At 44.9% G+C, this 144179-nt stretch overlaps 1 protein-coding gene across 3 annotated transcripts; it reads left to right on the top strand.

Moving 5' to 3' along the window:
- Nucleotides 1-51957: 51957 nt before the first annotated feature.
- NTF3 (neurotrophin 3) lies at nucleotides 51958-125171 on the top strand. 3 transcript variants are annotated; one of them, XM_083181604.1, is made up of 2 exons: nucleotides 51958-52767; nucleotides 123494-125171. In XM_083181604.1, the coding sequence occupies exon 2, from the start codon at nucleotides 123515-123517 to the stop codon at nucleotides 124292-124294; it is 780 nt and encodes a 259-aa protein (XP_083037730.1). In that variant the 5' UTR covers nucleotides 51958-52767; nucleotides 123494-123514; the 3' UTR covers nucleotides 124295-125171. The 3 variants fall into 3 exon arrangements, with proteins under 3 accessions (XP_083037730.1, XP_083037729.1, XP_083037728.1); XM_083181603.1 differs by having other exon boundaries at nucleotides 51958-52916; nucleotides 123494-125170; XM_083181602.1 differs by lacking the exon at nucleotides 51958-52767 and adding an exon at nucleotides 53924-54127.
- Nucleotides 125172-144179: the final 19008 nt, after the last annotated feature.

Below are 144179 nucleotides of genomic sequence, written 5' to 3'. Positions count from 1 at the left end.
AGGCATGCATTAAAAATTTACACCATAATGCTCATTACATGTTCAGCCACAAAGCATAATGTCCATTACGTATTATGCCAAACACCATAATGCCTATTATAAATTATGCTACATGCCATGTGGGATTACCTGCTCATTGCCATGGGGAATACATGCTCGCGGTAAATGGTGGGACAGCCGCCGCCAGGCAGAAGTGACAGCCATTGACTGGAATGATTTTGGTCTCATATAAAATCTGCCCTCAAAAAACATAACAGCCATGAAATTACCTTTCATAAATAAAAAAATCGGTTTACACGCAATATCTCTGGAACCACCAATTGACCCATGTGGACTGTCCTGGTACCAGGTTGAAGGCCCAGCAATCAACCTCGAGTTTCTGTGATGCGCGGGGGGGGGGGGGGGACTGGCAGCTGTCGGAACCGGGTGGGGGTCGGAATTAGCAGGTCCAATGTTATTTTATGGGGAAACGTTCCAGATTTGTCCGGCGGTATCTCCGGTTCCCGGGGGCTAGAGACACAGGGCCAGGCTTCGGTCCTCAGCTACAAAGTGGGCTATGTCAGAAATGACTGAACTGGCCCCTGCATGTGTAACATTAGCTGATGGACCGTCCCAATTTCCAGCAATTGTCCAACTAATTTTGCAATTTGGACTCATGCTAGTTTGCTGGTATTTTTGCAGTATTTCCATAAAAAACTAGAACAGTGTTTTACGTGAAAAAAAAAACAGAGTGTGACCACACCCATTATAAGAGGGTCACGTTCTCTTCTCGCCATAGACATGTCCACAGTCTCATTCACTCTTGGATGATGTTGGAAGTTATGGATTTACAATATCTCAGCCCCAGTCTGGTCAAGGATCATACTTACACTCTGGAAAGTCATTCTACTTGTACTGGCCTTGTGATCAAACCAGTGAACACATGGGGCCCGATTCAGACGTGATCAACCAGGTCCAAATTCGGATGCTTGCCGATGTTTGGGCTACTGCACATGCGCATGCATGAAGCCAGGCTGTGATTGGCTTCTATTTGCAAGCCAATCTCAGCGTGATTGACAGGGAGTGGGTATGTTGGGTGGATCCCGGCTGTTTCATGAGCGTCTCCGCAAAAATGAAAAATGATGGGCGTGCCCAACGAAACGCTGGGAGTGACTGGGCAAGCGCAGGCATGTATATGCCTGCCGGCGGAGGGCGGATGATGTCAGTGGCCAGCCGGAAGTGTCTGTTTTGTTTGCTTCTGGCTGGGCCAAGAGGAAAATGTATTCGAGGGTGAGTAAAAGTCAAATGATTTTTCCTATAGCCGGCCAGATGCGAATGGACGTGTGGACAAGCAGTGGCGGTTTTTACTTAGGGGCTGCAGCCCCCCAGGTAAAATCCGCCACTGTAGTGAAGCCAGATGTAGTCTGTGAGACTGCACTCACTGTGACTGGCAGTGACTTCCTATTGGAAGTCCGACCTCCCAGTCACCAAGGCAGTCCCATTGGGAGGTGTTCCCTCCCTCCGGGACGCCTTTCTGCGGGCTGCCATGCAGATTCGCCAATTGCGCATACACAGTACCTATATCAGTACTGCACATGCGCTGGTCCCGCTGCCTGTCACTTGTATTGTACAGGCACCGGGACCATGATTACTTCTATGGGCTGTTGCCGAAGCTGGCCGCATGCGCAGTACAGAGGTTAGTAAAGAGCACAGGTGCCGGGAACTCTGTGTGCAGGGACTGGTGGTGGCAGCAGTGGCGGCGACGACAGGGAGGGAGGAGGGGTGCCTGCCTGCATCGCGGACGGAGGCAGTCCCACTCCCTAGGAAAGGAAGGCGCCGCCACTGGTCACAAGTCTTGCAAAATCATTTGCAAGGCGGGAGTTTGCAGAGTTGAGGGGTGGAGCCAGACCTGTTTGCATGGCAACCGAATTCGGCCCTGTGCGAACAGGTCTGAAACTGGCCCTTTGTGGGCAATTGGGAAAATGTTTATTATACTGATGGATTTTCCCAGCAGGCTTGGATTTTAAAATGTGTCTTAATGTCATCTTCCTAGCGTTGCGTACTGTACTGCCCTCTTTGGATTCCTCAAAAGTCCCTCCCTCTGTCATTTGGGAACCATTTTACAAAGGACGTTGGAGTATTAGGATGCAGGTCTCAAGATTGCAGCATTTTCACTGTGTCAGTAAAGGGCTGATGCCAAATGCACTACTGTGGCACTACTGTGACACTACAACATGGACGGATCTTGACCTTTCTTTTAGGGGTGGGGCAGTCTAACAATTAATCCTGAATCACAGCACATCAGCCACTGCCAGGGGTTTCAGAGTGCCCAGGTTCATCAGCAGCATGGTACTCAATAAATCTAGACCAATCTTTTTTTCCCCATACCCCTTGATTAGGCTTTTCATTTATGAGTACCCCTCCTTTCAATTTGAAATATCCACAGTACTTACAAGTTGAGTGGAAGTGATTGGTATGCAATGTCCTTATATTAAGGAGTAGCGGAGGAGTAGTGTTCAGTCAGGAATTGGGTCCCTCTGTAACTGGGCGCTGACTGTTTCTCATGTGGGATTAATGTTGCTGTTTCAGCGTGGGGCAGATGATCGCTGATGTCTGAGGGCAGCGTGGGTAGTTCCCAGTTGATTACTGGATGGGCAAAAGCACGAGGGGACGCTGATGCTGCAGATGGAACTGGAAGTGACACAACGTGGCAATGGGAGACTTCTTCCGCCATCGGTAGACTTCTTCCTCCATTACCAATATTATTTTCAAGTATCCCGAACCCAATATGAACACGCGCATCAGTGTTGAGAACCGCTTATCTAGACTGTAGTAGAGAGCATGATCACTGTAAGACAGGGGTTCCCAATCTTTTTTGATTCAGGGCACCCTAGAGAATCAGAATTTTTTTCACGGCACCCCAAAAAAAAATATTTAGATTGGGTGTATATGCGATTTTTAGCGGGAGTTATGCGGTAAAGGGCAGGGTTTGTTTCTGTTTGTACACATTCTATCATTGGCAGCCACCAGCACTGGTTTTGCTCATAAATAATTAACCATTAATAATTTGAGTTGGTCCTGCACCACCAAGCCGCGGCACCCCTGCATGTGTCCTGAGGCACCCCAGGGAGCCACGGCACACAGTTTGGGAACCACTGCTGTAAGATCTTTCAGCCTGGCAATACTTGGTCTACAAGCAGCAAGGGATAGATCACAGCCACAATGCTAGGGGTGGAGATCGCCCCAATCGCCCACTTCTGGATCCGCCCATGCACTACAACCCCCCACGGGACATGGTTGCATGAAATGGAGTGTGGTCTAATTTAAGGGGGTAAGGGTCTTCTGGGAATCGCCATTCCCTCACTTCAATGGAGTGCCCAGCTTCCCCAGAGATGTAGTATGCCCCCCAGGCGGGACTGTCTGTAGTGCCAGCTTTTCATTTGTGATAGGAGCTGAGCGCTGCAGTAGAAAACTACACTGCAGCACCTGGCTCCCGTTACTGTGGAGGAGCTGGACTTCTGCCCCCCCCCCCCCCCCCCTTCTGGGGGTGACCCTCCCCCCTTCACTCAGCTAGTGTTGTCACTTACTACAATCATCTTAAACATGACAAATCCCATAATGTATGGCTTGTACCCTTGATAAGAAACATGAGGTTGCAATGATAATCCTTTTATGGCAGTCTATGGGTTAAAATCCCTTGCAACATTGCATTAAAGCATCAGCATAGCTTGCCAAATTACCTCAGCAAAATTGTATGAAAAAAAAATGGACAAGATGAGATGGATCACAACCTCTTTCTCCTTTAGATAAAAATTCAGATGACACATCTTTCGGATCAATACTGTATGAATTAAAACATCTGTGAAACATAGAGCACGGACTGTGAGATCACAACTGGCACATCTAGTGTTTTGTTTGTTTCCATAGTTGCTGCTATACATTAATATAAGATCTGTGAACTGCATGTAACATATATATGTATAAATCAGGCAGTATTAAAAAAAAACAGCCTAAATATTCTTGCTGGTCCCATCAATGACCAGTATTTGGTCCGAGAACGATAGAGAACTATGCTGAATATGAAAATGTTGCCTTTAATATTTTAAAAATGGGTAGATTTACATGGTGTATATAATGTGTGATTGACATGTGTGTGTGAGTAGGAATCGGCCGTTCTGTCAGCTCCATACAGTAGTCCTTATGTCTGTGCAGGAGTCCATGAGAAATACCTGCACTACAAGACTTCACTAGTTTGATACCTGGACTGACCCTACTAGATCGGTGACATTCCTGAGGATTGTAGATAGTAAAGGCCCATATACACTATACGAGATAGTAAAATATATCAGAAGGGCCCTTTGTACGAGCATGTAGAGATGAGGGAGGATGAAGCTTCCCCCCCCCCCATTGCCCCCGTCGTCGGTTCTTCCCTGCTAGCATCGGCAAGTGTGTTCAGTATGTACTGGCTGATGCCGGCACACCACCGGATCCCCACCGCTTACAGTATTGGCAACAGCAGGGATCAGGTAGTGTCATAGCCAGATTAAGGGGGGACGCAGGGCATACTGTAAACTGGCCCCCCTTTTTCAGGGCCCCCCAGCCAAAGTGCACTGACATCACTAGCTGTTCCTCTTATGCAGCAGCAGAACCAGGCAGTCAGAATGCGAACAGGAAGGTATGCAGTGCAGGCAAAGACAGAGCAGTATCAGGTTGTATATACTACCAACGGAGCTTCCTATTCAGAGGAGAAATAGACATTGCTGTAAGTGGGAGCACAGCTTTCCCTCCTCCCTGGCTGGGTGTCAGTTTAAATTTAATATACACAATCCATTCATATCAACATGACCCATTCCATGAGGGATAAATAATATAAACCCAACCCCCCACCACACACACACATACCACCATCACCATCCGCCAGGGTCCCCCTGTCTTCAGTGCCCCAGGCCCCCTAAAGGCTCAGTCCAGCCCTGGGTAGTGTGTATGGGCCTTAGGAATTGCCCTAAATACAGTAGATCCTGCAAGATATTTGACTACAATAAGAGATCTGCTCCAGCTGCCTCTGGGACATGGTAGAAGAATGGGGGTACTCAGGCCAGCATGATACAATTCCTGTGTGCAGGGCTGCCATCAGGGGGGTGCTGCGGGCACAGCTGTCCTGGGCGAAGCCACTCTGACAGAGAGTGAAGGAACCAGGCCACTCATTCTGTCCACCGCAACAACCCAACTACCTCCGCTGCGCTGCCCCTGGTGAAGCCCACTGCTCCTGGAGTGCAGGCTTCTCCTTCCAGCATCCGGACTTCGGAAGTGAAGGATACCACTGCTGGAGCAGTGGTATTCAGCTGGGCAGTGCAGCGGAAGGGGGGTGGCCCTGCAGAGCCGGCCGGTAAGTGAGGGGTGGGAGGACTAGAAATCAGTCCCGGGCCGCACAATTTCCAGTGGCAGCCCTGCCTGTGTGGCTCCTGGCACGTCTGGATGCCTTGGGACCACACCGCACTAACCTGCCATCTTTGTTATATCACGTTTGCATTCAATCGGTGTATTTGCAACTTTAAATCTCAACTGAAAAATCTGCACTTTCCGCAACCCTCTTGTCTATTCCATTTGGACCAATATCTAACACTTTATTTCCGAATGGCAGGCGTCTATTGAAAAGCTATACATCGAGTACAGATCTTCAGTATTTTTATATATAAAGTTTTCTTAAATACAAATTAAAATGCATCTATAAACAATGATCTTTAAACATTGTGCTTAGCATGAAATGAGCATTATATTCTCCCTTTGTGTCTGCGAATAATACTAATTTATTTCCTTAAGCTACACAATAACCCCCCTCTTTTGATGGTTTTAATGTTTGCAATGCTTAATGTATCATAGTTGTCATAACTGTACTGAGTTCATTTATTTTTCTTCAGCAGATGACAGATATGTAGCAATGATCTCCAGACAATGCCTATATATATGTATTATCCTTTATGAGGAAAGCATAATTATTGTTTATTCTATGAAGGGTGCAACCCGACTTTGATGAAAACAAAACATCGGTAAATAAACATTAACAGAGGCCTTTTTATCCGCCATACGATCGGTAACACAAGAGCTTTGCTGATGTGTAAATATCGCGGGTATTCTTCTTATAAAGCCGGAGTTGGCTTAAGTTCAATAATTCAATATCCGTCCTGTACCAGAAACCATTTTAAAGATTAGATCTTATGCTCAATTACTGAAGACGTGTGGTGGGAATTGGGCCATTATAGCTATAGTAGCAAAAAGGCATTAACCCTAAAGAAAGATCGGCTCATTTCAGGTTCAGTGGGGTGCTGGGGTGCTGGTTAAGTGCCAACAAACTTTTGGCAGTGGCAATGGGCATGTTTGTAATGTAAGCAGAGGCCGTACCCTCTGCACCCATATAATTATATGAGAAACCGAATGTTTGCTATAAGAAATGAGGTAGTTTCTAGTAGTTTCTGAGGTAGGATCGGGGCTGACATGAAGGAACATCACATGATTTAGCCAGCCTATGTTGTGGCAGGGACATCACATGACTTAGTCTGCCTATGGTGTGGCAGGGACATCACATGACTTAGTCTGCCTATGGTGTGGCAGGGAGATCACATGACTTAGTCTGCCTATAGTGTGTTCTCTGACGGACTATATATAAGGACTTGCTGCTGTGAGCAAATACTCTCTCAAATCTTTTTCCGGAAAACATCAGCTGACCAACTTTGCCCTTTGTCTCATCTCTTCCACATATCCGTGTATTCCTCCAACCCCTGGGGGTTTCATATTGACTAAGAGGAGGTCAAAGAATATGTACATCTGAGACAGCGCAATTGTACACACCCTTTCTGGCTACTATGTCTCTGTATCTATATTGATTATTTACTTATTATTACACTATTTGCAAGGGATTTGCATACTGTACATGACACACCTCTTCCGATAGAAGGTTTAACACCTACCCAATTTCTTACATTGATGCCGCATCAGAAAGTGTGACCTTCTTGGTGGTTGACGTGTGTGGTGTGGATCATTCCTGATCTCATAAGGCTCCTCTTAGTCTTCTTCCTATCAAGGCAGAGGAACAGAGAACCCCCACATCCCAGATATAAGGAAGCCACCAAGGAATAAAGGGCCCAATTCCGACCTGATTCCTGCTGAGCAAATTTGCAAATTATTTATTAACAGTTTCTTATATAGCGCACACATATTCTGCAGCGCTTTACAGAGTATAGTTGAACATTCACATCAGTCCCTGCCCCAGTGGATCTTACAATCTATATTCCCTGCCACATGCACACGCGCACACAGACATTCTAGGGTTCATTTTTGTTGGGAGCCAATTGATCTACCAGAATATTTATGCAGTGGTGTAGCTAGGTGATACGGTGCCCAGAGCAAGGGCATGCTTCGCTCGAGTAGGCCAGAGTAGGAGTGTGGGTGTGCGGGGAAGAAACGCAGCGGGTATCCAGCACCTCCTTCCTCTGACCTTGTCCGTGTATGGGTCCGTCCCTGGTTGATGATGTCACCGTTACACAGTGACAGCCAGGCACAGGCAGCCAGGGGCAGGATCTGCTGCACTCTCTCTCACTGACTGTGCTGCATACGTGCACAGTAACGTGGGGAGTGGACACAGCGGGGAGCGGGCGAGCAGGGCGTGGGAGCCGGCGGCAAAGTGCACGGCTTTGGCGTCTGGTGACATCTTGGTGCTCAGAGCTTGTGCTCCACCGGCTCCGCCCTAGCTACGCCTCTGTATTTTTGGATAGTGGGAGGAAACCGGAGTACCCTGAGTAAACCCACGCTAGTACGGGGAGACTATACAAACTCTGCACAGTTAGGGCTATGGTGGGAATCGAACCCATGACCTCAGTGCTGTGAGGCAGTAATGATAACCATTAGATGTGTATGGCTGGCAAAGAATTCCCAACCATACAAAAATATCCAACATCATTCGCTAGACATTCGCCATGGAATGATTTTCCCACTGGTCACCACTCATTGCGTGCTAGGAGTAGCTAGAGACTGACTCTGTGTCTGCGTTGAAATCAGCCTGATCAAGGCTGGAGCTGACATCACACACCCTCCCCTAAAACAGCAGTCAATTTGTTTAAATATAAAAGGATCAGCAATAGGTATAATATAAAATTAGCTTTCAATTACTGCAGTGTTGAGGATCGTAACATCCGCGCGGCCCCTAAAAGGGGCGTAGGCTTGTGGAAAGGGGTGTTGGGTCCACGCCCTGCTTTGATGCTTGGGGGGGGGGGCATGGCCAGTGCTCTGAGCTCCTGGCCGTGCCCCCTGTTGCTTTGTCTCCTGTGAACAGACGCTGTGATGCAGTGTCTATTTACTGCTGTGACGGGGGGGGGGCTCCCAACTGCCCCCACTACAGGAAATTGCTGGCGCTGGGTGGGACAGATGGGAGGTATGTGAATATCTTTTACCAGAACACAAAAATACTTTAAACCTTGGACGTTGCGGTAGGCAACACTATTCAGCACTTCTTTAAACCATGCAATCCAAACAACACCTCAAATACTTCACTAGGGCCCTTATTCTGGTCGGTGCGGATATATCCGCGTGCGTTCGGCCCGCCGATGTTTTGTGTCTGCGCATGTGCAGAGGCGTCTCTGCGCATGTGCGAGCAGCGTGTACGGCAAAATCCCGCATGATATGTGAACACTCCGAACAGGGGGTGGAGAGGGGCGTGAAGGGCTATTTGGGCTCATTACCATATGCATACGCCCCGCGTTTAATGGGCGTTTCCATGCAAACGCTGGGCGTACGTATGGTAATGCGGCCGTGACGCACGTGTAGGGGGCGGACATATGACATCGCCAGATGTCTGCTGCCCGCCCAGATCCCTGCTTTTGCACGGAGAAATGTCCGTGTGGTCTGAGGTTGCGGGAGCTGGTGGACCACTCGGTCCTGCATTCGATGGTCTGCGACCATCGAATGATGGGGGAGGTTCCCTGAGATGGAGGAGGCGTATTCCGTGAAAAATACACGTGCGGTCCGTTCGGCCAGCTTCTTACCGCGTACGGACGGAGTTGGCGATCCGTATGGAAGGCGGGGTTTTGCACGCACGGTCCTTGCCGCATAATCGGATCCGGCCGCACCGATCAGAATAAGGGCCTATATTATTAAATCTGCTCAATACTGTTTTACTTCACAGTACTCCATGTAATTCAGTAAATTGTCACATGACCAAACTCCTGAGAGATAAAGGCCCTTATTCTGATTCGAGCGGTACGGCCCGCGTGCGGCCGTACCGCCGATGTTTTCCGTCTGCACATGCGCAGAGGTCAATCTGCGCATGTGCAGGCGAATTCGCCGCACATAACGTTACTACGCCGCAAAGGGGGCGTATAGGGGAGTGAGGGGCTTCATGCCCTCATTTCCCTATGTATACGCCCCGCGTTTCATGGGCGTTCCCATGCAAACGCGGGGCGTACGCATGCTAATGAGGGCATGACGCAGCTCATGGGGGCGGAAAGCTGACGTCGCCGGATGTCAGCTTTCAGCCCCCATACAAGCTACCACACGGACGATTGTCCGTGTGGTCTCAGCTTGCGGGAGCTGCCGGGGCGTGCGGACCTGCCTTCGATGGTCGACGACCATCGAATGCAGGGGGCAGCTCCCACCATGGTGGAGGCGTACGCCTCCACCATTTTTATGCGGATCGCCAGCCGTCCGTGTACGGACGGCCGTGGCGATCCGTAGGGTGGGCGGGGCTTGGTTTGTGCGGCCGGAGCCCCGTGTGCGGCTCTGGCCGCACCAACCAGAATAAGGGCCAAACTGTGGCTGAAATACATAAAGGTGGGTTTATATGTGTACTCATATAAAATACCAGAGTGTACAATAAATCACAAATTACTTTCACAAAATTATGTAAATACCCTTTATATATAATTAATAAGGCAATTTATGCAAACAATATTCACAATAAATCTGCAAGTGGAATAAGTCCCAAAAGTATACTTTGGGGGAAATTTACTAAAGGAAATTTGTGAAAAATAGGTGTATTTGTATCCAGAAATACACTTATTTTTTACATTTACTATTCTGAAAATACGGCAATTCGTATTCTTATTGATAGCACATCAATACGAATACGAATTGACGTATTTTCGGGATAGTAAATGTCCAAAATAAGTGTATTTCTGGATACAAATACCCCTATTTTTTTTACAAATTTCCTTTAGTAAAGTTCCCCCTTTATCTCTTAACCTTTGCAAGAGAAGTTCTGGTATAAAAGAGTTTAACATCAGAATCCTGGCTGGCCAGCACTTACGTTGGTGCACATAAATGTGGATGGTAGCAGGCAACTGTATATTAGAAGGCTTAGTATTGTCTAAGGTCGCTGTAAGTAGAGATGAGCGGTTCAGAAACCCGAGCGCGGCGGAACATGGGAATCTGACGTTGGATTCTCGCGTGTCTATAAAAGCTCAGCATCCTGAGAATTTGGCGTCATTTCACCCTCACACTTCCAGCTGCGCACAGCTCTACTCGTGCCCAGAGATAGTTGAACTTGTGCTGCGTGCAGGAGGCAGAGCCTGGGGTGGAATCATCAATCACTTGTCATCAATCATTGTCAGTCACATCAATTCAATTAGTGTGCAGAGGGGTGTTGTTCAGAGGGGTGCAGTGCAGACTAGTGCAGTCAGAGGGGTGTTGTGCAGTGCAGACTCAGAGGGGTTTTGTGCAGTGCAGATTAGAGGGGTTTGTGCAGTGTGTAGAGGGGTTTTGTGCAGTGCAGAGGGGTTTGTGCTGTGCAGAGGGGTTTGTGACAGTGCAGTGCAGACTCAGCAGAGGGGTTTGTGCAGTGCAGAGGGGTTTGTGCTGTGCAGACTGCATAGGGGTTTGTGTGCTGGGTTATATAATATTAATATACTTATTGTAGTAATTGTACTGGTTGTGTGTTAGGCAGGCTGTCAGTCAGTGTAGTGGAGTACACAGGCAGGCTGTCAGTCAGCTTTTCATTGTTAATCTTTTTTTCATTGTGGTGTGCTGCACTGCAATCCAATACACCATACATATATACTACTGTCAGAAGCAGAACAAGTTCCGTATGTGATTGTTCTGCCTCCACGGTCCACGCAGTGTTATCCAAGGCCTATCCATAAAAAAGCAGTATAAAAATAAATTTTACTGTTCTTTATTTTTTTACTGTATACTGCACCCCAATAGTATACACCACAAGTTCTGTGTGTGATTGTTCTGTGTCCACGCAGTGTTATACAAGCTGCGCATTAAAAATAATTAAATTTAAAAAATCCTAAACAGTTTTTCTCTTTATTCATTCTTTGTGTGTACTGCATCCATAATATATACTGTCAGAAGATGGGTGTGTGATTGTTCGGCCTTCACGCAGCTGCGTGATTAAAAACAAATTACATTTAAAAAAAAATTCTCATCTTTATTCATTCTTTGTGTGTACTGCACCCATAGTATATACTGTCAGAAGGTGGGTGTGTGATTGTTCAGCCTCCAAGCAGCGTTATACAAGCTGCGCATTAAAAAACAAATTAAATTAATTCAAGTTAAAAAATCCTAATCAATTTTTCTCATCTTTATTCATTCTTTGTGTGCACTGCACCCATAGTATATACTGTCAGAAGGTGGGTGTGTGATCATTTGGCATCCACGCAGCGGTATACAAGCTGCACATTAAAAACAAATTAAATGAATTAAGTAAAAAAAATCCTAATCAATTTTTCTATTCTTTATTCATTCTTTGTGTACTGCACCCATAGTATACTGTCAGAAGGTGGGTGGGTGATTGTTCGGCCTTCATGCACAACTGCGCATTAAAAAAAAAAATTTTTGCTCTTCTTTATTGTTTGTGTGTACTGCACCCCAATACACCATACTGATACTGTCAGAAGTTCCGTGTGTTAATAACCAGCCAACTTATTGCAGACCATGGTCTAAATTCAATGAAATCAGTGAGCTGTAAAGTGGTCAAAATTGTCTGGAAAGGGTTGGAAATTAATGTGATTGAGTTTAATATTACTCTAGGGACAAAAAAAATGCCAAAATGACGCGATTTGGGCATTTTTTCACCATTTTTGAAGAAAATCCAAAGCCTTTCACCACTGTTTGACAAAGCCAAATCCAAAGCCAAATCTCGGCGACGAATCCAAATTCAAATCTTCGGCCCCGGCGCTCATCTCTAGCTGTAAGTAGTTTCACTGGGCAGTCCTGTAACTCCTGGTTAAGCAAACAACTGTAAGATACTGTCCCAGTTTATTTTTTTTAACTCTCTGTTTTCTCATTTTCATTTTGGTAGGATTTATGTCACACTCTTTGCACTATAGTACTTGCGTTGCAGGTAGATTATTTCCACTGTGTACATAAATAGAATGCAATGAAAGGTGTGCCCCAAATACTGATATGTGTTGCATTATTAATGTGGATGGATTTAATGATTGGGCCGGAAGGGTGAAGTGTTCCTCGTAGTGAATTGAAGTTCTGGGCACAAGCCCAATAATCTCACTATGCCAGTGGCCAAGTAACACTCATCTTTTCCTGTCTATGTGCAGTCCAATCACCAAAATACAATACCTAACAAAGGCAAAAAACACACTAAATATAGATCTAATGCAGATTAGGGGAGAAGTTTACTCAGAAGTTTATGTCAGTCATAAAAACACCTTTATAGACCCTATTCTATTGACAAATAATTAGTATCTCAATTAGCATTGTTTATACAAAATATTGCTCATTTAATATATTCTCTCTTTAATATAATCATGAAATAGTTTTGCCCTATAGGACCATTTGTAATGATTGTTTACCCTGTTAATAAGTAAATAACGATTGATTGCATAATACTGTGAATGTATTGTACCTTTCGAGTTTTGAGCTATCTATTGCAAACACCTCATTTGAATATGTTTTTATTTCTGCATTTTTGCAAGCTGCAGATTGATAAAGTTTTTGGTTTGTATTTTTCTTTGAAAAAAAAAAGAAAAATACAAACCAAAAACATGCCTGGTTTCACCCATTAGAAAAAGATATTGCTTTTGCGATCTATGCAGAATCCCATCCAGCATACGCTAGCCATGTAGTTTTGTGCATTCTCCAGTGTTTAGTGGTGCTAATAAGTTGCAATCTTTGCAAAAGGATGCTTGTCCCTGTTAAGTCACAATGTCCCTGGTTAGTGGCGGATCCACCACGGGGCGACTAGGGGCGGAAGCCCCGGGGCCCCCACACATCAATGTGATGATGCTGATGCACACCCACACATCATAGCTGGCCCAGCAGCTCATCTGCTGGTATTACCAGCAGATTAGCGATGGGGTGGACGGTTTTCCATAGCGTCATGCTATAGAAAGTCATCCAACCCTAGGAAGATCGCTCACAATGGCAAAAATCGCTCAGTGTATACACTGAGCGATTTTCAGCCCATCGATTTTCCCCATCATCGTCCATACACGCTGGGCAAAATCGCCCAGTGTGTATTGACCTTGTTACATCCCCCAGTGTGTATTGACCTTGTTACATCTGTGCGACTGAACTTATCTGAAGGTAGCAAGCTGTGAGTGGAAAATAGATACACTTGGAATTTTTAGTATCCAATGTAGGACGTTGCCAACTGCGCAACATTTAGGTAACGATGCGAAATATATTAGGACAAAAAGGAAAGGTTAGGGAACAAACAGCGTATGCCAACATAAGCAATCTCTAAGCTTAAAACAAGAATAATATAAATGATGGATAGAAGTATTTTAAATAGACAAATGCAGAACTGTGTGGGATATTTAATCTACATCTTGAATTAACATTTGGAGGTTTTTCAAAGATAAACTATTGAGATTTTTTCCTGCCAACGAAATTACGACTAAAACCCTTATAAATACTACGGAAGATATTTCGGGCAGTCATCTGGGAACATTTAACAATGCTAAAAGAGCCGAGATAAACTGTTTTATGGGGACTGAGGCGAATGCCATCTTAATGGTGGTCCCTGTGAGAACCACATACGGAAAAAGAAATATACAAAAAAGTGTAAAAATAATTAATAATTGCATTCATCTACAAAAATATAATTAATCACAATAAAACCATTAGGACTGTTTAAAACTATTGAGATTTTTGACAGAAGAAATCCCACTACTCAAAATCTGATTTTTTTCAGCCAATAAGGAGCGGCCTTAGTCTGGTGGGCGGGACTAACCCCTAGCATGTGGGAGGAGCCGCAAATGTAAACAATCATTCAGGCTTCACTCGCAGGGATACTGGCAGGCGGAGAAGGCAGCAATCGATCCGCGGGGCGTGTGATGAGTAATATTTCCTTCAATAGGTACCCGTTTGGATTCTACTTGGAGAAGAGGACAGGATTTTGTGGGAATCCATAGGTAATGTATGTGTGAATGAATTTAGTATGTAATAAAGTTATACTGTTCGTTTGTGTATTTTTTTTCACTATTTGATGATCATGTTTTGGAACTATAAGACCTAGTGGGCCCCTTATTGCCCCGCATGCTGGGACTTGTGGTTCTTAAAGTCCCTGCATGAGGTGCAGGCTTGCTGGGAATTGTAGTTTCACAACATTACACAATAGTTTAATCTATAATTAACCATTGATCAGCCCGGTGCCCACAGCATAGGGGCACCGGGGACAGCCTCAGACTGGGCAGGGTTAACTCTGGAAGGGGGACCCCTTTATTGAGAGTGGCCCCCACTCCTCTGGGGTCCCTGCCTGGGCTGACCAGCCACAGGAATTAATGCTTTGGCCAGAGCAGCTTGCATAAAAAGTTTCCCGCAGCTGTGGCATTACCCTGTTGGCTGTTTGGGCCCGGTGCTGGTTGTCAAAATACAGGGGGACCCCTATTAATCCCCCCCCCCCGTATTTTGGGAACCAGGACCGGCCCTTGAACCTGGTGCTGGTTTTTAGAAATCCTGGGGAACCCCTCTGTTTTTTGTCCCCCAATTTTTTTTAAAACCAGGACCAGTTCTTTGAGCCCGGGGCTGGTTATGCTCAGGAGGGGGGACCCCACACCGTTTTTTTTTTTAACTTATACACATTATTTTTGGACAGAACCATGCACCACTTCAGAAGTGAGGCGCATACTCTCTTTAAATATGGCTGGACTGCAACCTATCCTTCCTGGATCATTATAAGACTTGGGATACCGGTGCCAGCAGCTTCAAAATACCATCTGGATCCAGGGTCGGACGGGAGAGAAAGAAATTGCAGGAGCTTTGCAAAAGGATTTGTGACTATGGCCCTTATTCTGGTTGGTGCGTATATTTCCGAATTATTTCGGAGCGGTCCGCACGCCACGCTGTGCGGACATCGTATGAAGAAACGCCCACCGGTCCTCTGCATTCGGGCGGACTCACTCTTTAAGAAGAGGGCGTGTTTACGGACGACATCCAAACCTTTGCGTGTGCGGTGGACACACACATATTCTGCACGGTCTTACAGCGTATGCACGGTCTTACCGCGTCAGAACGGACGGATCGTGCCCGTACGCACCGATGCGGTGTAAAAGTGACATATATATTTATATTAGTGATAGGAAGTTCTGTCCATTGCTTGCAGTGTAAATGTGTGTCAAAAATGCAGCATATATTTGTGTGTTTAGTAATGGTCCATTTAAGCTGCAATGGTTCCAATTGAAGCAATGACAAGAGTGTAATTAACCCCTTCCCGACATTTGACGTACATTTACGTCATGGCCGGGATGTACTTCCCGACGCATGGCATAAATGTACGTCATGCATTTAAAGTGTCACCGCGTCTATAGACGCGGTGACAGAGGGACGATGGCTGCTGTCCCTGACAGCAGACATCTTCCCTCGTGGCCCAGGGGGGGCAGCGATGCCCCCCCCATCGTCGATCGCTGTGATTGGCTGTTCAAATGTGAACAGCCAATTGCAGCATTTTCTGTGTACCGGCGAATAACGGCGCTCGGTAACACAGGGATCGGTGGTGATTGGTGCTGTTAAGTACAGCACCAATCACCACCAGGTGTAAAGGGGTCACTGGTGGTCACCCCACCTCACCCCACCTGCCCCCAAGGCTGTGATTGGTCCGTCGGACCGACGGACCAATCACAGCCATTACACCTCACAGAAAATAACGGAGACAGCCCTGCAGCCGCCATTCCGGTCAGGAACAGCGTGCAGAGCGGTCTCCGTGCCCATCTGTCCACTTATACTGACCTGATCAGCGTTGGTGGCATCCGTGCTGCCAGCTGCTGGTGCTTCCTGGTTCTTGGTGCTTCCTGCTTGGTGTGCTGCTGCTGCTGCAGCGTCATTGTGTCATATAATATAATATTGTGTAATACAATTTTGTCTCTGCTGCCCCCTGCTGCATCCCTTTTGTGCTGATCAGTATAAATTAACTGATCAGCAACTTTTTTGGGGTGCAGGTTTTTTTTTTTTATATATACCCCGTCAGGTTGCACCAAAAGTTGTGTGCCTGCTGCCCCTCACTGCTAATCAGTGTTGCATCACTGATCAGCAGCTTTTTTTTTTTTTTTTTTTTTTCGAGGGTGCTGTGGGGTCTTTTTTTTTACAAAAAATTTTTACACCCACGGTGATTTTGTGGGTGTCCTGTGGCCGCTGAGTGCTGATCAGTGACGTACATCACTGATCAGCATTTTTGGCACAGGGTTGCTCTAATTTTTTTTTTTGGATCAAATTCCTGTTGCCTTTGACTGATCAGCAGTTTTTTAAAAAAAAATTTTTTTGGAGGGGGTTGTGGGGTCTTTTTTTTTTATTTTTTTTACACCCACAGTGATTTTGTGGGTGTCCTGTGGCCGCTGAGCGCTGATCAGTGACGGACGTTACTGACCAACATCTGTGCTCAATTTTTGGCGCAGGAGCTTTTTTTTTTTCCTTTGCACTTACACGTGTTAAAGCACTACATACACACTACATACCCCCCGTGTTGAAATAAAGTTTGTACCCCCCCTACACTATACACGTGTTGAAACACTACACTTACACAAACACAAAAATAATAAAAATGTCCCAATCATCCCAAAGACTGTTTTCAGCGGAGGAGGCATATGCCCTTATTGCCTCTGACACTGACATTGCCAGTGAAGTAAGCGATGAATTTGCATTCGTCTTAAGCTCCTCTTCCTCCTCTAGTGATGAGGGACCCCCCCAAAGACGCCCCCGTAGAGCAGCTGAGACCCCCCCCCAAATGATTGATCCCGTATGGACCCCACCACCAGACAATTTTGAGCCCCAGGTTCCTGAGTTTTTGGCCAACCCAGGAATCCAATTTGATACTACAGGCCTCAAAGAAATTGACTTTTTCAAAGTCTTTTTCTCTGATGATTTTATAAATTTAATGGTGGACCAAAGTAATTTATATGCCCAGCAGTTTATTGCCCAAAACCCCACGTCATCATTTGCTAGGTGGACCCCTGTAGATGCAGTAGAGATGATGACGTTTTGGGGTCTGGTGTTACATATGGGCATAGTTAAAAAGCCAGAAATTAGGCAATATTGGAGTACAGATGTTCTGTACAGCACCCCACTTCATCGTATGGCCATGACCCGGACTCGTTTTGAGACGATCCTTAAATTTTTGCATTACAACGATAATGCACAGTGCCCACCCAGAGATGATCCCACCTTTGACCGGCTATTCAAAGTCAGGCCGGTCATTGATCATTTCAGCGCCAAATTTGCTGAGATGTACATCCCCCAAAAATTCATTTGTGTAGACGAGTCACTTATACATTTTAAAGGAAGGGTTAAATTCCGCCAGTACCTTCCCAATAAGAGGGCAAGGTATGGAATAAAAATGTATAAGCTGTGCGAAAGTACCTCAGGGTACACCCACAGGTTTAGGGTATATGAAGGGAAGGACACAAGAATTGAACCGCCAGAATGCCCCCCCTCCCTCGTAGGTGTTAGTGGAAAGATTGTCTGGGATTTAGTGCACCCCTTCCTGGATAAGGGTTATCACCTCTATGTGGATAACTTTTACACCAGCATCCCCCTGTTTAAGGCCCTTGGTTCAAGAGGTACAGCAGCTTGCGGTACTGTGCGCAAGAACCAAAGAGGCCTCCCAAAAACGCACGTTGCCCAATTACTGAGAAAGGGTGAAAGCAGGGGAATATGCACCGAAAATATGTTGTTGGTCAAATATAAGGACAAGAGGGATGTCCTTATACTGACAACAATTCACGGAGACAGTACCACCTCCGTCCCTGTACGAGGTACCAGTACCCACACCTCAAAACCTATTTGTATCCTAGATTACAATAAGGACATGGGCGGAGTGGATCTTTCAGATCAGGTACTGAAGCCGTACAGTGCCCTGCGGAAAACAAAAATATGGTATAAGAAGCTGGCCGTGTATATCATCCAGATGGCACTGTATAACGCTTACGTACTATTCCATTCTACCAGCCAGACGGGGACATTTATGCACTTTCAAGAGGAAGTCATAAAGGGCCTAATATTTGGGAACCAGCAGGCAGAGGGCCCCAGTACTTCTAGTACTGGCCCCAGTACTTCTAGTACTGGCCCCCGTATTGTATCAGGGTAGCATTTTCCTAACGAAATCCCCTCCACTGGAAAAAAGGGCAGGACACAAAAAAGGTGCAAAGTTTGCTATAAAAAGGGAATAAGAAAGCAAACTATTTTCCACTGTGAAACTTGCCCCGACAAACCCGGCCTATGTATGAAGGAGTGTTTTAAAATATACCACACATCTATGGATTATTAGGTTCATCATTTCACCGTGCTTCGGGGGTCTTGCTAATGCGACATAGCACCCACCATTCATTCCACCAGAATCTGTGCTGCAAAATCCAAATATCACTCCTTCCCTTCGGAGTCCTGCCATGCACCCAAATGGTATTTTTTGGTCACATATGAGGCATTGCCGTACTCGGGAGAAATTGCGGCACAGATTTTGGGGTGCTTTGTCTCCTTCATTCCTTGTGAAAATGAAAAATTTTGAGCCAGAACTACATTTTTGTGTAAAAAAATGTAATTTTTCATTTTCACAGCCCAGTTGTACCAAAATTGGTGAAACCCCTGGGGGTTTGAAATGTACACTATACCCCTAGATGAATTCCCTGAGGGGTGTAGTTTGCAAAATGGGGTCACTTGTGGGGGGGTTCCACTGTATTGGTGCTTCGGGGGTCTTGCTAATGCGACATAGCACCCACCATTCATTCCACCAGAATCTGTGCTGCAAAATCCAAATATCACTCCTTCCCTTCTGAGTCCTGCCATTTTTTGGTCACATATGAGGCATTGCCGTACTCGGGAGAAATTGCGGCACAGATTTTGGGGTGCTTTGTCTCCTTCATTCCTTGTGAAAATGAAAAATTTTGAGCCAGAACTGCATTTTTGTGTAAAAAAATGTAATTTTTCATTTTCACAGCCCAGTTGTACCAAAATTGGTGAAACCCCTGGGGGTTTGAAATGTACACTATACCCCTAGATGAATTCCCTGAGGGGTGTAGTTTGCAAAATGGGGTCACTTGTGGGGGGGTTCCACTGTATTGGTGCTTCGGGGGTCTTGCTAATGCGACATAGCACCCACCATTCATTCCACCAGAATCTGTGCTGCAAAATCCAAATATCACTCCTTCCATTCGGAGTCCTGCCATGCACCCAAATGGTATTTTTTGGTCACATATGAGGCATTGCCGTACTCGGGAGAAATTGCGGCACAGATTTTGGGGTGCTTTGTCTCCTTCATTCCTTGTGAAAATGAAAAATTTTGAGCCAGAACTGCATTTTTGTGTAAAAAAATGTAATTTTTCATTTTCACAGCCCAGTTGTACCAAAATTGGTGAAACCCCTGGGGGTTTGAAATGTACACTATACCCATAGATGAATTCCCTGAGGGGTGTAGTTTGCAAAATGGGGTCACTTGTGGGGGAGGTTCCTAACTTTTAGCATCTTATGGTGCCTAGAAACCTACATGGTGCCTAAAAAATAATCTCATAAAAAGGAGGCTCCAAAATCAAGTAGGTGCTCCTTCTATTATGAAGCCTGTGGTTTGGTCATTGTGCACACTAGGGCCACATATAGGATATTTATGAAAACAAAAGAATTGGGGGAATCAATTTTTAGTCACATTTCTCTAGTAAAATCTACTGTGTTCCTTAGAAAAATGTATTAAAATTGAAAATCTGCTAAAAAAATGAAATTTTGAAATTTCACCTACACTTTGTTTTAATTCCTGTGAAACACCTAAAGGGTTAACAAACTTCCAAAATGCTGTTTTGAATACTGTGAGCTGTGCAGTTTTTGAAATGGCATCATTTATGGGGGTGTCTCACATACAAGTCCCTCAAAGTCACATCAGAACTGAACTGGTCCCTAAAAAAATCAGTGTTTGAAATTTTCTTGAAAATTTGAGAATTTGCTATTCATATTTTAAGCCTCCTAGTGTCCAAAAAAATTAAAAGGAGGTTGAAATAATGATGGCAACATAAAGTAGACATATGGTCTTTGTTAGTTATTAACTATTTTGAGTGGTATGATTATTTGTCTCACAAGCAGAAAATTTAACATTTTGCAAATTGGTATTTTTCACAAATAAACACAGACTGTATCGACCAAAATTTACCACTAACTTAAAGTACAATGTGTCACGAGAAAACAATCTCAAAATCACTGGGATAAGTAAAAGCAATAAAAAGTTATCCCCACATAAAGTGATACATGTCAGATTTGAAAAAAAGGGCTCTGTCAGGAAGGCAAAAACAGGCTGCGGCGGTAAGGGGTTAATGAGTAATGAGTAAAGAAGTGGATTGTATTGTGTTCAGCTGACATTGGTTGAGGTGCGCCCGTACTGATTGGGTGTTCCGAATGCCTAGCGCATGACCGAGTGGTGTCCACAAAGCAATACTTGCTTATGAAGACCGCATGTTTCCTGCCTTTTTGTTCGCATTCGGTGTGCTGTCCGAATGTACGCGTACCAGAATTAGTGCACTCCCTCGTGTACGCCCATGTTTATGCCCAGTTTAGCCCACTTTGAAACTACGCCCCTGTGTAGTTCCGAATGACGCCCATAATACGCCCATATTTCCCGAGTGAATGCGGTGCACATTTCTGTACGGTATTGAAGAGAACAAGTACGGAGACCTTGCGTGGCACATGCGCATAGCGTTGCCCACGCATGCGCAGATGGCTAAAAAACGCCATCCGAAAGAGTGCGGGAAAGTACGCACAGACCAGAATAAGGCCCTATATGCTTTTTTATCAACTTTAATTGTGAGTTCCCTGTATGTAATAAAACTCTTTTTTATACTTGGATACTCCACTATGATCTTTTTATATTGATCTACCCTTACCTTATAATAATTCTATTAATTTGGGAAAAAGGGTATATCATTTGTGTTGTTTTAGGGATCTGAAAAACCTGAACTATATCTGGATCAGTACCTTATTGAAAGTTATGTAAAACCTATCCCTTCTTATTATCACAAAGTTAGCGCTAAGTGGTGTCACCGACCCTTCTGTATCATGGAATGGGACTTAACATGGAAAAACCTCACAATGCTTACTGAAAAAATTATCACAAATTGACCTAAAAAAAGGAAACACACAGAACAATTGTTAAAATAAAACATAAGTAAATATAGAAATGGAAGGACTATACTCACATTCTCTTTTGTATAATCTGATTCAGCCGCCCTTCCCATTATAGCATGACTGTGCATGCATGGGTTCCGCTTGCGAATGGACCATGCGAAGGCTGCGAGCATGGGGGGAATCCATGCGAAATCTCTGCAATAGTGAATATTTCCAGCCTGTGCACCCTGCCCCTGTGCATGGCTGCATTCGCTGCAGGTCTGAATCGGGCCCCACAGAGGGTTTGATCAGGCTTTCCTATAGCAGGCTTATACCTAAAATGTACCTTTTTTGGGGTTGTGATTGTAAACTATACACAACATATTATAATTTAGACTAAAGGATACAAACAAACTAATGTGCATGCCCTAATTGCTTGGAAACTTTCCTTCTCCAAGGATTTGCAGAAGTGTATGCTGTCCCTGGCCAATATCCGGGGAATTCCTGTCCCTGCAATCTCCCTGTCTCACCTGTTTAACAGCTTCATCACCTTTCTCAGCATAATCTCTACTGTACTTGTGCACTTATCACTCATTAGATATAATGAAAGACTTTAGATGGGATATTGGGTGCAATAGAACAGGGATTCTCAAACTCGATCCTCAGGATTCCACACAGTTCCCGTTTTCCAGGTAACCCGGCAGGGGCACAGGTGCATTCATTACTCACTGACACATTTTAAAAGATCCACACGTGGAGCTAATTATTTCACTTGTGATTCTGTGAAGAGCCCAGGAAGACATGCACTGTGTGGGGTCCTGAGGACCGACTTTGAGAACCTGTGCAGTAGAACAATTGTATAAAGCCGTTTGAATCCCAAAGATGACACTCAAACATTTTATAGACCTTTTCTGTGCCCTGACCAAAGCCAAAAGCCCTTCTCTTCTGCATCCCAAGGTTCTTTGACCCTTATTCAGATCTGATTGCAGTACAAATTTGTTCTCAAAATGGGCAAAACCATGTGCACTGCAGGTGGGGCAGATGCAACATGTGCAGAGAGAGTTAAATTTGGGTGGGGTGTGTTGAAACTGAAATCTAAATTGCAGTGTAAAAATAATGCAGCCAGTATTTACCTTGCACAGAAACAAAATAACACCCCCAAATTTAACTGTCTCTGCACATGTTACATCTGCCCCGCCTGCAGTGCACATGGTTTTTCCCATTTTGAGAACAAATTTGTACTACGATCAGATCTGAATAAGAGCCTTTGACTCTCAGGGGGGAATTTACTAAGATGGGAATAAGACTTCACATGTGATGTTGCTATGGGCAACCAATCAGATCCTGGGCAGAATGTTCTAACATCCGCAGCCCCCCTTCCGCCACCCTTTGCCGCCCATCGCTGACATTATTATCTCATATGCTCTTGGGTTAAGAGCTGTCCATTGCGGTGAGTAGGTTCACCACTTTTCTGTACAACCAATTTTTTTGTACAACTAACAGACGTGTTCCTTCTTAAAATTTTATAAAAGTTATATTTTAGATTAAACCCATCATTAACACATGTTTTTCACAATTTTTCAAGTGAAAACCCTGATAACGGGGTTTTTACCACATTTTTAGTTTAGAGAATCGACCCCCCCCCCCTCCCCCTGTCTACTATCTTGAAGAGGGTGCTAAAAAATTAAGTAGATTCTGATTGGTTGCCCAATGCAACATCACATGTGAAGTTTTATTCCCATCTTAGTAAATTCCCCCTTCAATGTCCTCAAACGTGTTGTGTTCTGACCTTCTGTGCCCTTAGAAGAGTGTGATTTACTGGAACCTAACTGCTTGTATTAAGAAGAATATTAAGAAACTTCCTGCACCAATAATCTGTTAAAGGCCGTGTTCTATCAGATCCTACATTCAACAAAGAGCTCATGATTATAAAACAACACAAAGTAAATTGCAGTTGTAAATGGAATAAACTCCTCTAATGTTTCTGTAATGATAGTGCAGGGTATACCATGGAAATATATGCCTTCCTGTGCTGCCCATCGCCTAAGGAAATCTCTCCCTTGGCACCTCCACGTACACCTGTCTCACCTTGCCGCTGTCTCCTGGAAACTCAATCTCTTGCATCAGAAGGACAAAAATACAATGGAAAACAATTAACTTCTATTAAAGTAAAAGTGCCAAAGGGGAGGGAAAAAATAGAATTAAGACGTAGGCGGTTGTTATGACGAAAACTTTGGGATTTCCTTCTTTTGGTCGTGGTCTCAAACACATTCGGATTTCAATGTGTTTCAGCTTCAGGAGATACCAAAGAGTAACTCATACTATAATATGACACATACGAAGATAGTATTGTCACTGATGCCGGGTACAGTCTACAGTCTCCAATGCAGGATCCGGAATCAGATGGTATGACACAGTTGGATTCTGCCTTTGTACTAATGTGATATGAGAAAGGTAAGGCACACTTTTTATTACATATATAATTTTACATAACAAACAATGCATAACATGCCTAAAATGTGATCTAAGTGTTGTATCTATAAGGATCTATCTATCTATTTAGGATCCCATCACCCATTCAGGATTACTCCGGAATGTCCAGTAGCTAAAACCGGAGTCCGTAGAGGTGGCATTCCCTGACTATTAATTACGGGACTGTCCGGATTAACCACTTGAGTAGTATTTTGAAAATTTCCCGGCATACCACCAATATCAAGGTGTTCACCAGTGGCGCCTGCAGCTGTGCAACATGGGCGCATCACCTGTTCGGGCACCCCCCACCTCCTCTCCCATCCCCTCCTGTCACTTCTCCTCACCTCTCTGCTCCGGCGATCTTACGCCGGAGCTCCCCTGCTGCTGTCCCCGCCACCATTAGTTGCAAGGAGCAGGCGGTAGGGTTGTTGATGTTTGGGGCAGCTCAGGGGGACTCGAGAGCGCTCAGGAGCCCGAGTCCTGCCGAGCCGCCACTAACATCCACGAACCTGACACCTATTCTAACTGCTGACTGTGACTGGCGGCTGGGACAGTGGCAGGGGAGCTCCGGCATACAAATGCCGGAGCGGAGTTGAGGAGGGGCCCTACGTTCTGTGGTGGGTTTTGCTGGGGCAGGACAAACCTGCCCTGGTAGGTTTGTCCTGCCTCAGCAAAACCCACCTCTCAAGGGGTTAATCCTGAACGGGTAGTAACCCTATTATCTATCTATCGATCTGTCTATCTACTATATACTGTATGCCTATCTATCTATTCAAATCATTACTGTGAATGCAATAGTATATAGTATAATATGAGACTAGCCTAGACTTGCATTCTATTATTTTGTATAATCATTGCAAGACAATACATGTTTTTATACTGTATGTATTGCAATGTTTTTTATTCCACATTGGTAAATACATATTGAGGCATAAGCCAGTAATTTACTGCTGCGATTAGGTTTTCTGGGATCTATCCAATCTGCCTCGATAATGGGCACTTACAGTATCAGAGAATATATAATTATACAGAAGGGTGTGGTACAATTCACCGACAGTCGGGATTCCGACAGTCATTACTCAGACGTTAGAATCCCGACTGCACAGCGTGGGGAGCGCAATGAAGCCCCTTGCGGGCTCGCTGCACTCGCCACGCTGCAGGCACGGTGGTGAGCTGCGCTCGCCACCTATTTTATTCTCCCTCTATGGGGGTCGTGGACCCCCACGAGGGAGCAGTTGGGATTCCGACGTCGGAGTAATGACTGTCGGAATCCCGACTGTCGGGGAGCCGCCCGGCACCCATACGGAATCAGCTTCCAGTGCCTGAAGCACCCAATGCATAATCCTTAAAGCGCCGACCATCGGAGCTGCGGTAACACATGGGATCATGAGCATATCTTGGATCCCATGTCTTATTGCATTATAACGGGAAATTTTAGGGGCCAAACAAGGGGTATAATTGGATGCCCAATAATGACCTCCAGGCTAAAATCAGTCAGTTTTGTTTGTCCAAAAAATATTATCGCCTGTAATAGGATACCGACAAAAATACATACTTTTATTAATGGGGCAGGATTGTTTTAGACAGACTTATGTGGATCATATACAGCAGTGGTTCCCAAACTGTGTGCCGTGGAACCCTGGGGTGCCTTGGGGGACTTGCAGGGGTGCCCTGGATTGGTGGTCCAGGACCAATTCAAATTGTTTATGACCATATGTAATAAATTGTACCGTTATTCGCAGTACACATATGCACAGAATGACACACACTAGTAATGTCCTTATCCATATATTACCACACAATAAACCCCCTTACAAATGACACTCCTAATTAATACATTTTTACACATTACAGTATGTCACACTTTATTAATCCCATTAATACAAATAATTCCCTCATACACAAACTGTTTGCTACACATTATTAATGCTCTCTCACATAATGCACCTTACCATAAAAATTGCCTGTACACATGACACATATGCCCCACATTATTAATGCCCTTATACACATGACACATATGCCCCACATTATTAATGCCCTTATACACATGACACATATGCCCCACATTATTAATGCCCTTATACACATGACACATATGCCCCACATTAGTAATGCCCTTATACACATGACACATATGCCCCACATTAGTAATGCCCTTATACACATGACACATATGCCCCACATTATTAATGCCCTTATACACATGACACATATGCCCCACATTAGTAATGCCCTTATACACATGACACATATGCCCCACATTAGTAATGCCCTTATACACATGACACATATGCCCCACATTAGTAATGCCCTTATACACATGACACATATGCCCCACATTAGTAATGCCCTTATACACATGACACATATGCCCCACATTATTAAATTCTAATATACAAATAATTCCCTTTACATATGCCCCTCATTGTTAAATGCCCTTTTACATATAATGCCCCACATAGTGCCTCTTACATTTGCCCCACATTATTAATTACCCTTTTACACAGAATGCACCTTAAACATATCTCCTGGCCCCCACATTGTTTTAAGACTTTTCTCCCTTCCCTGAACACCGTGAACTGCACAGCATTGGTGTCAGTGACAGCTCCGGCAGGGCTGACACCATCACCCTGCATTGATCTGTGCTAACAGTGAGCATTCGTCCCCCTCCCCCTGTCCGCTCCTCAGCTCTCACTCACAGGCAGCCAACAGCCAGACATTAGGCACCCGGTACCTGCATTATCAATGGCTGCTGCAATGCCGTCTCCAGCTTTGCTCCAGGCTTGGCTTCTGGGATGTCCCCTGCGGTCCCCGTGCTTCGTGAACAGCAGAGGTGCCCACAGGTTTGTGAGCTGCGTATCGCGGACTTCCCCACCCGATGGGTGCACGGATCTCCGTACCCCAGGTACGGAGATCCGTGCACCCGTCGGGTGGGGAAGGGGAGTTTTCAGTGGTTCTAAACATGCGTCCACCAGGGGAGGGGGGGAAAAGTGGGTGTCCATGCAGCCGCCGGGTAAGGAAGGGGGTAGGGGTGTGGAGGTTTCATCGTGTGCATACCAGGTGTGTGGCCGACCAAGCAGCCGCCGGGTGGGGAAGGGGGTGGGTTGTACGGAGGTCCGTGCTCCCGCCATGCGGGGGAGGGGGGTGGGTTTGCGAAAGACTGTGGCTAGTGCAGCTGGGCACTGACCAATCGCAGCTGCTTCACTGACAGCGGCTTGCTTTTAAAGGATGTCCCTGTCACTGCGGCACCGCTATAGGTGCCGCTTGTAGAGGTTTTATTGATGGAATTTTGCAGCCTGGTGCCTGGCCCTGCCCCCTGCCCACCCCTCTTTCTTGAAACTTAACATTAACAGTCGGAGGCACTGCTCTAGGTGCCTCCGAAACAGTAAAATAACAAATTATGGTGTAAAAATTAATAGATTAATATAAAGCATATACTTGTAACACATAATATGTGTCATAAGTATATTCTTTGTATTATTTTATTATGTTTATCCCTAATGACAGGGGAGGCACTGCCTCCCCTGCCTCCCCTGACTGCACGTCCCTGGCAAGTGTGATTTGGTGTCTTTTTGGCAGCATAGCAAATATTTGCTGCAAATGAGAATATGAATAGACTTTTACAATATCAAAGAGCATTTATACATGAGGTTAACAGTGAACTTGAGTAAAGGCTGTTAAGAATCTTAAACACAGTAGTTCCATTAGTAACATTGGGGCAGATGTATTAAGTCTGGTGAAGAGATATAGTGGAGAAAAAGTGGAAGGAGATAATGCACCAACCAATCAACTCCCAACTGTCATTTTTCAAATGCAGTTGATTGGCTGGTGCGATTTCTCCTTCCACTTTATCTCTTTACCAAGCTTAATACATCTGCCCAATAAATGCAGTGCCAAACGTCCCATTAGGCACGTGAGGCACGTTCCTAGGGGCGGCCAAGTTTGGGGGCAGCACTTGGATGCTTGTGATAGTACTGTCAGCCTGAAATGTACCAGGAAATGCAAAATATCCACTGTACTGTACCATATTCCATCTGGAATAGTAGTAAATGTATCCACTGTAAATGGATAGGACATGCAGACACTGTAAACTGTCCTACTTAGTAAATATGTATACATAGTCGGTACTTGTGTATTATCACGGCGCCCACTAAGCAATTTGCTTAGTGGGCTATTCTGCGTAGGAAAATCGATTTTCCTATGTAATTTATTCACTGCTCTCTCAGCCCCGGGGGATCGCATCACATCGCATCGCACATCCCGCAAAATCGCATGCGATTGCATGCAATTATATAGGGTGTGCGATGCCATGACATTACCTATACCATAAAATGATTGTATGACATACAATGCTGTTTTAGTGCCCCTCCCCCCCACTATCAATGCCACCGGAATACATGTAAAGTAATCCACGTCCCCTCGCCACGCTTCGGGCTCACTGGCTCGCTGCGCTCGCCACACTATATAAAATCAACTCCACGCCGACGTGTATAGTGGGGGAATGAAAAGGTCGGAGGATGCGTTCCACCGCTGCTCGCGACGCTTCGGGTGGCATTGATAGTGGGGGGCCCTAAAACATTATTGTATGATATTATGGTATAGCTAATGTCATGGCATCACACACCCTATAAAATCGCATGCGATCGCATGCGATTTTGCGGGACATGCAATGCGATTTCCCTACGGTGCCGTACGTACCAAAACTGGGCGCTGTGATAATACACCAAAAAGTCAGTTAGTGGCTTTTTTATTAATCCATTAAATTCACTTTTCTCAAATGAGGGTTTTTAAGTAATCAATAAAAATACTAAGAGCAGGTGGGGAAGACTGAGCATTTTATGGGCGTCCCCATGAATACGCTGAGCGTTCCCCAGATGCCTGCTCGGGATGGGCGGCTGACGTCAGCATTTCCCCCTGTTCAGCCCATCTCCGGTCCAGGTAAAAGTCAGATCAGGCCCGTATGCCTGAATCAGAATGGATGTGTCAGTGTACACATCAATTCTCATGCCCAGGCGGACATTTGCACGGCCGCGGGAGGGGGCGGGCATTTGCTCGCTCGGCGGGCAGCATTTTAAATGGTAATGTACTCGGGGGAACGGGGGGGGGGGGGGATGCACACTGAAGGTCAGTCCCGGGCCCCAAGATTTCTAGTGGCTTCCCTGCGGATGGAAAGCGCAATTCACTCACAAATTTACACAGGGTTGGTTCTCTCTCACGAATCTCTAGGTAACCACTTGCAGTCATCTGCAATTTTGCAGTTGAGCAATCAGGTCTGAATCAGGCCCATGGTCTCTTTTATATGCAGTTTCCATGGCAAATAATCGCTCCACTTCATTATGAGAACATTCAGCTTTGCTTTCAGATTGCATAAGGTTCTGAATCAGGCCCCAGCAGCGCTTTAAGATTTATTGTTATTCACTCCCCCACTACCACCAATTTTATATTTTTATAGACATTGGGCCAGATGCACTAAGCTTCAAAAGTGATAAAATGGAGAGTGATAACAGCCAGCCAATCAGCTCCTGCTTGCCATGTCACAGACTGTGTTTGAAAAAGGTCAGACAGGAGCTGATTGGTTGGTTGTTTATCACTCTCCAATTTATCATTTTTGAAGACAGGGTCAAAAATCACTGGAGAATCCCGTTTCACTGGCGGATCAGACGGAGTCTGTCAGTCACTTATCCCAGTGTAGGCAACCGGATGTCATTGTGAATCGCAGTCAACATGTTCCGTTCATCTTAAGCACAGGGATTCACCATTCTGTCTTTATGTTTTCCTCAGCACTAATTATCCAAATGAGATTTGAATGTTATCAGTCCCATTACAATTAGAAGCATTTCTTTAATCGCTAGAGAGCTCCACTAGAAAAATAAGCTTTTTATATTTGAAGCTGAAAATACTTACACTATTTCCTAATTTAACCCATTTGTTGCTTAGGGATAAGGTCCTCACCGGATGAGGCGGAATAGCGGCAGAGGCGGGCAGGAGGTGGGATTGCAGCGGAATGGCCTCAGAGAGTACTCACTTGCCGGTCCTCAGTGCAGGCCGGGGATGCACACAGGCGGCGTGTGCGGATGACAGGTGAGACAACAGCCGCAGATGACACAGCTCACCGGCTGCAGTGAGGGCATTGTGTGGATCCCCGGCCTGACAGCACACACCGAGGATAGGCAACCCAGATGAGTACCCCTACTCCTTTCACACCAGCCAGGTCCCCGGGTTGAACTCAGGAATAGCAGGGTCGAAATCTCAGGAATTTAAGCTGGTGTGACAGATTGCCGTATATTTTCCCATATAAGCCAGTCTAGTAAGGTACAGTACTCTAGGCTGCCTCAGATTAAATCTCACAATGGGCAAGATGCACCAAACCAAAAATCATTTTTCGGGGTTTTTACTGCATTCTCATATGCAGAAAAGCCCCACCGCCGGGGCTTCACCAGTTCTAGATGGCGTAACCCCATAGAAATGTATGGGCTTCACGTCGCATCTGCCGCCGCCCTGATCAACCCCCGCCGATCCATGTCGCCCTCCCCCTAACCTGTGTTCGGGCAGCCTCCTGCTATGCTGTCCGGACCAGTGACCTCCTCCTCCTCCCTGCACCTCTTCTGGGTTCAGGGAGGAGGAGCCCTGGCTGAGCAGCAACTGGGTAAGGGTCCAGGGAGGGAGGAGGAACCCGCCGAACATCACTGGCCACAACACAAAGGACAGCTCTTAACGCAAGAGCTGTCCTTTGCAATAATTATCGCATATACTGTATTACTGCATATGCGATAATTATTTCTGGTGGCGGTAGCCAGCGATGTGCGGCAAAGAGGGGCTGCGGATGTTAGGGCATCCCGCCCAATACAGTGGCATAGCTAGAAATTTTTCTCCCCCCAGCCAAAAAAAATTCCGCCCCCCCACCCACCAAGAAGGGGCCAGCCGCTGGCTGAGCTGACAGGCGACCCAGGCAGCAGTGAGCGCTGAGCTGGTCCCGTTCCATGCATAACTAATGAGCGGGGACCCAGCACAGTGCTTATTTAATGAGCCCATATGCATGGGGCAGGGAGTCCCGCTCATTCAATATGCACTGCACTGGGTCCCCACTCATTAGATATAACCAGGGCAGGACCAGCTCAGCACTCACTGCTGCCAGGGTCACCTGTCAGTTCAGCCAGCGGCACCCACCACAGACCCCGCTGGTGCCGCTCCCCCAAGCCGCCGCAGGGTCTGCCACATATGTAGCTAAGCCACTGGCCCAATACCGTTTATGGCTCATATTTATAGCTAGCTGTAGAGGCAGCAATATCAAAATGCTAAAGATGATGATAGTGAATGGTCTTCAAAATATTAATCAGAATTGACTATAAATGCTATGTTTCCCTACAGTACATGCCTCTTGCTACATCTTTTGATGCGTTTGGGACAGATTTATCAAGATTTGGAGAGAGATATTAGTGGAGTAGTTGCCCAAAGCATCCAATTAGTTTCCAACTTTCATTTCACAGACTGTATTAAGTAATAACAGTCAGAAACTTATTGGTTGTTTTAGGCAACGTTTCAACATTATATCAAAGTTCTCCCAATAAAAGCTGTCATTTGTGATCAGTGGTTGGTCCCTGGAGTCAGTTTTCATATGACCTAGGAGTCCTATTTCTTCATATGTTGTCCATTTTTATGTCCATGAATATCCAGTTTTAAAGTGGGAGGGATTAGGACACCCTATAATAAATCCACCAAGTGTACTGATTGGTTGGGGAGCAGTGACATCAGCTTGTGCGACTGAGTAACCAAGGCCCCCACTGTACACAGTAATACAGGAGCAGGGAAATCATTAGTAGGGAAAGGTACTGTATGTAGACAAACTGGAACCCACTGACTGGGGTGGGTAGTAAATGTAGAAATTGTCCATAGAAACCAAGCAGCTCTTGCTGCCATTAGAAGATGATCATCTCCATTTGTCCTCTTTAGAAGGTTTGATACATCTTCCCTTTAAGTGAGAAGCTGGGAACACATTAGACAATGTGTATACACCACAACATTGTGGGCAATGGGATCTGGCAGGGTATAGGGCAAGTGTGTATGCCTCCATGGAGTCAGTTTTTTTAGCTAAAGGTTGTGTGCATGGGAGTGGGTATATTGCGGCAGCTTCACCTATCTGCCAATGTGACAATGATTAATGGTGCTGAGCATCAGGAGCCAAGGCACACTGACTGCACAAGTGTGCAGTGCATTATTGGGAGTTGACCCATGAGACTTTGCCCAAAAAGTGAGAGGCTGAGAAGCTAGTGATGAGTTCTGATTGGTGGAGCTCATCACTGTCTTCTCAGGGCCATGGAAGACAGCAGCAGTGGCCTCATCATGTGAGGGTTTTTAATAAGAGGCAGCGCTGAGGCTAGCTACGTGCAAACAAAGCGTAGCATAGCACAGCGAACCTTGTCAGTGCATAAAACACGTTATACCAATACCATTAAAGTGGTATCTTTTCGCAGTACTTAGTACTCAAATGCAAGTACAAAATCAGGTATTAATTCCTTATAAACCTTTCCGCTTATTGCGAATAAAAGCCAAGACTCTGTATAAATTTCCGGAATAAGGGGATAAAGTCCCTGTACCATATATTTCAGTCCCTAGTGGATGACAGGGGGTTAAAGGGATATAGAAACAGATCACAAGGTATATAGACAAAATATGTTCTATACTAATAAGGGTAAAACAACAGATATAAAAATCAATCAGCCACACTACAGAATACACATACAGGAATGCAAATGTTACCATCTCATCAATAGCGCTGGCGCAACCCTGTCCGAGCTCACTATATTCTGTCCAGAATACAGTCCAGGGAAGAAGAAGAGGAACAGTGAGATTGAGTTAAGGTCATGCTTGACCTCTTACAGTGTCCAGGTAGAGAGGGGAAGTGAGGGTCATCATTGGTCAGAAGATCGGATGTCGCTTCTCTTGGATTGGTGCAGGAGAATGCACCTAGGTCTCTTTGTCTTAAGGTGTCGTCATAGGGGTCATAACTCATGCTGTGAAACCTGTTACATCCGGATCTTCTGGTTACACTGTCCTCGTGGCGAATTAATAATAAAATATGTAATTGTTCCATAACTTCTGGCTGTTACAAGATGTGAACTTCTAACCAGAACCGGAGCGCTGCGCATGAGAGACGGAACACATAGATGCGAAATATGTACAAGAAAGATGTTTTACCATTTAAACTATGTGCTGCGGATTAAAACCATTTATCTATATTTTATTTGTATGTATGTGTGGGATATGAATTTATGTGTAGTAGTATGGCTTTCACCTGATTCCTGTACTCCATTTACGTAACTCTGCCAACCAAGATGGCGGCCATTCCATTCTATTGTGGTGTACATACCCCACCCCTGGTCCTCCTACATGAGGCATACGCAGTGTGACTTTATACATGGTATGCTCCACAGACATTCAGATCTCCATTAGCACCAGAGTATCTGTTTCCTTTCACACTGCACAGAACACAGAACAGACAGGGGAATCTGGAATATCTGTTTGCTATCAAAAAACATATTGCCCTTTTATAATTCAAGGTTTTAGAATCCTGACAAATCTCCAGGTGCTCTGAAAACATTAGTATGACCCTTGTAAGGTACAGATCTTGTTTGGGCGAGATTTTCTGTTGTCTATAAAATTGTGATTATTGTCTGGCAATGAGGGAACTGGCTTCTAAATAAGCATTCTTCCCAGCAGGGCTGATTACCCTGACATTGCAAGCATTGTCTGTGAACCCAGGAAATTCTTGGAAGGAAGAAGAAGCGAATTTAACAAATAATAAGTGTAATTACTTGTAATGTTTATCAGTCAGGGTTAAATAAAGGCGATTGGGCCTGTGAACATATTTCTTATCAGTAACAACCTTAAACCCATGTTTATCTCTTTATCAGATTGCCTGTAAGAACATTTAGTACTTTAACTCATAACCGTTATGTTTAGTACAAGAGAGAAATCAAAATTTAGTCTGGATGAGATTTTTAAAGAGCAATAAACCCACAAAAGGACATTAAAGATCTCATTTATATTTGGATTTATACATTTTACTTACTCGTTCGTTTGCCTCTCAAGGAGAAGCCTGCAGCGGAGACCTGCAGGGAACTTCAGGGGACGGAACCGGACCTCTGACATCATCAAGCCCTGCTCCCACTTTGGCAAAATCCAGCAGTTCATGGCAGAGGGAGGAGCTAATAAATTGCGGGAGAAGCCAGAGCTCAGATGATAATCTTTCGATCCTGTGCATTTCACTAGGGTTGGGGACAGGATGTGGGCTATAAGCCTGCTCTTTTGAGATTGTGGAGGGCTCAGTGAAAAACCAGGAGCCTCACACAATGTCCGAGAGAATATGCAAGTACGGATCTATAGTAAGTGGTGTGAATTTGCACATTGCTTAAATACCATAAAGCAGGGCCGAATCTTGGACTTTTGTCACCTGGGACAAAGCAGTAATGTGCCCAGTGTTACAACACCCTTAGTCCCCTTTACTTCACCCTTAGCCTACTCTCTGAATCCTTACCCACCATGGCATGTTTCAGACCCATCAGGGGTTTCCTGCTTTTGGGGGAAAATTGACTAAGAAGGCCAATTACAACCGGTCGCATGTACAAAGAGGTATGACCGGGATCAGCCGTAATCGGCCCGAAAGTATGCAAATTTACAAAGCTGCTGTATGCTCTGGAGTCATATTTTCCAATGCTGAAGTCATTTTATTTGGCTGCAGTTTCCCGGCAGCCAAATACGGACGAGCATGAAGCACGGATCAGTCAGATTCATGCGATGCTTCTCTGTTTAACATAAAAAAATATATAATTTTAAAACATTATTGCACCCAATCCTGGTTCCCAAAATATGGGGGACAAAAGTAAGGGACCCCGTATTTTGGAAACCAGCACCGGGCTCAAACAGCCAGTGATGTCATGCCACAAAGGTTCCTCAGCTAAAGCATGAGAACCGTGGCTGGTCGCCATCGCTGACCATCAAATGATTTCTGCAGCCTTTTCTCTGAAAGTCCATACTTACTTTTAAGATACCCGCTATCCGTCAAATTGGAGGCGGGCTCTGACATCATGTGACATTCCCTGAGCATGCATTGCCACGCCTACATTCCCCTGCTGCTGCCCCCTGCTCTCCTTTCTGGTTATGGTATAAAACATAGACTGACTCATGATAGACAGTCATATGGTGGACCACTAATGGTAGACAGTCACAAGGTCAAAAGGTCGACTTGTAAAATGTTGACATGGTTAATAGGTCGACATGAAAAAGGTCCACATTAGATTTTAATGTTTTTAGGGTGTCTCTGTTGACATATGTCGACATGAACACTGTCTAAGTGTACCGCATCCCCTCGCATCCCTCAGAGGGCTCATGGCTATTTTTATTTTATTTTTTCACAAAGAGAGTGACAACATTACATGGTTATTTTCCTAGACTGATAAGGTTTGGCTTATTGTTAATTACTTATAGAAGTGTTAATATAAATGTATATAGAGAGTGAGACTAGGGCTGGTTCTGCCACTGATGTGATGCCGGGGGTGGGGGTGCAGGAGCCTGGCCAGGTGCCTCACCAGCCACTGACCTCACTGCATGCAGCTGCTGCGCGGCACATAGCCAGTACCTGCCACAGCTAGGGACGTCGCTGTACCTGCTGTGGCTATTTGTCAATGACACCTGCAGCTGTCAGAATTGAAAACTGACCGTTCATACATTGCACTGCATTTTGGAGAAGTATATGAGGGCAGCCTATTATGAAAAGTCCTTATAAAAATAGCACAATCCAATAATAAAGAAATGCTATCAACATTAATAGTTTCCTTTCCTGTAATAAAAATTATCTTGACAAATACTTTTTTCTTTAATGCCAAGTGCCTCAAGTAGCCGTCTGGGAATGTGAGAATTGTTTTCCCCTCTCCTACATCGTAGTTTGTTCCTGGGGCCTTTTTGCTTTTTCCTCATGAGGAAAAAAATACAAACACTTTCCCCCAGATAATGGCAACCCAAAATAGCTCTGTTATTATTCTACTTTGTATTAAATAAAGATAGCCGATACTCACTTGATCAAAAATACCATCGTTATTTTGATTGGTTATTTAAACTAACATGCCTGCATTCAATTGAGCAGCTTACTTTACCAAAATTGTAATTCCTGTTTTAAAAATAAAACCATATAAAACATAGATGCCATTAGTAATAGTTATAGTTACAGAAACCGTTGGTTTTAAGAATGGCAACCCATTCATTCTACATTATGTGACTGATTTTGCATTTACCAACTCTTCATTGAAATTTGCTGTTGGGTGTGGACATACAGTAAGTTACTGTGGGGTAGATTTATTAAGCTCGGTGAAGTGATAATCTGTCTGTTTTTTATCACCGGCCAATCAGCTCCTGGGCGGGATGTTGTAACATCCGCAGCCCTGTATCGCCGGGCATCGCATTATTAATAACGGCATATGCTGTAACATATGCGGTTATTAACGCAAGGGACAGCTCTTGCGATAAGAGCTGTCCCTTGCGATGCGGTGCCGGCACTGGACTTCCGGGTCTGTGACCCGGGAGTCCATCTGCGCATGCACAGAGTGACGCGCCGGCCGCAGGGCATGCTGGGAGGGATCCGTGACGGATCTCTCAAACAGCGCTGCGGTAAGAAGTCCATAGGCTTCTGCAGGGAATCGCCAGCAAAAGCAAAAGCTGACACTGCGGAAGACCAATACAGCATACAGAAATGTGGTAAAAACCCAGGTAACGATATAGAATCGCCCCCACAACCGGTTATTTTTCAAAACAAGCCTGTAAATTCACAGGTAGGAGCTGATTGGCCAGTGATAAAAACCAGACAGTTTATCACTTCACCGAGCTTAATAAATTAGCCCCTGTGAAACTTAAGGGCCCCAAACAATAGTCTGACTTGTCCTAAGGACAAGTCGGACCAGTTGGCCCCTTCAGTTCCCCAGCAGCTTCCTGGGAGGCTCGCCTACGATTTGGCACTTGATTTGCCATTTTTACATGGAATAAATCACATGCAGGCTTCTGACAAATCTGCCTGGAAAATTAGGTGTATTTTCCAGGTGTATTTTACCGGCAATTAGTGGCCATATCCCACTAATTACCGCCAATTACCGGCCGTATATTAAATATGGCCGCTTAGTAAATTAGGGATCACCATTCTTTTGAATGGTGATTCCTATTTGTATTCTTTCGATGGTGTATACATTCGTAAATGTGAATATGAATGTGCCATGAATACGAATAGGAATTTAGGTATTTTCAGCATAGTAAATGTCGAAAATACGAATACTCATAAAGTAGAAGTATTTTTTTATACAAATATGCCTATTTTATCCATAGGTTAGAAAATTTCCCCTATTCGCTAAATCACATGGTGTAACCATTCGTATTAGCTGGCCATATATACGGCTGCTAATACGAATTCGTACAGGCAGTCTGCACGGATCAGTCAGTCTGCACGGATCCGTGCAGGCTGCAAGGTGTAAAAAAAATATAGAAAAATAAATTAATTTAAAAAAAAAAATGGCTTGGGGTCCCCCCCACAGCCGAAACCAGCACCAGGCTGACAGAGCCTGGAGCCGGTAATTAAAAATCAGGGAACCCGACAAATAGGGGTTCCCCGATTTTTAACAACCAGCCCCAGGCTCCAGGTCCGGGGCTGGTTCCCGCTGTGGAAGGAAACCATACTCACCTGTCCCGGGGCGACGTAGTCCAGGTAAGGGTCTTTGCAAAAAAACAAACCGAGAACCCGAAACCAGCCGGACAGCAGGAGCCGCACGGTGTTTGTTTACATCGTGCGGCTCCGCCTCCCGAATGCTGCTATTGGTGCCTTGCGGCCTAGCGGCTCCTGATTGGCCGCTAGGCCGCAAGGCGGCCAATAGCGGCATTCGGGAGGCGGAGCCGCACGATGTACACAAACACCGTGCGTCTCCTGCTGTCCGGCTGGTTTCGGGTTCTCGGTTTGTTTTTTTGCAAAGACCCTTACCTGGACTACGTTGCCCTGGGACAGGTGAGTATGGTTTCCTTCCACAGCTTCCACATGGATTTCGTCGGACCCGGACACCGGACGCCATCACCGACAGGGATGTCGACTTGAAGAAGGACGTCGACATGAAGAAGAACGCCGACACAGGACTGGAGGACATCAGGACCAGGGCTACCTACGGAAAGAAGATAGGTAAGTATTAGTATGTGTGTAATGTATGTATTAAAGTTTTATTTTAAGTGTGTGTCAGTGTGTTTTATTGTACTATTTTTAATACTGTGGCACTACAAGACCCAGCGGGCCCTTTAATGCCCCGCAGGCTGGGACTTGTGGTTCTCCAAGTCCCAGCTTGCGAGGGAGGCTTGCTGGGACTCATAGTGCCCCAGTATTAGACAATAGTTTATCCTTATTTTTACACCACTATCAGCTCGATGCCAACCGCCCAGGGGCATCGAGGACAGCACCAGGCTTCAGCCTGGTCAGGTAAGTCCTGGAGGGGGGGATCCCTTCATTGGGGGGGTCCCCACTCCCCCAGGGCCCCTGGCCAGGCTGACTGGTCGGTAGGGTTAATGTTTTGGCCGTGGGACCTTATATCATAAGTGTCCCCCGGCTGTGACATTACCCTGCTGGCTGGTTTGGCCTGGGGCTGGTTCTTAAAATACGGGGGACCCCTAGTCATTTTGTCCCCCATATTTTGGGAACCAGTCCCGGACCTGGAGCCTGGGGCTGGTTGTTAAAAATCGGGGAACCCCTATTTGTCGGGTTCCCTGATTTTTAATTACCGGCCCCGGCTCCTTCAGCCTGGTGCTGGTTACAGCTGTGGGGGGGACCCCACGCTGTTTTTTTTTTTTTTATTATTTAATTTTTCTATTTTTTAACACTGCAGCCTGCACGGATCTGACTGATCCGTGCAGACTTAAAGCAAATACGACAGGGAAAGCAAGGTGTATTTTCCTGTCGTATTTGCGTGGGTATTATCAGTATGGCTGCTTAGTACATCAGAAACCATCATTCTTTTGAATGGTGATTTCTGTCGTATTCTATCGATGGTGTAGACATTCGTATTTGTAAATGCAAATACGAATGTTCCATCTTTAGGAATACGAATTGTTGTATTTTCGGGATTGTAAATCCCGAAAATACGAATTCGTTAAAAAAAGGTGTATTTCTCCCTACGAATACACCTTTTTACTACGAATCCATTTTGGTAAATGTCCCCCATTATCTCTCGAAGCTTTCGTGAATCTCCTCCAAAGTATAAGGTAGGACCAGGGCCGCCGACACAGCTGTCCCGGGCCCAGCCAGTGAAGGGCCCGGGGCCCTTCATTCTGCCCACAGCACCCCCACTGAACTGCCCTCGCTGATAGAGTTCCTGGAAGTGCCCACTCCATGTTCACCCCTCCTCCTCCTCTGCTCAGCTCCTGTCATGTGTGCGGTGAGGCTCCTTTTTTTGCTGGGAGAACACTTAAAAAACATAAAAAGGTTTCTAACACTGGCGACGAGGTAAACCTTGCAAACCACACAATAAAGCAGTATAAGGCTGAGCAGATGTGGATCCAAGATCTGACCCCCCCCCCCCCCCCCCCCCCAAATTCACTATCTAAGATGCTATCCGAGCGTGGTTGGCTTTTGCCGGCAGACTCGGATCCCAGAACGAGGCAAAACATCATCCTCTGACGGATTCTCGTGAGATCCGGATCCTATACAATTCCACACGGCTTTATGTGTTTGCTCTACTTAAATAATTAATAAAGGGGTTCCGGTGCACCCGTGTGCTGTATTGGAGCTCTGTCGTGTGTTCACTCCATTTAAAAAATTACTAAAGGGGTTCCACCTGTGTGCTCTATAGGTGCACTCCCCTGTATGTTTACTCCATTTAAATAATAATTAAAGGGGTTCCAGTGCACCCGTGTGCTGTATTGGTGTTCTGCCCTGTGTTCGCTCCATTTTAAAAATCATTAAAGGGGTTCCACCTGCGTGCTGTATTGATGCTGTGCCCTGTGTGTTCGCTTCATTTAATTGAAAGGGTTTCACCCGTGTGCTGTAGGGGTGCACTTCCATGTGTGTTCACTCCATCTACAATTAAATGGGTTCCACCCGTGTGCTGTATTGGTGCTCTGTCCTGTGTGTTTGCTCCATTTAATTAAAGATACACCTGTGTGCTGTTTTGTGGGGGCCCAAACAAACCAATCATTTCAGCCACAGTCATGTGGCAGACCCTGGCGCTGAAATGATTGGTTTGTTAAAGTGTGCATGTCCTGTATATATAACATAAGGGTTGGTGGGAGTGCCCAAGGACAATTCCATCTTGCACCTCTTTTTTTTTCTTTGCATTATGTGCTCTTTGGGATCTAGTTTTTAAAACTGCCATCCTGTCTACCACTGCATTGCCCCTCCTAGATGTGCCAAGTGTTTGTGCTACTCACTTGTGTGGCTTAGCATAGTCATCCAGCTACCTCGGTGCAACCTATTGGCCTAAAAAACAATATTGTGAGGTGTTCAGAATAGGCTGGAAATTATTGGAAATTAATGATATTGAGGTTAATAATAGCGTAGAAACAAACGAAAGTAAAAGACATTTATCGCACTAAAATAATGCACACCCTAAAGGGAAGGGGACAAGCAAGGCTACCCAGAATAATTAAAGGCCCTCAACAAATTTTGACCCTGAGCATAGAAAGCAGCATAGAATAATAGGTGTCTCTGCTGAAACCCTAATAATGAGTCAGAAGAAGCTGTGATAACCACGTCACAGAATAATAAAAGTGGTGATCCATTAATACATTAACCCTAAGTGACCCTTTAATCTTGTTTTTAATATCTGCAGGTATCTTCCTGCCCCCGGGGGTTCACTGCTGTGTATCACAGCCACTGTACCCAGGACACAGCAGTCAGCAAATCCTTCCTGTATCTGCCTGTCCCTGGGCTCATGTGTAACGAGCATAGGGTGTATTTTATACCTGCTATGGTCCTGCCTTCAGTATAGGGAGTAAAATGTGCACTCAAGGGTATTCTTAATTGAATCACAAGCTGTTATTTTAACCACCAATCAATGTACTACTAGAGACTTGTGGCCAATGATGAAGAGTATGCAGACAAAGATGGTTTCAGTATGGGAGAGCTGTGAGTGAAATGTGAAGAGAAGTGGGTTTTGACAACAGGAGGGAAGAGGGCCCTACTCGGAGGAGCTTACAATCTAGAAGGAAGGGGAGACAGACCGATTACATGAGGTGTAAGCAAGTGGGAGGTGGCTTGATAACAGGATGTAAGCAGACACGGGGTCGGAGAAGCAGCCTCAGAACTAGTTTATGCAGTGGAAGGGTACGCTTTGATGAATAGGTGAGTTTTCAGTGCCTGATTGAAGCTTTGCAAGGTCGGGGAGAATCTAATGGAGCAAGGGAGTGCGTTCCAATGAAGGGGTGTCGCATGAGCAAAGTCCTGTAAACTAGCATGGGAAGCAGTGATCAGGGTGGAGGAGAGTCGTCGGCCAACCGTAGAGGGAGGGAGGGAGTATAAATGGAAATAAGGGTAGAGATATATGGAGCAATGAAATTAGAGATGGTCCTGTATGTGAGTGTGAGGTGTTTGAAGAGGATTCTGTAGGGGAATGGAAGCCAGTGCAGATTTTGTTGAAGGGGAGTGGCAGAAGTAGAGCGTTGGGAGAGGAACATAAGCCTGGCTGAAGAGTTGAGGACAGATTGGAGAGGAGCCAGTTGGGATCGAGCGAGGCCGGTGAGGAGAACATTGCAGTAGTCAAACCGTAGAGATAGCACTTATAGATGTAGCCATTACGGCACAGTACAATAAAAGCTGTTCGTGCTACTTAGTACGCAAAGTGCTACTTAGTACACAAGTGCTATTTAGTACTCAAATAGGAAAAACTGTTAACCACAGCTCCATCCATTGTTACAGTGTCAGCAGCGCCAGTGTCATGGCAAGGTGCTATAAAAATTGCTATAGCTTAACCCTATGGATAAATTAAAATGAGCTTCAAGCTTAATTTCTCCATTCGGCTCAGAACCAGGTTTTTATTGAAGGGGAGACATTTAGCTAACAGATTATATGAACACCAAGTTTCTGAGACCCCAAAAAGCTAACGGCAAGCACGAGAACCCATGGTGGGCTTGAATTAACAGGTCCATTGTAGTCTATGGGAAAAAATGTGTCTATTTTGCACCTTGATATCTCTGGACCAATGTATCCTTTGTAATTTCAACACCTGCACACACATAATTTCCAACACTGTTCATGTAACTCAAAGCTTTAAAAACTGTCCTTCCCACCTAGTTACCACTACTCTGCCCCCTACTGGGGTTTCTGCTCAGGCTTGGACTGGCCCTCTGGGGAACCGGGGGATTCACCGGAGGGTCCCAGTTATTTATGACCCTGCCCACATTTTAGCGGGCGGGGCCTGATGCAACTTTTACCAACTTAATGCTGCTAGGTAGTCATCCACTAATGACTGACTGCACGGCAGTGGTTGCAGGCTGTGAGGAGCCATGCGGGTGGACATCATGTTGCGTCATGATGTCACGTTGCATAATGACATCACACGTTGGACCAGCTGCCTACATTTCCCTGGTGGGCCCTTAGCATCCCAGTCTGACAATGTCTCTGTTCTAACTTTCTGTAAGATGCTTTCACTAACTACAAATTTCTTACTATGCTTCAAAGTCCATTTAGTGGTCCCCACAAACCCTCACTGTATACAAGTGAGGTCCGACATTCTTTACACAGCCAATGGTCTTCATTCATCCTCAAGGTACTTAGCATTTTTGCAAGCACTCTCATTGAATGCAAATCACTCAGCAGGCCAATTCTCAGGATACATTTTGAAAGAGAGAGTTGTTGAAAAGAAGTAGCTTAATCTGTTGTTCCTTCAGTCATTTCTGAAAGATTGGTGTACTCTCGTCAGCGAGCACTGCATTACATACACACACTTCATTGCAGACCAATTTGGATGGAATTATCTTATATACCAGATGATTCAATATGTCGTCTACTGTAGGAACACTTCAGGGAGTTTGTAGGATTAAAGTGAGGCGTATAATAAACCAATCATACCAAACAGGAGGCTTAACTGGGTGAGGGACAGACAAACTTTATTACAAATGTGAAGTTGTGGAAGACAGTTTTAAGTCACAGGTCATACACCATGGAAGGATTGAGCTCAGAACAAGGTGGTTATACTGCATCAGCAAGGTCTCACCCAGGCAAAGATTTCAAAGCAGACTGGGGTTTCAATATGTGCTGTCCAAGCTCTTTAGAAGAATTACAAAGACACAGACAATGGTGAGGACAGTAGATGCAGAAAACTAGTGAGACCCAGGTACACCGATCTGTTCAGCAGTAGTCTTCTTGGAGGAATGGTACCCCCGAAAAGCCATACAGGTATTTCATTATTCATCATGCAATGCCATCAGGGAGGCTTCTGGTTGGCTTTAACTTTATTCTGCAGCAGGACAACATCCCCAAACATGCGACTAACGTCATTTAGAACTATCTTCAGTGTAAAGAAGAAAAAGCAGTTTCCTGGAAGTAATGATATGGCCCCCACGGAGCTCTGATCTCAACATTATTGAGTTTGTGGTTACATAAAGAGAGAATGAGTTACATCCACTGAAGATCTTTTGTTAGATCTCCAATATGTTTGGAACAATCTCTATGCATAAGTGTACCAAGAAGAACTGATGTCTTGTTAAAGGAAAAGGGTGGTCACACCAAATATTGGGCCTAATTCAGACTTGATTGCAAAGCAGAATATTACTCAAATGGACAAAACCATGTTGCACTGCAGGTGGGGCAGATGTAAAATGTGCTGAGAGAATAACATTTGGGTGAGGTGTGTTCAAGCTGAAAATCTTAATTGCAGTTTAAAAATAACACATCTCATATTTACCCTGCACAGAACCCTGTCGACCTAATGACCCTGTCGACCTAACCAGTGTCGACCTAGACTCGTGTCGACCTTCTTGCATGTCGACCTAGACACATGTCGACCTAAATACATGTCGACCTAATGGTGTCGACCTAATGACCTATGACAACTTGCAGGTGACCCAATGACCGTAACCCCACTCGCCAACCATCAAATTTGTTTTTCCCTGGTCACAAATAAAAGTCAGTCTGTTCCAGGGGTTCCCTAGAATATCAGAATTTTTCCACGGCACCCCTAGGCCCCCAAAAAATATCTATCAAATTAAGTATATGTGCTTCTTAGGTTCAGTTATGTTGTAAAGGGCAGGATTTGCTTCTGATTGTACACATTTTATGATTGGCAGCCACCAGCACTGGTTTTGTCCAGAAATAATTGATCATAAATAATTAGAATTGGTCCTGGACTACCAACCTGAGGCACCCCTGCAAGTGTCCCGAGGCACCCCAGGGAGCCACGGCACACAGTTTGGGAACCACTGGTCTAGTCTGACTTTATTTTGCCTCAGAACTGGCAGAGCCATGCCTGCGTTCACATGGGGATTCCCAGCATTTTTGTGGGCACGCCCAGGAAACGCTGGGCTTTGCCATTTGTATGCCCCCTGCTCGCACAATACCCACCCTGCCCTGCTGTGTGCGAATGCCTCGGCAACTGTGATAGTCGCAGAAAGGTTTTTGCACATCGGGTCTGCGTATGCATATATTCACCGATTCGCAGACCCATAACATCGATCCCCTTGTCGCGTGCCTGCGCATGTGCGTTTCTGCGCATGTGCACCCACGGCAAACTTTCATATTGCCGTGTGCACGCACCCTAGATGGCGTGCGGGGGCGGTGAAGGACGCTGGGCTGCCCTATTACCATAAGGGAACGCCCAACGTTCCATGGGCGTTCCCATGAGAACGCTGGGCTTTCCCATAGTAATGAGGCCGTGACAGACATGCGGGGGGCGGGCAGCTGACATTACCGGATATCAGCTGCCCGCCCTGTCCTTGCACAGGGTGCCCGCAGTTTAGAGTGACTATATAGGTGACTATATAATGTAAATCATCCATTCGCAGCCATGTGGCGTGCGAGGGGGAGGGGTGCGGCTGGCACTGCGGGTGGAGGGCGGCGTCTGATGGACTTGCAAGGCTGCGAATCTCGCAGCCTTGCGAGTCAATCAGAATAAGGCCCTATGTCTATAACTTTCTAGCATGCAACAGAAAAATGATAGACAGATCTGATTGGATGTTATGGACAATATCACCTTTTTTCATTTTTATAAGCATTAATAAATTTACCCATAAGAGCGCTCTTTAAATAAAATAATAATAACTATTATTATTATATTTTTACATTTTGTATCATCTTTTTTTTTATTTCACTCCTTTAAAGGCTGTTGCAGTATTTACTATTTTAATTTTGGCATTATCATACCCATTCATTGACCTTATACAACTGACATGTACACTGCCGATCAGTTGTTACTGATGATGACATGACTGTTGGTCTTGTGTTACTGTAGATGTATATATTGTCGATCACACTACGCTGCCTAACTAACTGCTTCGACCTAAGCAGCGTCAATCTACCACGCGTCAACCCTATAATCCAAACCCATTGTGACATTTAGGTTATTCAGGTTCACACAATGCAAAGCTGTGAAATTCACAGCTTTGCGCGTAGTTTAAAAGCCACCAACATGAACGCCGCCCCTTCTCACGTCGAGTTCCTCCACCGGAGTGCTAATGGATGTTTAGCATAAACATATATTCGCAGCTTGTGTACAGGAAGGAAGTGATTTGACGGTCGCTGAATGATTTCTAAGCTGCCCGCCCCTGGCACCCGCGTTATTGACGAACCACCATGGGAACACCCATGAAACACTAGGCATTCCCATGGGCGCAGCCTGTTGCCACCGCCCCATGCCCTCCATCCGCACTGCTAGGTTCAAACAAGATGGCGAGCAGGACCGGCGCCACCGCCGGCCACTGGAGGGCAGTACTAAACCGCCGCGGTACCATAGAGAGGTACCAGAAAGCAGGGAGCGGGGAGCAGGTGAGTCTGTAATCCTCCCTGTCCCCTCCCAGACCCCCATCCTATCCGTTAATCAACGCTACCCCCCGCACCGCCCGCCGCCCACTCACCGCTGGGGGGATTTCAGTGCAGCAGTATCGCCTGCCACAGTATCGACCGGCGGGCGGCGCGGGGGGTTTTGCCTGGGGCGGGCGGGGGGCTTGCACCGGCCCTGATGGCGAGTAAGCAATTTGCCGTGCCTGCTCTCACCAAGCAGCTGCACATGCGAATAAGGTCTTTAGTGTGTATGTGTATATGTATCATTTGTATAGAACAACACTAAATTTGTATAGAACTAAAATTTATGTTTGATTTTCAATTTATTTAAGGATTTATTAAAGAGCCCTGCAGTTAGAAGTACTTATTTCTTCTTATTTCTAGCAGACTTACAATTACTCACAGGTGCACCACCATCAATGGAAGAACAAGTGGCCACCCACTACTAATAGCCAGTAATTAATACCAGCTTGCCCCAAAATTCCTTCTTCTCCTGTTACTCACTCAGGACTCATAGCCAGAGCACAGGAAGGGAAGAAGCAGATCTTGTATGCAGCCCTTCAGAAGAATCACTTTTCCTTTAAACAAATTATTTTTCTTCGCTGTTCTCCTACAAATTATCACTCCTTTTTAAATATTCGCCATTGGCAAACAAGAATGGCTGTCAGACACAGAGACAGACATTAAGCTACACAGACACATGCATACAGGCTATCACAATGTTATGTGATGGCAGGGGGGGGAGAAAAGCTCAGGGGAGGTATTGCAAGAAATTTCTGATAACTACATGATGTGTCATGTGGCTGTGGTTGCCATGGTAGTCCAGAACCAAAACTCCTTAATGGCAGTGTGAAGAAAACAATAATGTAAATGGTAAGCACTGTATCATTATTCTTCCCCCCCCCCCCCCATGTGTTTTAGTGGGGCGGTCTGCATTACGCAGGTCGTGTAAGCACTCATGGCCATTTTCCAGTTTCTGAACATACAGTGTAGTGAGCTGCTGGGATGCAACCTGCAATGCTTGGGTTCCTAGCTTTCCAGTGAAGATATTCAAGAGATCATAGAGATTGCAATAAGCTGACACAGAATTATCCTTTAAGGCAGCCCTAGGGGATTTATGAGCAGCCAGAAAGCTACCCTTAGTGAGCACCTGCCCTATTATGCTATGTGTAATAATCTTCCTCCTGTCCCCACACCTCTCCTCACCTTTTGCTCTTGTCCCCACACTTCTCCTCGCCTCTTCCCCCTGTCCCAAAACCTCTCCTCACCTCTTTCTCCTGTCCCCACACCCCTCTTCACCTCTTCCTCCAGTCCCCACACCTCTCATCACCTCTTCCTCCTGTCTCCACACCTCTCCTCTTTCTCCTGCCCCCACACCTCGCCTCTTCCTTCTGTCCCCACACCTCACCTCCTTCTCCTGTCCCTCAGCACCTCACCTCTTCCTCCTTTCCTCCAGCATCTCCCCTCTTACTCCTGTTCCCCAGCACCTCACCTCTTCCTCCTGTCCCCCAGCACCTCAAAACCTCCACCTGTCTCCAGATCCTCTCTTCTCCCCCCTGTTCCCCAGCACCTCACCTCTTCCCCCAGCATCTTGCATCGTCTACTTGTCCCCCAGCACCTAACCCATTCCCCCTGTCCCCAGCACCTAACCTCTTCCTCCTGTCCACACTCCTCACCTCTTCCTCCTGTCCCCCAGCACTTTGCCTCTACCCACTGTCCCCAGCACCTCATCTCTACCTCTACCTCCTGTCCCCCAGCACCTTGCCTCTTCCCCTTGTCCCCAGCACCTCACCTCTTCCTCCTGTCCTCCAGAACCTCACCTCTTCCCCCTGTCCTCCAGCACCTCACCTCTTCCCCTATCTCCCGCACCTCAACTTCCTCCTGTCCACACACCTCGCCTCTTTCCCCTGTACACAGCACCTTACTTTTTTCTTCTTTCCCCTAGCATCTCACTTCTTTCCCCTGTCCCCCAGCACCTCACCTCTTTGCCCTGTCCCATAGCACCTCACTTCTTTACCCTGTCCCCATAGCACCTCACTTCTTTCCCCTGTCCCCATAGCACCTCACTTCTTTTCTCTGTCCCCATTACCTCACCTCTTCCTCCTGTCCCCCAGCACCTAACCTCTTCCTCATTTGCCCCAGTACCTCACCTTTTATCCCTGTCCTCCAGCACCTCACCTCTTTCCTCTGTCCCCCAGCACCTCACCGCTTCCCCTGTCTCCCAGCACCTCACCTCTTCCTCCTGTCCCCCAGCACCTCATGTCCCTGAGGGGCCATGCAAGTTTTTTTTACAAGGCCATGTCCACCTTAGGTGCAGGAAAAAGACTCCGTCACCCCCCCCCCCCCCCCCCCCCAGTACCCCATTGTGGCCTTCTGTACTGCCTGTTACATTTTTCTATATTGTCCTCTGCACAAAAGTGCACCTCTAATTTATTGAGAAAACAATTAAATGAGTGAGCGTCGTGTATCTACAGTGATTATTTCATCATTGTTCACAAAGGGTTTCACTATGTGAAGGAAAGTCTAAGGAGCTGCAGAGAAAACCTATCACAGGTTTCCCTTAATGTTACCACTGGATAATCCTGTAGAACATGTAACACTGTAACTGTGACATTCATGTTAGCTGTTGTTAGGATTTGGTTACACTGAGGTCCTGATTCTGGTTGTCTTGCAAAGCAGAGGTAGTTTGCTGCTTTGTGAGCCGTCTACCATGCGAACGCCCGCCCCCGCTACTCGCCGGATTTCGCCGCAGCACTGCGAATGGGTGTTTTGCATAAACATCCAGTTGACGAATCATTTGACGGTCGCGACCATCAAATTATTTCTGTAGCGCTCGCTAATCTAAGTCACTCTCTGGTGACTTAGATTAGTGGCGTCCTGCTCCGCGAACAGGACGGGCAGCTGACATCCGGTGACGTCAGCTGCCCGCACCTGAACGGCAGGTGCCGCACCCATTTGGAAGTGTATGCCCAATGTTTTTGTGAGTATGCCCAGGAAATGAAGAGCGTTTGCATGCGAATGCCCCTGCCCGCTTCCTGCATGCCCCCCCCCCCCCGATGCGATCGCGTCAGAGACTATGCAAGTCTCCGAGGAAATCCGCAGTGAAGACCTGCACATGCGCATAGGCACTTATGCGAATGTGCAGATCTTCACCATCAAACTCCCTGTACGAACGTATGAGGGAGTTCCTTAACCAGAATCGCCCCCTGAGTGTATTAATGCCGACTTACACTCAGATGAGTATGATCATAGGGTCAACAGCACTAAGGTCGACATGCATTGGGTCAACCACTGAAGGTTGACATGGGCCAAGGTCAACACCTGAAAAGATCGATATGGGCTTAGGGCGACCGGTCATTACGTTGACACAAGCATTAGGTCGACAGTAAAAAAAAAGTCGACATGGGGTTTTTCGCTTTTTTGTCCCGAATGTCGACACAGTGAACATGGGCACTGTATCAGTGCACCGCATCCCCTCGCATGACTCACTGCGCTCGCCATGCTTTACAATTGTATTCTCCCACCAAGCCCTAGTGGATGGTAGGGCAGGAAATACCTCCTGTCGGCTCATGTCGGCTCAAAAAATACGGTGAAAAACTGCCACGTTTTGGAGGTTATTCTAGTTCACTCTTTCTGACAAATTCCTTCTTAGATGGACAAAACCATGTGCACTGCAGGGGGGCAGATGTAACTTGTGCAGATATAATTAGATTTGGGTGGGGTTTTACTTCAAAGTGAGATCTATATTGCAGTGTAAAAATAAAGCAGTCAATATTTACCCTGCACAGAATCAAAATAACTAACCCAAATCTAATTCTCTCTGCACATTTTACATCTGCCCCCCTGCAGTGCACATGGTTTTGTCCATCTAAGAAGGAATTTGTCAGAAAGAGTGAACTAGAATAACCTCCAAAACGTGGCAGTTTTTCACCGTATTTTTTGAGCCGACATGAGCCGACAGGAGGTATTTCCTGCCCTACCATCCACTAGGGCTTGGTGGGAGAATACAATTGTAAAGCATGGCGAGCGCAGTGAGTCATGCGAGGGGATGCGGTGCACTGATACAGTGCCCATGTTCACTGTGTCTACGACCCCCAGAGATAGAAAATAGAACCTGAGGTGAGCCACGAGCCTGCAGCAAGTGGAGCACAGCAAGCCTACAAGGGTCTTCTATGCACTTCTTCCACCCCTGTCAGAATCCCGGCAGAAATGCCATAGACAGATTAAGTGTGTTTGGGGGCAGCAACAAGCATCATATTATAAAACAACATGTCTGCCTTGTTTTCTGGGTGTACTGATGCTTATTTGCAGCGTCATTGGGTCCAGCAGCCTTTTTTCTGCAGACTTGAGTAACCTTAGGGTTATTTTGATCTTTTAGCTCAAGGTGTCTGCACAGGCTTTTGCCGACTTCATTGGTACATTAAAAGGCGCAGTGGTGGTGCAATTAGTGTCCAACTCCGAATCAGCTCCAATATCACTAAAAGAAAATATAAAAAAGTAATCAATCAAATTAATGTTTATCTTATGTAAACTTAAGGCGATTTACATGCAGTTTGGGCACTTTTCATATGATGGTGGTGATCAATCACATGTAAAGTGCCGAAATCGCATATGATTGACAGCAAGTCCGATGCGATACTCCGTCCCGAGTGCATAGCACCGGAGCCTGCGAGTCGCACCGGCTGCAGAAACAACCTGCTAGTTTGCTTCCAAGCCGGGCAGGCACGCCTGCGATACATTTGTTGAATGCAAAAGGACTGCATGCGATCTATGAAGGCTCAGAGTGGCTGAAGGGCGTATCGCGGGGGACTTCTCCGAGCTTTACAGTCAATCCCAAAAAATTTTAAAATTTTTTTAAAAATTGTAAAATCTGGTCTATTTATAAACACATAAGTATGTCATGAGGGGGTTAAAAAGTATTACTAATCTTTTCAACCACTTAACACTCTTGAACTCTTCCGCTCACATTAACATGAGTGTGAAGAACTAATATAATGGTACCGTGCAAATGTTTTCATTGCATGCCTTACTTCTGCTGCGGAACAAGTGAATAAACGACATTAAAGTGAATAGCTGAGTTTGTGCATCGGTTGTTGTAATATCTACAGTGAAACCGTCATTCTGCAGCAGTCCATTGTCCCTTTCCTGCATCATTCTTTTCCGCCACAAAGTGGCGCTGTTGCAAAAGCCAAGGGCCTACAATTCACATTAGGATTTACATTGTTACACTTGCAGTAGGTGCTCATTTTTCTGAACCACGTGTTAATCAAATGAAGGACAAAGAGACTAAATACACTTAATATTGTATGTATGTATGTTTGGCAAAATAATTACAATAACTCATGCAGGCATATACAGTTCCTTCTTAATGGTGAAGTGCACTGTGCTCATTGTATGTTGACTTTGTTAGAGTAATGAACCTAAAAATATAAGGCAGTTAAATCCCAAGGAAGGGCCTAACAAAATCGGATCTGGATTATAACACGTCTTAGCTGCTTTCCTTTACACTGCGTGTCAATCTTGTTTTCAAGTACAGTACATACACAGCGACATCAGCAGTACATGTACATTTGCATGAGAAGCTCCTTTTAAGTAAAGCAACCATACCTCTGATCGTTATCTGTACAGCGATACAAAAAAAAAAATGTATATGTAATATAATAATGTAATACTAAAATCTGCTCCCTTAAAAAAAAAATTATAAAATCCAGAAACCATTTCAAAGAGCCAGTATGATTAAGATAAAGTGCACTTGCAGCGTGATCAAAGATAGCAATCTTGAAACACTTAAGACACGTTTGGTGTTGAAATGTTTCAGCCATCCTGAAAACTGTTCTGTTATTTTTTTTTTCTATTTTTTTTTTCTGTAGACATATTTGGCAAGTTTAAGCTGTCAGCTATCATATTACAAGGCGTGTTGTTTGCAAGCAAAATGTATACAGTACACACATTTTTCCCCTAACTCACACTTACACACGCAGACACTTGCTCTGGATCCCTAGCCCCCTGCCCTCCCCTTACCAATCCTTATGAGTCAGCTTTGGTCCACATCTCTCTCTCACTCTCTCTCTCTCTCTCTCCCCCCCTCTCTGTGTCTCTCTCGTAATAGCTTATGAGCTGTGTTCACTACTTATCATAGCCAGCTTTTTCATAAGGATTGCTGGGATGAAAGAATCTCATAGTGGATCATCATTATCTTCTATTTTAACCCTTTTGGTCGCCATCAATATTGGTTGACTTTTGTACATCACTGTCCAGCAATCTGAAATCCCTGTCTCCAAACGCTGCATTGGATGGCTCAATCTGTCACTCACTACCCAGGGGGTGGTGTATTCCAAGGAGAAAACATATTTTGAGATTTGCCAGCTACCACTTTTCACTACAGCTCGCTTGACTTGGCTTGTTTGAACTCCCTGATCAGTTGTTTTGGACTCATGAGGAGTCAATCTAAGGGCGCTGGGACATCTTTTAAATTTTTTCTTTCAACTTTTGAGGACTCAGAAAAATGCTCAGACCATTGACATTGCTAGCTACCGAGAAGCCGCTTTTCAAACAATTTTCCACTGAGGAGTGGTTGGCTGATACCTCCGTTCAATCTGATTGCGAGCTTTCAAGTGTGACAAGTAGAACAGCGAGGGATGACCAGACCGGGGCAATTTGTATAGAGCAGATTTCGTTCAAGCTTTTTTGTCTCTTTCGTCTGATTGGGAAAATTCTTCAGATTCAAAGTGAAATTTACCCTACTGAGAATCCTAGACCCAGAAGAGGGTGTAGGATTTCCTGAAAAGAGGGCACAGGTAGGGTCAAAATGCCAAAAGATATTTGAAGATGCAAAAGGGGAAACTGGAGATGGATATACTCGGGAACAAAAGGAGTTTTGGGAGAGTGGAATAGAAAAAGACTACTCCTAATTTCAATGTAACCCAATGCTTTCAGTCTCTAAAAGGTATTTGAAGGTCCACTTAGCGATTGCAAGAATATACATGACCTCTTAATGCTACCCAGCCGATATACTAACACGTGTACAGTATTTTGACATATGCTCACTTTGATTTTAGATTAAAAATGTTTTTTTTGCAGCTAAGATTTATAATTGAAATTTAGGCAGCCGTTATATTATTCTCATATATATATATATATATATATATATATATATATATATATATATATATATATATATATATATATATCAGTTTTGGAAGGCGTCGCATAATACACCTCAATTATGACCCATATGTACAGTTTGGTTGTGGTTATCACTAATGAACTTTTTTATTTTTATATACTGACTGTTCTCCATAGAAATATCTTAGAAGAATTCTTTATATAAGGAGTTTCCCCATTGAATATATGCAGCTGAGCTATGTGCATCCAATATATACGCTGTGTTATAGGCATGTGTTGTAAGACTAAGTGCATTCATTTATTTATTTATTTATTTGTTGTTTGATTGATTGAAATCACAAGTGATTGATTTGTACAGATTTAATACATTTTTTTAAGAATTTTTTTAAATTTGATAATTGGACAAGTTACATATTAGCAGGGCACCCAGCATACGTCAATGAAATAAAATTAGAAATCAAATATTTATTTTCAAAAAGAACAAAAAATTACTAAAGATTGAAACCATTTTAAAAAAAAATCAGTATCTATTTAAAACAAAAAAAATCCCTGGGGTGAGGGACAGAATGTGACTTAATTTAAATTTTATATATATATATATATATATATATATATATAATATATATATATATATATATATATATATATATATATATATATATATATACACACACACTTTTTCAATTCATTTATACATCCATTTGTTTAAAAAAGAAACATTTTGGCATTTGGCATGGTAAATCTAGAGTAAAGAGTTGCTGAGATTCTGTCTCAGGCACCTGGCAGGGAAAGGGTTACTCTGTAGAGCACCAAGCCATCTGGCTGGGCTGGTTAGGTATAATCGAGCAGATTATGTTCACAAGACTCAGAGTTTTAAGACTCCTCACCCATAGAGCAACTCGGAACGCTTAGTACAACCCTGGCAAAAGCAACTTTAATACTCTGAATGAATATACTTCCAGAAAACTACAGCTTCATGTCGATGTTTCTTAATAGATTCACACGGATGCCATGGTTAATCCAGCCATCACGGTAAGACCAATTACTGTACCTGGAGAGAGGCGAATCTTACTGTATGTGCAATTAATAAAATGACTTTATTTTACTTCTCTATTTTAAAATAAGTAAATAAAATCTAATTTAAAAGCCGTTGAAGAAGATAGACTTTGTATTGTTCTACTGTATGTTGGAGATTTTGCAGATCTGATTTGCAGGAGATATACTCTATAGTGGGTTCTCTATTTGAGGGGATATATTCTCAGCTAAGGAATTAGGCTATTTAAAAAAGTAAAAAAAATAAAAAAAAATTCAGACATGTTTAAAAGGCAGTTCACAGGAAGAATGTAAAACCAGCTCCAACACAGCCCATACACCCCATAGGCAAGTTCTAGCCCTTGACAAAAGCAGTCAAAATTTCTTCCCTTGCTGCTTTCCAGCTCAGGTAATGCACTTAAGCTGCCAGCTTAGTTAAACATTTGCCGCCATTGTTTGTGTATTTTTTTTTTTTTTTTACAACGCGACATGTGCTGGATACTGTAAGTGTTCTTGTGGAAGTGCGGTGATAGGGTTATTTACTATTCCAGTAATCTCTGGGGCACACTCATTCTGAACATACCATTTCCACATGCATAAAAAGTTACTTAATAGAGTGTGGTATCCAAAAACAACGTCCTTTTCCACGGGACACGTCAAGCTGTTTTATTACTCTATTTATTTTAGTTAACTGTAGAGAGAGAGAAAAAAAAGGAAGAAAAAAAAAAATATTTTTTTTTGTCTACAATATACAGCCAGAGCTAAAAATAACACATTTCTGTAGGTATGTTTTTGAGACCAGAATGATTCATTAATGAAATTCGACAGCATGTAAAGTGTCACGGTGGCAGTCTAGACCGCAGTTAAGGTGGCTGTTTGTCTTGTGTGCACAGCCGGGTCTGAGCTAGAATCTCCTGGTTAGAATCAGTTTTCACTTTGAGTGGTTGTGTAACCGATGTTAGTGCTTATTGATAGATGTCACACTCTCGATTGCAATGCAGGAGGGTAGGTGTACAGTGTGAAAATACTGAAAGTGTGAAAATCCTTGGCATGCAAAATAACCAACATGACTAATGGCAGAGTTATCCCTACATGCATGAGCATAATAAATGATTATGACTAAACGCTATAGGGAAGCTAGAGGAATTAAAACGATGAATGATCTCAGCTAATTACCTTGCTAGCTTGAAAAACCATTAAGTAAAGTGTAAGTGGAGTATTTATGTATGTTTTTGCAATCATTAAGTTGGAAGCTTAGGTTCTACGGAAAACACTTCACTTTTTTTTTTTTGCTCACCAATAATTAAGGCCATTAATGAGCAGGGTATGTGGCAATTCTCCACCAATTGGATTGCACTGGATATTCCTGAACAGCCAATGCCGTTGTGCTGGGAACAAATATATGTCACGTGATTATTTATTTATTTCTGGACATGAAAAAGACGTGACGTTGCCCATAGCAACCAAACAGATTCTGCCTATCACTCTATAGGAAGCACTGAGAATTAATTGGCAGAATCTGATTGGTTGCTATGGGCAACAACACCGCTTTCCATCTTTAGAAGCGTAAGTACATTTACCCTATGCAGTCTTTAAATGGATCCACTATTCGGAAAATTATTGGTGGTTGGATGCCTTAAGATCTTCACATTTAATAATTCTATTTCACATATGATGTTGCTATGGGCAACCAATCAGATACTATCTATTATCTTTTAGAAGGTGCTAAATAAATAAGTAGTTGTTTCTGATTGGTTGCCCAGAGCAACATCCCATAGGAAATAGAACTCCAATCTTAGTAAATTTACATCTGTGTGTTTGGTGATATGTGTGTATTTCTGGTTTAGTAGAAGAAAAGTTGGAATGTTTTCTAATTGATCTACTTGTTGTTAGCTATATCCTTAGATGTATTCTAACAAGGGGCTTTACCACCAAATGGATATGGCCATTGGTTCTTCAGAAAATTGACATATTTTATGCAGGATTTTTGGAATATGTAATGGATTTCGATGAAGTATGCGAGTGCTTCCTATAACATTGAACATGCAGTCCTTGATACATATTTTGTTGGTTGACCATGGTTGACCATGGTTCGTAACTCATTAATTCATTGAGAGATAAATATATTTAAGATATTCCATTGGTGTAAAGTAATGTAGGTAGTAACCATCTTGACTGCATAGACAAATACTGTAGACCCTCCATAGACTTGTGTTGAATAACTTTTTAAGATGATGCCCCATGTTTCGTCATTGTTTGACTGTATCAGATGGAGGGCAGCAGAGTAGTTTATGGTGACTGCAAGGCAAAAAACCCTCCAATGTTCTATAATCTGCATTAATGAGTTCTGATGCCCTGACCTATAAGTTCAGAGGTCATGACTTACATGTTCTTTTTGAAAAATGTGGATATTATTATATATTACTATGGATATTAATAGTCAGCTTGGATTGTTTTGGCCTGCATAATAGCCCTTGGCCTACAGTATTTGCCCATCGTATGGTTGTTAACACCTTAATGACTTCTAATATCCTTTACTTTACAGTAGGTCATGCGATTTTATATGAAGTGCCCATGCAAAGAGTATGTGTGTGGTTCTTGAATATATGCAGATATTCTTTAAGACTACAGCCAAGGCCATCATTCTACAAGTAGTAACTATACGACAATGTTCAGTAATCATTAGACCTCATGATGACCCACCTACATGGTGCATAATTTGGTGGCTGTCAAATGAAAGAAGAAGTTGGGCAACCAAAACTTGGAGAAAATAAAAGCTTTTCTGTCTCTTCTTGCTGAACCTAGATCTTATAAAACCTTCATAAGTGTCATGAAATAATGGGACATGTGAATGTCTTGGTATGGACTGGACATGTTTGCCACTTACAAAGTAATATTCCAAATTCTATTTTATTGATTATTAGGCACTGCTACAAGTTGGTCCTATTTGCATGTGGTCTCCAATTTTTCTAGACTTTTGATGCTATAAGTGTAATTGTTTTATTGGTGCTTGTCAAAGGAAAGGAAATTTCTTTTGATTCCCAGATACAAGCAAACTTACTTATAAAATCAGTGGAATCTTGTGGAGGGTCTTGAAAGTCTGAGAAATAGATTTTGACATCTGATCTGCTATTGGTACTGTCTCCACCTACTGTAGGTTCATGAGGAATCTAGAACTTGAGTTAATCCTGTGGGTTCAGTATCTCATTGGTGTGTGTTATTGTTTTTTTTTTTTTTGCTAGAATTCAGTTTTTCAATTTACCATCTCTGTTTCTGGGATCACAATTATATTAGAGACTCGTCTAAACTCCCTATTGACCAGATTATGATACCTCTACTTTCTGTTGAGTCTGTCTGTTAGAGTTATATTCCGTTTTGTAGCAGAGGATGGCATATTCCTAGTAAAGACTTCTAAATTCCTGAAATAAGAGGACAAAAACAGCTCCGACTGTAAATAAGTCATTACAAAAATTGTAATAGGCCCTTTGTAATTTTGCTTTGGCATTCATCACCTAATGGATCACTTAATCTGGCTATCTATTAATTTAACGTTTTGCCTTGAGCCCTAGTTAATTTTATTTATATTTCCCAACCTTGGTCATTCTTCAAACTTCAAACAACATTTTGAATGAGAAATATTTGAAGTTATAACATTTTTTTTAACCCAACTGCCTCTTGGAAACTATGTAAATATGAATCAGATATACTGTATTAATTCAGCTGTTCTTTAAAAAGCCTATACTTTCAATTAGTTGTTAAGAACTAATAATGGTTCCTATTGCAATAACCATTAATACTATGTTCAACATGGCTGGCATTAATGTACTGGGTGACATACTGTAGGAAGGACAGTTTACCATGTGTCTTTAAGGACTTGTGTTACTGTACAGTATATGTGGGTGCTATTCTCTAAATTTTCTGAGAAATATTTTACAACACTAACATTACTAAGTGGCACTAGTAACAAAAATACCATCTTTATACCATCATATAACTTTTTGGGCTGAAAGTCAAAATAACAGATGTGAACTTAGGAATTTAAACAAGCCCAAATTTATGTAAGACTCTGTTGTTTACGTATAAATGCCCAGAAGGCATGGAAGTAAAACTATGCCTGCATTTAGGTTGTAAATGTTGAAGACAATCCAAAAGAATTCACACTCAGTTGTTGTACCCACAAATTGGTTATTAGATGAAGTTCTTAGGATTGTGTTTGAATTTATGTTGGCTCCCTAGTAATTTTACAGTTGTTGTTGTTATGATGATGACAGCCTGTTACCATAGTAACGATAATTGAACCATATATGTTTTCATTTACATTTTCCATTGACACAGTCTTTCAGAGCATGGTCTTTTTTTCTATTCCTCTGAATTAGTCATAATGTTTGCCTTGATCCTTATGTATTTTGGTTCCATCAATGGGTGTGGCAGGGTAGAAGATATATACTATAGTGTAACATTCACCCCTTATTCATAATGTAATCACTTCGAAAATAAAAAGGGCACTTCCATGGGGACAATAATAGGACCATCTTGGTGCTTTGAACCATGATGCCACATTCTTCCCTACCAATAAGACTAACAAACAGCTCCAGTTTACAAGTGATGTCTATCTGTACCTCACTGAGTTGCTCCATGACTGCAGCCAAAGGAGCAGAACCTCTGAATGGGTACTAAGCCTCTTAAAGTAATGAAGTGTAGAGTACCAGCCAATCAGCTGCTAACTACAATGTTATAGGTTGTGTTTGAAAAATGACAGGAGCTGATTGGTAGGTAGTTTATCTCTCCACTCTTTCAATCTCCAAGGCCTAGGACATCTCCCGCTAGACTTTCATAAAGCAAAGCCTGTAGGCTAAGAATTTTATCATATTGTATGTTTGGGAGCTCATTAACATTGGCAAGCAAATTAGTCCCCTTGGTTTAGGTCAGTTTTGCCAAACAGAATTTCCTGGCACGCAGTCAATGAGTTCAACAATAGTACAAATCGAAATGGAGACAATTTGGAAAGAAAGAAACACTGACAGCTTTGAATCCCCCCAAAACCTCATAACCTTCAAAAGTGGGGCAATTTGACCAAACTACTGTATATGTCTAAAACGTGTATCTAAGAAATCAGCTGTCAAGTTTTAAGAAAGATCCTGAGACGCTCTTTGGTGAAGTTGGTCTAGGGCTCCTACTGTTGACGGATTTCTTTAACTTTTTTTTAGCAGCCTTAAGTTGCCTCAATGCACTTAGAACTGGGATGGCCAAACCGGTCCTCGAGATCTACCAACGGTCCATGTTTTCCAAATCCCCACATCTGTAGTCATTACTAACTGACACATTTTCAAACCTGCTGCATTCATTCCTACTATAGATCCACAGGTTGCCTGAGAAACATGAACTGTTGGTAGATCTTGAGGACAGGTTTGGCCACCCCTGATTTTGAACATGAATTATAACATGAATTATGGAAATGGGAAACAATAACTGCTTTATTACAAAGGACATTGGATTGGGCAACCTTCATGTAACAGAGGTAAACCAACTTTTTGTTATGGAAACCCAAATGTTGTGAATTATTCTCAAGCTTGTGGTTGGTTTGGCCAACATCAGAATACACAAGTGGTACAGATATTTGCCAGTGTGCAACACAAACACTTTAATTTAGTGGGGAAGAGAATTCACTCAAGTTTCTCATCCAGGCAGATTACTTTATACTTGCCATAACAAATGACAATATTATGCATAAATAACAAGCTTATTTACATGGAAGGTATTGCCGCAATAATAATAATAATAAGCAAAAGTAAATGAAAAACAGTAGGTGAAGATTCCTTGTACTGGTGCCTATACATTTCTGTGACTTTTCCGAGAAGTTGCAGCTAATATCCGTTGAGCCCGGGAAAATCCCAGGCGGCAGGATCGCATCTGATATACATATCACATGCAGTCAGTTTGCATGTGATATATCACATACGATCCCATTCCCCGCTGCCGGGAGGCTGTCTGAGATGGCGGTCGGATGCGCAAGCAGATTTAATCTCTGTCACCAATCTTATGCACATTGGATCGGATCTAATGCGATTTGCCCATTTTTCACCCAATTTCTTAGCCCGATCCATCGGAATCGGGTGAAAACTGGCCAAATCGCACTAGTGTATGGCCAGCTTAAGAAATGCTGGACATGTTTCGAAAGTTATTTTCTATCTTAGTAGAGTGAACCGGAATAGTATTGACATTTTTCATGTTTTAATGTCCTTTATGTGATTTTATTTAGGAAGGATAGGTCTACTCTAAAGACTCATTGATTGAGCACTTAGGCAATCCCCTTGACATCATGGCGATAGAGTTTAAATCTATATTTCAGCATATAATCTAAGAGAATACCATTTTGATCTGGATGTTTACACTATTTATATGTACTTGCCCGAAGTCTCTATTCTGATTCGTCCACTCGCCTGGCCATATGTACTCAATACAACCTAACCCCTAAACTTTATCACATCACAAAATTACAACAAGGATTCTTTGCTGATCCCTCTTTCTGACAGAGATTGGAGTCAGAATAGGTGTGAGGCCAGAAAATGCCTTTTTTCATCAAAAACAGAGTAATGTTCATGAACTGATGGTTTACAGTTCTCATATGTGGCTCGCTTGTGTGCTCGGTTATAGTGAATGGTTTGCTGGGCAGAACAGTTACTTGGGAGTTGATATTTAAAAAAAATCCCTGCTTAGTGGGTCGTTGCAAATAACAGTTACAGTTTCCAGGCTGCCCAGCAGGTCATTTATTTAAGGTCACCCAGCAGGTACACATAATGAGCTCGACCAACTGTCTTATTATCCAGAGCACAATGGTGATGCATTCTAAATGGCAACCAATTATGATGCCAATATTATTTAGCAAATATACGGACAAAGATCTTTCATTTGGTATTTGTAAATGCCCTGTTCAGACAACGGTATCATAGAAATATGTCACTTGTAGAAATCGCCCTTCTGCTATTAATATATATCAGGATGTGTTTCCTTGGGGCAGCTCAAGAAATCGCTGCCTCATTGCCGTGTGTCAGCAGCAGGTGCTCTATAAATAGCAATGCTTATCTCTCGATGTTGTGTAATCGGGAATCCCACCGTGATGCTTGGACAGCATGAAATTTAGGTTAACTACTTTGACCAATGATGTCACTGACTTCTAATGCATTGATTGGCTGCATTCTCAGGCACATTGGTTTAGCAGTTAAAGGATTTACAGTAGCTGCACTGGGTCCAATGCAGAGATGAATGCCAGATGTAACAGGTGACGAGAGAATTTGGCTGAGTTATTTTGTTTCTGTGCAGGGAAAATACTGACTGCTTTATTTTTACACTGCAATATAGATCTCACTTTGAAGAAAAACCCCACCCAAATCTAACTCTCTCTGCACATGTTACATCTACCCCACCTGCAGTGCACATGGTGTTGTCCATTTGAGAAGGAATTTGCCTCTAAGAGTGAACTAGAATAAGGCCCTGTATGAGGTTAGCTGTGCAAGATGCAAGTGGAGATGGTAGATGTGGAATGCAGTATATCACAGGGCCTCAATGAGCTAACACCGACCAAGTGACCGCCATCTTGGTAAAGCGCATGATGCTTCCCTGTAGGACCATCATGGAGTGTGCACTAGCAATCGCATTGCCAAGCAAGAATATGTAAGGGAAAATACACACATTGCAAGCATTAAACGTGCAGGATAAAAGTGACACTTCATCTATCTATGAGTGCGCATAGGGCCTGACATATTAGACATATTTAATCTTCTTTTACGCATTTAACATTGTTTTGTTGACTGACAGCTATTGGGAAGAACCTTTAAAGGTTCTGGTCGACTTCGCATGGATGGGCCTGTAGCGTCTTCCTGATGGAACCGCTTCAAACAGGTTGTAGCCAGGGAGCAGGTTATCCACGACAATTTTCCCAGCAAGCTCCTTGACCCTGGACAGGTAGAGTTCCTAGGCAGACGGGAGGTCAACCCCTACAATCTTTTCTGCTGAGTTTGCTACTCTTTGCAGCCTCCATCCTTCACTCCATACCAGACTGTGATCGAGAAGCACAGGACTAAAGTCCCCCATACACTGAGCCGATTTGGTCCGATTTCGGACGATTGCGACCAATCGGGTCATTAAATCGGACCAAATCGGCTGTCCCTGACCTGCCGTCGGGTCTGATGCGCACGGGTGTTCGGACCTGCTGGCTGTCCGACCACACATCCTTGGACCTCCCCCCTGGCGGCGAGATGGGCGGGAAGCAGGGATGCATGCGATCCATCAGAACAAATTGTGACGGATCGCATGCGCCCCAGCGGTCCCGGGCGGCTCGCAGGGTATCGGGTGTCTGTACACTCCTGCAAGACATTGCAGCAGTGCATGGGCACCTTATCTCCATGATGGCCGTGTAGGAGATAAGTAGCAGCTCACGGGGGATGTTGAACTTCCAGAGTAGCCTCAGGAAGAACATCCAAGATGCGACTGACTTGCAGTCAACTATACACTGGTACTATATACATTTTAGTAGCAAATACTCCTGTTACGCTATGAGCAGCCACAATGTTTGACATCAGCATTTTATCATTAGATAGTGTTATTGATGGCGGATCTTCATATGTTACCAGAAAATATGTCCTACTGTTAGTCTCTAAGCACAGATGGGTGGTGATAATTCATTTTGATTTTATTGTTGTGATAGCCTGGACTAACATGGCACCTCAACTTCCTTATGCATTACTGCCATAAGGCTGATAGGCCGATGGTCCTTGACAAGCCCTTATTTGTTCTACAGCAATTAAAGTTGTGCTGCCTTCTCACGGCTTATTCCATTAAGACTACGCTGTGATTCCATATGCTGTATTGCGCTGTCTAGCTGTGCCACTACATTATGCTCCCTGATGCCCTACATGATTGTGCAGTGCTATAATGTTGTACTTGCAGCAGCTGATAGTCTTACTTGTCACACAGTATGCTATTATGGTCTGAGAGGGACATAAAAGGGAAAAAAAAAAGTTTTCTATTTTTAAGTCAAGTTAGAAAAGTTTAGACAACTCTTCATTCTAGTTTACAATTCAGAATTCACTGGAGTACAATTGATATCAACCACAGTGAAATCAATCCGTAAACCTCAAGTGTTTGTCTGCGGTAACCCTTCACCGTTCCATTCCAAACTGCTTATACCACAGCTGGTTATAATGCTCTTTGTAAGATCCAGGAATAGATGGGGTAGGCAGTGACCCCGCTCGAGGGGCTGTTTTTGAAAAGCTATTGTGGAGTATTGGCATTAGGTAACATCTAAAACAGTGTATAAGACATCATCAAGTATTGGGCAACGTTAGTTAAAGGCACAGGCACACAAATGTACATATAACAACAATAATAATAATAATAATTACAGCAGCTAGGACAGCAGTACACCAGTCCAAGATGGCCGTGGCTAGTTTTATAAACATGCTGCATGTTTTAGGGTGTTAGGACCTAATTCAATTATCAGGGTTCACGGTACTTGCAGTCAGTATCTCACAGTGGGGTAGATGCAGGGATGATGACAGGTTGGTCGGGCCAGGTAAAATGGAGGGGGCGTGACCGCAGGGCAGGGATGTGGCCTCTGAAGGGGTTGTGGCTACACCCCTGTGAAAAAGAAAAAAAAAACAGTAATTTGTTCAGGATCCTCATAGCACAAACACAGGGCGAAAGATAACAGGCTGCCGCTCTCTCCCCAGCTCGTCACACGGCACTGAGCAGCCTGTGCTGAGCAGGGGAGAGAGGCTTTGCTGCGGCAGCAACCTGTCACCTCTCTCTGCAGTGCCCGGCTCCTAGTTCACTCTTAGAGGCAAATTCCTTCTCAGATGGACAAAACCATGTGCACTTCAGGTGGGGAAGATGTTACAGGTGCAGATAGATTTGGGTAAGTTATTTTGTTTCTGTGCAGGGAAAATACTGACTACTTTACACTGCAATATAGATATCCCTTTGAAGAAAAGCCCCACCCAAATCTAACTCTCTCTGCACATGTTACATCTGCCCCACCTGCAGTGCACATGGTTTTGTCCATTTGAGAAGGAATTTGCCTCTAAGAGTGAACTAGAATAAGGCCCAATGAGCATTAGTGATATATCCTTGTCATATAGGCAATAGGTTCCCATGCTAATACTCACCAATATGTGGGGAAACCATATGTCCAGTGAAAACAGCCATGTTTTTTATTGGCCTTAGCAGTATAGAGTTATCACTAGAGACAGGATTATATGCATTTGCATATTTGCATATGCATTTGCATATTTTGCCCATTCTCACTGGTTATTGCATATTTTACCTAAAATCTAGTGATGGTGCATATTTTAGGCCCTGCCCCCTTTCCACACGTGAGTCACAGCACTGCTTTGCCCTGCTGCTGCTGGCCAGGTAGTGGTAGAGTGTGCAGGCTGGGGCAATATGTGCGCAGTGTGGGGATCCTTGGATATACGCTATGTCTGACACTGCTCTAGGCTGCCAAGCCATGTTGATAAAAGTCAGTCAGGGCGGATGCCATTACGGAGCTCCTGAACCTTTGCCTGCCCCTGGCCTGGGACTTTACACCAAGAGACAGACTTCTGCAGCAGAGGAGGCCGGCAGAAGGGTTGTGATATCACGGGGCGCGGAGGACATGCCATGTCACAGTGAGTATGTGGCGCACGGAGGAAGCCTTCCACTGCGCCGCCCTCACACGATATGCTGACATTTGATCCATCTGTGCTGAAGATGAGGGTCCATGTAGTTGTTGCAAGAAGAGCTTTGGACGCTGCAGTCTGCTGTAGCAGCCAGGAAGAAAAGAAATCCTGTGTACAGCACTAGACATCTGCAGATGCTGTGGGCCTATTTTTGAGGTTTATTTGCAACTAATTGTATGCTGATTTTTAAATAAATAAGTTAAAAATGACTTTTTTTATTAATTAATGTAGCATATTTTAACACTTTTCATGCATATTTTACGTATTTTTCATGCATATTTGCATGCATATTTCAAGCTTTTTATGTTGCATATAATCCTGTCTCTAGTTATCACCCTTTGATAAATACTGTAGACCCATTTTAGTCACTGTATACCTTATGCTCCTTGCAGTGGCATATGTTCCCACGATGCACCCAGAGGTGGTATTGATAGTGGTGCCCCCCCCCCCCCCCAGTATTTGTTGCCACCGTATATACCATGTATCTAATAAAAAAAATTTTATACCCTCACCTCTAACTCGCGCACCTCTCACCCCCTCACGGCCATGCAGCACAGGCTTCGTGCCATTGCAGAGTCTGTGCTGCAGGGATCCCATCTCCTTCTTCCCTGCACCAGCCAATCAGGGTGCCGCAGGCTGCAGTTTCAAATCTCATTGGACAGCTGAGCCGTCCCTCAGTTGTCCATACTAGCGGTTGTGCAGCACTCCAGAGAAAAATTATACAGGGAGTGCAGCACGGATCGTATCAGTAGTAGAGATCTGATCTGTGGCGAGTGGCGGCGAGCGCGGGGGGTGGGGTGCTTTCACTTTGGGAGGCCTGATCCGGAGACCTTAAATTCCTCATTGGGACTCTGCAATGGTGGTACTGGAGCCTGCTCTCTGTGCCCCCCCCCCTGATGGCTGACAGCTGGCGTCAAAAGTCTCCATTGCCTTCGGGAGTTAAGCCACTGGCTCCCCGGATGTTAAAATAACCATTTCAATTATCATTCTAAAAATAAGTGGCTTTGAGGCAATTATCTACTTATTAAAGTTTGATACATCTCCCTATAATGGCTTGCCAACCTTAGTTTCCCTGGAAGTCTCCAGTCTCTCTAATATACTAATAAGATATAATTTAAAGTACTTTATAAAAAAAAAACCTTTACATTATAGTACAATGTATACTCACATACAGTCAGGGGGTCCCGATGTAATGCACCTACTGAACCAATGGTATTCCGCCTCTGACTGTATGCGATTATACATTGTACTGCTACGTACTGCTACGTGTTTTTGCAACTGCCGTGTTGCATATTGTGAACTCGGGTTGGGGTGGAGGAGGGCCAGAATTATATCTTTGCACCTGGGCTCACCACACACAAGTTCCGCCACTGCATACAGTTTAGCATAATACATTGTTATTGCAAGACAGAAGAGCTCTACGGAATCATGTGTCTACCTATCAAATCCATGATCATGACCGATACAGTGATCTGAGCAGTTTATAATAACTGCGTTCCGCTGCATTCAAAACCAGACCAGAGAACACCTATAATTACCATGTAGGAAGGCTAAATTAGTAATAAGGACCATTCAAATTTCCATAATGATGACTTGTTGGGGTGATTTTATGAAACCTTCTAAAAAGAGGTGTTGCCCATAGCCAGAACCTGGTTATCATTTATGCAACACATGATTCTATATAATGATAGATGCATTACAATTTGATGTCTTCAAGGTTTGATGCTAAAGCAAATTGAAATCTCAAAGTTACAACATGGCAACAATTTAGTTGCATTTTTTTATTTTGCTCTCTATGAAGTCCTCTGGGCTACTTGGTAAGGTATGGTAGTAATTGGGGTACTCTCTGTATTGTATGGCAGTCACCGGAAAGCTTTTTGTATTGTATAGCGGGATGCTGGTTTTTTTATCTTCGGGGGAAGATGTATTAAGCCTTGTAAAGTGATAAAGTGATGATAACTTGGAAGATGATAATGCACCAGCCAAGCAGCTGTCTTAGAAAAATGAGTTAGGAGTTGATTCATCACCTTCCACTTTATCACTGTACCAGGCTTAGTACATCTCAGGGTTGCCTACCCTCCCGGAAGGGCTGGGAGGGTCCCTGAAATCTGGTCCCCCTCCTGGCTCCCTGGAAAGGAGGGTAAGTCTCTCAGCAGGTGGTCCGTGGGACCAAATGGCGTGGAATGCGTCATTGTAGCACAGCCCACCACTGTGCAATGCCTGAAATACTGGCATTGCACAGTGGTGGGCTTGGCCATGAGGAAGCACTCGTATTGGCAATACCCCCAAAACATAATATTCTGTTGGCAGTCAATTACAATGTCATTGATAGCTAGGGCAACTTCTCTACTTTCTCCTTTTACATTTTGATACCACTCCCCTTCTGTATCCAGAATCAAAATAGTTCCATGAATTGGTATATCAGTAGCCTCTTTTCAATGCTGATCTGGACCCATCTTTATTTTTTTTAATGAACTTGATGCATCCAGGTTTATTAGATTATGTGTCAGTAGAAGTGCCTGCCTAAGAGTGTATCTCGCATTAGCTGCAGCCAAAGGATCTTCTCTACAGCTTTAGGGAGATTTATGGAGTACTCTGTATACAACCGGCCCCCGCTGCAGCGTCATAAGCCCATCAATGGGTTTAAAATAACCAGCGAGAAAAGCTATTTGTGCTAGTGAATTAAAAGTGACTCATGGTGTCAGGCAGATGATGCAGGTAGTATGCAGAAGGACGAAAAAGATCCTAAATTTGCAGTACAGCCTGGTACAGTCTACAAGGCATTTCCTTTACAGGGAATGATTACTGTGATGTAGGGATGCCAATCCTGGGCCATTTATAAATCCTGGGATTTGGGATTGAAAAATACTCAATCCCAGGAATCCATGGATTGATTTAATGACCACAATGACAGGCAGCATCCTCTTTTCTCTTCCTCCCACCCCCTCAGTCCTTTTCTCTCTCTCTCTCCCCCTTCCCCGTACCAGCCTGTAATAGTTGCTCCCTCCATGCGGATCCCTGCCAGGCAGGCAGTCAGTCACCTAGGCAGGCAGACATCAAGGCGTCGGATGGGCATCAAGGCGTCTCGGAGGACGGGCGGGCATTAAGGTGTCTCAGTGGGCGGGCGGGCATCAAGGCGTCTCAGTGGTGCCGGCGGGCATCAAGGCAGCATGACCTCGGCGGGTGGGCATTGAGGCAGCGTGACCTCGGTGGGCAGGCGCAGAGTGACCTCTGCCGTTGGGCTGCGCAGCGTGACCTCTGCCATCACGCTGCACACAGCTGAGGGGCAGGGGGAGCCGGGCAGCGTCTAAGCCATCTGCTGCTAAATGCTGCCCGGCACTTCATTATCAAAATGTGCATGCGTGAAGCAATCCTGAAATCCCGGAATTGGAAGGTCCAATCCTGGGATTGAAATCCCAATGATTTTAGGCCAAAATCCCAGGATCCCGCTGATCCTTATCTCAGGATTGGCCACCCTACCCGCGTGATACAAGAGGAGAGGAGTAGCCTCTATGAGCTGAAACCACCTAACAGTGATGCGCAGAAAACCATAGTTCCTATCCTTATTCCAGCTCATTGTTACCATGGAGAAGACTCTTGCGTAAATTTACTAAGGTTTTGGGATTTTGCCCATAGCAACAAGTCAGAATCTAGTTTTTATTCATTTAGCACCTTCTTGAAGATAATAGATAGTAGCTGATTGGTTGTCCATGGCAACATTCCATCTTCAATAGAACAATTCAACACCCAACCCTTAGTAAATGTACCTCTTAGTCCCAGGCACGAACAACAAATATAAATCCAAACTCTGGATGTGTCCAAGCATTGGTGTACGGTTACATAGGAAAAGGCAAGGGATTCCACATTAATTCTACTGAATGACTACTTAGTTATTTCACTATAGGAGAGATGAATAAATAATTGGAGAAAGGTACAATAGAAAATGTGCCAACACCTTTTGGAGTATTTCGACATTGGTTGCATGAGGATAAAGATACCTTTATATGCATGTACCAGCCATTCTTGACAGTGAGTAGGGGTACGCCCTCTTCAGTCTCAAAGTAATGTCTTTATGCTACACGGTAACAGGGAGGAAAATACGTTTCTACACTATTTTCCTTGTGAGTAATGGTACGCCCTTAAAACATATCCGTAATTAAAGAAACCTTGATAGGCACATCTATTCATATTGAACTGTGAGTCAGGTATGCTAGGCCACATCAACTAAAGTATGAAAGACAACCTCTTTGGTGTGCATTTGTCTATGTGAACCCACTTCTCCTTTGGTGACAGGGTCTCAATCAACACCCCTACCTGATTGAAAGGATCACTACTTTGGGATCACTATAACTGCTTGTAACAATTGTATTTAGCATTTGTTTCTGTTTTATTGTTCTGGGTCAGATACTTCAACCACGGAGTGAATTCCTGCTTATACAGTAAGACCTACAAAAAAAATAAAAAAAAAATAAGACAGGAAAGTGTTGCAATCCTTTATTAGCGCGTTTGACTTATGTATTTACTGTTTTGTATGACACTAGAACTTTTGACCAGAGACATTTTTGTCAAGTTCTCAGACTTGGTCCTCAGGACCCCAAACTCTCACTTTTTTCAGGCCGCCCACAGGGTGCACAACTGTCACATTTTAACAGATGACCTGAAAACCATGAACTCTTTGGGTTCCCGAGGACCGAGTTTGGAACCCCAGTGTCAATTCATAGTGATTGCTTTGGAACTCCAGTGTCAATTCATAGTGATTGCTAGGCAAAATACATTTTAGAGGACGATTGGCTGCTTTCTTATCTCAAAACTTCAAATATAATGTGAAGCGGTCATTTAAATCCTACAGAAAATATTTCCACATCTATCAAGTGAGTTATGAACCTGGATGTGCTCTGGGGAGAGCCATTTGGCAAACATGTGATTTATTTTTTACTGCTGAGGGTTGTATAAGGCCAAAAATAAGAGCTCTAACACAGGCATGTCCAAACTGTGGCCCTCCAGCTGTTGTGGAACTACACATCCCAGCATGCCTTGCCATAGTTTTAGCATTCCCTAATAGCACAGATTTTCCAACTAAATTATTCTGGGACCCCATTCAATAATTTCTAATTATTATTATTATTATTATTATTATCCGTCTGTTTAGCAAAACATCTTGCCAAACTTTTCAGATAACATTCTTATCTTCTCATAGTTTATTTTAAAATGATTAGTGGTTATGTTGCGCCAAAAATGTTATCTAATGAACCTACTGTAATTATAGCATACACAAAAGTTTGACATATCTATACAGCCTAAAGTCACATACCGCATTTGTTCATGTATTTGTTGCTTGTTTATTTCATTCAGTGGCTAATCTGTGCTTATCTTGGTAACTGTATCTCATCATTCTGAACACTACAGTAAACTTGATTCCATCTGTAATAGCAATAGACATGCCTGCCACAGTTGGATCCAGGTTACATGGGATTTATGAGTGCCGAGGGAAGACGCAAGACAGGTGTCCCCTCCAGCTACACAAGCCTCCTTTCAGCCCAAAATATGCCTGATGACATCATAGCGGTGACATCGTAGGATTCTTCTAGGAATGAGGAAGCGCATGTTTGTCCTGTGAGCAGTACAAGCCATTTACTCTGATCATTGTGTAATGGTATTATGTTGTTATGTGCCCGGGAACAGAGTGACGATATTAGGGAAGGTTACTTTATATTAGTGGGTGCATACTGGAGCTTATTGAACTACAAGCAAAAGCTAACCAATGGCTGCAGGTGCATGCTGTGGAACATGTAGCTCTATAATAAAGGGGGAAAAAAACTAAAGAGGCACACAAAGGGGTGGATTAAATTATTAGAGTGCCGGCAGTTAGCAGTTGGTGCCCAACATAGCTATTCAGCTCCATAGGGTCAAGATTGGCTGAGGGGGCGAGACGAAATATGCAACGTTACCCATTTGAGGACTTTTACTGTAATTGGGTTTAGCTACTTAACATGACTAAGCTGTACACTATTTATTTATTAACCATTTCTTATATAGCGCACACATATTCTGCAGCGCTGTACAGAGAATATTTGAACATTCACATCAGTCCCTCCCCAAGTGGAGCTTACAATCTATATTCCCTACCACATGCACACACAGACATTCTAGGGTTAATTTTTTGGGGGGGACAATTAGCCTACCAGTATATTTTTGGCTTGTGGGAAGAAAACCGGAGTACCCGGAGTAAACCCATGCAAGCACGGGGAGAATATACAAACTCCGCACAGTTAGGGCCATGGTGGGAATAGAACCCATGACCTCAGTGCTGTGAGGCAGTAATGCTAACCATTACACCTTCCGTAATGCCAAATTAGCGCAATCAGCACTGTAAAAATAATGTCCCGCAATCTCCCGTCAATTTAGAAGGGGAAAATGGGCCCGATGTAACAACTGTACCCCCCCCCCCCCCCTTTACAGGGTTAAAATTTAACTGAACACTCCAGAAGCTCTAATTTGTCCTCAACTGGTAACTTAAATTTAAGAAGGTTTATCAAGCGTTCTATAAAGAGGACATGTGGAGGAGTTTCCCAATCAGATTGGAGCTATCATTTAACTTGTTCATTCTATAAAATCAGAGTGAGAATCAGATTGGTCAACATCTCCACTTTTCTCTAGAAAAATCTCCCTATTAGAAACTAATAGAGCTGCTCGATATGGTGAAGATTAGACACTTGTGTATGTGTCATGGGAGTGCCAGCCATGCCAGTATTAGTTACTGTATAGCGGTCATATAGCTGGGAGTTTTCTGCCTAAAATTAGTATTTGCTGTAATCCCACAGAAGAGAATCACTCTGCAACATCAGGCTCCTGTCACTGCAGAAGAGCCGGCACCTTGGTGTCTACCCACAGGAGCCAAGTGCTGCAATAGAGAATCACACTGCAGCACCAGGCTCCTGTCACTGCAGAAGAGCCGGCACTATGGTGTCTACCCCCTGCACCCGGCTTGTGATGCCACGACTTGCTAAGGGTAACTTCTCCACTTTATCTCTCTTAAAAGTTTGCTACATCTCCCCACTGTTCCATACCAGAATACTGTACCTAATGAACGCACTAACACATTTATAAAACCTAGACACTCTATACACACAGTATATACATACTTACATACTATAATATATACATACTATACGGAATACATATTCCGCACAGTTAGGGCCATGGTGGGAATCGAACCCATGACCTCGGCGCTGTGAGGCAATAATGCTAACCATTACACCATCCCAGGGGTTAAAGTGAAGGGGAACGGGGTGGAACTGAGTTCCACCACCTCTACTGGTGAGGTGGAACATTTTAACCTCCACATTGGCCCAGCACTGTAGTTCTCACAGAAAAGCATTCTAGTTTGCAGGGGGATCTCAAAAAGCCTACCACTGGCCCTGTCTCTCCCTAATGGGGGGTGGGGAGGGGGATTAATTAGGTGGCATAGAGTAATGAGTTCCCCCATCTCTGTATGACCACTTTAAGCCCTGCACCATCCGTACTACCCTGTAGTATCCATCTATATGGATAAAGTGAAATGTGTGAGCGTGGGCTACGTCCTACAGTATTTGCGATGATTAGCGAAGGTTCCATTTACGTAAGTAGCTTAAAAGCTTTCTTATTTCATAGTGCGCCCTGTGGCACGCCTCGTACTGACGTACAATGGCTCTAGGTGTAACCAGGTTTTGAGCAGGTTACAATAAGCACAAAGTCTATAACCATGGTGTTGTATAAAAAACCTCTTAGACATCACTTTGTAATCAGAGTGTAATCTTATTGCTTGGTGCTAAAATGTACTTTTTGGCCTGGTTTGATTATTGCTCATGTTCCCCAAAACAACCATCACCCTGGGCGGGATGTATTAATATACATCGCCGCCCTTCGCCATGCCCCCGCCGCGATGCCAGCGCATATTACCATGGGAACGCTCAGCATTGTCATGGGAACACCCAAGAAATGCTGGGCGTCCCCATAGGCAAATTCCCTGGTCTGCCTCCCCAAGCCACTCCGCGTCCTTGGGCGCTTGCACACAGCGGCTGCACATGTGCATAAAAACCTATGTGCTGTCGTGGAGAATTGGCCCCCCCTTGCGAACGTGCGGGGGACCGATTGAATTAGATTAACCGCCTGTGTTTTTCTTTTGGTGCCCTTGCCCCTTTAACTGCAAACGCTTTCTGGCATGTTGCTCTCAGCTATTTAGGACACGGGACTGAATTTCTTACCCTCCTGTTTAGAATATCATCCTTTTTGGCTTTGGAAAGCTGCTAGGAAACATCACTAATAGCAGCTACGCTTTAACTAGGTGAAGATGTGATTGCAAGGAAAAGTGATGACATTTCAGAGTTGTCAACAGTCTCCAATGGGAGGGTTATATATCATTTTGGGATTACTGTTGAGTAAAGAAGATCCTCAGAATGCAAACAAACACTTGTGAGTTTCGTGGATAGGCGACATTGGATATATGCACGGAAGCTATTATCACTCTCCTGTGTGTCATGTCCAGCTGGAATATTACATTATTATATTGTAGACACAAAGAGCCTTGCACGAACAGCCCGCTGTATGGACAGATCGTCACAATTGTTAGCGCATACGGTGGTACAAGGTGAAACCTGCATAGGCAACTTTGTGCCACTGCGGGTGATGGGTGTTACATGGTTTAAAGCTGTTATTTACTATTTGCTCTGGTGAATAATACCCTCCTTTTGCTAGCATCCCAACGTTCTAGGCAACAGGAGAAGACCTTATTTATGGTAGGAACCAGTTGAACCCAAACCCCCTCCCAAATATCCTCCCCCAGCCCCACCCCATACATTTATTATAAATGTTTTACCTAAATTAGTTTCATGCTCGTTGCCAGGGGTTTCATGCTTGTTGCCAGGGATTTCATGCTCATTGCCAGAGGTTACATGATTGTAGCCAGGGGTTTCATGCTAATTTTCAGGGGTTTCTTATTCATTTCCAGTTGTTTTTTTGCTTGTTACCAGTGGTTTATATGCTCATAGCCTGGGAGTTACATGCCCATTGCCAGGGGTTACATGCTCCTTGCCAGGGGTTTAAATGCTCATGGCCAGGGGCAATAAATATATATCACTACCTGGAATCTGTAACTACGCTACCCAGTAGGACCTCTAGCATCTATCCTTCTGTCCAGTAGAACCTCTAGCCTCTGTATCCTCCAAGTCGATGACCATTTTTCGAGGGACATTTTCAGCAGATTCCATATGGACAACCAGACCCATTGGAATCTGAAGAGATCATGTGCACCATAGTGCCGGCTCCCCCAAGCCACCGTTTGGATTGCAGTGCCATTGTTACGCCACTGCTAGGAACATGTACAACTAATGTCAGCATTTAACTGTGTGGTCTGGAGAGTATCCAGCTAAGACTCTTTAGTGGCCTGGTCCCATTTTATAGAAAAGTAATGCCATTTGGTCCTGACAGTGGCATCAGAATGGGGGGAGGTACTGGACACACCTGGCTGTCATCTGTGTGGGGGGGGGGGGAAGGGGGCATGAAACCAAAATGCCGACTTCTCCACAGTGACCGAAGCTGGGCACAGCAACCTGTCATTCTCCTGTTATAGAGGAGGGCCTAACAGTGTAGGCAGGGGCACCACCGGTAAAATGGAGAGTGCGGCCATTGGGAGCGATGTTGCTGCCAAGAGGGGCGTGGTCAAAAAAAATACCTCATTTGTGCGAGCAGGCATCGGCGGGGGTGCAGGGGGTGTAAAAAGTACCCTCTCCCTCCTCAGCGCCACTGAGTGCAGGCACTAGTCTCTGGGGGCAACCCAGCATCCTCCTACACTGTTGGCTCCTCCTCTATGACTGGAGCCAGGTGCTGCAGGGGAATGACACCCTGCTCCTAAAGTGGTCATATCACCAGGATTCCTGTTGTGTTGAGGCCACGCTCCCTTAGCCAATGCACACATCCAATGCAGGAGTGCCCACCAGGTGTCACCAGACCCTGCTCCCGGGTGTCACCAGACACTGTCCTCAGACAGTGGGTCCCACCAGGGTTTTTTTATGTGTCCCTGTGGGTCAATCATTTTAGGGACTTGTTACTGTTTTTTGACTGCCATTATATACATAGCAGTAATGTCCTAGGTGATTCCTGCGGCCAGGCTGCATGTATGTCCAATGGTTGAGTCTATATACACAAGCGGCAGTTCAGGGATCCCTCTAGTGGGCGTCTCAGTATAAATCCGGGTGGCTGCAACATTTGCCTATCTTTGCACAGCCACTGAGTGCAATTAGCATTTACGTACATCTCTGAATCAATGCATGGTATTCAGCAATAAATAATTAATTGACTAGGAATAAGAATCAATTTACTGATTTCCTTGTTGTGTAGAATATAAGTAACAGGGGCTCTTTCGCTTGTCCGGAGGTCTACATACAGTATGACATTTTTGGGTTCTGGACGATCGAAACTACTGTACAAGCAGAAAAGAGACCTGTCAGCATTGGACAACTGATTCCATCCTCGAGATTCAATAGTGATTTTGGAGTGACCCCAATTAGTCACCTTGCTGCTTTAATAGATCCTCCAGGGAAGTGTGAGGGTCCTGTCTAAAGATCTCAGTCTCAGTTAATGGTTTTTATTTTCTTAGCTTTTAGAGTGCATCTAAATAACAAGGATTAGAGTTACTTACCATTCATCTGGTTTACTGTATTTGGAATTTCAAAAAGTGAAGTGTGCTTCACCGTCAGTTTGTGCAGTCTTATGCCATTAAAGACTTTAACAATTATTCCAAATGTCTCAGTGAATTGAAGGCACATTGTGGAATCATTTCACTATTTTACTTTTTTATGGTGAGAGATTCACAAAAGTGAGAGATTTGGTAAGAAATCTCCATTTTTTTGTTTTTTTTTTTAAGCGGCAATCATTTACACTTCAAAATCAAACCGGTTTTGCAGTGTAAATGATTGCCGTTTATTTTTATTTTTTAAGATTTCTTACCAAATCACTCACTTTCTGAATATCTCATCCTAATATATCCCCCCACCCCCCCACCCAGTGCCCTAATTTCAGAAAACTACCATAAAGAGGAAAATTCAAAAACAGCTCCAACATACCTGTGTTTGTAATAGAATCTTAATCTTGTAAATTAAATTTCTTTTTTTATATTAAGTAATCCATTAATCTAGTTTTGCTTTTCCAGATTTTACATTGTTTTTTTTGTTTTGTTTTTAATAGTCGTGAACGAAAAAATTTAATTTTAAGCACTAAGTTAAAACAGGGCAGAACAATTACAAGCCATAACATATCAATGTCTTTAACTGGGATTTAATTAGAAAAAAAATTTTTTATTTGTTTTAATAAATTACATGGGCCTGGTTGTCCGAAAAAGGCAATTGGAAAGTTTTGTTGAAGAAAGAACGATTCGAAGGGTTTTGAATCCGTTTGTATAAATGACACAAGAATATGCAATGCATATAGGCGTAGATCTACAGCAGGGCTGGATTAAGGTTTGTGGGTGACCCTTATGATCCCCCTCCTCTGTGTTCACCATCCTTACCTTTTGTTGTCACTATGCTGTGGATTCCTGTATCACCACGCAGTTAGCAGTCAGTCAGTGATCCACCAGATGCTGCTGCACTGAGTCACAGCTGCAGTGCACACTCCCCTTGTGCGCAGGGTCTCCTGTGTCCTCTTCAGTCCTTTCACTGGTCGCTGAATCAGGCCCCTAATGTTATATAGTTTTTTTTTTCTCCCTGGATATATAGATTATAGATGTTTTTATTGGTAACATTTGCAGAAATATGTTAAAGGGATCCCGAGTCCTTCGCTCATGTGAATGTCTACTATTACTCAGGGGGGCTTATTTTATATAGACAGTAGTGACATCTAACACTTGTATATTTTATATTATACACATCATTCACAAAATATACTAACTTTTGAGCAAGCCAAGTAAAGCTGCACAAGTGGCAATCAATATCACAGTCCAGTAAAAGTTCGCTGTCGGCAACCTATCTTATAGACTAAAACTCCATTGATACTTTAGACAAAACCAAAAGATTTCAAGTAACATGGCCAGCTACAAGAGGTGGCTACAGTCGCTGGCCTGCGGCTCTGACTACGTAGTGCCAATGTATCCGCGATCACCAGCAGCGCCGTATACCACAGCCGCCGTTCAGAACTTTGGACTCTGCATTAAGGTTCCCGCTTCTAAACCCGCCCCAAATATATATCGTTATTTTGTTATACATCATTATTTTGGACCTAAGGAGTCTGCCCACTGCCCACTTTTCTTTCTAGGTCTCTAAGCTATACAACAGTCAAAGCGCCATCCAAATTCATCCAGTACTTTTTGTCTTATGCCGGAATGAATAGACTGACAAAAATTCCAATTTTCTGTCTCCGTCTTGTGGCAGGGACAGCATACCTCCACATGAAGGTAATATCGAGGATCCAATCCAGGTTTTAGAGCAGCAGCAGGAAAACTGGGTTGGGCTAATTAGTCACACCTGTGCTTTCCTGATATAAGTGTTTTCCAGGGCAGAGGGTCAATGCTCCTGATGGTGGATAGCTGCCCAGGTGATAGGCAGGGGGTGTGGACTACAGTAGCCACCACTGAACATTGCGAGGAGTTTCAACTATGCTGTAACAAGTGCATGCTGCAATGCTGTAACCATGCTTGCCTATGCTGTTTACCTGGTATGCTGTTTACCGGCTACAAAATAAAGACCAAGACTTTATCTTTATCCAGTGTATGTGATTCCTTGTCACAGTCTCCATAATTCATAGACAGTTCCTAGAAGAAAATTTCTAAAAAAATAAAGTAAAACATTTCTATATACAGTCACAACTCTTACAGTATAATTATATGTGTAGATACAGTACCGTATTGCATCAATCGGTGCGCAGCAATCCTGTAAGTTAGCAGATGTTTTATTGTAAGAATATTCACTTAATATTTTGATTTCCCAAAAAATTATTTAGAGAGTAATTTTTAGGTAATGTTTTCCTAAATCTCGCTTGGTCAGTGAATTTGGATTTTCGCATTTGCAAGCCTGGGTATAAGTTTGTTTTCTGTTGTGTCTCTGTGGTATCTCAACTATAATGACCGTAGGTGTGCTTTGTTACGGTGCCTAGCTGGGTGGCTGCAGCTGTCTAATGATCTATGATGCGTGCCTGATGCTGGGTGAAAACACAAGACTAAAATGATGATGCACAATATGGCTGAGATACTCCTTGTATGCCACGTGTAGCTGAATTTGCACAAGTGCTTATAGATTTGCACCAGTCCACACAGGTTTCAGAAGCAGTATGGCAGTGTAGAGGAGGAGCCAATGGAAGATGTTAGCCTTTTTGACACTGGGACTTTGGCAAAGTAATAAAACGGTGATAGAGTGGACGATTATAATGCACCAGTTAACAGCTGCATTTGAAAAAAATGTCAGTTAGGAGCTTATTGCCTGGTGCATTTTATCGCTTTACCAGGCTTACCTAGCAAAGTACAGATGTAGCCGGCCTCTTCTTTGCAGGGGCTGGCAAAACTATTGCCAGCCCCGCCAGCCGCTAGCTCCCGCGAGGGGGCACATGCTCACAAGACGCCCGCCTGACCCGTGGCAACGGAGCTCCCCACAGCCGTCCGCCGCCTCCCCCGCCGGTCCCCATCACCACCCCAACCCCGCCCCTAACCCTGCCCGTCTCCCCAAAGCGGAGACGAGCAGGGACCCACTGCCCAGCCGCCGAGAGACTGGGACGCGCATGCGCGTGAGATGCACGTGCGTCCTAGTTTATTGGAGTCTCCGTCTGCCGGCATTCGCCAGAGGGGACAGGGCAAAGACAAGGGGGCTGGGCAAGTTCAAGGGGCGTTCCATCTGTATGTAATGGATACAAGGCAGATGTACAGTATAATACTGAAATAAAGGGATGAGGAGGGAAGATCTTTACTGGTGGTCGCAAAGTGTTACACCTCTGCCGAGTACAGCGTTTGTCTGACTCACATGAATGTAGACTATAAAAAGGTGATAAAAATGTTATTTGGGTGGCAGTTATTAATGGGCACTAGACAAAACAATTTGATTGTTTTGGACACTCATTAAACATGGCACTTATTTAGAAATGTAAGGTGGCTATACCCATCTAAAGTACTGTTTAGGGAGCCCAAGCCACTGTTTCAGAGCCAAAACTATGAACTTTCATCCGTTTTTTGCTTGCCACTTAAGGATGGTGCGAGCAGAAATATGGGTACCACCACCCATTGGCAGCAACAACTGAACTGCTTCTTTGGCACCGGTGTTGCAACCCAAAAATAATTGATGTGTCCCATAAGGGAGGGTACACTCCGGATCCCAATAATGGAGCAGTATTACCTTGCCAATAACTTGTTCCCTGCTTCATTACACTTATTTATTAATTAACAGTTTCTTATATAGCGCACACATATTCTGCAGCGCTTTTCATAGTATAGTTGAACATTCACATCCGTCCCTGCTCCAGTGGAGCTTACAATCTATATTCCCTACCGCATGTACACGCACACACAGACATACTAGGGTTAATTTTGTTGGGAGCCAATTAACCTACCTGTATATTTTTGGATTGTGGGAGGAATGCAAGAAAAGTGACTCAGTGATAAAAGTGCGCACACAAAACTTTAAAGCAGCTTAATACAATCCACAGGTGTTATTCTATAAACACCTTAGAGAAACAGAGTATAAGGCAAAAATGTGGAATGGTTTTTAAGCGCTGAAAAGGTTCTCCTTAATATAAAGTCACCAAGTCAGTTCAAATTCGATCCTGGGCAGGCAAGTTAGTCCAAAATGCTTGTATCCTCCATATATATAAAAGAAAGAAAAGTGCAAATAGTGCATAACGTTTTAAAACGACAAGTTTTATTATGAGTTTGCACTTACAATTTTGGAGGAATGATAAGGCAATAGATTAAAACCCGGGGCACAGCAGGAACACAGAAGTCCAGAGGAACACGCGATCCAGTTCCGGAACTGGGGGACGCCGTCCAAATGTGACTGATGCTCCTGGGGTCCAAACGGGGGATCAGAGTCTCTGTGGCAAGGCACGCCAAACGCGTTCGCGTCACGCTACTGACGAAGGATCCCAGGATCCGAAACGCGTTTGGCGTGCCTTGCCACAGAGACTCTGATCCCCCGTTTGGACCCCAGGAGCATCAGTCACATTTGGACGGCGTCCCCCAGTTCCGGAACTGGATCGCGTGTTCCTCTGGACTTCTGTGTTCCTGCTGTGCCCCGGGTTTTAATCTATTGCCTTATCATTCCTCCAAAATTGTAAGTGCAAACTCATAATAAAACTTGTCGTTTTAAAACGTTATGCACTATTTGCACTTTTCTTTCTTTTATATATATGGAGGATACAAGCATTTTGGACTAACTTGCCTGCTCAGGATCGAATTTGAACTGACTTGGTGACTTTATATTAAGGAGAACCTTTTCAGATTGTGGGAGGAAACCAGAATACCCGGAGGAAACCCACGCAAGTATGGGGAGAATAAACAAACTCCACACAGTTTGAGCCATGGTGGGAATAGAACCCATGACCTCAGTGCTGTGAGGCAGTATTGCTTACCACTACACCATCCGTGCTGCCCACTTACAGGCCCTGCATATGATAGCGCCTGATTGGCCGTGAAGCAAGGCCCCCCAGACAGTGTTGCATGCGACCCGCTTGAGTGCGCAATTATGAGTATACACTAGGCAATGTAGACAAGTAGTTATTCCAATACTGCAAATTTTCCTGAAATCATTTTATTGTATTGTGTACCCAACCTAAGGGGTCAATTTTACTAAAATGGGAATTATATTGAAGATGAGATGCTGCCCATAGTAACCAATCAGATGATGTCTGTTATCTTCCAGAAGGAGCTAAATAAAGAAGTAGAATCTGATTGGTTGTTATGGGGAACACCCCATCTTCAATAGATCTCCCACCTTCATAAATGTACCCCTATGTGTATACTTGTATGGGCCAGCCAATCAGCTGCTAACTGCAATGTTGCCTGCCTGGTTTGAGAAATGCGAGTTAGGAGCCGAGTGTCTGGTGGTTTATCACTCTCCATTTTATCACTTTTCAATCTTAGTACATATCGCTCTATGGGCCAGATACTCTAAGCTTCAAAAGTGATAAAATGGAGAGTGATAAACAGCCAGCCAATCAGCTCCTACCTGCCACAGACTGTGTTTGAAAAATGTCAGACAGAAGCTGATTGGCTGGCTGTTCATCACTCTCCATTTTATCACTTTTGAAGCTTAGAGAATATGTGAGGTGAACGGATAATTTATACACAGTGGTTCAAAACCAAGATGCAAAGCATTGCACAACAATGGAGACGATTTTCAGGTAAAATGTAAATCAGAATTTTTATATGATGCAAATAAACCTGTGAAGATATGCTTCCTATGTTGTCAGAGTTGCAGGAATGATTGAGCCACTTGGGTGTTCCAGGACGGTGACTGGGAATTGGCCTAAAAGACACAGAAAGATATTCTGTGTGATGGGTGTAATATGGGAGTGTGGTGGGTGTGTCATCGGAGTGGCTACATACTCTGATACAGTCGCACACATGGGCGCAACCTTGGAACACAAAAAAAATGGGCGTAAAATTGGGCGTATACAATGGGAGTGTACAAAAAGTGCAGGATGGTGTTTTCGCAAACATATGCATACAGTACATTCCGAGTGTTGGGAAGGAAACTTATTCGCAAAAGTAATTGACTCCAGGGTGTTGCCTGACTGCAAGTAAACAGCAAAGTGCTTGCAGATTTCTAAAATTCATCATCTATATATACAGTATGTCTAGTGGCCATTTGTGTGTCTCCGAAACACTGCCATCTGTTGGCAGCGTGTGGAACTACATCTCTTTCTCTCTCACATATGCACAAACACAGAGGCAATCACAAGGTAGCAGACTAGCTTTCGAAGCATTAAGCTTTGAGCGGGCTTACTACTGCTTAATATATGCTATATACAGTATGTGAGGGCTTCATCTCAACCTTCTTACATGCTGTTGCTGTGTGCATGTTTCAATAAAGACAATGAAGTGAGCCAATGGATATCATTAACTATAGCGATTGAGGAAGTTTTAACAATGAACTAGTAGGTTCACTGCGTGTGTATGGTTACAGATCCGAACACGTATGTATGCACATTGCAGTAACCTTCACTCACGTTTATGTGCATACGAATATCCAAGTGTGCGGTCGCCTTATGCCCACTCCCCTTCATGCACCTTTGTGAAGGCTTTTGTTCGGGGGCATTGTGGACGGTGATGTGTTTGACTGCAAGCAAATGGTCGCTCTGTGTATTTGTGCGAGCGAACATGCGCAGGAACGAGTCAACCAGAATCAGGCCCATTGCATGTTCACATCGATGTGTGTTGCTTTATCGCCACCGATGGTAACCATCGATGTAGACCACACCGATGGCCATCCCTAGCTATCCATGGGCCCCTGCAGGGCTGCCAACAGTGGGGGGTCTAGGGGTACTGGAGTCCCGGGCCCTTCTAGTCCCAGAGGCCCATATGGCAGCATTGCGGTTAGTACCGCGCTGCCAGAGACACGGACTGTGGAAAGCAGCACTAGCAAATTATGAATGTAGCAATGGCACTAGTTGCCAGCCAATAGGAGCTCCCTGATTGACAGCCAATCAGGAGCCCAGGCTTTAATAGGGCAGCTCTGTCAGCGTCTCTGGCAGGAAGGTGGAGGATCTGATAGTGACCACCGGCTCTGCTATTGGGGCCCTGCCCATTCGGTCAGTCCCGGGCCCCACAGTTTGTGCTGGCAGCCCTGGACCCCCGAATGCTGAATATGGCCCTTTATCTGTACCTTACATTTCATATGGAGATCTGAAACCTGGATTTGTTTTGCCTGTACAGTTAAAAGTCTGTCATTAATAGTAATGGTTCTGGCCGGCAGGGTGACATAGCTGCACTGTGTAGCGCTGGCAATTTGAATCATGACAGAACAAGACATTTGTGCAGGTTCCCATGAGAAAGAATCTAATCATAGTCCCTGACTCAGAAAAGGTCAACTTTGTTCAGTCCGTCAGTGGTTGCAGCAGCGAGATCAGGCTGCTCTTATACACATTCAAAAGATGGATTGTAAGTATTTCTTCATGTGAATGTTCTCTAGACCCAGATAAATGAGATAGGGCAGCCGTGCTGCTATGTAACAATGTCATTCAGAGATTGGATAGGAACAAGGGCAATCTCACGTTCTGCTAATGGCCTCGAAGACGGACCTCAGCCCCGCGTGTCCTTGGCAGCAGAAGTCTCTGGTTTTTTTTGGAAAACGTTCAGATCTACAGAAGTCCAAAATAATAGATACGGAAAGACGATTTGCTGATGAATGTGAGGGTTCTGTGGGAACGCTCATTCTGCTGCTAATCTAATTTCTCATGTAATTGGACCTTATTTGACACTGTCTGATATAAATATCCATGTAATGGTAAAACCATTGCTGAGGAGAACAAGCAGAGTTTGCTGAGTGGGAGAACGATTGGCTCAGGGGCAAAGTCTTGATGTCTCTGTGCATCTCTAGCAGAGGCAGAACTCTGGGAGGCAATGGAGTCATCTGCCGCTGGGCTCCTGCTCCCAAGGGGCACCTCTCCTCCCCTGCCAGTTTAAATCAAGCCGCTGATATCACTTCTGTGGCTGACTCCACCTCCTAACATCATTTTTGCAAGACCCTGTATTAGAACCCATGACCTGTCTTACTGGAAACAGACACCTTACTGATAAGATATTTGGGGGCACCAATATTTATCTTGCCTATGGGTAACTGGGACGAACTAACGCCATTGATCTTTAGACACCCCATGAGATATGCAGCATCCAAACTTGCGCAGGGCATATGGAAGTTGCATTTTCAACATCTGAGAGGGTATGGATCGACTTGTCAACAGTAAAAAGTTTGTCAGTCATTAGGTTGACAACAATTGGTCAATAGTCCAAAGGTCGACACACCAAATGGTCAACATGCATTAGGTTGACACATGGAAAAAGTTGACATGAAAAAATAAAATAAAAAAAAGGATTTGTCCACCTTTTTGATGTGTTGACCTTTGACCCATTGACTAATAGTGGATCGACCTAATGACTGTCAACCTTTTACTCTCGACCATACGACCGCATCCCATCTAAATATGGTCTCCTGGATATATGTGCGTCTTTGGATGTAGCAGCAAGACATCCGTGACACATCCACATCTGCTTGGCCACCCCACTATCACCTCCCGGGAATACCCACTGAAAATAAGACGCCAAGAAATAAAAACATCGGCATAGTGTGCAACTCAATAGCAGGCCCTAAGAGGGTTATGAGAGTGGACCTTGTCTCCCACTAATTGCCCCCCTCAATCACATGCTTTGACTTGAGGTCCCGGAAAAGGGCAGAGTTGCCCAGCAAATAGACCATTATAGTTTCCCACCAATGGATGATCGTTTTGCCATCAATGGCAGAAGTACAAATGTTTTGGACCATCTATGACCGAGAAGCAGAAATAATTTGTTTACCTGGTGCAGGGCACATGGTGCCACCTTTTCTGATTGGCCCACCACATCCACTTGTCTCAAACTAGAGATGCCCATCTATAGTTAGAACCATCAATGTAATGTACTGATAACACTATCTATGGAGACCATCAATGGTGAACACTTCGATGGCCTTTGCTATGAACAATACAGTAATTTTTTTAGGTATGCGTAATGTTACTCCTGGGGGGGGGGGTTGCTTTGGATTGTGGAAGACACCAGTGGCACTTTTTCCAAAAGAGTCTATTTTGCTCTGGGACCCCATCAGAGAATAAAAATAATTACAGGACCCCAGCAAGTTACTGCAGAAGGTCATCACATCACATGTGTAGTCAGCAGACAGCGCATACATGGCAGCATTGTGGAGGCACAAAATGATGGGAGGAGTCTAATATACCATAACCCATCACATCACAGGTGTAGTCAGCAGACAGCACATACATGGCAGCATTGTGGAGGCACAGAGTGATGGGAGGAGTCTAACATAACAGACAATTCAACAGATTTTTCAGACTCCTTTAATCACTGACAGAGATTAGAAAATTAATCAGCCTGATGGTCAGCAACATGGAGTCGTGACCCCATGCTGAGAAGGTCGGGACCCACTTTGGGGTCAGGACCCACAGTTTGAGAACCATTGCTCTAAATTTCTATACAACCGATAGTATGAGCTACAGTGCTGTTAGTCCGCTCATGTAGAGACAGTGGGATCAGTTTCCAAAGTTCCTTATAGATGTGTCACAATGTTTATAAATAAATGATAATATTTATGTTGTAGTTAAACTAATAAGGCCTGCACACATAAGCGGGTGTGCTGGGTGATCTGAGCTATCCTACATTGCTCAGATCGCTCAGCAAGCAGCGCTACCCAGCAAATACATACTGCGATGTGTAGTGCTGAGTGCTGAGTGAGCTGTCAGTGCCAGTGTTCTCTGGTGAGAGAACTCTGGCGATGACAATATCTATGGTTCCTGCTTATTCTTTATTCTACCGGTGATAGCGTTGTGCGAGGCCACGCACCGCTATCGCTGGATCTACACACAATGATGCAGGGTGATCACTTAGAAAATGGCTACAAATTGTGTGTAGGCCCCAAAAGCACACAACTGGGAAGATTAAGGGGAAACATGTTCCACACATGTTCCACGGGATGTGTATTTGATTTTGCAGTCGTGTTTTATTTGCTTGGCCCTGCGCACAAGTTTGCCAGTAAAAAAAAATGAAGTGAAAAAAGTTCTATTTGCTTGACATACGTCATTAATTAATGAAGTGCAGGCTCTGGTTTTTCCTATGCATCATATGTGGCGGCGATGTATCGTTGGCCTTGGAAACAGGGTGGAGGAGTTACCCAAAGCAGATACTACCCATCAGATACTAGTGATGAGAGCTACTGTAGGTGGGTAACATATTGGGGCAGTGAAATCCACATTAACACATATATACAGTATGGTTACTTTAGCATTGCATTAGAAACCCATCTGCATTCTAAGTATGGTCACTTACTGACTATGCATACAGTCCTGCCAGTATAAATTCTCACATAGGTCTTCACTTCAGAATATATCCCCAGGACCTCTCAGTCACTTGCCCCCGTTCACAGTTACTGGACTTTTATTCAGGCTATAACTCTCCGTCATACATTAATCTCCCAAACTGTCCAACATTTAAAAAAAAAACTCTTCAATTTCTTATCCTTCCTTGCAGGGCCGTCTTAAGAAAGGAGGAGCCTCCTCGGCTGGGCCGCCTCCTCTCTGCCGGGTGCGGCGCCTGGAGCAGTAGGGTCAGAGCATACTAGAGAACATTTCTCAGCACAGATCGCTCAGCACACATCGCTGTTGTGTAGCACGTGTGTGAGCGATATGTGCTGAGCGATCTGTTCTTAGCATGGGGCTCCTGTCACTCCAAGTTTATGGGCCTTTACATACATTCTCCTCCTCTACCCTGACCTATAAACCAAAGTTTTTGTAAATAATAAGTCAATTGTGGCAACTAACCCTTAGGCTGGGTACACACTGGCCCTTATTCAGATCCATAGGCGTGCGCACATTGAGTTTTAAGGGTGCACAGGCACCCCCTAATGCTGTGTCCACCCTTATGTACACCTATGAGTGACAGCAATACCTTTTACCAAAGACTTTTGCTTTTTAGCACTGTATTCCATTAAACGAAGCACCCATCAATCAATTATGTGTGTTTTGCATTGTTAATTGTTCTAGACCAGTGGTTCCCAACCCTGGTCCTCAAGTACTCCCAACAGTGCACGTTTTCCAGGTCACCCGGCAGGTGCACTCATTATTCAGGCACATTTGAAAAGATCACAGGTGGAGCTAATTATAGCACTTGTGATTCTGTGTGGAGACCTGCAAAACATGCACTGTTGGGGGTACTTGACGACCAGGGTTGGGAACCACTGTACTAGACCATTGTCATATAACTACATACCTGCGTCATCTATATATATTTTTGACTTTATTTGCATGTACTGTTGCCTGAAAGAGGCAGCAGATTATGGTGTGGCTGAGAGACGTTTTATATTGTAGTGAGTGTCCATATATGATGGTAGACAGACACGCCTGATTGGCGGTGTTAGACATGACTAATAGGTGGTGCTAGGCACACCCTTTTGATGGTGCACCCCCTAATAAAATGTGCTGCGCATGCCTATGTTCAGATCTGATCGCAGTACAAATTTGTTCTCAAAATGGGCAAAATCTGCACCGCAGGTGGGGCAGATATAACATGTGCAAAGAGTTAAATTTTGGTGGTGGTGGTGGTGGTGGGGGGGGGGAGGGGGGGTTGAAACTGAAATCTAAATTGCAGTGTAAAAATAATGCAGCCAGTATTTACCCTGCATAGAAACAAAATAACTCACACAAATGTAACTCTCTCTGCACATGTTACATCTGCCCCACCTGCAGTGCACATGGTTTTGCTCATTTCGAGAACAAATTTGTACTGCGATCAGATCTGAATAAGGGCCACTAACTGATATGTTGTTCTTTCAGCCAGCAAATGACATATCACATACTGCAAGACATAGCTATGAACTATGCTGTACACAGACATATCAGGTCAGCCCTGATGCCCAGCCGATGATGATATATCTAGCAGATACTGTGGGTGAGATTTAATAGGATGAGATATTCAAAAACTGAGAGATTTGGTGGGAAATCTCCAGTTTTTTTAAAGCGGCAATCATTTACACTTCCAAATCAAACTGGTTTTGCAGTGTAAATGATTGCCGTTTTAAAAAAACCTGGAGATTTCTTACCAAATCTCTCACTTTCTGAATCTATCATCCTATTAAATCTCACCCTGTATGTCTGTACCTCTGCCAGTGAGTCCACGGGAAACTGGCCAGGTGCACAGTAGGGTTACAGAGCAGGAAATTAATTGGACACACTGACACATCTCTGAGACACACTGACATCTCTGAGACACACTGACACAACCCTGAGACACACTGACACATCCCAGAGACACACTGACACATCTCTGAGACACACTGACACTTCCCGGAGACACACTGACACAACCCTGAGACACACTGACACATCCCTGAGACACACACTGACACATCTCTGACACACTGACACAACTCAGAGACATAATAACATTTACCATGTATAATCTAAAGGTACAATCCATTGTTTTGAGTTCTAATCAGGGTGAGGTTTTCTATAAACACAGAGATCCTGGCACTTAAGATGCCAGCGGTGAGAAGACAGACAGCAGCATCCCTATAGTCAGGATATGATACCTTTTAAGTAAGTATGTTACATCCCTCCTACCCACTTACCCTCCTTACCTGCAGATTAACCTTAACCCTGCCCCACAGCCTAAGCCTAACACTCCACCCTTAGTGCCTAACTGTCACCCCCCCAAAGCTTAACCCTAACACCCCCCCCCCCCATCTGTACTGCATGGGCAGTAGGGTTGGTGTAATGGTTAGCATTACTGCCTCACAGTACTGAGGTCACCATGATTCCCACCATGGCCCTAACCGTTGCGGAGTTTGTATATTCTCCCCGTACTTGCGTGGGTTTCCTCCGGGTACTCCGGTTTCCCCCCACAATACAAAAATATACTGGTAGGTTAATTGGCTCCTAGCAAAATTAACCCTAGAATGTCTGTGTGTGTGTATATGTGGTAGGGAATATAGATTGTAAGCTCCACTGGGGCAGGGACTGATGTGAGTGTTCAAATATTCTCTGTAAAGTGCTGCGGAATATGTGTGCGCTATATTATTAATAATAAATATTAAATATTGCATAAACCAAGCCCCCCCTCCACCCCCCATGCATGCACAGTCTATCACTAATCCTCCCCAACATACTTATGATCAGGATACTAATGGGCATATCGGGGCAATATCCTGATCCCCTGACAGTCGCACAGGGGGAGCGGAGAAATCAAACGTGCTTAAAAATCCTGATTCCCCGGTGATCGTGAAATCTGGACTTTTTTTTACATGCTTGATGTCCACGATCTGACGATGGATCGCTGATCATTGACGCCCGCCGTTCGGCACATGCAGTCAACGGAAAGGTGGTGCTGACAGGTTATGGGATCGCCAGTGCAGATGTATGGGCCCCTTCCCAGTTGGGATTCTTGTGCCAGTAAGGATCTCTGTGCCAGTCTTCTGACCAGTGTCGGAAGTCTAGTGTTGGTATTTCAACGGGACTATGTAAAAACCGGACCCGAACAAGACCCCAAAACGCCGGACCGGACATCAAAATCTGCAGTCCGGAGCTTGTAGAGTCCGGTCTGGGGGTGTGTACCGTCCTGGGGGTGTCTTGTCCAGGGAGATGCCTGTGATAGCATCACCAGGAACAAGGGGAAGGGGAGATTACAGCCTCCCCGTTTGTTCCGGAACGTTCCGGTTTTTGCTACATGCCCGGACCATACAGGGAGGCTTTATTCTCTCCCTCCTCCTCTCCTTGTTGACAGCTGTCATGTGAAGCCAAACCGAACAGGACACCCCCCTGGACCGGACACCCCCTGGACCGGGCACTACAAGCTCCGGACTGCAGATTTTAATGTCCGGTCCGGCTGACCGGGGTCTTGTCCGGGTCCGGTTTTTACCCATACCCGTATTTCAACTGCCGGAATCCCAAATGCTGGTATGCTAATCTGATCCCCATTGTATTATAATTGCTTATTCGTACTCCGTTTGCTGATGCCTTTAAGAGTGTCTCATGTTTAGCAATTTTTTGTTCTTTTTGCTCGTGTAGAATAGCACGCAATAGAATAAGCATTCCATTTAGTTGAATGGGTCCTAATCTGATTCCCTGGCCTTGATTCACCCAGCAGTGAGAACATTCTCAATAGAGAAACATGCTTCTCTAATCCTGTGTTGACTTTGGGAAGTGATTAATCAAGCAGAATGTGTTTTATTAGACACTGATAAATCGGCGCAATATAAAAGAGGAAAGCACACACACACACACACACACACACACACAAACAGAGAATTGTCTCTACAATGTTTTGATTGGCGTTTGACAAATGTTTTGCTTGAATCAGATTCTACTGAGGCTTCTGTGAAAAGCTACATTATATCTTTTGCAGGACTTTATCAAGCAAACATAGATGTTTGAGGCTCTATAGCCTCAGTCAATGAATACAGGAGTGTGATGCTCTTCTCAATGATACATGAGCGCGATGCTCTTCTTTTTCCACTTTCCGCAGTATAATAGAACACAGGGGCAGATTTATTAAGCTCGATGAAGTGATAAACTGTTTTTTATCACTCCTACCTGTGAAGTTACAGGCTTGGTTTGAAGAATGACAGACAGGAGTTGATTGGCCGGTGATAAAAACCAGTCCATTTATCACTTCACCGAGCTTAATAAATCTTATTAAAGCTGTTTGTCACAAGCTGTCATGCCAGCGAGGTGCGATGCATTTGTCTACAATACAATGTGTTGCAAAAATCCTGTATTCTGGGGCATTCGCTTACTTATCATCATGGATAATGTCAGCCAAGTTGTAGCACACTTGGAATGTGAAGGATTGTTGGTGTTTTGTAGACAGACACCTAGAATACAATGAAAAGTTCCACTCTGGCAATTTTTTTAATATCTTGGAGATTGTTTAAGAATCATTTTAAAGGTAAATCTTTTTGCAGAGTTTGGGCTGGAAGTATCTCCTATATATTTGGCTACATCTGTCACTCAAAGTGGGTGTCTGTGTCTATAACGCTCTGTTCCTGGACTTTCCTCTTAATGTGTGATTGCCTTCATCTGTGCTGAACACCTTTCTGAGAAATTAACCTGTTTAAAACAGGTGATGGCAATCATTCATTAAGGGGAAGTCTAGAAACAGAGCATTGTGTCCCTCCTGGAGAGGGTCATGTTGGGAGGTATGTGACAGATAACCAGCCCAGTGAGCCCACAGACAGTGCCAGACACCCACTGCCTTCCCATGTTGCCCAGCACTGCTACTCCACAGCCACCAGGTGAGCGCCCCCCTCCCGCGATTTGCGGCAAAACCTCCCCCCCCGCGCGCCACCCCCTCCCGCGATTCGCGGCAAAAACACCCGCGACCCACCCTACCGCGATTCGCAGCAAAAACACCCCCGCGACCCCCCCTCCCGCGATTCGCTGCAAAAAGAACCCCCCCACGACCCCTCCCGCAATTCGCGGCATAACCACCACCCCGCGACCCCCCCCCTCCCGCGTATCGCGGCAAACCCTCCCCCGTGACCCCCCCCCCCGATTCGCGGAAAAAACACCCCCCCCCCCGCGACCCCCCTCCCGCGATTCGCGGCACCCCCCCCCCCCCCGCAATTCGCAGCAGCCCCAGGATTAAATGGCACATGCAAAACACTGACATGGCTATGGTCGACAATGAAAAAGGTTGACATGAGTTTTTGAAGATTTATTTTTAATTTTTTTAATTTTTTCATATTCATTGTCATGTGTCGACATGGACACCAATGAAGTGGCACACTTATGTCAACATTTACATGTGTTGACCTTTCTGTGTTGATTTTTTCTTGTGGCGATTCGCGTCAAACCCCCCCGCAACCCCCCCTCCCGCGATTCGCGGCACCCCCCGTGACCCCCCACCTCCCGCAATTCGCGGCAACCCCCCACCGGAACCCCTGTGAACCCCGCCCTCCCGCGATTCGCGGCACCCACCCCCGCGACCCCCCCTCCCGCAATTCCCGGCACCCCCCCGTGATTCGCGGCAGCTCCAGAATTAAATTGCACATGGAAAACACTGACATGGCTATGGTCAACAATGAAAAAGGTTGACATGAGTTTTTGAAGTTTTTTTGTAATTTTTTGAATATTTTCATATTCATTCTCATGTGTCGACATGGACACCAATGAAGTGCCACACTTATGTCAACATTTACATGTGTTGACCTTTCTGTGTTGATTTTTTTCTTGTGGCGATTCGCGTCACACCCCCCGCAACCCCCCCTCCGGCGATTCGCGGCACCCCGGCACCCCCCCGCGACCCCCCCCCTCCCGCAATTCGCGGCAACCCCCCACCGGAACCCCCATGAAACCCGCTCTCCCGCGATTCGCGGCACCCACCCCCTGCAACCCCCCCCCCTCCCGCAAATCGCGGCACCCCCCGCGATTCGCGGCAGCCCCAGGATTAAATGGCACATGCAAAACACTGACACGGCTATGGTCGACAATGAAAAAGGTTGACATGAGTTTTTGAAGTTTTTTTTTTCATATTTTGAATATTTTCATATTCATTCTCATGTGTCGACATGGACACCAATGAAGTGCCACACTTATGTCAACATTTACATGTGTTGACCTTTCTGTGTTGATTTTTTCTTGTGGCGATTCGCGTCACACCCCCCCCACCCCCCCGCAACCCCCACTCCCGCGATTCACGGCACACACACACCCCCCCGCGATTCTAGGCACCCCACCCCGTGACCCCCCCTCCCGTGATTCACGGCACACCCCCGCGACCCCCCCTCCCATGATTCGCCGCAACCCCCGCCCCGTAACCCCCCTCCCGCGATTCGCGGCACCCACCCCCGCGACCCCCCCTCCCGCAATTCGCGGCACCCCCCACGATTCGCGGCAGCTCCAGAATTTAATTGCACATGGAAAACATTGACATGGCTATGGTCGACAATGAAAAAGGTTGACATGAGTTTTTGAAGTTTTTTTTTTCATTTTTTGAATGTTTTCATATTCATTCTCATGTGTCGACATGGACACCAATGAAGTGCCACACTTATGTCAACATTTACATGTGTTGACCTTTATGTCTTGATTTTTTCTTGTGGCGATTCGCGTCACACCCCCCACCCCCCGCAACCCCCACTCCCGCGATTCACGGCACACACCCCCCCCCCCGCGATTCGCGGCACCCCCCCCCCCGCAATTTGCAGCAGCCCCAGGATTAAATGGCACATGCAAAACACTGACATGGCTATGGTCGACAATGAAAAAGGTTGACATGAGTTTTTTGAAGATTTATTTTTAATTTTTTTAATTTTTTCATATTCATTGTCATGTGTCGACATGGACACCAATGAAGTGGCACACTTATGTCAACATTTACATGTGTTGACCTTTCTGTGTTGATTTTTTCTTGTGGCGATTCGCGTCACACCCCCCCGCAACCCCCCCTCCCGCGATTCGCGGCACCCCCCGTGACCCCCCACCTCCCTCAATTCGCGGCAACCCCCCACCGGAACCCCTGTGAACCCCGCCCTCCCGCGATTCGTGGCACCCACCCCCGCGACCCCCCCTCCCGCAATTCGCGGCACCCCCCCGTGATTCGCGGAAGCTCCAGAAATAAATTGCACATGGAAAACACTGACATGGCTATGGTCAACAATGAAAAAGGTTGACATGAGTTTTTGAAGTTTTTTTGTAATTTTTTGAATGTTTTCATATTCATTCTCATGTGTCGACATGGACACCAATGAAGTGCCACACTTATGTCAACATTTACATGTGTTGACCTTTCTGTCTTGATTTTTTCTTGTGGCGATTCGCGTCACACCCCCCGCAACCCCCCCTCCGGCGATTCGCGGCACCCCGGCACCCCCCCGCGACCCCCCCCTCCCGCAATTCGCGGCAACCCCCCACCGGAACCCCCATGAACCCCGCTCTCCCGCGATTCGCGGCACCCACCCCCTGCAACCCGGCACCCCCCGCGATTCGCGGCAGCCCCAGGATTAAATGGCACATGCAAAACACTGGCACGGCTATGGTCGACAATGAAAAAGGTTGACATGAGTTTTTGAAGATTTATTTCATTTTTTGAATGTTTTCATATTCATTGTCATGTGTCAACATGGACACCAATGAAGTGGCACACTTATGTCAACATTTACATGTGTTGACCTTTCTGTGTTGATTTTTTCTTGTGGCGATTCGCGTCACACCCCCCCGCAACCCCCCCTCCCGCGATTCGCGGCACCCCCCGTGACCCCCCACCTCCCGCAATTCGCGGCAACCCCCCACCGGAACCCCTGTGAACCCCGCCCTCACGCGATTCGCGGCACCCAACCCCGCGTCCCCCCCCTCCCGCAATTCGCGGCACCCCCTGTGATTCGCGGCAGCTCCAGAATTAAATTGCACATGGAAAACACTGACATGGCTATGGTCGACAATGAAAAAGGTTGACATGAGTTTTTAAAGTTTTTTTTTTCATATTTTGAATATTTTCATATTCATTCTCATGTGTCGACATGGACACCAATGAAGTGCCACACTTATGTCAACATTTACATGTGTTGACCTTTCTGTGTTGATTTTTTCTTGTGGCGATTCGCGTCACACCCCCCCCACCCCCCCGCAACCCCCACTCCCGCGATTCACGGCACACACACACCCCCCCGCGATTCTCGGCACCCCACCCCGTGACCCCCCCTCCCGTGATTCACGGCACACCCCCGCGACCCCCCCTCCCATGATTCGCCGCAACCCCCGCCCCATAACCCCCCTCCCGCGATTCGCGGCACCCACCCCCGCGACCCCCCCTCCCGCAATTCGCGGCAGCTCCAGAATTTAATTGCACATGGAAAACATTGACATGGCTATGGTCGACAATGAAAAAGGTTGACATGAGTTTTTGAAGTTTTTTTTTTCATTTTTTGAATGTTTTCATATTCATTCTCATGTGTCGACATGGACACCAATGAAGTGCCACACTTATGTCAACATTTACATGTGTTGACCTTTCTGTCTTGATTTTTTCTTGTGGCGATTCGCGTCACACCCCTCCACCCCCCCGCAACCCCCACTCCCGCGATTCACGGCACACACACACCCCCCCGCGATTCTCGGCACCCCACCCCGTGACCCCCCCTCCCGTGATTCACGGCACACCCCCCGCGACCCCCCCTACCATGATTCACCGCAACCCCCGCCCCCGTAACCCCCCTCCCGCGATTTGCGGCAACCCACCCTGCGACCCCCCTCCCACGATTCTCTGCAATCCCTCCCGCGATTCGCAGCATCCACCCCCCCACAACCCCCCCTCCTGCAATTCGCGGCACCCCCCGCGACCCCCCCTCCTGCAATTCGCGGCACCCTCCGCGACCCCCCCTCCCGCGATTCGCGGACACCTAAGTTGCAATACAGGGCATCTTTCATACAATTCTAACCATATTTCTCATATACAAACGTTCACAAATTAAGGGGGCGCAGCCCCTTACGACGGTGTGAAGAGCGCCCGCAGGGCGCGATGAATCACCTAGTAATACATACTTGCCTACTTTTAAACGCTCCGCGAGAAGCCCAAACTGTACATATTGTACGGGAGAAGCCCGGAGCGGAGACTGTCAGCATCACTTCTGGGGGCGGGGCCTGATGTAGACATCATCAAGCTCCGCCCCCAGCACAGGACATCCTCCCAATTTGCGGGGCCTCGAGGAGGGGCGGGGCTAAATTGTGCTATTTGCCTGTTTAGCCCCGCCTCTCCCCGTGAAAAGCTGCGAATCACGGTAATTCAACGAGGCGGCCGGGCAGCTGCTGGGGAGATGCAGAGGGTGAGGCAGAATCAGGGAGGGTGAGGCAGAATCAGGGAGGATTGCCCACCTTTCCGATTTCAGGGACCCTGCCGGCCAATCCGGGAGGGTAGGCAATATAGTATAATACCCCTTTTACACCAAAATCCCCACTCTGACCCGGTATTAGGAACACCAAAAAAAGCCAGGTCGGATCAGGGATTTTGGGCCGTTTACACTGTGTTGCCGACCCGCAGTGTAAAAGGGGCAGTGCTTGAAAATAACATCTCCAAGAGCTGGGATCGCCAATTGCCGTGATGGACCCCTGATTAAGGAAATCTGCTGTGCTGCCCCCAACCTCTGTGCACCCCCCCCCCCCCCGCCAACGTCTGTGAGGCGAATGGATGCCGCACACAGGCATCCATTCACCTCCTCCCTGCCTCTGCTGCTGTCCACACAGTACAGCAGACAGCAGCAGTGGTTGTGTGCGCCCCCCATGCAACCTCAATGTGGACCGCAGGACGTTACGGTCCAGAATTCGGGCTTCCCCATTGGTGTAAACGGGAGCCAGGTCGGATGACAGGCCCTGCACGTGTTCTACCCTGGTCAGGACCTTGGTACAAGTCCCCTGTAAAGGGACACAGGTTAACCCCTTTTATAGCACCACTGACCATGGTCCACTAGGGAAAAAGCCGGGTTTTAGAGTGACGTTTATTGTGCCGTTTGCAAACTGTACATATTGTTCACATAAGAGTCATCACTATCCAGGTTAAAGTGCTTTGCTTTGCCCATTATGGAGAAAGATAAGTATGTACCCAACAAAACAGATTCAGATTTAGAATATAGACAGATAGAGCAGAATGTGATTTGAGCTATCACTTTGAGCTGGCTTGCAGCACGGTTTCCAAGTGGCAATAACAGACACATCAATTACCATGAAAAGCTGCGGTTTGGTGAGACTGCATGTTTGTCTATTCCCGTGATGGAGAACCTTGGCACTCCAGCTGTTGTTGAACTACACATCCCAGCATGCCCTGCTCCAGTTTTGCTATTTGTCCATGTTAAAAGTATTGCAGGGCATGCTGGGATGTGTAGTTCAACAACAGCTCGAGTGCCGGGTTCTCCATCACTGGTCTGTATGTTTGTGTGATACCTTGCATAGCTCCGAGATAGTCCATTTAGAGACATGGCTTGGACATTTCGCTTTACTGAAACTGGAAGGATATTGGCATCTGGCCTAAATGTGAACAAACTCAGACCTTAAAATAGAACCATGAAAAGTAATTGGAGAATTGCTGAAATACTTTGCATGATTTCTGTTTGTGAGAGCAACATGTCTTCAAATAATTATGCTCAGACAAAAGGATTTAAAGTGGATTTTATTATGATTATTTTAGATTAATTGAATGTTGCCTGCTATTGTATATGGGGTGTCTGGTGTAAACATGCTAAAGTAGTTGGCAGTAAGAGAGAATGTTTTGCAGAACGTGCACACACAATTCTGGGTATTTAGCGTTACTGCCTCACAGCACTGAGATCATGGGTTTGAAGAAGACCCTAACTGTGTGGAGTTTGTATGTTCTCCCAGTGCTTGCGTGAGATTCCTCTGGGTACTCCGGTTTCCTTCCTCACTCCAAAAATATACTGGTATTTTAATTGTCTCCCTTCAAAATAAACCATAGTGAGTGCGTGTGTGTGAGTACATGTGATAGGGAAAATATACAGTACTCTACAGGGGCGACAAGGACTGGTGTGAATGGCTAAGGGTACTTGTGTAATATGTGGGTGCCCGGTTTTTTTTATCGGGTCGACAAAATCGCATAGTGAGTTATTTTAAATAGTTATTTTAAATAGTTACAAGTAGGGAAGCCAATTTTTTCAATCCCCTTATTCGGGATTGAAAAGATACCTGGGACTCCCGTGATCAGCTTCTTTAATTTTAAAAATGCCCCCTCCCCAAAGTGGATGGGTGGCAGTGGCTGCGCAGAGCCTCACAGTGAAAATTGGGAACATCTGGGCAGTGTCTGAGCGGGAGCTCAAGTGCTGCCCATCATTAGACTTCGCATGTGCAGTCTAATCCCCAAATTTGGGGACCAATTCCTTCGATCCCACTAATCCCGATCCCTGGATTGGCCAACCTAGTTAACAGCGTGTCAAAATTCTGGAACAATATATCTGTATTGTCAGTGCCTGCCGGTGTGCACAGCCGAATAGAGCAACACTTGAATTGCTCTGTCAGTTGCCCTCTAGTGGCAGCCAGCTCGCATAACACTTGAATTCCTCCTTTAGAGGTGAGGAGCAGTGTTAGTATTTTATTATATAGGATTTATACATTTCATCACCTGATTGTTTATGACTCCTTTCTGTTTTACAATAAGGTATACCATATAAATATTACATTCTTTACAGAGGCAAAATTTTCTTAATCACATTTTTATAAGCAGATCAAATAAGTTTGCAAAATACTAAATTGACTTTAAAAAAAAAAAAATAGAATCCGAAGAGTCAGTAGAGACTTTTTTTTATTGAGGACAATGACACATCATCACTTGTGAGATAGAGCAAATCTGTGGTTTGTGAGCTGTTTCTGTGGCTGATTCTGTGGCTGTAGCCACTTCCTGAAAGCGTCACCCGTTGATGACTTCATATAGTAATTAATCCTGAACCATCTGCCTCCCAAAGCAGCAGGATGACAATATTCTTTCATTATGTTGGCGCAAACAACTTGTTTCCTAGAAACATTTTAGAATTCAGTGTTTTTGCAAAATGCAAATATAGCGGAGTGACCCAAAACATGTCACGGACAAAGGATTAAGCTGTAAAAACAGTACACAGCATTCTACATGCCTATAGGGGGTTTCCACCGCCATGTGACGTCATTTTATTTACACTCCTGCGATGTGTCTCAAATACATCTCTATGAGAAATGTTCAAAATACCCACTAAAAATGCCATTGTGCCTCATATTTGTTATATAGGCCCTGATTCTGGTTCACTTGCAAAAGCAAATTCTATCTAATGGATTCAAATAAAAAATGTGTAAAAAAAAAAAGGTACTTCTTTACTTTCACGGCGCCACTAGATTAGGACAGATAGGATATCGCGGTCATCATTCCGGGCATTGAATGCACTAAAAAATCGGGTGCGACGCGATGCCCGCGATTTCCCAAGAGGGACCAATGTTAAATTTCTCAATTGACACGATTTTTCTGTTCAATGCCTCAATTGACACGATTTTTCCATAGGAATCAATCTTAAATGGCCCACAGAGGCCAAATAGACACCCTGAAGTGTGAAATGGCCCCCACAATTGTTAACGCCACCCCACGATCAACGTGAACCCGAAGCGTGGCGAGCGCAGCGAGCCCGCGAGGGGCGGCGGTACGCGTCCTCCGACCTTTTCATACCCCCACTATCCACGTCGGCGTGGAGTTGAGAATAGAATAGAATAGTGTGGCGAGCGCAGCGAGCCACCGAGCCCGAAGCGTGGCGAGCGCAGCGAGCCCCGCAAGGGGACGAGGATACCTGTGAAGCCCGCGAAGGGACGCGTTTACCTGTGAAGGTATCCGCGTCCCCTCGCGGGGCTCGCTGCGCTCGCCACGCTTCGGGCTCTGTGGCTCGCTGCGCTCGCCACACTATTCTATTCTCAACTCCACGCCGACGTGGATAGTGGGGGTATGAAAAGGTCGGAGGACGCGTACCGCCGCCCCTCGCGGGCTCGCTGCGCTCGCCACGCTTCGGGTTCACGTTGATCGTGGGGTGGCGTTAACAATTGTGGGGGCCATTTCACACTTCAGGGTGGCTATTTGGCCTCTGTGGGCCATTTAACATTGTTTCCTATGGAAAAATCGTGTCAATTGAGGCATTGAACAGTAAAATCGGGTCAATTGAGAAATTTAACATTGGTCCCTATGGGAAATCGCGGGCATCGCGGGCATCGCGGGCATCGCGTCGCACCCGATTTTTAGTGCATTCAATGGCCGCGATGCCCGCGATTTCTAGTGGCGCCGTGAAAGTAAAGAAGTACCAAAAAAAAAGATTATATTTACTTACCACCTTTGCCGACCCATTGACCCAGCCCCGCCCCTTGACCCATCTTATCATGTTTTTTTGGGGACAAAACAGACAGTGCGTGCTGAAAATGTACACCATAATGCCCATTACATGTCACACACCCATTACATATTATACCACATGCCATAAGGCCCATTACACATTATTCCAGGGCTCTACACGGACTGTGCGTGCCGAAGGCGTGCACCCAAAATTTATACTGTAATGCCTATTACACGGCACACAGCCACTACATAGTATACCACATGCCATAATGCCCATTACGCATTATGCCACACATAGTAATGCCCATTACACATTATACCAAACACTGTAATGGCCATTACATGTTATCCCAAACGCCGTAATGCCCATTACACATTATGCCACACACTGTATTGCCATTACATATAACACACCGTAATGGCTATTACATACTATGCCATATAAGTATTGCTTACCTATATGTTAATTGATAGGGTTTTCTTACTTGATGCCAGAGCCATCATGCTTGATGCCATTGCCTTCATGCTTGATGCCAATGCCTTCATGCTCGTTGCCACCGGGGAGTGCGACTGCCTGTTGCCAAGGGGGAGAGCAAATACCTGTTGCCAAGTGGGAGTGTAATCAATGTTCATTGCCAAGGGTGAATTTGATTAATGCTGGTTGCCAAGGGGTAGTTTAATTAATGCTTGTTGCCAAGGGTTAATTTAATTAATGCTTGTTGCCAATGGGGAGTTTAATTAATGCTCATTGCCAAGGGGGAGTTTTATGAATGCGCGGGACACTGGAGAGATAGCTGTGGACCTGGCTGCTTGTTGGCTATTTCAAATGTCGTGCCAGCCCGTGGTCCGAGCGCTAATCAGGAGCCGCTCCCGATTGGCTGCTGAACCGCAAGATTTGAAATAGCCCACAGTCCTGCGCCGTGGCTATCTTATCTCTACGGTGTCCCGACTTCCGGCGGCGCATCTGCTTCTCTCCCCTCACCCTAGAGGTAGTGCTTTTCCCAGACATTGTAAAGTCAGAGAACACCACCCGTTTGGACTCCAGACATCCGGCTTAATTATCCGGACTGTCCGGACTAATCTCAAACCGGTGGTATCCCTATACTTACTATATAAGGTAAACATTACAGGTCATTATGATTAATAAAAATGTTTGCTTTGCAATTTTCACACCTTTTTTGACAAATTTACTATGCACTTAAAGGGTTAAAGTGGATGCAAATGTATTAATGGAAAATTGTTCATAAGGTTATTGTTCATAAGGTCGCAACCAGTGAAATCTTTGCTTTGAGTTTGTAAACTGTACTACAAAAGTGACATCTAAAATCTTATTGGGTGCATTGATTGTGTAGGTTTTATGAATGTCCCCACTTGTACAGATGAATAGAAGGCATTTTATAAATGAGTTTACGACTAGGTTGCGTGAGAAGACATTTTGAAACAAGGGATAAAAATTAAGGGGTGTCCCCTATTTATAAACTGATTGGTGTAGTCCTATTGTACTGTAGTTAAGGGGTAGATATTTTGAATGGAATTGATGGTTTATAAAAGTGATTTCTTGGTTGGGAGGTCTATTGCTTTCGTTGGAATTTCCCATCATACCTGCTTGATACAGATGTCAGATATATATTTTTTTTTAGAGGAAATTGATAACAGTGACTGTCTAGCTGTTGGCAAGTGCGTAACTACCATAGGTGCAGGGAGTGCCGCTGCTATGGAGCCCAGTGCTGAGAGGGGCCCCAATGTCAAAGAAACATGCACTATATATATGTTACACATTTGTATGGTACATTGGGCCCCTTACAAACTTTTGCTATAGGGCCTATAAGTCTCTAATGACACCACTGGCTGTAGGTCTTGAGGTTCTCTCCATGTACATGAGTTTTGATTAGTGATATCCTACTGGGGTCAGCAACATCTCCGGTTCTGGTGGATATTTTTGTGTGTCATTGGCAGAGGTCTTGAGTTGATGGTGAGGGATAGAATGTTACCCCCCTTTCCAACTTCTAGGTCTTGATGCTGTTGGATTGGCAGTTGGCCCCCATCTAAGCTGTGAGTTGGTTATTGGCTGATCTATATTTCTGCATTCAGACAAATACAGAAATCTATTGGAAAACTTGAATCATACACCCCAAAAAAAATCTATATCTGCATGTTCTCATTTTATGGGGATGGGCACAATTATTACGCCTCATCTGTCATTTTAATATCTGAATTTTGACAGCAGTGTGTTTGCACCCTACAACCACACAGAAATGTAGCATTTGGATTTTGTAGAGCCACAATCTTGATCATACATCTTTGGAGGCTTCCTTGCAGGTCATAGTCAATGTATTCTTATGTAGATAATTATCCCTTCCTGCTAAGTTAGATTTATAGCTCAGTACAGTGGGCTGCGAAGCCTGATTGTGCACTGTACAAGACACCTGATTGGTAGGGAAACGTTGGCTATACAGAATGCATGAATTGCTGATGTCAGCATGTTCTCAAAGATTTGAAGTTTTCAATGACTGAATTAGTTGATTGTTTATGAAAAAGTCTGTGAAAATGTGTGTTATTAGTTACAACTGAATACAACCATTACAGTACAGGCTAGATCAGGCATGTCCAAACTATGGCCCTCCAGCTGTTGTGAAACTACAAGTCCCATCATGCCTTGCCACAGTTTTGGTTTTAGGGGATGCTAAAACTATGGCAAGGTATGCTGGGATGTGTAGTTTCACAACAGCTGGAGGGCATAGTTTGGACATGTCTGGGCTAGATCATGTACAGTAATCACATATGTCTCAGATGGGTTCCAATCATACTTGCCTACTTTTGAAAACTAGTTTCAGGGAGATTATAGTTGGTAGTAAAATTTTGGACAGTGCCCCATTGAGGGGGCATGTCATCCTCCACCCAAAGGGCGTGTCTAGTTCCATAAATGGAGATATTGTGAAAAGAGATTGGGAACGTGGCACCTAGAAGCATGGGTGTGTACTGCTACATCTGAGAGGAATCTTTTAAAATTACTTATATACAAATGTAGATGATCCCAAAGTGCTTGGAAATGGTGCTGATGATTCAATGTAAATGTATCTGTCTCTCATTCCTTTTTTTCCCCAAAAATGTAACAATGTAATGTGGGCTAGGTGAAATGAGGGAGATTGCTAGACTAATGAGGGAGAGAGGGAGATTGATGCTATTTCAGGGAGTCTCCTGCAGAATGCAGGAGGGTAGGCAACTATGGTTTTAATCCACCTCTTCATCCTCCTAATTCTGGGTGGCGAAAGTAAAACGTTCATCATTCATTAGGCCGACCACTACTGGTCGACATGCCAAAGGTCAACAAGCAAAAAAAGATTGACATGAAAAGGTCAACATGAAATGATTATATTTTTTGGTGTCTGTGTCGACGAATTTCAACATGGACACCTCGCATGGCTCACTTGGTTTGTCCCCTCCAGGTCCACTGGGATGGAAAAGTACGAACAAGTCCTTTTTTTGAATTTTTTTTTGCCAAAACAACACGTCAACCTTTTCCATGTCAACATTTCCACATTGACATTTTGCCTATGTCGACCTAATGCATGCCAACATTTTGTGTGTCGACCTTTAGGATGTCGACTGATAGTGTTGACCTGTTTACTGTCGACCATACGACCACTTCTATATAATTCTATGGGGAAGTTTCAGTTCTTGGTGGTGTGTCACGGACATGTGTGGCTTTGCACGCCACCAGTCGCTTCCGGCCCCATCGCCCGGCAAATGTCGCTACTAGCTTTTTAGCTCTCTAGCATTTTGATTTATTGCATGTAAAAATTGCACATCAAGTGCCAAATCGTAAGCGAGCTTTCCGGGGAGCTGCTGGGGGAAATCAAGGGCATATTGGTCTGATTGTCCTTAGGAAAAGTCAGACTATTGTATGGGGACCTGAACAGGCAGAATCAGTGCTGGTGGGTGCCAATTATAAAATACTAGTCAAGGCCCATCCGACGGACGTGCAAAAGTTTATGCTTATACAATACTGTACTTGTTTCACCTACTCTTCCCAACCACAGCAGGGCAAAAGCTGCTGCTGCAACATCAAGAGCAGGTCTCCAACTATCCACCTTCCCTTCCCAACCACAGCAGATCAGAAGCTGGCACAGCAAGTATCCAACTATTCACCTTCCCTTCCCAACCACAGCAGATCAGAAGCTGGCACAGCAAGTATCCAACTATTCACCTTCCCTTCCCAACCACAGCAGATCAGATCCAACTATTCACCTTCCCTTCCCAACCACAGCAGATCAGAAGCTGCTGCAACAGGTACAGCAAGTGTCCAACTATTCACCTTTCCTTCCCAACCATAGCAGGGCAGAAAACCCAACATTATGGAGGTCCGTGATGGGCTGGTTCCAACACACTGACTGATTTATGCCTTCTAGCTCCCTCCTATGGCATAGATACCCACTGCTCGTACCAGATGACTGGGCCTCCAACAAGTAGCATTCACATTATGGAATCCTTGAGGATTCACTTTTTACTCTTGCATCGATTACATACCTCAAAAAGTTTGATAATGTAGAATTAGAGATGGCCTTGTATGTGAGGGTGAGGAGATTGAAGAGGATTCTGGACTCTGACTTACTTCTTGATTTCCAATGTGTGTCAGAGCCGGCTCTACCATTAGGCAGCTGCCTGGGGTGACAGATTTTTTGGGGAGGGGGTGCCACCAAGTCTGCCTAACACAAACTTCAGGATGTCTATTCTTGTTATACTTAATACAGGTGGTGGCTATGGAACTTCTAAGACGCCACCTTCACATTTTCACTTGAGATGCTGGAAGGTGGGTATTGGTAGCAGTGTGGGGTTGGGGGGAGAGCAATAGATTGAATTTGAAATTTTGCCTGGGCACTGAGAAGCCTTAAGCTGCCCATACACTAGCCGATTTTGGTCCGATTTCGGCCAGATCAGTTGGATCTGGCCGAAATCGGACCAAAATCGGCTAGTTTTGATGCACCCTCAGATCCGATGCGCGGTCCCGTGCGCATTGGATCTGCGTCGGGTGGTCGGACCTGCTACACGTCCAATCACCCGACTTGGGACCTAGTCTGTAGTGGTAGTGGGGCGGCGGGGTGGGCGGCAAGTGCAGGGTCCGGGGCGGCTCTGCAGAAACACTGCGCTGGTCAGCGGCGGCAGTGTTTTGAAAACAATTCAAACGATTGGCCTGCCGCTGATTGGCTGAGGGAGAGAGCGCTCCCAGCCAATCATCAACGAGGTCGCTGATTGGTTGAGAGCGCATCCTCTCTCAGCGGCCAGCCTATAGTTTGAATTGTTTTCAAAACACTGCCGCCGCTGACCGCACGGTCTCCGCAGTGACCATTCAGCCGGACACTGTGGAGACTCCTGCCCGCCCTGGACCCCATCTAGCTCGGACTCCAGACCCCCTGCAGCTCCCCGGGAATTTACATGGGATAAATCGCATGCACTTTATCCCATGTGAAAAATGGCACATCAAGTGCCAAATCATAGTGAGCTCTCCCGGGGAGCTGCCGGAAGAGCTCAGAGGACATTAGGTCTTTCAGACAAGTCGGCCTAATGTACACTGGCCCTGTGCTGTTAACTGACTAAAGTGACGGCAAATGGTATCTGGCAGATTGTCTCTCTGGGAATTGCCAGTTTCAGTGTTAGATACCCGTTAGGAAAGGCAGGTACTCACTGACTGCATCATGAATGAAGCTGTCATCCCCCCTATGGCTGTTATCTTTTTCAAGCTGCTAACTGAACTGCAGAAGTGGGCGGAAGTGCCAACCGCCTTCTCCACTATCTAGGCCCACTCATATTTTTCCTGTCCTCCCACTCTGCCAGGGATACAGTCAGTAGGTCAATAAGCATTGGGTCGACAAGCATTGGATCAACACCATTAGGTCGACATGCAGAAAGGTTGACATGTGTCTAGGTCGACATGGATCAATGTCGACATGGGTTAGGTTGACAGGTCCTTCGGTCGACAAAACATACCGTCGACATCAGGGCCGGTGCTAGGCACCAGAGCGCCCCAGGCGGCCACCGTCGCGCTGTTACGGGGGGGGGGGTGTATGATGTGCCCGCCGTGAAAGGGGGGTGGAGGATGCGATCGCTCCTGGGGCGGGAGCGGTGCAGCGGTAGCCGCCGAGTTTGCTGAGGGTAGGGGGGAAGCCGCTCACCTGCCGGGTGCCTGCCACGTCGATCAACAGCGGCGTTGAGCAGGGGTCGGGTAGTGATGCGGCGGTGGCAGACGCTGAGTTTGCTGGGGGTGGGGGGAAGCCGCTCACCTGCCGGGTGCCGCATTTGAGCGTCTCTCCACAGCAGCGTTGGGCAGGTGGGTTGAAGTGAAGTGACAGGGGAGCCTAGGGTGTGATGCATCGGATTCGGCAGCCGACGAGGTTTCTGGGGGTGACGGGGGAGCTTAGCCGCTCACCTACATCCAGGGGGGGTTCTTAGCTCCGGACTACCGCCCTCCAGTGGCCGGCGCCCTAGGCAAATGCCTAGAGCTGCCTAGTGGTGGCGCCGGCCCTGGTCGACATGGGCAAGGTCAACAGTCAAAAGGTCGACATGGGGTTTTTCACTGTTTTTGGAGCTGACGTGCGGTATTTCATGCCCTACCATCTACTAGGGCATGGTGGGAGAAAAAAATGGTGTGCCAAGCATATCGAGGCACCGAGCCCGTAGCATGGCAAGCGCACTGAGCCATGCGAGGGGGCGCGGTGATACGGTTCAGTGTCCATGTCGACTGTGTCGAAATTCGGGTAAAAAAACTGTTGAAAAACCCCATGTCAACCTTTTGACTGTCGACCCTGCCCATGTCGACCTAATCATTGTGTCCACCTAATGACCTGTCGACCTAACCCATGTCCACCTAGACCCATGTCCACCTTTCTGCATGTCGACCTAATGGTGTTGACCGAATGCTTGTCGACCATTGTGGTGCAGACCTAATGATCCATACCCCTCCCATTTAATATACGATGTATGTAGAGCTGCTAAGAGCTCCATCAGTTCTAGATACTGTGATTGTGACCAAGGTGGCATGGCCACCCCAGCTGAGTGCTTCTGTAAGAATGCAGTTAGCAGTGTACTGGTATTGGTGCATGGCCACCCCAGCTGAGTGCTGCTGTAAGAATGCAGTTAGCAGTGTACTGGTATTGGTGCATGGCCACCCCAGGTGGGTGCTGCTGTAAGAATGCAGTTAGCAGGGTACTGGTATTGCTGCATGGCCACCCCAGCCGGGTGCTGCTGTAAGGATGCAGTTAGCAGTCTACTGGTATTGGTGCATGGCCACCCCAGGTGGGTGCTGCTGTAAGGATGCAGTTAGCAGTGTACTGGTATTGCTGCATGGCCACCCCAGGTGGGTGCTGCTGTAAAGATGCAGTTACAGTAGCAGGGTACTGGTATTGGTGCATGGACACCCCAGCTGGGTGCTGCTGTATGGATTCAGTTAGCAGTCTACTGGTATTGGTGCATGGCCACCCCAGGTGGGTGCTGCTGTAAGGATGCAGTTAGCAGGGTACTGGTATTGGAGCATGGCCACCCCGGGTGCGTGCTTCTGTAAGGATGCAGTTAGCAGTGTACTGGTATTGGTGCATGGCCACTCCAGGTGCGTGCTGCTGTATGGATGCAGTTAGCAGTGTACTGGTATTGGTGCATGGCCACCCCAGCTGGGTGCTGCTGTATGGATGCAGTTAGCAGGGTACTGGTATTGGTGCATGCAGGGCCGGTGCTAGGGTGTCCGGCGCCCTCCTGCAAACCATAAATTTTGAGCCCTTTCACATTGCCATTGCAACAAGCTGCAGCCCGATTGTGGGAGTGTATGCAACATGCGATCCTATGGAGGATCTCGGGTGCATGTACATGTATGCATACACCATCTCAGTGCTGTGTCCGCAAAATGTTGCAGGCACTAAAGGTGCCCATACACGCTGCGAGAATCACATACATTATGGGCTAGATCCCATCGCACGGCATGCATGCAATGTGTGTGCGATGTGATCCGAAAGCAGTACAAAAAGTATGTGCAGCACTCGTGACTGAGGGGGAAAGAAAGGGAGAGAAAGAGGAGATGGAAGAAGAGGGGAGGAGATAGAGGGGTCGGAGTGTTGTGGGATGGCAGTGGCACTGGCACAGCACACTGAGAAGAGGGAAGGAAGGGGAGGCGGCGCTGCTGCCTGTTAGTCATTTGATTGACAGCTGACAGGCGCAGGGAGCAATGGGTAGGGGGCAGATCCGGACATGACATGTTATCCAGGCATTCACAGACAGCGCTACAGCGCAAGCGTCCGTGAGGAAGAGAGGGCAGGTCGCAGGAGGAGGACAGTGTGTGCGCGGTGCAGGGAGCAGCTCTTTATACTGCCGCCCGCTGTCAGACAGGCGCTGCAGGCGGCGAGCAGGAGACAGTGAGGCCTGAGGCAGCTTTAGCAGAGCAGGGAGGGATACAGCGCCTTTTCAGCATGGCGCCTCCCTGCTTTGCAGGAGCTGCTGAGTGGGTAGCGCCGGCCCTGCGTGCATGGCAACCCCAGGTGCGTGCTGCTGTATGGATGCTGTTAGCAGTGTACTGGCATTGGTGCATGGCCACCCCAGCCGGGTGCTGCTGTATGGATGCAGTTAGCAGGGCACTGGTATTGGTGCATGGCCACCCCAGCCGGGTGCTGCTGTATGGATGCAGTTAGCAGGGTACTGGTATTGGTGCATGGCCTCCCCAGCCGGGTGCTGCTGTATGGATGCAGTTAGCAGGGTACTGGTATTGGTGCATGGCCACCCCAGCTGGGTGCTGCTGTATGGATGCAGTTAGCAGGGTACTGGTATTGGTGCATGGCCTCCCCAGCCGGGTGCTGCTGTATGGATGCAGTTAGCAGGGTACTGGTATTGGTGCATGGCCACCCCAGCCGGGTGCTGCTGTATGGATGCAGTTAGCAGGGTACTGGTATTGGTGCATGGCCACCCCAGCCGGGTGCTGCTGTAAGGATGCAGTTAGCAGGGTACTGGTATTGGTGCATGGCCTCCCCAGCCGGGTGCTGCTGTATGGATGCAGTTAGCAGGGTACTGGTATTGGTGCATGGCCACCCTAACTGTGGGTATGCTGATACCATATTCGGGAGCTTGGTTATACCTTCCCAGTATGTCTGGGCCATAGGTAGGCCTGGGCCTAGGTACTTAGGGGGTGATTCTGATTTACTCTCTATGTAGTGAGTTTGGCCCCGTCCCGATGTCTCTATGTCTCTATAACAGTAACCTCGTTAATTACATGTCCATTTGTGGCACCTAGTTAGTGGAAACGGTGGTGGTAATCTCATTACTCACTTAGAAGTTTAATAGATGAGTGATCCGCGCAAACAGTAATACTATTATCCTACCACTTTATTTTCCTTTAAAGTGAAAACCGAGACAACCCTATAAAAATGTGTTTTGTACATTCAATGAATAGCACTCCATATACTGCTCATGGGAACCCAACGCAGCTATTAAGACTGAACCCATTAGTTGTATTACAATGTGTATAGGTAATCAAGTTGATAGAATGCAGTTAGCAGGGTACTGGTATTGGTGCATGGCCACCCCAGCCGGGTGCTGCTGTAAGGATGCAGTTAGCAGGGTACTGGTATTGGAGCATGGCCACCCCAGCCGGGTGCTGCTGTATGGATGCAGTTAGCAGGGTACTGGTATTGGTGCATGGCCACCCTAACTGTGGGTATGCTGATACCATATTCGGGAGCTTGGTTATACCTTCCCAGTATGTCTGGGCCATAGGGAGGCCTGGGCCTAGGTACTTAGGGGGTGATTCTGATTTACTCTCTATGTAGTGAGTTTGGCCCCGTCCCGATGTTTTGGGGACTGCACATACACATAGTCTAATATGCGCATGGGCACTCCCCCTTTGCGAATGGCTTGCATAGTCACCGAGCCAATCGCAAACATCGGGGCGGACAGCGCCGGGAATGGGGCTAGCCCATGGCAATGCCCAGCGTTTAATTGGCATCCCCATTAAAATGCTGGGCATTCCATGGGTACAGGACGTCAGCCACCCACCCCACCTTTGTCCAAGCGCACACAAATAGAAGTCAGTTTTCCGTTTTCACCGACTTCTATTTACGAAAGCAGGAGAACATCATTCAATGGTCATTGACCATCAAATAATTTCTCCTGCAGCGGAGGCATGCGAGAGGGGATGTGTTTTTGTTACACGTCCCCTTGCATGATACCAAGGGGAATTGGCAATGGGGGGGGGGGGATTCAGTGGGGCGGTGTCTCAGTAAGCTAACCAGAATCTTACCCAACAACCCTCTCGGTGCCCCTGGATATGTACATTATTTCGAATTTCTCATTTGAAAGTGTTCATCGTCATGATTATGTTAATGTCTACTGCATATGATTGCTTTTGTATTAAATAATATAGTAACAAAATAAATAAAACCCGGTAATACGATTCACTAGTCTGTATCACCCTGGCTTTGTGTAGGCTTCTTACTGACTAACCTTCTCCTTACCTTTATATTCAGTAGTATATTGGTATTCTGTTCATTTTATATCTCTTCATTATTCCATAATGAGATTTCCATTCGATTTAAGCTGTTTTCCAAAAAGTGGAAACCTAAGACTGAATTCTCTCTTTATCCCCAACCCCATATAATGTCTCTATAACAGTAACCTCGTTAATTACATGTCCATTTGTGGCACCTAGTTAGTGGAAACGGTGGTGGTAATCTCATTACTCACTTAGAAGTTTAATAGATGAGTGATCTCCGCAAACAGTAATACTATTATCCTACCACTTTATTTTCCTTTAAAGTGAAAACCGAGACAACCCTATAAAAATGTGTTTTGTACATTCAATGAATAGCACTCCATATACTTCTCATGGGAACCCAACGCAGCTATTAAGACTGAACCCATTAGTTGTATTACAATGTGTAGAGGTAATCAAGTTGATAAAATAAGTTTTCATTTTGAAAGTGTAAATCCTCATCCTGTTCCCTACCTGGGTGGGTTTATTCCAGGAAATAAAATCCCACCTGGGCCTGTTTAATGTCCGTGACTCTGACTCTGGAAGGATTCCATGTCAGGGGACGGATGAGACCAAGAATTCCCCAATGTCTTACTTCTGATTGCTAAAATACCAAGAGATAGTTGCCTCCAACGTAATGAGATTGCCTCATGTAGATATGAAGAAGTTGTGCTGCAAATCATTTTCTGGCAAAATGCAGGACCCTTCGCCTTTCCTGACCTGATTAGTTAGTACACACTTCGAAAGGCAGGGCTGGGAACGCAGGCAGGCTGATGCCTGCGGGTGGTGGGTGGGATGTCCCGGGCGGTATGTCCCACCCCGTATTTGGTCTAGCGCTCGTAAATAAAAGTCAGTTGAGACTGAAGGCAGGAGAACTCATTCGATGGATGGCTAGCGGATGCAAAAAAAATAAATGAAAATCTGATAGTGGGTAATATACAAAGAGGGGAATATGTGACAATTATAGTGAATGGAATAAAACGGGCCTCAGCAGAATGTCAGCCTCAGGGGCAAATTAGTTCCATACTACAGTAGTTCTGTAATTTGGAGGATGGTAGCGGGTGTTGCCACTTTTTATTCCATATGTTTCTTTAACGCACTGAATGCGTAACTACAGTGGTCGGAGACTAACAGCCTAACTAAAAGTAATAGTATCTCCCACCAGAAACAGCATATAGCCAACCATTTCTGCCAACCTGTGTCTCCTCCTGTCTTTCTGTTACTACCTTGATTAGGGTATTGACATATTTGAATGAAGCAAGTCTTCAAGTATAATGATGTATCAGTGCTCAAACATGAATGCAGATTTTTCTTGTGTTCAGGCTGGCCACTTTGCCCCTATCCATCCTTTTGTGAAAGCAGACTGGCACCAGCCATACCCTAGTTCAAGAGATCTTCTGAACTCAGATGACCTCTACATGGACTTGTGAATACTACCTATGAACCCACTGAACACATATCCTACTGTACTTGCAAACACCCCTAACTTATTTGTCTGTCACTCCTTAGCAGATAGTCCCACCACCAGCACAGTGTTCTTCACCCATCAGAGTACAGCACCACTCTCAGCACAGCACCTCTGTCCCCTCACCAAACAGAAAACCTCTCCCCGCAAAGCACTGTAACCCTCTGCCCTCACACCACCAAACCTCTCATTTCTCACAGCACAGCACCCTCTTCTCTCACAGTACAGCACCCACTTCTCTCACAGTGCAGCACCCCTCTCCTGTCACAGTGCAGCACCCCTCTCCTCGCACCGTACCCTCTGATCTCACAGCACAGCACCCCCCTCTTCTCACACCGCAGTATCCTTCTCCTCTCACAGTGCAGCACTCCTCTCATAGTGCAGCACCCCTCTCCTCTCACAGTGCAGCACCCCTGCCTTTGCACAGCACCCTCTCCTCTCACAGTGCAGAACCCCTCTCCTCTCACAGTGCAGAACCCCTCTCCTCTCACAACACAGCACCACCCTCTCCTCTCACAGTGCAGCCCCCTCACCTCTGACAGTGCAGCACAACTCTTCTCTCACAGTGCAGCACCCCTCTCTTCTCACAGTGCAGCACCCCTTTCCTTGCACAGCTCCCTCTCCTCTTACAGTGCAGAACCCCTCTCCTCTCACAGTGCAGAACCACTCTCCTCTCACATTAAATAACCCCTCCCCTCTCACAATGCAGCACCACCCTCTCCTCTCACAATGCAGCCCCCTCTCCTCTCACAGTGCAGCACCCCTCTTCTCTCACAGTGCAGCACCCCTCTCCTCTCAAAGCACAGCACCCCTCTTCCCTCACAACCCAGTACCCTTTTCCCCTTGAAGCACAGGCTGTTTGAAATGTTCCATAGAGATTTGGGGGTTTTCAATCTGTAACTATTGCTCTAAACTGTTTTATGGTCAAACCATTGCATTCCCTCCAACCAATTTGTAGAGATGAAATATGCCAAAATTCAATCGACAGATAACATTGCCAATTTATTTCACTCACCTGTAAAAGTGATGGTGATGATCACGATGATTACCGATCAGGCACCAGAGGAATAATTATAGATATTGAGTATTCATCATATTACATAATGTTACATAATATGTTTAATATTCATCTTAAAACATAAATCTGATGCAAGGGGCTTAAGTAACAGCAGCATCCGACCACTTTGAAGACAAGTGGCGGCTCCTGGCTCATTGAAGACTAATACGGAATGTTGACATTACAAGTAAAACAGGCGCCACGTGGTGTAATAATGTATTGTAAATTGTTTTTATTCTAAGGCCCCATACACACCAGAAAGATTAGCTCACGATTAGGGCTAATTTCGACCGTTGTAACGACGGTTGTGCATGCATTGTGGGTCAATCGTTCGTTTTTCACTCACAATCAGGATCGTTTGCGACGGGATGCGCGCTCCCGTCACGTCGTGTGTCGCATTGGAGATTTTGCCTCCTGCAGCAGAATCTCCAATCCGACCGCAGGTCGGGTGCTGATTGTATGCACATCTGAAGCACATTGTGTGTGCTCCCGTCGTACGGACCGTCGTTCCAATCCGGCTTGTTTATAAAGACACTCCCACCGCAGCCATTTTGCCTCGTGGATGCCGCAGACAGCACAGCTACGGAGGTTCTCGGCGTGGGAAGCTGCCAAAACAAAAAACAGGTATGTGAACTGCACGCAGCCCTCTACAAAAGCCCTTCCCCACTGTCCACCAATGGTGCCCACCTGTAATGTGTCCCCACTGCCCACCACTGTTTGTTGGTCACAGCACAGCCCACCCCACCTGTATGTGTCCCCACTGTCCACCAATGGTGCCCCACCGCAGGTTGCACAGTGTGCCAGGCGCAGCAATGTAAACAGGCCGCCGCAGGCCACCCCACCTGTAATGTGTATCCACTGGCCTGCTAATTAGGACACAGCAGCCCACCCCACCTGTACTGTGTATCCACTGGCCTGCTAATTAGGACACAGCAGCCCACCCCACCTGTACTGTGTATCCACTGGCCTGCTAATTAGGACACAGCAGCCCACCCCACCTGTACTGTGTATCCACTGGCCTGCTAATTAGGACACAGCAGCCCACCCCACCTGTACTGTGTATCCACTGGCCTGCTAATTAGGACACAGCAGCCCACCCCACCTGTACTGTGTATCCACTGGCCTGCTAATTAGGACACAGCAGCCCACCCCACCTGTACTGTGTATCCACTGGCCTGCTAATTAGGACACAGCAGCCCACCCCAACTGTACTGTCTTCCTAATGTCCTTTTAAGAAATAATAATACATTTAATTTTCCTTCATTGTGTGAATGTATATTTATTGTTAAATATTTTTTTTTTGGGCAGACATGTCACAAGCCATACAAAAAGAAAGAGAGTTCATTGAGGCATTCATCGAACAATACAGGGAACATGAGTGCCTTTGGAAAACCAAATCAAAGGACTACAGCAATAAAGTAAAGCGCAGTCAAGCCCTGGAGGACCTTGTCCAGTTCAGCCGCAGTCACAACCCAGATGCCAACTCCGAATGGGTCAAAAAGAAAATCCAAAACCTGCGGACTGTGTTCCTCAAGGAACACAAAAAGATACAGGCGTCCAAAAAATCAGGGGCAGGAGCAGCAGATGTCTATGAAACGTCCCTTTGGTACTACGACCTGATTTGCTTCACCTTGAGCCAGGAGTTACCAAGGACGGGGCTTTGCCTCATGGTAGAGAGCGAAACAGATGACGTGGTGCCAGTACAGGATGAAAGTTCACAGGCCTTATCGGTAAGTACCATCCCACTGATTACACAAGTTTTTTCAGTTTTTTGTCTCCACTTTAAATTCATTTGCCGGCCAATTATATGTGGTCCTCCTGCCAAGGGACAGCACCCACTCCATTGAAGTAGGCCTTGTACTCATCCCTGACCTGTTTGGCACGCGCACTCCCTCGATACTGCAGTGCCGGCGTTTGCAGGGATGAGATTGGGGCTACTTCCCTTGGCTCTTCTGGGTCCTCATCAGGCGCTGGTCCACTTTGGCGATTGGGCCTTTCTTTCCGGCGCAACAAATTGTGCAGGACACAGCACGCCATGACGGCCCAATCTATTTTGTCCAGGCGCAGGTTTATGGCCGTGTGGAAAATGCGAAATCGGCTAGCCATGATACCGAACGCACTTTCCACAAGCCGCCGTGCCCTGGACAGCCTGTAATTGAAGACCCTTTTGTCGTGGTCTAGTCCCCTTTTGGCATATGGCTTCATGATGTGTTCATGAAGTCCAAATGCCTCATCCGCCACGAACACAAAATTCAGACCATGTTTGGTTTCCTGGACTGTCGGCAAGTGCATGCTGTTGGAGACGAGCCTGTGGTAGAACTTTGTGTCCTTCAAAGTTCCACCATCTGAGGCTCGCCCATTCCTGCCGACATCCAGAAAAATAAATTCATAATTGGCATTCACCACAGCCATCAGCACTATGCTGAAGTACCCTTTATAATTAAAGTAATAAGATCCACTGTGGGGTGGCTGGTTGATGCGCACGTGTTTGCCGTCAATAGCTCCTCCACAATTAGGGAAATTCCAAGTGTCCTCAAATTCCGCAGCAATATCTTTCCACTCTTGCACGGTGTTGGGGAACTGGGAGAAAAAGAAATAGAAAAAAAACATTAGTTTGACATGTCTTTGTGTTTTTTTTTCAACAGACCACAAGTACAGAAAAAGAGATCTGCACAAACCCACCCCTGGAACAGTCTGGCCCTGTATCCTCAGGTACATTTAGCGGAGTGCCAGAAACACCCACACCGCCGGTAACGACCCAAAAAAGAAAAAAAAAAAGATGTAAGCCGGTCCATGAACCAGAGGATGAATTGCTACAGCGAGCTGAAGAGGTGCTGCGTAGGCCCCCAGACCGTTTTGACACATATGGGAAATATGTGGCAGAGAGCTTACGCCAATTGGAACCCGCACAACAGATGGCTTTTGAACGTGTCTGCAGTGAGCTGGTGTTTATGGGTCGCATTCGCCGTTTGTCATTTCAGACGCATTTGGCCGGCCTTGTACCGTGGGAAGATACACCATCCACCAGTACCGAATTAACATCGCCCATCCCTGCCTCGTTGCAGGAAACAACACCAACTAGCGGACAATCCTCTAGCATATCAACCACACCTCCTCGCTACACCCATCTGTACTCTTCATTGCTGGAAGAGGGTACGGGGACTGATGACACCCCTGTTTTATTACAGGATTTGTCGTAAGATGCTATGCATTTTTTCTGATGCTGCATGTTGCAGCTTCTTGTTTGGCTGTATGTTCAGTATTATACTTTTTTGGGCACTTTGCTTATATTTTATCTGTGATGTCACCATTGCTGCATGCAGGGTGCAGTATTGCAGATGCTGCTTGTTGCACAAATACTGAAAACACCTTCCTGCAGCTGTGGTGCATAGTTCAGAGCAATGGGGCCGGGACTATTGCTTCTGTTCTATGCACCACAGATGCATGAGGGTGTTTTTATGATCTGTGCTACATGCAGCATCTGCAATGCTACCTGTGACCGCATGGCAAGGTGACTTCTGTTTGGTTGTATGTTCAGTATTATACTTTTTTGGGCACTTTGCTAATATTTTATCTGTGATGTCACCATTGCTGCATGCAGGGTGCAGTATTGCAGATGCTGCTTGTTGCACAAATACTGAAAACACCTTCCTGCAGCTGTGGTGCATAGTTCAGAGCAATGGGGCCGGGACTATTGCTTCTGTTCTATGCACCACAGATGCATGAGGGTGTTTTTATGATCTGTGCTACATGCAGCATCTGCAATGCTACCTGTGACCGCATGGCAAGGTGACTTCTGTTTGGTTGTATGTTCAGTATTATACTTTTTTGGGCACTTTGCTAATATTTTATCTGTGATGTCACCATTGCTGCATGCAGGGTGCAGTATTGCAGATGCTGCTTGTTGCACAAATACTGAAAACACCTTCCTGCAGCTGTGGTGCATAGTTCAGAGCAATGGGGCCGGGACTATTGCTTCTGTTCTATGCACCACAGATGCATGAGGGTGTTTTTATGATCTGTGCTACATGCAGCATCTGCAATGCTACCTGTGACCGCATGGCAAGGTGACTTCTGTTTGGTTGTATGTTCAGTATTATACTTTTTTGGGCACTTTGCTAATATTTTATCTGTGATGTCACCATTGCTGCATGCAGGGTGCAGTATTGCAGATGCTGCTTGTTGCACAAATACTGAAAACACCTTCCTGCAGCTGTGGTGCATAGTTCAGAGCAATGGGGCCGGGACTATTGCTTCTGTTCTATGCACCACAGATGCATGAGGGTGTTTTTATGATCTGTGCTACATGCAGCATCTGCAATGCTACCTGTGACCGCATGGCAAGGTGACTTCTGTTTGGTTGTATGTTCAGTATTATACTTTTTTGGGCACTTTGCTAATATTTTATTCGTGATGTCACCATTGCTGCATGCAGGGTGCAGCATTGCAGATGCCTCAAAGCTTCACGTGGTGCATAGTGCACATCAATGGTGCCGGGACCATTGCATCTGCACTATGCAACACGTGATGTAGCCAAAAAGTGCATTTTTTTCAAAAAAATTTACTTTTCTCTACCTCATGCCAGGACAGAGCTGTAATAGTAGCAATACTGTTTTTGTACCTTTTTTATATTTCTACAACAAAAAATTGTCTCTACCTCAGTACATTTGTAAAAAAATATTGCAGTCTTTTACTTATTTAATAAAAAAACAGTTATTTTCACTACACGTGTCTAGTACATTTTTACTTACCTTGCAATACTGATGCTGCAGGACCTTCACGATGGCTTTACAGGTCTCCGGGATGATGAGTCCCAACGCTTGCGGGGAAATGATGGATCCAAACTTTAGGTCCGCCAGCGATCGTCCTGTAGCCAAGAAACGGAGGGTCACCACCAGCCGGTCCTCAGCAGGGATAGCCATCCGGTACTTGGTATCCTGCTTCTGGATGTGGGGGGTGACCAGACGCAGCAGCTCCTGGAAGGTCTCATCGTCCATGCGAAGGAAATTCCGATAATCCTGGGGATTATTCTCGCGAATCTCCATCAGCAGGGGCATATGAGACCGCGCCTGTCGGCCCAGGAGCCACTGCTTGGTCCAGCAAGATCGAGCCTTCCTGCGCTGGGCCCTCATCCTCCTCACCCTGAGCACAGCGTAGGAAAGCAGGAAATCTTGCTGGGCAGAATCCATAACGCAAATAGCAGTATGGGAAAAGCAAAAAGCAAACTTTGTAGTGCAAAGCAAAAACAAAGCAGCCAAAAATAGCAATGTGCAGCGTTCAGCAGGTATACACCAAGCCTCACTAGTCACAAAGCAGAAATGAGGTCCTGCAAAATGGCCCCTAGTCTTTGTACCCCCTCTGCTAGCCCAGCCCATATTCTTTGTTTTCTTTTTTCCTTCCCCCTTGCCCCACTATGCTAGCCCTGCCCCTTATTAACATTTTAAAAACGACTGTACCACTGTACTCGCGATTTACTAACGATCCGCACATCCGACGGTCGTACGACCATCGTTACCGATGTCGGATCGTTAGCTAATCGTGTGCACCAGGGAACATGATCGTTCCCTAGTCGTTTACCGGCAGCGGGAGAGCGCACCAGGAAAGTGCACGCCAAATCGGTAGCCGATCGTTAGACGATCCTGGTCGTTCTGGTGTGTATGGGGCCTAATATTATGTTATATCCATTCTTACAATACTGAAAACACAGCAAAGCTTCAAAAAGCTCAAATATAATTCATTTTAAAAGTAACATAGATTTAGAATACGAGACTGACCTCTTGCTCGGAAATGAACGATAAAAACATGCATCACTCGATTTGAATTGTCTTTTATATGAGTTATGATGTTCTTTACTAATCTGAAGTTTATAATCATAACAGATAATTTTTATAAATTTCATTAGGGTCAGAAATATTCGTGACTTCACATAAGGCGCCTACAATGTTTACCTAATCCCGCTATGTCGTACAGATGGAGTAGACAACTTTGTCAATAAATTACACTGTTTTCCTAATTTATAATTGGTTGCCCATATCAGAATCTATGTTGTAATCAGGGTTGCCAGATCATCCCTTTAATAAGCCCAAAATATAAATTATAAATTACACAGGTTCTTGGCTACTTTTCAAATTTTTCAAATGTAATGACAGTTGGTATGAACTTTTGAACTCTGTCACCTCCCAACCATACCAACTGTCATTACATTTGAAAAATTTGAAAAGTAGTCAAGAACCTGTGTAATTCAAATGTGTGCTTATTAAAGGGGATGATCTGGCAACTGTGGTTGTAATCTGAAAATGTGCTTTGCCACTAAATATAACATATTTTTAGGGTTAATATTAAAAATTACTAATAAATAACTTACTTGATAATACAAGTTACTTTTATCATGGCACATCAATAGTAAATAAAGATGAAAAATTATCCTAGCCTGGGGCTGCAAAATTTAGGAAGGTTTTGAAAAAAAAAGAATCTTTTAAGAGCTGCCATCATAAATTGGGGTGCCCGGGACTGACAAAAGAGGCAGGGTCACCCTTCCCTTTCTCGGACACCTGGAATGCCTGGTGAGACATATTATACTGTATATACTCCAGTCCAGGGCTCCCTTTCTGTCTAGGCCCAGGACTAGTGTCCCCGCAGTCTGCCAGTTGGCTGCCCTCAGTGGCGTAACTATAAAATGAGCACCCCCACCGGAAATTTCGGCAGCGCCCCCCTTCCCATAAAATAAAGACCGCCCCATGGAACATAAAGCATTCCTCCCCCTCCACCGGTAAAATATAGCCTGCCCTAAACCCCCCCAACCCTGCCTTACTCTGCTGCTTGCCGCCGCCGCGTCTGTTTCCAGGACCCGCAGATCTACTTGTCTGCGGTCCCGGTGCTCCTCCTGACTGGCTACTGCTAATGAAAATGACCCTCACAAAATGTCTGCCCCTAACAGCAGACCGTTTTTGAGGATGCTAGAGGAGACCGTCGCCTCCTCTAGCATCTTCAAAAAGTCTCTTCTTTAAGGGGGCGGACATTTTGTGTGGGCTATTTTTCATTAGCAGGAGCCAACCAGAAGAAGAGCCAGGACCGCAGACAAGTATATCTGCGGGTCCTGGCGGCGGCTTTGGCGGCGGCAAGCAGAGGGTAAGTTTGGTCCCAGCAGTAGTGCAGTGCATCAATAACCCCGCACCCACACTTACTCAGTTCCTCCCAGTGACCATGGGGGCTGCGTGGCTGTTGTTACACCACTGGCTGCCCGGCATCTTGTTGCTGTGGACAGTCACAGCCTCATAAGGAAGTCTAGAGTATCTGTGATTATCAGGCTTCAATTACCATTTTTACTAAACAAGCCCAAGAACATCCTGTGGACCTAATTACTGAAGCCTTCAATTAGCTCTGTACTCCACCGGCAAAACCTTCACAGAATAACCTCAGTTCAGCTGAGGACAATGTAGGGGAGAGAATTGTGTATTCTGATTTGAACCAGAGTGTTTGCTAAATCTTCCTATCTGCACATGCTGGGTTACTATATTAAGATTTTGCTCCTTGGGGAAGCTGAGTGGATTCAGAACTACAATGTCACATGTTATCTCAGTCATTGAAGTTGCGATAATTGTTGACATTCAATAAATCAGCTAATGTTTCTCTTTTTTTTTATATATATATATATCCAAAGCAATGCAAAGGGCAAATTAAATTGAAAACAAGAATCTAAATGCTGCTTAATATGTGAATAAGGGCCATGTACATTTGGAGAATCCCGACACAACTAATAACAGCTGTTATGTTCACAGTCAAACACTAATCTGGTTTTGTTCTTGCTTATAAAAAGAGAAATTTATCTGTATTCAACAGTACTTAATTGTCCATGTGGAGTGAAATAAAGTAGAGAGAGATAAAGTGTCAACAAATCAACTCATAACTATGACGTAAAACATCTGCTTTAAGAAAAGGGCATAGTTACTACAGTGGGTGCAAGGATGCCATTGCTGTAATGCCCAGATGGCCTACTCTGGGGCAGACGCAACTGCATCTAATGTCATAAAACTATATATCAGGTTTCAGAATTGCCTGCTAAGCTCTGTGCGGCATAATGTGAACTGGGGGCAATGTATACCATGTTTACTGGCGTCAGTACAATGTGGCATATTGATAAATTGGGGAACTTAAATTTTACATAATATGAACTAGGGGCCACACAGTATAATGTGAACTTGGTCAATACTATGGGGGCATCATATTATTTGTACCACTACTATAGTTCACTCCAGACGATGGCGGCACTCAGTCAATAAAAAGATCAGGAAACAGCTATACAGTCAACGTTTCGAAGTTTAATGGCACTTCTTCATCAGTCTTGATGAAGAAGTGCCAATAAACTTCGAAACATTGACTGTATAGCCGTTTCCTGATCTTTTTATTGACCGAGTGCCGCCATCGTCTGGAGTGTGTTGGACTCCTTGCCTGGAGTACCTAGGAGGGCACCGGAATTTATTTATGTTATGGTGTGCTGCTCACCGAGAGACGACTACTATAGTTCATAAAATGAAATCGGTACTACTGTAGAGCATGAAATGAAGGGCACTAATTTGGCAATATGTAAATCTATTCACTTGAACTTCAGACTATGCCCCTGACTGTAATGTAGGGTACACTCCATTTGGCCTCAAAACACCCAATTAAGATACAATCTCGACCAATTGTATGTAAATTGGGCATGTTTTGAGCCATTTCTGGTCCAATTCCGATCCAATGCGTGGCCCCGCGGGTCGTTTGGTCGTTTCACAGATCCTACCTGCAGCAGGTAGGATCTGGAAATGACCATTCAGCTGAGTACAGGTTGAGATTGGATCAGATTCAGATCATGTGCAGGTCGTGAGCAGATTGTGTGCTCCAACAGATCGAGAGCAGATCGTATGATTGTCTTACGATCTGCTCACGACCTGCATCGTTCTGGTGTGTACCAGGATTTAGTTTTGATAGATGTCAATACATCACTTACTCCACTAGTTATTGTTGGCCTCTGATGGAAACGTTCTATTAGTATCTGCCATATATTATAAAGTTTTGTCACAATCATTTTAAATGTCTTTACAAATTGAAAACAGCTAGCATACATTTCTAGCACTATGGAATATATAAGTAATGGTAAAGGAGATAACTACTCCCAAATTCGGAAATATCTCAGTAGTGATTTTCAAATTTCCAGAAGATTATACTTTTAAGTTTTCAGTTTGTTTGCTGTCTTTTCCTGTCTTAGTTGAATTTGGGTGCAAATGGTTGAATGTATAGTTTATTCAATGACCTACAATAATCTACTGTATAATGGTGCAGGGTGTGTCCTTTACCAAAAGAAATGGAAACATTTTGATACTTTTTTTCAGGCCTAGAAGATATAGGATGAAAAAAAGAAAACACAAGTTAACTAATCTCAATATAATATATAACGTTCTGTCTAATGTAGCCCATACATTTATGGACCTATTCACCATTCTGCGGATACAGATTCTGATCCGCCTGTAAGAGATACGATCCGCTGATTGGCGGGCTCTTGGAATTGGTTATTTGTCTGAAGATCATTCCAAAATATTAAATGTTGCAGATACTGTAACTCATCCCAGCTATCTTTGAAACAGGGATTTGTCACAATTAATTGCAGATGTTTTGGCCCCATTAATCAGAGGTCAGCAATGTGTCATTTAATTGAAACATATGTGTTCTCTAGATTAACCACAAATTATAATTCTTGATTAATGTATTATTATTTTACTTTAGTTTAATGACTTTGATATTACGCGGTCTTGCACCAACGTCTCATCTATTCATAAGGGGCATTCCTGTAGGACATAAAGTTGATATATTCTTGTTCTATGTGACTCTTAGACCAGAACGTCTTTAAAAATGATGAACATCCTGTTCTTCCAGGCAGAAGAAGTAATAATATATCACAGTCTTTATTGTCCACCCCATTTTGTTTTCAAGTAAAAAGTAACAACATAATATTGGGAAATGTGTGTCCAATATACCAACAGAACATTCTTCATGCATGTGTCCCTCTATGTAACAAGGACAGCGTGTATACATTACTACTTTACTTTAGTCGCTGCAAAATGTGGCATTCATAAATTCTGGTGGCTAGTGGATTCTTGCCCTTGCAAACCAACATTTTAAACCGCCATTGTTGGTCAATTGATTTTTTTTTATTTTATTTAAATCTCATTTGGAAGCAGCATTGTAATTGAAAATGTGTAATGCTGTCCAGATGCAAACCTATTTGTTCAAAATTAATTATTATATTGGCTGATATTTTTTCAGGAACTATTTATCATTAATTGCAATGGCTCTCAAAATAAGTAGAACCACAAAGCCCTACAAGTGTAATTATTCCTTGTAAATTTGCACTACCGGTTTTCATCCATACGTGACCTTCAGCCATGTGTGAGACCTGCGAGTGTTGAAGAAGGCGGAGGGATCCAAAAGGAAGAGGCAGGTTTCAGCAGGCTAATGCCATCTGAAGATGACAATTTTCCTGCAGTGTAGCTTGATGAAAAAATTGTCCTAATGTACAATGGGTTTTCAGTCCATTTTTAACAAATATATTGTTGGTATTTTAGACTATCACCTTTTGACCAGTTACAATATTTTACATACTTGTTGATGCCTGGAAAGATTTCACAGGGACATTCTGGGTACAGATGCCCCATTACTCACCTATCCTTGCCTATCTTCACCTACTGTTCTCACATACCCTCACTTGGCCTCACCTACTATCCTGTGTGCATCCACATTGTATGAGTTGAACACATCTTTATGAGACCATTTACAGTTCTCCTCCCCCACTGGAGATCATGCTCAGTAACTGACTGTAGGGCAAAAGTAGGGCAAATTGAAAGAAGGAATTATTTTCACCTTGGTTATATCATAATGCAGGCTGCAAACATAATAATGGGATTGTACATAGCCGTCCTCAATGCTTGTGATCAATTTTCTTAAATAAATATTATGGCTTTAATTGTTATATAACAGAGAAATAATGTCAAACTTTTGTATAATTTAAATATTAAATTGGGTTCTAATTTTTTGTTTTGTTTTCTTCTTCAGATCTTACAGGTGAATAAGGTGATGTCCATCCTGTTCTGTGTGATGTTTCTTCCTTATCTTTGTGGCATCCACGCTACCACCATGGATAAAAGGAATTTACCAGAAAATTCAGTGAATTCCCTATTCGTTAAGCTCATGCAAGCCGACCTTCTAAAAAATAAGATTGCCAAGCAAGTGGTCAACACCAAGGATGACCAGCAAAGTACGGTACCGAAAGCAGAAATTATTGTTGACCTGGGTATGGTTGACAGTGGGAAGTCCGATTTCCAGCCTGTCATCTCAATAGAAGCCGAGCTGTTTAAGCAGCAAAGACAGAAACGCTATAACTCACCGCGTGTGCTCTTGAGCGATAGTCTTCCTTTGGAGCCTCCACCTTTGTACCTAATGGATGATTTTGTGGGACACTCTACTTCATCCAACAGAACGTCAAGGAGGAAAAGGTTTGCGGAACACAGAAGTCACCGAGGAGAATATTCCGTATGTGACAGTGAAAGTTTATGGGTCACAGACAAGACGAATGCAATTGACATTCGGGGTCACCAAGTAACTGTGTTGGGTGAAATTAAAACTGGCATTTCGCCTGTCAAGCAATATTTTTATGAAACCAGATGTAAAGACGCAAAACCCGCCAAAAGTGGCTGCCGAGGGATTGACGACAAACACTGGAATTCTGAATGTAGAACATCCAAAACTTATGTTCGAGCATTGACTTCAGAAAACAATAAAATGGTGGGGTGGCGGTGGATAAGGATAGACACATCTTGTGTGTGCGCATTATCGAGAAAAATAGGAAGAACATAGCTTTGTCTCATCACTATATAAATTATTATTTTAAATTATATAATATGCATGTAGCATATAAATGTTTATATTGTTTATATATTATAAGATGTTCTTATTTATTAAATTTCAGCAAACTTATATAAGCTTTATTTCCAAATGGATCTAAGAAGAAGTCTGTGCCTTTTACCGGGCATTTCAAAACCCCCCAAAAAGTATACATCCGAATCTACTGCAAGCAGTATCTATGGCCCTATCAAACCAAATCTATACATCAGTATTTCTCTTACAGTATTTTAATGCCAGTGACTGTTTTTAAGTAGACTTTTCAAATCCGACTATATAAGATAAGAGATGTATAAATTGTATGCACATTATATTCAATTACAGTATATTTTACCTCGATAATGAAAAAAATAATATTTAAAAAAACATGTTCCATTTCAAACAAATGATAAAATAAGATCTAAGTGAGGTTATAAATTACTTTTTTTTCTTTTGTATATATAAAACTTGTTTTGTCTCATTTTTTTTTCTGTTTCAGACATTTCTAAAGCCCTACATATTAGCTCGAATTAGATATTAATTTCTACCCAATTTGCTATACAGTGGGTCATGTGTTACTGCCAACCTCATTTAAACTACCTTGGAGGGGAGGGGGTGGGGGATAACAATTAACAGTATATATTTTTGAATTTTTTTTTAGCCAAAAATAAACGGTAACACTGCCACTTTACTAAGAGGATACCTGTATTCATTTATTTTTCATAGAGATGTAGATCTTAAAATGTCATACTGTACTGGAAAACAAGGTATAGCATAACTTGAACCTATATAGAAAGACTTTCCAGTGTAAGGCCCATACACACTGGGCGACTTTGAGCTGAAAGCCGCTAAGGTTTCTCACTTAAGCGGCTTTCAGCTCCAAAGCCGCCCAGGGTGTATGGGGTAGCGATGAGTGGTGAGCACTGATGCTCGCTCTTGCATCAACGATGGCCTGGCCGCTCATCTGCTGGTATTACCAGCAGATGAGCGGCGGAGTAGACGGCTTTCTATAGACTCCTGCTATAGAAAGTAGTCCACCCTAGGGAAAATTGCTTAAAAAGGGTGAAAAAAAGGTTTTCAGCCCAGCAATTTTCCCCATCATCGTTATCCATACATGCTGGTCAAAAATGCCCTGTATGTATAGACTCAAGGCAGCACAATTATGGGTGTAAAGAACAAATGACCACAACTGTATCTTATTAAGTGCAATAATGAATGTACAAAAAAAAAAGTTGTACTCCCTTTTACACCCCCTCAAGTACTTTACAGGCCGCATAATACCCCGGCCTCTATTAAAACATCTATGCCCCCTGGATTGCTTTTTCCTATGAATAAAGTTCTCTCATTGCTGTAGACCTCCAAGACCTTGCACTTCATATCTTTGTAAAATGGAAGTATTTTTATGTGTGAGAACTCTCCTAGCAATGTATCTCCTGTAGAAGAAAAAAATATGTCATCACGTTGGTCTGAACTCTGACCACTCCCACCAGTGTTGGTAATGAGATGAGAAATGTCAGAGGGAGAGAATTACGAACTCCAAGGTTTGATACATCTTCCCACCAGAGAGTTCTAGCATACCACACATCTAGAGTCTCCAAACATTTATAATTCTTATATTATACTTACTCATTACACACTAACTTATGACAAAGACACAAACACCTGACAGTGGTGTCCATACCTGGTTTGACACCCACTGTGTGAAGCCATGACCTGGGGAAAGGGGGAGTTGCCTATTGAATGATGGGATGTAGTTTTGCAGGTCTGGGCATGGCCTCATGGCCAGAACTCTCTGTTTTTGTCACTGCAGGGGTCCTGGAGATTTAGGCTGCCCCCAGAAAATGCCTTGGCGGCAGTGCACAGGGACAAGAGCGGGATTCTGCACTTAGAGTAATGGTGTGTACACATGGTGAGATTCCTTTGCTATTCAACTTGCTATGCAATCTTTGATATCTCATGTGCTATTTACATACAATTCATGCTATCTGCATTAGATTTCCACTATATCTGGGTTTCGATTTGTGTTGAACCGGGAGCGCGCAACGGGATCGCAAGGAAAAAAACCTGTGCGATCTGCATGCGATCCCGATGCAATTTTGACTCTATAGTCAAAATCTCATGCTGGATTGTACCGTGTGTATGCAACATAACAGTGCACCACCTGGCTCATGTTACTGAGCACCAGGTGACCCCTGGGTGTGGCCCACATTCCCTAGTGCCACCACTGACTCCTGTAAACACCCGATAAGGTTATCGGCTCATCCACAACAATAAGTGTACAATAGCATTAAGGGAAAAAGGCACACAAGGATGCACAGGCCAAATACAGACAGAGGAAGAAAGATGAGGAGGTCCTAAAAAGTACAATGGTAAACGTGAAAAAGAAAAATGGAATGTTAATGATAAGCAAATACATTGAGGTACAAATTGAGAGGAAGAAACTAAAGAGACCCATGAGATTTTGCTGTGCGCCATGTACACAAATGCAACAAAAACAGTTTTCATTAATTCTTATAGTAGTGACGCATGCAACGGCCATAAATGGCATCATCCTTTAGGGAATGCTAAACCTGTGGCAAGGCATGCTGGGATGTGTAGTTTCACAACAGCTGAAGAGCCCCTGATTAGTCAGGCCTGAACTAGAGAATTTTTTTTAGTATCCAAAAAATGAAGTGTTTTCAGGTGAGGATACATATGGCAGGATGTAATGTAGTCTGAGTTTGATGGAAGTTCAGGATGCCGGTCGAAAATTCCCCAATAAGTGCCAGCGTTGGGATGACTTTGAGGCTGATTGGATAGCCCTAGGGGATCAATTATTTATTTATTGTCCATAACTTCCAATCAGATTTTGCCTATCATTTTCTAGAAATCAACAGAGAAAATAGTAACTTAGTAGTTGAGGTAAAAAAAAATGTACGTTCATCAAATCCCAAAATTTTACAGGACCTGTTGGAGGGTATTGTTTAGATATGAAATCCCAAATTGAATTATTTGAATTACTGTATTTACTTTGGTTTCAATGGTTTCAAGTTTGAGCTAAAAAATATTATGGTCTAATATTAAGTCTGCCAACACCACCTCTTCGGGCAGAGACCTCTTCCATACCTTTACTGCTCTGACAGTAAAAAAGCCTTTCCTTCTAAGGGTATGAAATCTCCTCTAGTCTCAGTGCATGCCCATGTGTCCTAGTCTCCGACCTCCAAGTAAATAGGATAACTGAGAGTTCGTTATATTGGACCCTGATATATTAGTACATGTTCAGCATATTTACCCTTATACGTCTCTTTTTCCAGCGTAGACATTCCTAGTTGGGCTAATCTGTCCTCATAGCTTAATTACTCCATCCCGTTTATTAGCGTCGTTGCCCTTCTCTGGACATTTTTTCCAGTTCTATTTTATTATTTTTGTAGTGTGGGGCCCAGAATTGCTCTCCAAATTTTAGATGAGGTCTAACCAGTGCCTTGTGCAGTGGCATAATTATTTCCGTGTCCATAGCTTCCATGCCCCTTTTTATACAGGCTAGTATCCTGTTGGCTTTAATGGCTGCCCCATGATGCTGAGCACTACACCCCAGTTTGTGGTCAATTTGGACTCCTACAGTAGGTCCTTTTCCAATTCTGATGTACCCAATTCTCCCCGATTTAGATTATACGTAGCACACTGGTTATGTCTCCCAAGATGCATAACCTTACATTTATCAACATTGACCTTCATTTTCCATTTCTCCGCCCACTCATCTAGGCCCTTATTCTGGTTCACTCACAAAGACAAATTCCTTCTCAAATGGACAAAACCATGTGTACTGCAGGTGGGGCAGATGAACCAGAATAAGGGCCCCCGTTAGTTTAAATTAGAGATGTGCGGTTCGGATTTGGCTCGGGTTTGCTCGGATTTCAAAGAAATATTTTATTGGCTATCCACAACATGTGACAGCCAATAGCGAATAAATCCGAGCCAAATCCGAACCGCACATCTCTAGTTTAAATCCCTCATGATAGTTAAACTGTGATTGGTTGCTATGGAAACATAAGCATTAGTAAGTCTGCCCTTACGAATACTACTTTTGTTAATTCAGATGCATTAAAAGTTTAAAAGTCTGAATTCCAAGAAAATATCCCCTGCAAGTTATACATTTCCAGTAGGAAACCCCATGAGGTAGAATTACTATCCATGCTGCAATCACCGCCTCTGACTGGTGGATTTAAATGACTGGTGGAAATAAATGCGAAACCGGTCACACCACGCATGCTCTCCAGTTTGGTAAGGAGTCATAGTACAGATTTGGAAGTACTATAGCAGAAATGTTAGGGGTGCTCCTGGACTGCGGATTTGGGGATAATGGGGTGGCTAGAAAGATGCACGGAGATGAAGTGTCTTATGGGAGTGTCAGAGGCTTTTCCAGAAACCGGTTGAGTACAAACATTCACACACAGGGAAACGGGATATGGGCATCAGGTTAATCCTATTTAGGTCGACATGCATTGGGTCAACTACTGAAGGCCGACAGGTCATAGGTCAACACCTGAAATCAGTTGACATAAGGTGCAGACACAGATGGACCCACATACTATAATTACACACTGGTCTACTTGCACCAGCACGCGTTGGGCACGCTGTCCTGTGCCAAATCATACCATGGTATCCAGTTACCCATGACCCATGACATTATAACCAGTTACCCGTGCTCCATTCTGTTATAACCATTTACCCATGTTCCATTCTATTATACCCAGTTACCCGTGATCCTCCTCTGCATGCCTTAGACTTGCATCACTTAAAACATCCGCCATATGTAATAAAGAAGCGAAGGTCTCTCCTACCACAGCAGAGAAATCCATCCTGTCCGATGTTTTTGAAGGAGACATTTTCAAGGTTTTACTACAGTTTGGCTTTTGTGCAAAATGACCAAAGTTATGCAACAATATTATGTTTTCCTCTCATGTTTCTGACAGATGTTCTGTGCAGTTCAAAGCTGCAGCAAAATTGGATATGTCCTCCAAGTAGCCTTATTCAGTATGTTTTGTATTATTTTCTGTATGAAATAAATGTCTTTTGATATGGAAAAAAAAATCTTATTTAATCTCATTGGTTAATATTAAATCTCTTGAACAACTCAAACCAATCCCCACTGGCAATGATCACACTATCTATCTATCTATCTATCTATCTATCTATCTATCTATCTATCTATCTATCTAGTTGGTATTGTCATCGGCATCATATATCTATGTTTATATAACGAAACAAAGATAGGCACTCACCAAAGTTCAATATGCAAATAATTTTAATCCTCAGCGATGTTTTGGTCAAACAAGACAATTATCAAGCTCAACATCACATCAATAAAGGTCCAACAGCAGTTCAGTACCCATCTGAGTGAATACTGGCTTGTGTTGAATCCACATGTCTCTTAAAGCATGCCAATCAAGAACAGGTGTGCGCAATTAACAGCGTGCGGTCCACAGCCTTGGAGCGCACTGACCAGAGTGGATCCTCTCTGGGTTTGGAGACATGCTCTGTCATAGCTTCCTGATAAAGGCAACAATGTAACAGCCTTTCATTAGGACAGACTTAAATAGCATGAGAGCAGCCATACTAGTCAATTAGAGAACTAACATTATGTTCAAACTTCAGCACCCGGGGGGGGGGGGGGGGGGGGGGTGCTACAATAAGCGCTAAAGTTCTGATAGGCACTGAATACCAAGAGACATGAAGATAGGTATCATATATAAATGGAACTTACATATTACATTTTATGCATTTTTTTGTTGATTTTTCTCAAAAAAACGTAGTCAGTGAACCACACCAATTATATATAACAAAGAGATTTTTTTTTATGCAAAAAATGGACAACAAATAAAATGGAAAAAATAAAAAAAAAAATAGATTATAGTGTGCACAACATGTGGGTAATAAAAAATGTTTGAGCGTATTGTGTTCATTAAGTTGAGTTTGTAAATCCATTCAGACTCACGTTTACTGTATTTAACTGTAATCGACGATTGCCACCACGAATATACAGTTGATAAGACTGCAGCGTAACGCGGACAGTTGGTGTCCCATTTCAATCCAATGTCGAGCCACAGGTTTGTCAGATGACCCAGATTTAATGGCACTACAAAATGGCACTGCTAAACTTACGTGTAGTGAGGCCAACATACACGAGTCCACCAGGACAAGAAATTAGGTATATAACATGATCAAGCAAACAATGTAGATAATGTCGAATGGAAATTGGTCATCCACTATGAGCGTGTGGGAAGTGTGAACACACAATCAGAGAAGGCAAGTAGAAAAGTTTATGCATTTCAAGCATCCCTTCTTCGATGATTTTAACCATTGTGTGCCACTGTCTTCAACAAGTATATCTAGAGGGCGCTAACTGCTTTAATCTGGTACTCGGCTATATGCCAAAATCAGTAGATGTTGAGCTTCATTCTTTCATTTAGGAACCGATGATATAATTGGCCAATAACGTTTCACGACTCGTTTAACAATTGCAGCTTTTGTATCAAACCCAGTAGTGTAGATCATTCTGCCTTTAGTGCCATTCTTGGCGCGAGTGTTAGTGTCAGTAATTTTTACTCTTGCCATTTGCAGACAGGGTTCTACAATGTTTGGTGAGGAGCCACGTGTAATAAATCGTTGTTTCATTTCAGCAAAGAGTATGACTGCCATATCACTATCTGAATTTATACATAAAACACGGGAAAACTGTGAGATAGGCAGACTAGCCTTTAAAGCAGGTGGATAATGACTTGTAGCATAAAGGAGTGTATTTCGATCAGTCTCCTTCCTGAAGAGTGTAGTACTGTATGTAAAACGGCCATCTTTATTAAAAATTGGGACATCCCAAAAAATCAATTGTTTGGGAATCAATCTTGTCAGTAAGTTTTACTGGATTATCCAGTATGTTTAATTGTTCAACCATATGCCAGAAGTTCTCTTCAGTGTCATCACAAAGTAAAAAAAGTATCATCAAGGGCGGCACTCCAAATGAAGACAACAAATCGAAGATAGAAACCAACAGGGTGTGACAAAAAATATCTCAATACATTTAAAACGTTGGTTTCTATCTTCGATTTGTTGTCTTCATTTGGAGTACACAGTTGCACGATGTTAATGTTCTTATTTTAAAGTGGCTCACCATTGGATCTGTTACTAGCGCTAGGGCAGTTGAGCCTTACTAGACGTTGGACTTGAAAGGGTTAAGAAACTTTTTATACATTTTGTTATAAGGAATTTTTACTTTATGACTTTTTATGGAATTCTAAATAATACATTTACTAATTTTTAGATTATCTGCACTTTCTAGTGTGCTCCAGCTTTAGCAATTTATTTTGGATATTTTATAAGATTTACAGTTTTCTAGATTATATACAGTATTAGCAAATTAGTCACCGAATCTTTACACATTGCATATAAATTATTCATATTTATATTTAGAGATCGGTTGACACCCTCTAAGAATAAGGACTTATTGCTTAATGCTACTTATCACATATCTCATAACACACGAGTGGTGCCAACTATCCATTATCTATATATATATCTATCTCTCCCTTCTACAGTATCTATAAATCTATCAATCTATCATCTAGAAAGATGGTCTATCTAGTTACTCTTGGCAAGATGTTCTCTGGGAGGGGTTTTACCAAATTTTCAAATGGACTAAAGCCTCTCCCGGGAGGGCTTCTCTGCGGGGGGGGGGGGGGGGGGGGGGGGTTACTGTAGCTCTAGCTGGCAAAGCCTCATAGAAGTCTATGCCCTTTGTGTTTGCTTATTGGATATGTCAGTACATATGCGATGAGCCTCGGTGTGATGGGCTGTGGGATGTACCCCACCACTGCTTGGTACACCACACACTTTATAGCAGCGGCGGTGAACCTCCGGCCTGTGGGCCGTATACGGCCCCCAGAGCCGGTCTTTGTGGGCCGCCCACCCGCCTGACGGCTGCACAGCGAGTCAAGTACAGGCGAAATCTTGCAAGAGCTACCAACCTCTCGCGAGATTTCCCCTGTATAAGACTCCCTGCACAGCTGCTGGACCACACAGACCGGCGACTCATAACCTGTGGCAGCCGCCGGAGCGTGGGACGGCTGCCGCAGGATGATTTGTACGTTTTTTTTTTAAATGGCCCCCGAGGCATTATGCCTCAATGCAAATGACCCTCGGACCTCAAAAGGTTCGCCACCCCTGATTTATATTATATCTATAGCTCCCCTCACATGGGGAAACGGCAGGGAGGGGGGGTGTTATTCGCCAAGGCGGCATCACAGGTACTCGGTAAGCTATTTTTGTGTAAATAATTTTGGAGAGGTCTTGACCAACACTTCTGGTGCACAATATTGAGCGACCTTTGACTGGTGTGCGGAACTAATCCCTGGCATGTGGAAGGAGCCGCAAATGTAAACAATCATTTGGGCTTCTCTCACAAGGGTACTGATGGGTGGAGAAGGCATCCATCAATCCAGGAGGTGTGTGGTGAGTATAATTTCCCTCAACAGGTACTCATTTGGATACTACATGGAGAAGAGGACAGGCCTTTGTGACAATCCATAGGTAATGTATGTGTGAATGCATGTAAGATTAAATAAAGTTATACTGATCCTGTGTGTTTGTGTTTTATTTAACTATTTGTCATGTTGTTGCCTACAAGACCCAGCAGGCCCTACATCCTGTGACTTGTGGTTCTCCAAGTTCCTGCATGTGGTGCAGCCTTGCTGGGACTTGTATGTCAACAACATTACACAATAGTTTCATCTAATATTAACCATTTATCAGGAGGAAGTGAGGTGGAGAGGCAAGAGGTGGATGGAAGGAAGGAGTGAGATGCTGAGGTGAGACATGGAAGGAAGGAGTGAGGTGGAGAGGTAAGAAATAGAAGAGGGAGCGAGGTGGAGAGATGAGAGATGGAAGGAGGGAGTGAAGTGGAGAGGTGAGAGATGGAATGAAGTGGTGAGGTGCAGAGGTGAGAGTTGGAAGGAGGGAGATAGAGGTGCAGAGGTGAGAGATGGAAGGAGGGAGAGTTGAGGTGAGAGTTGGATGGAGGGAGTGAGGTGCAGAGGTGAGAGATGGAAGGAGAGAGTGAGGTGCAGAGGTGAGAGGGGGAAGAGTTGATAGATGGAAGGAGTGAGGTGTAAAGGTGAGAGATGGAAGGAGGAAGTGAGGTGAAAAGGAGACAGATGGAAGTTGGGAATGAGGTGCAGAGGTGAGATATGGAACCAGGGAGTGGAGTGAGGTGCACAGGTGAGAGATGGATGTAGGGAGTGTGGTGGAGATGTGAGATATGGAAGGAGGGAGTGAGGTGCAGAGGTAAGAGATAGAAGGAAGGAGTGAGGTGTAGAGGTGAGAAATGGAAGGAGGGAGTGAGGTGTAGAGGTGAGATGGAAGGAGGGAGTGAGATGAAGTGGTTAGAGATGGAAGGATGGAGTGAGATGCAGAGGTGAGAGATGGAAGGAGTGAGTTAAAGGAAATAAGGAGTGAGGTAAAGAGGTGAGCCATGGAAGGAGGAAGAGAGGTGCAAAGGTGAGAGATGGAAGGAGGGAGTGAGATGCAGAGGTGAGAGATGATAGGAAGAAGTGATATGCAGAGGTGAGATATGGAAGGAAGGAGTTAGGTGCAGAGGTGAGATATGGAAGGAATGAGTTAGGTGCAGAGATTGCCTCTCCTGCAATGTCTTTCCATTTTGTTTTTGTCGCATGTTATTTCCTTTTTTTATCTTCCTTTACATATATCTCTTCAGATTTTACCTTTAGATACCTTTAGAGAAGTTACTAAAAATAACACAGACACAAGGCTATATTTAAGTACAACTGGGGAACCGGATAGCAGACCAGATAGTAGACAGCAGAGATCATTCCGGAGTGGCATGGACTCCAATCACCTCCTATCCAGCCAGGTAATCTACATCCTGCTACGGAGAAATGTTTCAGTTCAGGACTTCCTACCCATTCCATGCAGTGCAAAATATTGCCAATGTACTGCTATAAAATCATCTGCTGAAATCCGCTACTACATGTTGTGATACTATGGAAGACACCAGCGGCTCTTTGAAATGTTGTCTATACATCTCCAAGTGCACGGATTCATGTGTCATTTGCACCACACATCCCAAAAATGTCACCAATGTCATAAATGCATCTTACTTTAGACAATAGACATTTGTTTTAAAATTAACATTTCTCATTTGCTGTAGCATCTTAAAATAGTCTGTGGGCTTGGGAGGGAGGATTCCATTGAGCAGCTCTTTGTTATGAAAAAGAAGAATACACTGTATGCATGATGTTAGGTTTTTTTTTATCCATTCATTTTGTTTTCTAGTCTTTCTGGTGGAATGCAAAACCTACATCATCTCCTCCACAGCAGAACATCTCACGTCAAGTAGATACACTCAAGTATATTATGAACCATTTCTAATTCAGCTGAAATCAGGGCATTTGCATGAGAACGCCCAGCCTTCTCATGGGAACGCCCATGAAACGCAGGGCTTTGCCATATGGAAATGGCCACGCCCCTTGCCTGCACACTTCAGTGCGTGCACCCTGCGCCTGCACATGCACAGAAATGTGAATAGTGAAGACATATGAAGGTACAAAATGTTAGTATTAAAGACTTGCATTCAAGTTTCTGTTTTGGATTTTCCTCGGGTATCCTTTCAGCAGAAGCAGCACGGCGCGAAGAGAATGTACACAAGAGTGGCTTTGAGTACTTTCTGGATATACATCCGCAAAAGGTCCATTATACCGAGTTTTCAGATTCATTTTGTAATATGATCAAAAGGAATGCAATTAAATATATATATGCAGATACAACAAATGTGGTAAAAAAGAAAAAGAAAAAATAAGAAGGAAATTGAAAGTGAAAGTAAGGAGTAATAGCGCTATAAACCTGGGAAGATTGTAGTTAAGTGAGTTTTGGATTGTTTGTTATTTACCATTAAGTGGTTTACGTTTTTCCGCATTCATAGGGATGCTGGGGTATAAAAAGCCCAGTGTAGCCCATTCAGTGGTCAAATGAAGTAGCAGGGTATGGTACGATACGTTATGTAAGGCAGTCCAATTCGGCGGGAATGCGGGATGTCGGCTGAACTTGGATGTTTTTTTATTTTTTAAAGGGGCAATCACTTACAAGGCAAAACTATGCCTTGTAAGGGATTGCCCCTTTAAAAAAAAGTTGGAGGTCATGCCGTCAAACTCGGGCGGCATTACATTCCGCCCCATATGTTGTTTCACTTGGGTACAGAATTTTGTGATCAAATAAAAGCTCCAAAGGCAGTGAAATAATGTAGCTGTAGAAGTAGCACATTTGATACAATGGATGGGATTCTCTGAAGCAGAAATGCGGTAAAAACCCCGTTATCTGGGTTTTTACCGCATTTATGTATGCAGTAACCCCCCTCCGCAGTGTCAGCGCTGTGGACGGAATCGCCAGCAGGGCTTCTTACGGCAGCGCTGTGTGAGGGATACGTCACAGATCTCTCCCAGCATGCCCTGCGGCTGGCGCTGTGCTTTGCGCATGCGCAGATGGAATCCCGGGTCCCAGACCCGGAAGTGCAGCACTGGAGCCGCATCGCAAGGGACAGGAAGAGCTGTCCCTTGCATTAATGATCGCATATGTTAGAGCATATGTGATCATTAGCAATGCGAAGCCCGGCGGAGGGGGGCGATATATCTTAGTGCATCAAGCCCATAAGGAGGAATCTGAAATGCCAATTAGATTGGGAGGAGGGGGATAAGTATCCTCTATAAAATATTTTGGCTATCAATACTCTGTAAGATGCTGCTGTTAAAGAGTTCAGAGAATGAGAGAGGGTAGGTAAAATGTAGGATATTTAGAGGCGAGGGAATTGCTCCTGCCATGTTGTATTTGCCTGCTCGATGATGACCTGAAAATAGAGGTCGTCGTAGAAGAAGTAAAAAGTAATCACTCATATTTATTATTGCACGTTACTTAACTGTGAGAATGCAACAATTTAAACTGCCAATTTTTAATGTCATGGAAATTGTCCAATGTGGTTTTAAGAAAACGAAGAGTAGGTCGATGGATACTGTACATGTGTATGAAGGTGCGTAACTACATAACCATAGGCCCCATATTGAAAGTTTTGAAGGGCCCCTATGTACCAACTGTTATGGTATGCTAGGTCCACCATGTCTAGGTCGACACCCAATGGTCAACAGTAAGTAGGTCGACACCTATGAATGGTCAACATACCCAGGGTTGACAGGGTTAACATGAGTTTTTTTCCCTTTTTTGTCCCGAATGTCGACACAGTCCACATGGAAACTAAAAAAGTGCACCATGTCCCCTCCCATGGCTTGCTGCGCTCGCTCACTATTTTATTCTCCCACCACACCCGAAACTGAGCGAATATTTGCAAACTGTGCTGTGTTCGCCTTGCGCAAAGGTCAAGGTGCTGCATTGATCAAGGGCAAAGGTCAAGGTGCTGCATGTATGTATTGAAACATAGAGGATTAATTAGCAAAGTGATTGAAATGTCCATTTGGGGGAGGTAATTGGGATTGGTTATAAAAATGCGGGCATATAATGGCCAATTTCGGGGTTTGTAAATGACATCAGCTGCGATCTTATACGCGGAGAAACCATGCCAGTGTCGCACAGTGCCAGTCGGTGCATACTAAGGTCTACCCTTGGCTTCGATGTTACTTTTTATTGCGTGAAGGCTGCGGATGTGTACTGTATGCAATTGAATAAGATGCCATTGCTACAGGGAAAAACAGACTTGCAGCTGCATTCGCATGCCTCCCCGAATCAGGCCCATAGTCACCAGTATTTATATTCATTATGCTCTATCCTAGGTATCACTTCGTTTTAATTAAGTTATTCTCTAGTCACTTTCAGAACAGCCTATGCCGGTTAGTATGACATTACAAAAAAAATTAAACCTGTTTGATATTTTACAGGACAGTTTCAAACTTCTTCCCGGCACAATGTCACTTTTTACAAGTCTCTGATGAAAACAAATGAAACAAAACAAAACAAAAAAGAGACAAACAAACTACAAAGCGAAGATCTCAGAAAGGCCATTGTTCTAATATGGATTGCAAACATTAATCCGAATGATACAAAACAGATGGCAAGCACAGGGCTTTGTTAGAATTGTTTATAGGAAGGCAATGTGGTATTATTGGCTTCCAACAATCTTTTGTCAGGCTCCAGTCTCATTTCTGTACTTGGTTTTATGTTACAAAAAGCATACGAGCTATCATTAACCCTTCGAAAGCCATTCGCTTGTGACATGTGACCTAAGGGTTTCACAGATATCGTTTCACTGCTGGAATTCCGTCTAAGTATTGCCTCGTAACATTACTCAGCTATGTCCTGTTACTATGGATCAGTTAGGCTCTCCGCAGATCTCCAGCTGTTGTGGAACTACAAGTGCCAGAGTGACTAGCTAGCAGGATCTGGTATTGTATAATGGATGGTAAGCTACAGGCTAACCGGCTTCACTGTATATAATGCATTTATCTATAAATCATACTTTCCGACTTGTCAATGTTCCTCTCCGGGAGAAGCTCGGAGAGGACAACAAAATTTGCAGGTCGGGGGGCGGGGACAAGACTGCCATATTGAAATGATGCGATCTGCGTCATTTTAGTCCTGCCCCCTCCCCCGGACCCACGCTTTAAGGCACTTCTTTCCCCAGCTCCGGGGGGAGCGGGGGCTCTGGGGGGAATGCGGGAGCTTTGCCCAGCTTCCCGGGGGGGGGCGGCAGGGGGACCCGTTTTTCGGGAGACTCCCGGACATTCCGGGAGGGTAGGCAAGTATGCTATAAATGATCAATTACACATAAAAACATCAGTGGTAGCTAGTCCGATGTTTGATTTACTAGAAAAATTACAGATTCTCATCTGTTGTTGTGGGCTTCAGAATAAATGTATTGGTACTTATGTATTATCTGGGCTCCCGGTTTTTTCATTGCATGCCACTACTTAAGGCATGCAATGCAATGCGATGCAATGCGATTTTTCATTGTAAAGACCTGATTTTTAATTGTATAGTCAACCATGGGGGATTTCATACCCCCACTATCCAACTACGCATGGAGTTGATTTTATATAGTGTGGCGAGCGTAGCGAGCCACCATGCCCGAAGCATGGCGAGCGCAGCGAGCCCCGCGAGGGGACGTGGATAACGTTACATATATTCTGCGTCCCCTCGTGGGGCTCGCTGCGCTCGCCACACTATATAAAATCAACTCCATGCGTAGTTGGATAGTGGGGGTATGAAATCCCCCATGGTTGACTATACAATTAAAAATCAGGTCTTTACAATGAAAAATCACATTGCATTGCATTGCATGCCACTATATTGCATGCGATGCGATGCAATAATCGGACGCCCAGATAATACATAAGTACCAATGTATTTTTTGTATTTAACTGTTCCTGTTTCCACCATTAAAACATAATCATTAACAGCAACAGCTCCCAAGAAATGCTTGTATTTTTCCTGTGTTAGAACAGTATGGCAACAAATGGTGGCTTCAGAGGACGGGTTGGTTCCAGGGCTGGACTTGTGTTAGGCCGCCCCAAGGCACCACATTTTTTGCCCCCACCCCACCGCACCATTATAGGGAGGGAGCTAGAAAGGGATATAGAGAGGGGGTAGACAGGTAACTTCAGCTGAGCAGGGCTGCAGATCTTCAGCTCCCCAGCATCCAGGGCAGCATCTTCTCTCCAGCAGCAGTCAAACCCAGACACACATTGCATGGCTGTCTATGTCATAGGCATCCAAGGCTGCTTCTCTCTGGCACCGGGGATCGAGTGCTGAACAACACCCGGCGCTGGATCGAGTGCTGAACAACACCCGGCGCTGGAGAGAGGCAGCCCTGTAATGTCAGTGACAGGAGTTTTGCTTCTGGCGCCGAGGATCAAGTGCTGCTGAAGACCTGGCGCCTGAAGCGCAAACTCCTGTCACTGACATTACAGGGCTGGCGCTGCGTCTCTCCGGCGCCGTTCACCAGCACTCGTTCTCCATCGTTGCACAGATGCTGAAGAGGGGCACTTTCCGCGCGGCACAACAATATATTTGAAAGAAGAAAAAACATGCCACTGCTTGCCGTCCTGCCCCCAGCAGGTGCCACCCATCGGTCTGTGCCTCACGGGCCTAGTGGGAAATCCGGCCCTGGTTGCAACACAGTTCAAAATTAAAATAGGGGAGAAACACCAACTGCCAGTGAGTAAGTTTGGAATGGCAGTTGCTGGCGGTGGGTGTGGCTCCCCTATTTGAATTTTGAACCATGATGCATCTCCACCTCTGGAGTCGCAACACTTATCCAGAATAGCGCCTTCCCTTCCTCCCCCTACACACAGGGGTGCCGAGAGAGGGGGGGAGCAGGTACAATTTACCCGGGCCCGGGCCTGTCAGGGGGGCCCTGTTCTGGACACACAGGGTTTTTTTTATTTGGTGGCAAGTACCCCCAACATGACCCATTCCATTAGGTACAAAATTCTCTGTTCCTGGACTTCCCTGCCAGTGGTAGTTACAGAGGTTGGACTCCAGCACAGTCCTAAATTCAAAGAGGGGCAGTCACATCAACTGCCAGTGAGTCCAGGACAGTGATGCTTGGGGTGGCAGTATATATGACCCCCCCTTTTTGAATATTGGACTGTGCTGCAGGCTGGCAGGGAAGTCCAGGAACAGAGCATTTTGTAACTAATGGAATGGGCCATGTTGGAGGGTATGTGTAAATCCTATGCAAAGAGCATGTTAACCCCTGGCAGAGCATGTAAATCAGGGCAGACAGGTTAATCCCTGGCAGAGAATGCTAACCCCTGGCAGAGCATGTTAACCCCTTAATATGCAATGAGCATTACGGTGTGTGGCATAACGTGTAATGAGCATTATGGCATGTGATATAATATGTAATGGGTGTGTGACATGTGTAATAGGCATTACAGTATAAATTGTTGTACGTGTATCCACCTTGGAAGCAGTGGCGTAACAACGGGTCAATAGAGTGTGTGGGAGCTCCGTCCGTGGGGGCCCCAGGAAGTTGTTGTACCGGGGCCCAGGATATCTCTTGGCGGCCCTGCCTACACACACACACACATCAACAGGACAATGCTTTACAGTTATGATTTATATAACGGGCAAACACAGGATTTTTGTGAGGGGCTTCCAAAAAAAAAGGCCCTTATTCAGGTTGACTCGCTCGGGCACGAATGTACAGCCTTGCGAGTCACTCTAACCACGCCTTGCGAATGGTTACATGGCGTCACCCATTTGCATGCCAGTGGGAACCTCCCCCATCTTTTGATAGTTGCCGACCATCGAATGATATAGAAAGCGCTCCCATATGTAAGGGTGGTCCAGACCTCGTACATATGAGTGAAGAAATAAAGGGAATTGGGTGGGCAGCTGACATCCGATTATGTCAGCTGTCCGCCCCCCGCACTTGTGTCATGACCGCATTAGCATATGTACACCCAGCATTTTCATTGGAACGCCCATGAAACGCAGGAACACACATATGCAATATGGCCCAGAACAGCACCCCATGCCCCACTCTACCCTCCGCTCACAAGGCTAGGCGTGTGCACCCGGCGACCAGGCTATTCGCCCAGTTCACACGCACCCAGCGTATACATATGTGCAGAAATGCAGCAACGCAAAACATCGGTCGCCCATGCAAATTCGCCCCCAAGCAAAACAACCTGAATAAGGGCTTCAGTCATCACCTTTGCTAACTGTAGTGTTGTTGGTCCATGTGGAGACAAATCTCAACCTGTTTAAGGAATTAAGCACCCTGACCATCGCAATTAGTATTTATGATGAAACAATAGTCCAAAGGCAGAACTCTGGGAAGCAATGGATTAATTTGCTGCCGGGCTCCTGCTTCCAAGGGGGCACCTCTCCTCCCCCTGTAAGTTTAAATCAGTTTAAATTTAAAAGCCAGCGATATTGCTTCTGTGGCTGAGTTCTGAAATATATAGGTGTTCTCTATCTATCTATCTATCTATCTATCTATCTATCTATCTATCTATCTATCTATCTGATTCTATGGTAAGTGTGGGGCAGTACAGAATGTCCCTAATGCACAGGGGAACTAACAGTTACATAGTAGTGACTGAGAGCAGGTGGGGGCAGGAGGTGATGGAACACAAGCCAGCACCTGTTATGTTTGAATTAATGCCAGCAAAAGATTTAGAACACCCCCAAACTTTATTGGCAGAGTGTCTATAAGTACGTGCAGGGTGGTTGTTAGACGACACACTCCGAAGATATAACCAACTGAAGGATTTATTCAAGTGGCAGGCTTGTAGGATACAACAGTACTTATGCAGTTAACTTCAGGCAGTAATACAACTGGTACATTGGCAATCACAGTGTCTGGTTGTTACTTAGCTGTAGCGTCTGGCTTATGCAGGGTTAATGGCTATTAGCTGGTTTACGCTGGCGGTATCTCTCCCAGTCGTCGCTGCTGCCAATGATGATGAATCTCCCTGTGCTAAGGTCACGCTTGTAACGGGATTACAGCGGGGCTTGCTCTTACGCGCTCCGGTGCACGTGGAGCTACAAACAGCATGGATGGAGTCACACACGTTCTCTCTGAGGCACACACAACGCGGGGACTTCCCAACAGGAAAGGGAACGCTGCCAGCAGGGTCAGGGGTCTCTGCCCTGCTATTCGCTTAAGCGAGCTGTCACTCAGGGTGACGCCTAGCTACGTTGCTGCAAGGGGACAAGGCAGACTGTGAGCCTTACACTAGACAGTGTATGGAGACAGGCGCTGAGCGCTACAATCTAACACTCCCCCTCGCTCAAGGCTGTCTTCGGCTACATAAAAGAACTTAATACAATGCTTTGTCCTTTTGTGATACCTGTAACCGAAAATATGGTTAGAGAGAAGAGACATTTAGAACATCAAAAAACTTCAAATCAACATTTTGAACTTAGACAAGTCCACAGTCCTTCACGAACTTAATAAGCAAGTTTGATGACAGTCCTTTAGTGAGCATGTCAGCAACATTCTGTTCACTTGCAATGTATTCAACATCGATGGACTTGTTCTCCACTAGTTCTCTGATGAAGTGGTGTCTTATCGCGATGTGTTTCGACCTTCCATGGTGCTTGGTAGTACAGGAAAGATCTATTGCTCCCCTGTTGTCACATGCGATACTGATAGTCTCTTCTTCATAGAGTAGACCTAACTCACACAAAGTCTCTTTGATCCAGAGTGCTTCTTTCGATGTCTCTGTAAGAGCCATGTATTCGGCCTCAGTTGTTGAGAGAGCAACGGTTGGTTGTTTTCTACTCGCCCAACTAACTGCAGCTCCGGCCAGTGTGAACAGGTAACCGGTGTGGGAACGACGGTCATCTTCATCTGCTCCCCAGTCGGCATCGCAGAAGACTTTCAAATTTGAATTGCTTGTCTTGGCGAATTTTAGTTTCAAGGAACTTGTACCTTTTAGGTATCTCAGGATCCTCTTCACTGCGATCCAGTGTTGTCTTCCAGGATTTATTGCAAATTGGCTCACCCGACTGACTGCATGAGTGATGTCTGGACGGGTTCCAATACTTGCATACATAAGACTTCCAACCACGCTCTTGTAAGGAACATCTTGCATTTCCTCTGCTTCTTCTGGTGTGGTTGGTGACATACCTTTTGTAATCTTGATGCTTTTGTCAATTGGTGTATTTACTGACTTGGAGTCTGCCATTCCATACTTCAAGATTGTTGCCTCGATGTACATTTGTTGGTCGACTGTGACTGTTCCCTTTTGCAAGTTTTGAACAATTTTCATGCCCAACAGATGATTGGCTGGACCTAAGTCTTTCAACTTGAATCTCTGTTTTAGTTGATCTCTCACACTTGTAATGTGATCTTCGTGACCTGCCATAAGTATATCATCCACATAGACTGCTATGATGAACAACTTTTCTCCTAGAGTTTTGTGATAAAAGCAGTGGTCAGTCTCTGATCTAATAAAATTCATTTCAAGTAGTACTGTGTCCAATTTTATGTACCAGCAACGACCACTCTGCTTTAGGCCGTATATGGATTTCTTCAGAAGACACACCTTTTCTGTCTGAAGTTCATCCTCATTATAATGATCTGGCGATTCCATATAGATCTCTTCGAGTAGTTCTCCATTTAGGAACGCTGAGTCGAAGTCTAGTTGGTATAGCAGTAAGTCTTGTAAGGTGGCGACTGCAATTACTAACCTGAGAGTGTTATACCTCGCAACAGGTGAGTATATCTCCCCATAGTCAATTCCGGATCTCTGTGTGTATCCCTTAGCAACAAGACGGGCTTTGTAACGGGCAACTTCTCCGTCTGAATTTAACTTCTTGCAGAAGACCCACTTGTTCTTGACTGTCTTGCGATTGCTTGGCCTATCTACTATGGTCCAAGTATCGTTCTCTCTCAGTGCTGATAGCTCTGTGTCTATTGCAGATTTCCACTTCTCCCAATCACTGCACGCTTTCGCTTCTTGAATACTCTGAGGTTCACTGAAAACAATATTCGCATATTCTTCCTCATATCTTCTGGCTGGTATGCCCTTGTTCCTTCTTATAGAAGCTCTGTTTGTTGGTTCGCTTCCTTCTTCAGTATTTTCTGTTTCAGGTATGCTTTCTATTTCACACACCTCTACCAGTGCTTGCTTTTCTTGTTCTTTTGCTTTTGTGGGTGATGCTGTTTCTTGAAATATCACATCTCTCGATTTCAGAAGACGTCTGTTCTCTGCATCCCAGAGCCTGTACCCTTTGCTCTCCTCACAATAGCCTAGCAATATGCACTGTCTTGATTTTGGGTCAAGTTTCTTCCTTTTCTCCTTTGGTATATGTGCATAAGCTCTGCTCCCAAAGACACGGAGATGACTGATGTCTG

This window comes from Crinia signifera, chromosome 4 (assembly GCF_055691185.1).
Source record: "Crinia signifera chromosome 4, ASM5569118v1, whole genome shotgun sequence".
Classification (NCBI taxonomy): domain Eukaryota; kingdom Metazoa; phylum Chordata; class Amphibia; order Anura; family Myobatrachidae; genus Crinia; species Crinia signifera.
The sequence above is the reverse complement of the archived record's forward strand: the minus strand, read 5'-3'. Positions and strand labels throughout refer to the sequence as shown.

Bases quoted from the DNA above. Each gene is read 5' to 3' on its own strand.
- NTF3 (XM_083181602.1), top strand. From the start codon at position 54,107: ATGGTTAATCCAGCCATCACG. The intron at 54,128-123,493 runs GTAAGACCAATT...TTTCTTCTTCAG, and splicing joins TGGTTAATCCAGCCATCACG to ATCTTACAGGTGAATAAGGT.